The 141345-nt window shown below is 43.2% G+C and overlaps 12 protein-coding genes and 1 pseudogene across 18 annotated transcripts in view; 4 read left to right on the forward strand and 9 right to left on the reverse strand.

Annotated features, from left to right (window-relative positions):
• Positions 1-8666: 8666 nt before the first annotated feature.
• drd5a (dopamine receptor D5a) lies at positions 8667-10055 on the reverse strand (the record flags this gene model as incomplete). The annotated part of the gene is made up of 1 exon (XM_084464446.1): positions 8667-10055. One exon carries the CDS (start codon positions 10053-10055, stop codon positions 8667-8669), a length of 1389 nt encoding a protein of 462 aa, XP_084320572.1.
• Positions 10056-13212: 3157 nt separating this feature from the next.
• Positions 13213-16877, reverse strand: otop1 (otopetrin 1; the record flags this gene model as incomplete). The annotated part of the gene is made up of 6 exons (XM_084463427.1): positions 13213-13383; positions 13583-14481; positions 15649-15779; positions 15922-15980; positions 16220-16356; positions 16505-16877. 6 exons carry the CDS (start codon positions 16875-16877, stop codon positions 13213-13215), a joined length of 1770 nt encoding a protein of 589 aa, XP_084319553.1.
• A 1940-nt stretch (positions 16878-18817) lies between these two features.
• On the reverse strand, positions 18818-22983 carry tmem128 (transmembrane protein 128). Its single transcript, XM_084464141.1, has 4 exons — positions 22835-22983; positions 20454-20586; positions 20146-20307; positions 18818-19890 (listed from the first exon to the last, which is right to left on the reverse strand). Exons 1-4 carry the CDS (start codon positions 22932-22934, stop codon positions 19791-19793), a joined length of 495 nt encoding a protein of 164 aa, XP_084320267.1. The 5' UTR covers positions 22935-22983; the 3' UTR covers positions 18818-19790.
• Positions 22984-24704: 1721 nt separating this feature from the next.
• On the reverse strand, positions 24705-27632 carry lyar (Ly1 antibody reactive homolog (mouse)). Its single transcript, XM_084464701.1, has 8 exons — positions 27230-27632; positions 26992-27106; positions 26697-26804; positions 26516-26599; positions 25986-26304; positions 25395-25451; positions 25057-25142; positions 24705-24932 (listed from the first exon to the last, which is right to left on the reverse strand). The coding sequence occupies exons 1-8, from the start codon at positions 27349-27351 to the stop codon at positions 24795-24797; spliced, it is 1029 nt and encodes a 342-aa protein (XP_084320827.1). The 5' UTR covers positions 27352-27632; the 3' UTR covers positions 24705-24794.
• Positions 27633-28185: 553 nt separating this feature from the next.
• Positions 28186-33190, forward strand: zbtb49 (zinc finger and BTB domain containing 49). 2 transcript variants are annotated; one of them, XM_084463744.1, is made up of 8 exons: positions 28186-28214; positions 28309-28470; positions 28558-29690; positions 29922-29968; positions 30076-30149; positions 30251-30333; positions 30579-30740; positions 32144-33190. In XM_084463744.1, the coding sequence occupies exons 1-8, from the start codon at positions 28201-28203 to the stop codon at positions 32863-32865; spliced, it is 2397 nt and encodes a 798-aa protein (XP_084319870.1). In that variant the 5' UTR covers positions 28186-28200; the 3' UTR covers positions 32866-33190. The 2 variants fall into 2 exon arrangements, with proteins under 2 accessions (XP_084319870.1, XP_084319869.1); XM_084463743.1 differs by having other exon boundaries at positions 28186-28470.
• Positions 33191-36763: 3573 nt separating this feature from the next.
• On the forward strand, positions 36764-46901 carry synpra (synaptoporin a; the record flags this gene model as incomplete). Of its 2 annotated transcripts, XM_084464702.1 has the most annotated exons (6): positions 36764-36781; positions 36875-36940; positions 45002-45126; positions 45551-45749; positions 46177-46368; positions 46659-46901. In XM_084464702.1, 6 exons carry the CDS (start codon positions 36764-36766, stop codon positions 46899-46901), a joined length of 843 nt encoding a protein of 280 aa, XP_084320828.1. The 2 variants fall into 2 exon arrangements, with proteins under 2 accessions (XP_084320828.1, XP_084320829.1); XM_084464703.1 differs by lacking the exons at positions 36764-36781; positions 36875-36940 and adding an exon at positions 44786-44845.
• Positions 46902-48617: 1716 nt separating this feature from the next.
• LOC311338954 (uncharacterized protein) lies at positions 48618-54323 on the reverse strand. 2 transcript variants are annotated; one of them, XM_084464303.1, is made up of 12 exons: positions 54315-54323; positions 54012-54215; positions 53616-53739; positions 53177-53414; positions 52771-53044; positions 52189-52363; positions 51981-52057; positions 51539-51719; positions 51142-51390; positions 50893-51064; positions 49038-49135; positions 48618-48930 (listed from the first exon to the last, which is right to left on the reverse strand). In XM_084464303.1, the coding sequence occupies exons 3-12, from the start codon at positions 53647-53649 to the stop codon at positions 48779-48781; spliced, it is 1650 nt and encodes a 549-aa protein (XP_084320429.1). In that variant the 5' UTR covers positions 53650-53739; positions 54012-54215; positions 54315-54323; the 3' UTR covers positions 48618-48778. The 2 variants fall into 2 exon arrangements, with proteins under 2 accessions (XP_084320429.1, XP_084320428.1); XM_084464302.1 differs by lacking the exon at positions 54315-54323 and having other exon boundaries at positions 54012-54293.
• Positions 54324-55107: 784 nt separating this feature from the next.
• On the reverse strand, positions 55108-57138 carry thoc7 (THO complex 7). The gene is made up of 8 exons (XM_084463892.1): positions 57100-57138; positions 56752-56872; positions 56516-56643; positions 56331-56417; positions 55728-55785; positions 55478-55544; positions 55326-55395; positions 55108-55251 (listed from the first exon to the last, which is right to left on the reverse strand). Exons 1-8 carry the CDS (start codon positions 57128-57130, stop codon positions 55190-55192), a joined length of 624 nt encoding a protein of 207 aa, XP_084320018.1. The 5' UTR covers positions 57131-57138; the 3' UTR covers positions 55108-55189.
• A 287-nt stretch (positions 57139-57425) lies between these two features.
• Positions 57426-88284, forward strand: atxn7 (ataxin 7). 2 transcript variants are annotated; one of them, XM_084463997.1, is made up of 15 exons: positions 57426-57565; positions 57884-57912; positions 58445-58474; positions 59052-59135; positions 63246-63464; positions 63644-63712; positions 69953-70057; positions 77027-77186; positions 78269-78579; positions 79770-79852; positions 80243-80523; positions 80968-81160; positions 81383-81504; positions 82521-83793; positions 84261-88284. In XM_084463997.1, exons 5-15 carry the CDS (start codon positions 63254-63256, stop codon positions 84276-84278), a joined length of 2826 nt encoding a protein of 941 aa, XP_084320123.1. In that variant the 5' UTR covers positions 57426-57565; positions 57884-57912; positions 58445-58474; positions 59052-59135; positions 63246-63253; the 3' UTR covers positions 84279-88284. The 2 variants fall into 2 exon arrangements, with proteins under 2 accessions (XP_084320123.1, XP_084320122.1); XM_084463996.1 differs by lacking the exon at positions 57884-57912 and having other exon boundaries at positions 57429-57565.
• A 58-nt stretch (positions 88285-88342) lies between these two features.
• Positions 88343-91359, reverse strand: psmd6 (proteasome 26S subunit, non-ATPase 6). The gene is made up of 8 exons (XM_084463561.1): positions 91101-91359; positions 90483-90688; positions 90083-90228; positions 89708-89927; positions 89329-89437; positions 88912-89080; positions 88672-88749; positions 88343-88570 (listed from the first exon to the last, which is right to left on the reverse strand). Exons 1-8 carry the CDS (start codon positions 91243-91245, stop codon positions 88474-88476), a joined length of 1170 nt encoding a protein of 389 aa, XP_084319687.1. The 5' UTR covers positions 91246-91359; the 3' UTR covers positions 88343-88473.
• Positions 91360-91555: 196 nt separating this feature from the next.
• On the forward strand, positions 91556-96451 carry slc2a9l1 (solute carrier family 2 member 9, like 1). Its single transcript, XM_084464462.1, has 12 exons — positions 91556-91705; positions 92032-92127; positions 92404-92564; positions 92645-92769; positions 92907-93036; positions 93868-94016; positions 94397-94584; positions 94780-94890; positions 95033-95134; positions 95428-95503; positions 95590-95717; positions 96053-96451. The coding sequence occupies exons 1-12, from the start codon at positions 91682-91684 to the stop codon at positions 96236-96238; spliced, it is 1476 nt and encodes a 491-aa protein (XP_084320588.1). The 5' UTR covers positions 91556-91681; the 3' UTR covers positions 96239-96451.
• A 5084-nt stretch (positions 96452-101535) lies between these two features.
• LOC311338183 lies at positions 101536-106740 on the reverse strand (annotated as a pseudogene). Its single transcript has 2 exons — positions 105839-106740; positions 101536-101618 (listed from the first exon to the last, which is right to left on the reverse strand). The product of its transcript is annotated as an uncharacterized misc_RNA (transcript).
• A 17441-nt stretch (positions 106741-124181) lies between these two features.
• prickle2b (prickle homolog 2b) overlaps positions 124182-141345 on the reverse strand; it is a 17250-nt gene continuing 86 nt past the window's right edge. The window contains exons 1-8 of one of the 2 annotated variants that reach the window (XM_084464113.1): positions 141283-141345; positions 135583-135766; positions 131051-131164; positions 130526-130663; positions 129277-129480; positions 127843-128029; positions 125920-126813; positions 124182-125820 (exon numbers count right to left, since the gene is read on the reverse strand). The exon at positions 141283-141345 is cut by the window's right edge and continues 86 nt beyond it. In XM_084464113.1, coding sequence (XP_084320239.1) covers positions 124829-125820; positions 125920-126813; positions 127843-128029; positions 129277-129480; positions 130526-130663; positions 131051-131164; positions 135583-135714 — 2661 coding nt within the window. In that variant the 5' untranslated portion in view covers positions 135715-135766; positions 141283-141345 and the 3' untranslated portion in view covers positions 124182-124828. Of the gene's footprint in view, positions 125821-125919; positions 126814-127842; positions 128030-129276; positions 129481-130525; positions 130664-131050; positions 131165-135582; positions 135767-140982 lie in introns of both variants that reach the window. The other variant, XM_084464112.1, reaches the window with a different exon arrangement.

Below are 141345 nucleotides of genomic sequence, written 5' to 3' on the forward strand. Positions count from 1 at the left end.
CAGGGCATCTTGATGCATTCTGGGGTTGTGTTGAAGGTTGAAGGGGTACAGCCTACTTCATTAAATGAAGTAGGCTGTGGAGAGCTCTCTTGATAACGGCATGGGTTAGAGAGAGCCGTTAGTCGTTGGAGCACAACGTGGATACAAAATAAGGTGTTGTTTTGAAGGGCATCTCAAGCTGTCTATGACAGGTCGTGGGAAGTGCAGAGTGATTGGAAACAATCCAGGTTTTTCTTGAGGAATCAGGGCTGAAGGATAGAGCCTCATTGTAGTCCGATCCAAGGCTGTTCCAGAGGTCAGAGGAGAACCAGGGACAGGATGGGATAGGATGTTGTTACCCAGGAAGTGGTGAACGGACACCTTCATGTCCCTGAATGTGATGGAATGTTTATGCTGTTGTTGTTGTTGTTGTTGCGAGGACAGAAACAGTCAAAAAAGTGAAAAGTCTGTGAAGAAGTGGGGAGAGAGGCAGGGTCTAGTGATTAAAATCCACCCTGCTCCCTCTGCCATGCGTCATGTGTCAGGCGTAACTACTAGAGTCAATAAAGATGTTCAAGTCACCAAGAGCAGTCAGCCGGGATCAGCCAAGTCAGAAAGTCCATGAATATTTGAGGAGGTGTGGGAGTTGTGTTTGTTTGTGTGTGTGTGTGTGTGTGTGTGTGTGTGTGTGTGTGTGTGTGTGTGTGTGTGTGTGTGTGTGTGTGTGTGTGTGTGTGTGTGTGTGTGTGTGTGTGTGTGTGATAGAGAGAGGGATGATGCATGCGCACTTGTATAGATGTATGTGCACTGTGCAGATTAAAATATTTTGAACAGTAGCTGCACATACAGGTTTGCAATCAAAACTGCAGAGGCTCTTAATTATGATATTAAAAATAAACCATTTCTCCGTTTATTATTCTAGGACATTTCCATAGAGTGTAAACACAGGAGATTTTGTTTTAGCTGAGAAAATAGGCTTAAAGTGCAAGGCTTTTGGAAAACTTTTCTCACTCTTGTCAACCAAAGGATTTATTTCAGTGTGGCTGTCACTGCCTGCAGGAAATCAAAATTATTGGCTCAAAAAGCACTAAGATGAGACAAAATATAACACATATAAAGAAGTTGAGCTAAAAAAAAAACAAGATAGTGCAGTGCGTTTCATATTTCTCTTAGTCATCCATTTCATAAGGGAATACACTAGGGCCCTTTGATGACAGCACCCCTGGCAGGACTAGCAACACATCCTTTGGAAGAATATGGTCCATTCAGGAATAGCACATGTAGGGTTGGTGTAGGGCAACAGCAAACAAACCTTGCCTTTAACGGTTTCTGACTCTCAATTCACCAAGTTTGAACCTGACCACTTTATGTGGAAACATCCAGAGCAACTTAAAGCATGTACGAGCAGATTCATAGCGATTGTCCTCTGAAAAGCCTGTAGGCAATTGTAATTCTGAAGAGAAATTATGTGTTTTAGATTCCATTTGTTTGTTTGTAGCGGCTGCACAAATTAAGATATTGTTGAATTAATTTGCACTGCAGTTACAGCTAATTAGATGGATATATTGGAATTGTTTCTGGGCAGTTGTTGCTGACTGACATTTAGCAAGTATTATTCGGTCTGTATAAGTATTACACACTTGAGATTTGAGATGGAGCAAATGCAACAGAGAAAGTCAGTATTTTCGCTGCTTCCTAAGTCACAGCGATATCCCTTCTTGTTTTAGTGATAGAAAATCTGCCATGTGCAAAATTAAACCACTGTTTTAATTTTAGAATCTAAATGTGGAAGAATGTTGAAATATCACAAAGACTAATCTAATATTGAAGCAACAATTATTCAATTAAGATAGTCAAAATCAATTGTGATTGATGCACAACCTAATACTGCACCAATAATAAAGCTCTCACAGTGTAATTAATCCATCCATCCTGCAGACAGAGTCCCAGGGTGAATTATTCAAATATGCTTACACATACAGCCAATTGGGGCTCCTCAATTATCCAGCGTAATTAGGTGTGCTGAAACGGGAGCATGCAGCAGAGTCACACACTGAATTTATCCCTGGTGTCTGTGTATAAAAGCCCCCCCCCCCCCCCCCCCCCCCCAGCAGATGCAAGCGCTCTTGTTCACGCCTGTTAGAGCTATAGTCCCCATTTAACAATACACCGCAAAATTTGCTTTGTTTGTGAAAAGAATGTTTCCACTCTTGTCTTCGTAAGTGGATTGTGTGCAATGTCATACCATGTGAATGTGTTTGAACAATGTTGTGCATCAAGAAGCATAAAGGTTTGAAATACTTTGTCAATTCAGGGTTGTTTCGCAAATGTTGACGCTTGTGTGACAGGGGTCACTCAGCGTTCCACAGCCTGTCGTGATCTATTGCTTAAATATAAATTACACTGCCCCTCGGTTTATCAATGGAGCTTTGCCAACAGACTGATGTCGGCAGTAGCATAAGGGAGAACAATATTCTACATTTCCATATCAGTTGGTTGACATGTTGCCAGGATGAGGCGAATAGTTCACACAAATTGTTTTACTGCAAACCCCCCTGAAATAATTCCACGATTTATAAGGTGCAATTGGAGGAATGCATCCCCCAAAAAATTAGAAAAAAAAATAATTTGAGGTTTCATAACAACCAGCCATGGCATGTTACTGAGTTTTTCTGCAGAAAAACCCAATCAAAGCCTGTTCCTTATAAGTGTTGCCAAGTGTAGCCAATGAGAGGGACCATTCTGACACTCGCATCAGCCAGGCGTGCTCACAACAAGTCGTAGCCATGTTGGTTTGGACATCCAAACTGTCGAAAGTGCCGGTGCCATTTTTGGCCATTTTTCTGTTTTCAGTGTGTGATATCGTCTTTATCGTATCACTCCAGGGCTGAACTACCTTTTGATAAACCTTTGTAGAAAGGCCACAAACTTAATTTATACATTTCAGTTGAACAGTATTACATGATAAGATTGTTTATCTTAACTTATAATACATTTTCAATTTTAAATTTCAATTAAATTGCCAACCAAATCCATACTCTTAAACCGTTTTGTGGTTTGTGCCCTTTAGGAACATCCAATGGACGTATTACCTTTGACACCAGCTGTTCAACTGTTCAGCCACACACAAACCATTGTGGAAATGGCATCTTGATTGATTATATAACCAAACAAATACTCTGACTTAAATCAATGAAGCCGATAACTTGTAGCAGACAGGCCGGAGCTGATGAATCAGTGGGACAAGCAGCTCATTCACCCACTGTCACCCACTTTCATTGACTTTGATGATATCTGGAGCGCTGCAGCCTGAACAGCACCTTTAGGGAATTATTGATCATGTACAATGTCACCCTCATATCTACTCAGAGATAATCAACAATGACTTTTGGTTGAAATTTCAGGTTTAATTATGTATGACTAAATAACTTTTCCCATGATGTGTAAGGTCCTCTTTTGTTACTGTAAAATTGCATAATGACAAGGTCTCACCTCTAGCTGACTCTGTGTAGCTGTGTGTACGTGCGTGCGTGTGTGTGTGTGTGTGTGTGTGCGTGTGCATGTGTGTGTGTGTGTGTGTGTGTGTGTGTGTGTGTGCCCATCTGCCTCAGTTCTTTGTCTAGTCTCCGACCATACTTATTTCCCAATAACAATCATTCTCTTTCAAACAAAGCTTAATCAGACCTATATTCTCTTTCTCTCATTTGTCTCTGGCACACACACACACACACACACACGCACACACACTCTTTCAAACAGATAAAACCCCACTGCTGTGTGTTTACGTGTCTTGTAACCAGACCCCTCTGCTCCCATACCTGCCAGTGACATCGTGCCTGCCCCCGGTTCTCTTCACTGAAATTGTGCGATAGGGCGAGTGAGGTAGGTGGTGGGCGAGGAAGTTAGCGAGAGAGAGAGAGAGAGAGAGAGAGAGAGAGAGAGAGAGAGAGAGAGAGAGAGAGAGAGAGAGAGAGAGAGAGAGAGAGAGAGAGAGAGAGAGAGAGAGAGAGAGAGAGAGAGAGAGAGAGAGTGGAAAGGAGAGAGAGAGATAGAGAGGGAGGGAGACTGGAAGGGAAACCTTTCTGTTGTCCTCACCCACCTCCCCACCACATATACAGAATTTAATACATTATTCAACACTAGGGACGGAAAATTTGATTCTTCAAGGAATTTTGCAGCAATATGTGTCAATAATTGTAAACATTTCACTTGACCTGTGAGTAGAATGGACTTCCATGCGCCATCATCAACATTTAATTATTTTATTCCAGCTCTTTGAGCTCTTTCTCCATGTACTAGTCTATTGTGAAATCATTAGCAGTAACAATTATGTTTTCTTTTTTAATTTCTGTGCTTTGTTCTCTCAGTTAGGTTAGAAGCTACATAATCTCCATGTCATACTTTAGGGGCTTGTTACAAATTACTACTTTAGTTTCCAGAAATGCAAATGTAATTTCCCCACAGAACCTATAGTGCCTCTGATGATTTAACCTGATACATACCAATGAGTTGATTGCCGGTAATCACATTTTAATTGACTTTGTTATGTGTTCATAAGGGAAATGGCCCAAACAAGAAAGTGGCTCACGATAATGACGTGATGGTTGCTTCTCAGATTTGCATAAAGATACACAAGAGTACATAGGTTGCTTGCATTGGTGTCGATTACTCATAATTAAGATAGCCGGAAGTGTCCCTTGGGAGTGCATAACAATGGAGGTGTGTATCGGAAATCAGCAATCAGCCATCATCCCTGTCCGCCATAAATACACTCAGGCTGACGAGAGGTAGATAAAGCAGCTGGCGGATCTGGGAGGGTATTGAAGATGGCAGCAGTCCACAGCATACCACTCCACCAATGAAAGATTTAGAGTCCCTCTTACTTTCACCTTTTATAAAGCAATCTCATCATCGACAAACAGTAACCTTTCCAGTCCATCACCTTGTGTTAGGTAAGGGCCTACGAATCCAAGGCAAGGCAAGGCTAACAAAACACACAGATGCATTGTAATTAATGATGTGCCGACAGCCGTTGATGTCCTTGTCCCAGGTTTGTTCCTCTGAACAGGCTAATGCGGAGATTACTCTGATCGACCAATCAGCCTCTCCCTTCGGAGAAGGAAAAAAAAACATCCAAAATGCAAAATGAATAACACTATCACAAGAAATATGAACAGAGGATTGGGCCGACATGGGATGATAGAGGGTCATTACGAGACTATTTTTACTGAGCTTAGCGTAACAACTCAACTCTACAATCCACGTGTTTTCAACAGCTACAATGGACAATTGGGAACTGCATTGGACAACAAGCCAGGAACATGCAGTAGTGATTTATTACTTTGTTTTATTCAATGTATTCAACAAAGCACTAAATCATTGATGAAATTTCAGTTAACTTATCTTTCATACGCTTAAATTGAGTGTGAAATTACTTTTTATGTTTCTTTATTTCTCTATTGTTATATAATGCCGATATTTCTTTGGTGAATGGATGTTTGGAAGAGCTTATGCCTCATTAGACATATAACATTTATTAATGAGATGTGGGCACACTAATCTCTCTATTATATTTCTTAATAAGTATTTAAATAGGGTTGAGGCGTTTTATGCATATTCAACTGGAATTAAATTTTATACAGATAGAATGAAATGAAATCAGGACAACCCACGAACAACAGGTATAACCCTAATATCACGAAAGAAAAGATACGTGAAGAACTGTGTTGAACATGTGCTTTTCTGGAAAATATAATTGAACTGAATTAACCACTACAGTGTGTCATTATAACTTTTTCCAAACCATTTCACAGGGTTTAGTTACCAATTATAAGTGAGAATCATCAAAGAGCAATATATATCCTGTTGCGGGTGTATTGTGCCTAACACATTCTTCATGACTAGGATTATGACCTTCATTGGTGTTAATGGCCAGAAATAATATGGCTATTTTATCAGTCGTGTGATTTAACACAGCTTAGGGAAAGGGGGAGCTGTAATTATGAGTGTCTAAGGGTGAACCTACAGGACAAAGGATCCTGGGGTCCACACCTCACTAAAGTATGCAGGCAACTAATTGCTTTCTTGTGATGATGGACATGGTGCCTCACGGCTGCTTGCTCGCGTAGCCGCTCCAAAACCAATGCTTCAAACTGACAGCCAACCCATCTCCGACCCTCACCCTGCCCCCCACCTCCCAACCCCTCCACCTTCCATTTCCTCTTCCAAGATGGCGGCTGATCTCACACCTTTATTTTAGGGCAGGGGGGCGGAGTAGGGGAGGGTGGAGGACATAACTAAACAAACAAAGGCGGCCAATGGCGGTATACTTTGAATTCTTCCGGGATATCTAACTGACAAAGCACAAACTCCACGACAACTGACACGGAAATGATTGTGTGTTTGTTAGTGTGGCCAGTGGGGGGGGGGGAGGCTGTCTAAATCTATGTGAGCTGCAGTGTTACTCTGGGTCTGTGTGTGCGTGGGAGTGAGACTAAGGGAGAGAGAGAAAGAGAGAGGCAGAGCAAGACAGAGAGAGAAAGAGAACATTTATGGATGCTGTATGCACCACAAGCTTTCAAAAAGTATGATGCCATTGGTGTATGACATATAGAATATTTGATATGTAGAGGTTTTGGGTATGTTTGGGTATATTTGTGTGTGTGTGTGTGTGTGTGTGTGTGTGTGTGTGTGTGTGTGTCTGTTTGTATGTGTGGGATTGTGTGTTTTCAGGAAGGGTGCACAAAGCACAAAATAGAAAGATGAGACACACCAGAGACGAGAGAGAGAAAGAGAGATTTATTCTCTTTCCTGTTGTGTTTTGATGGATGTGTCCTGACAGATGGCATCACCCCCTGAAGCTTGCCTCCACCAGGGTCCAACTACCTTTCATGTCTGTTCAGTGCTGAGAGGATGTGGGAGATTGCAAGTAACAGGAGAAGGAAACAGGAAAGACAATAGCATCAACAAAGTCCCTGCGTTGGGGTTTCACCTAACAAGCTCCTGGCCCACTTCTATCTGATCAGATTCCCTGGCCGTCCTGCTTCTATGACAGCACAGATGAAGGGGCTGACACAATATCCTGCCTCGTTTTAGAGGGAAAAGAACTGACCATTCAAGGACATGCCAAACTGCAATACTGAAGGGATTCCCTCGTTATATTTTTAGCCAAACAAACCTGTTGTCTTTGTCGGCGGAAATGCTTTTTTTTTGCCCGAGTATGGATGCCTAGGTATTATGTTCAACATTTGCTGACTGGAAATACTGAACAAAGAGGAGGATTTCTTTACAAATCATTTGATAGCCCATTAATATAAACTTGTTTTTCCTCTGAATTTGATCCTTGAATGACTTTGCACGAAAAAAACAGAAAACAACAATGAGATTTGGCTTTGGTTAATTCGTGCACGTAGTTGGGTTAGCAATTTAAATAACAACACCTTGCAGAAAGGCGCACTTACTGAACCCGTAATGTGTGCTGTTTGTTGGCAAACTCTAGACATCGCTCCACACAGAGAGGACTTCCACGACAAAACATGGCCAAGTGTTCTTTTTATTTGCATTGCAAGCAGCAGGCGCTGTCATTTGAATGTAATTGAATTTTGACCTCCAATCAGACGTGGGTAGGCGTGACCATTTGTGGGAGCAGTCATGGTGTCGCCACTACAACGCCATGCATCACTGCCCAAATCGTTATTTCATCTGGGTGCTAAATTGACGGGCTAATCGAATAAACCTTTCTGTTGGATTCCCAGCAGTGAAATAATCCAAGAATTAAGTCTTTCTCATCATGAAATATTTTATTAGACAACGATGACACACTTGACTGTTTTTAAGACAGTATACATTCAGATTAGGTTATCTGTACAATAAAGGTTGCAGGAAAGTCTAAAAATAACATCCATTTTCTTGGAATTGCTTCACATGTATGCCTTTCCTGCAGCAATAGTTCCTGATGACTCCACCACACGTTAGATATTGATTCATACATGCCAGTGTATTTCAACATTGCAACATTGTTATAAAGTAAAACCAGACCCAAATGACTAGGCTTTGGCATTTGTTTTATTATTTATATAAATCTCCACCATTATTTTTTAACGATTAACAAAGAGACTGTATTTTGGTGTACGTACGTTCAGCGACAGATCATCAAAGCCTCTGTCTTAGTCTGCACCAACACATGTGGTTCACTGCATTAAACCTGGGGCACACATGTTGGCACCCAATACAGCATACAGAGAGGTTGAACGCAACACAAATGTATACTAATACTGCATTTTGGCATCGTGTCGTTTCAACTACACAAGACTACACATAGTGTGCTCACCCAAGCAAGGCCATCTATAAGGCTTTGGAACGACTGCATTTTCACTTTAAGGTTGTGTTACTCATGGAAAGGGCGGGTAGGTTATTGAGCAGCAAAACTTTACAAACATTTCCATTCAACGTGGAAAGTAGAATGAAACTAAACTGGAAAAACACCCTCCCAGCTCAAGCATTTGTTTCCCCCTTTTGAAGTGCTCCAAATATGTGGCAGCCACAACCATTTGACAAATGAACACAGAACTCCACGTGTTATGTTATTGAATACCTATTACATCACTTTTTTGTATGGGATAACATCAATACATCTTAAACACGAAGCGATACATCCTTTTACGCGCGGGATGATTTTGCAGTTGGAATCAGTGTATCCCATTAGGTGTAAACGATGACATTCTATCAAGACTGATATCTGCCTCACAGTCGTCCAGGTCGCAAACCGAGTCAGTGGCGATTTCGTTATTATGGGAAAGCTGTGATATTCGGTCGAACGTCTCCTCGTGGTCAATGCATTCCACCACGTTTGGAATCATATTCACGTACGCGTTCACTATTTCCTTGTGGGTCAGGGTGTCCTGGTTGTATGAGACCAGCTCGTTGCTAATATTAACAGTTTCTACTGGCGTGTTGGAGCAGAAGTTGCGACAGCCCAGGAGACTCGCGAAAGCCTTCCTGAACTCTGCGTTGAACGCGTAAATGATGGGGTTGAGCGAGGAGTTGGTCCACCCGAACCACACGAACACATCGAAGGTGGTCTCGCTGACGCACGGCAGCCCCGGGCTCGGGTGCTCTGCGGTGGGCTTCTCGCAGAAGGGGACCATGCAGTTGAGGATAAAGAAGGGCAGCCAGCAGCACACGAAGACACCCATGATCACGGACAGGGTTTTTAGTACTTTGGTTTCCCTTTTAATGGATGTTTTCAAGGTGTTGTGGTGTTGGCACTCTAACCTATTGCTCCTGCAGCTCTGTGCGTGCTCGGCAGCCCGCTCCAGGGACGCGATCCTCCGGATCTGGATCTGGGCGATCCGGTAAATTCGGGTGTAAGTCACAATCATGATCGCCACGGGGATGTAGAAACTGATCAAGGACGACGATATCGCGTATTCTCTGTTAAGACTCGAATCGCAGTTCTCCTCTTTTGGCTCAACAGCGGAAGAGTTGCTATGCGTCCCGGTCGTTTCGTCCTCGCTGGCTTTGTGCCAGTTAAGTTGGACGGGTATGAATGAAATGATGACAGACAACGTCCACGTGACGCTGATCATCACGAAGGCCACTCGCTGGGTCATTTTCCTCTCGTATCGGAAGGGACTCGAGATGGCCCAGTATCTATCCACGCTGATGATGCAGAGGTTAAGGATTGACGCCGTGGAGCACATAATGTCAAACGCTACCCACACGTTACAGAAAGTACCAAAAGGCCAATACCCTGCCACCTCGGCCACGGCCTTCCACGGCATCACGAGCACCGCCACAAATAAATCCGATAACGCCAAGGACACGATGAAAATATTGGTGACTTTGGTCCGAAGGTGGCGAAAACGCAGCACCGCGGAGCAAACCATAATGTTGCCCAACAGGGTCCACAGGATCAGCAGTGCAAGCAAGCAACCCGTCACTGTCCGGGAGAGTAACTCCTTTCGGCCGTGGGATGTTACCTTCGTTTCGGTGACGTTCCACATCGTCTCTCCGAGAGGTGCTGCCCCGGGGTCACCCTCGTGCACTGACGGAAGGTACTTCCCGGGGTTATCCATATCATCCATTTGTCGTTCAAGTGTAACTGCAATCCAGTGCTCCATGCGCGCCGTGGATGAGCGCAGTGCCAGGCGTCTCACTGCAATGTCCACCGCGTTGTAGCGCTATCATCCTCACCGGACGCGGTCCTGAATTGGACGGGAACATAGAGGGAAGTAACGACTTGTCGGTGAACGTTGCGTCTGAGCTGAACGACGCACTCGGTGCGCGGAGGGGCTTGTGGTGCGCGATGGGCATCATGGTGCAGCATCGCCAGTGGAGTGCTCTCTGATCCACCCCGCGCAGGATATGTAAATCCGAGCTGTGGAGTTGGTGATCTCTCTGCGAGTGAGGGAGGCGGAGGGGAGTCCCTCCCTAGAGCCAAGAGCACACAGCTCCATCAGCGCACGACAGACACATGCACATGCCTTCCTTAGGAATTTACGCAGACCTTTCATTTCAAGGTGTAATGTCACAACGCCAAAGCACTTGCACAATGCATTAAAGCGCAAATCCTTGTCGATCCATCGTTATTGCTGTAGCCGGAGTATCTAAAGCAGAGTTTTAGAAATAAATGAATAAAGGGCGGGCACTCCCATCGAGTGTTATATGAGGGTGCTCTCCAAGGTGCTGAAACCGAGGGAACGCTTGGATATATTCTCCGGGAAACATAATGCAATCCATGGTTCGAGGAGGCTATGACTGCCTGTGGGCGGGGGCGGAGGTTACCCTCGCAAAACAGTTTAGAACCGTAATATAAAACTTTTGCTATGCATCGTGCGGTACTTTCTCGAACTCTTTTTTAATGCAAGGCTGGTTCCAACTTCTTCGGCGCACGGCATCAGAAGAGATTACTGCGGGACATCGCGGCAACATCTTGTGCTGTCAGGGAATTCACCTTACAACCCAAGTGCGTACTTTACGCACGTCGCAACATCTGCATGGTTCCGCTTTTCTGACGTCATAGATATTTTTAGAAATTTCCAAAACGCCTGTCAAATCGGTTTGACATTCCGTCCCAGTAATCCGGGAGCACCTTGTGCCAGATCCTCTCGGGTGTGTTCATTTCAGGGTTTAGGAAGGAGTTGTATTATTCGGATGTTAATCTTGAAAAGTTAAGAGTGTAGGCCTATTGCTTATAGTAGCCTTTAATGCTATTAATGTGTGTTCATTAAATAAGAATAACATAGCAGAGGTACAGCATTAGAAGAGAAAGTACAAAGCAAGAATAATAAAGGAAGAATATGCATGCCATTAAATAAAGACGATACTCAAATTAAGGATATCTTTCATATAATATAAATATTTATATTTAATGAAAAAATCTAAAGGTAGACTAATTGTTTGCAATTTACATTCTAATTTACTATCTTTCTACCAACCCATCTACTATACAATTACTTTATCCAAAGAAAGGCTAATCCATGCAGACATTGATTCGATACCCACCATTTATTATCTTATCTGACCATGTGCGATGCTTACCAATATGGTTTCTTAAGAACAATTCTACGGTTGGCAAGATGATAATGGTGGAAGAGCGGCTCAGACCACTCTTACTAAATAACACCCTAGCGCCATCATGTGGTTTCTGCAACACCAGAAACAGCTAACAGAGTTGATAGCATATCAATATGCTTTGGACAGTCTCCGATGGAATATTTCGATGCAATGTATTTTTAAAATCTAAAATACACCTTTGATGCAAAAGTAAACTCGTTTTTACTTTATTTTGTTGCAATATGTATATTTAAATACATTTGTGAGTAGAAAATAAATGAACTCATTTTAGCACCACCTTCATTAGAATTTCATAACGATCTTGTCACAGTGTTTTAATTATGATTTTTGATCTGTATGGCAGTATATACATAAATGTTATACTATTGCATTGAGTAACTAACAAAAGCATTGACCACAAGTTGGCAAATACTGGGAAGATAAAAAAAAGTAAATAGCACCTGGTTGAGAAATGTAATAATATCAAATTAACTCATAATAACACATTGATTCAAAATACAATTGTATAGTACATCTATGCAACTATTGTTACCAAATTTATTTAATGTTCACAGAATAGGATCCTTTTATCAAATTTTATGTTATAGATGTAAACTGACAAAGTGCCATTTGTCTTCAACAGTCTTTTCAGTAATGTGCATACAACAGTCTATTAACCCTCCTAATCTGCCATTCACTTAGTTCCCATAATTTGGTAATGAAGCAAATTGATTACAGTCTTACAGTCTATTAGACACCGTATGTCATACACCTATTAAATGGTTAATTCCCTATTCACTAAATGAGTATTATCAGTAAGCCATATGGAGAAGGGAACCTTTAGGGCAGTTAGACTGTGGTCTTTCTGGGCAAAGGGAAAATGTTTTGATGAGGCGCAATAGGAGAAAAAAAAAAGGAAAATAAAGACCGGCAATTTTGGCAACATGTAATCACTTGAGAAGTCCATACTCCATAAGTACAGGTCTGAGAACGATTATCCAACTCATTATGAATATAACAAAGAGGGTGCATAGCAAGATCTATAGTGTAGTAGTAGCATTTGATTACTTGAGAGTACTTTAGATAATATGCTGGCAACAGATGAGAACATTATCCATTTAAGATATGCAAATTTTTAAACATTTAAAATGCAAAGAGAATAAGTGAAAGAAATTAACATATGTTTCGCTGCATGATTTACTTCACAAAGTACAGCACACCTCTCTATTCAGGGAAGTGGAACTAAGAGGTGTCTCAGTGGATTGTTTGGTGGACTAGTTCCAGCATATCCAATGGCTGACATGTCATGTATGTATCTTTCGTGGCACCTGTTTGCTGGACGAAAGCCATTGAGTGCAAATGTTTGGAATGGTTTTCTTATACTAGGACACACCAAAGGGTTGTTTTGTCAATCCAGTTCCTCATATTGTTTCGTCGTGAACACAAGGCAATTCTTTAGAAAACACATTGCTAATAACGATTGATTGGCCTATCAAACCCCTCCAAAGAATGTATGTTGTGGGTCCCCATGGCTTTCTGTCACATCCGTTCAGTAATGCCCTCGGAGCGCCGCCACAGCCGTGGACCAGTGCTGTGAGGAGCTTCTTTCTGCTATCCCGCAGATGGTGGGATGTCCGGTGCATGTGGTCCATCATTGTCAGTTCTCCATGGGATCCATCAAGCCCTGCGGAACACCTCGAAGAGGGAAGCCACTGAGTGCATGCGGTAGAAAAGGTTCATGGGAACGGCAAAATTGAGAACTGTGGTCCATATGCTGAAGCCGAAGGCCTCCTGCTCCAGTCCGTTGTCGTACTGTGGTCGGCAGCCAAAGGCGGGAAGGATCCATAGCTTAGAGAGAGAACGGTCAAACGGTTAATAACTTAAACCAAACTTTGGTGAACCTTTTATAAAACAAATCCTTATTGTATGTTTTTCTCCTTTTCCTATGTGGACATGTATTGTTTCACAACCATGCAATTAGATTTAACATGCATACACTGCAATGACTCAATTGCTGCAACACTGTGAGCATGTCAGAAAACCTTACCGAGATATTGCACATCAAAAGGAATATAGCAATGTTCTTCAGGATCTGCCTCTTGGTGCACGGCGGTTCCACCACTGTCCCCTCGGTCAGGGGCACCTTGGAAGGCTTCCTTGGACTTCTGTACACCTGTCCACTTTCCACCTGCTCACTGTCCATGGTCACACAGTCCCTTTCTGGCGTCTCATACGCTCTGTTGAGGATGCCGTTATACGGCGGTGCAAGGGATGATGTCACAGAGAAGATCTTGGGCGTGGCTGGTAAATCTGGATCCTCCCTGTCATCTCGATGGCGGTACAGGGACTCGATGATGAACAGGTTCTGGACGCACTTCTCCAAGATGATGAAGAGAGAGTAGATGAGGTTGGTCCAGCGGTACGGCGGGCTGCTGGTGGAGCCCAGCACTGCCACCACACTGCACCAGGACATCAGCCAGGAGCCCACAGAGGATCCAAACAGGAGCTCCGTGTCTAGCTGCCTGGACGGGTTCTCAGAGGTGTCAGTCGGCATGTGGTCGGTGCGGTAGATGAGCAGACCCGAGGCTCCGGCAGAACACATGAAAACCAGCATGATTATACCGTAACAGTAGAACATGGAGATGGCCGACTGGCGCATCTGCAGGGATTCCTCCACGTGGATCACGTAGACCACCAGCACTCCGATGGTGCTGGCCAAGGCCACCAGACCCAGGATGGGGCCGAGGATCAGACCCTGGTTCTTGGTAGCCGACCTCTTGCGGTTGGAGGTGAGGTCGATCACCCTTCCGATGTTCTTCCACATGACATAGAGCATGGCGGAGACAAAGATGTGATACTCGATGTTGAAGGGATACAGATAGTAGAGGCTGTTGGAGAACATGGAGCAAGCGCTGGTGGTGCAGTTACAGTTAGGCTCTGAGTGAACTGCAACACAAATGGAGAAACAAATACAGTTAGATGGCAGAGAAACAGCTCCAGCAAAATCCAAAAAAGTCCAGCCTTACAAAACTCCAACATTAGTTGACACAACTCAAAGTTGTGCCAACTAAATCCTAAACATCCTTTTATATAATCATACTTATTCTTATACAAAATTATTATTATATAAACTTTTGTTAAAAAAATGTGACCATACAAGGTTATTGATATTTGGAAAAGACTGCCCAATTTTTTATTATTGTTCTTTATACACCCAGGTAGTAAGTTTGTCATACCGTAGGATATCGTACATAACTGTTAAAGACTACAGACAAAGAGTTCTGAGCATAAAACAATGACTTGAGTGGTTGAATCACTTCCTAATAAAATATATACTGTATATCAACATTTGTATTTGTCTTGTTAGCAAGAAAAGGAACTAACAGGGCTGACTTGTTAACAGGACCTATCACACCTTTTTCTATTTCTTCATAAGTTAATAATACTCATTCATACATTAATACATGAATACACTAATTCCCTGATGTTTTGGAGGCTGGCTATGTTGGAGGCCAGCCATTAACGAAAGTGTATACCCAAGAACAGCTTTTTGTGACCACTGCAGCACACGCACTAGAGTGAAACTGCTGTATTCCACTGCATCTTCTATATCTAAAACAACCACCCCCAACCCTTCTGACCCCGAAGGGAAGAGAAGCCACCACCATGCTCCTGCACTCTTTAATTAAAAATGGAACAACAGCCCGAGTGCAGCCAGCCTCACAGTCAGCCGGATATGAGGAGCAGCAGTCGAATCCCCCAACCCTTGGCTTAGATGTATCAGTTACTGTAATTGCAGCACCCTTGGGAGTAGCTTTCCTGAGACAAAGCCGTCTGAGGTCAAGCGGGAGGGGGGGGAGAGGGGGGAGGGAGTCGAGGGAGGAGGGTAGCGGAGGTTGGGGTGTGGGGAAAGGGTTGCTGTGTCCCTCTTGAAACCTAATAGAGAGGTGCTCAACACAAACAAGACCTGTTGGGGATGTCTGACCCGCCTCCCCTCCTCTGCCGTAACCCTCCCCTCTCTCCCCGTTCGTGTATCCATTGAGGTGAGTACTCAAGTGGACTATTGTATTTTCCTTGGAGGTACAAGCCAGCAATCGACCCCTTGGCCCTTACCGATGGTGAGGTTTCCATAGCCTAGTGCATACAGTCTTCTCTTGTGGTTGTCCAGGAAGTGTTCCGCTTCTGACATCACTCCGTTGCACCACAGGAGCAGGTTGGTGAATACGGCGTGGATTACACCGAATCTAAAGAGAATGTATAGATTTAGGGGATGAATATGTGAATGGAAAGGTCCAATTGAATTTATAGTATTATGTTAAACAGGGTAAACATGGGACTTTGAGTTTACATTTCTTTCAGGTTTCTGAAATAACACTTTGCGCTTACCTCTCAAATGTTTCAAAGTTCTTGATGACATCCTTGATGTGGAACCATAGAAAATGCACCTTAAGCACAAAACCCAAAAGACATGAACGCAACAATTATTTAGATGAATGAGGCCTATAAGTAAGTCCAACATGAAATGCTGAATATCTTTAACGTAGATAGAAATAAGGAAATAATTGATGAGAAAAAAATGTGACATCTCAACAAATCACATGACATTTTCCCGCAAAGAAATGGCAGACATACTTTAAATCAACAAAGTATAGTTAAAAAGAGTTGTCATTAAACGTATGCCTACCTGTGCTATTGTGTGGGTTGCATGGACAACAGGGTAGACTCCAAGCACATGCGACACACAGGAATTGAAGCCCACGTAATGACCAATACGGAACGCGTCCATGATCAATGATAGCAGTGCAAGAAGAGTCAGACCACCTATCAGCAAACAACCATCATAGTTAGAAGTGGTTTCACTAGAGTTTCCTCAAGTAATCACAATGAAATATTTTGAAAATATGTAGGCCTATATATGAATGGCATTTTTCTGTTTATAAGTGTACTCACCTTAAACATTTAGACTTACCTCTTATCCAGCAGGTCGTGGCGTGCACATCTTTCTCCGTCTGTAGCTCGCTCTTCCTGTCCCTGATCCAGATGTACCACATCATCCACATCAACTGGATAATCATAAGGCATGTGATGAACGACAACAGGTTCTCCTCCGTAACAGAGGGTCCATGGTGGGCAATGGCCAGCATCAGCGCCAACCCGATCAGTAGCACGTTGGTGCCATACTGGCCACTGAGGATCTCCGAGCTCTTCCTCGGATAGTCCGCCGACAAGTTGAGCTTGATCTTGGTGAATGTCTTCTTCTCGTGCTCGGAGCTGGATGACGAGGACGAACTATTGCAATACTTGTTCAAACACATGATATCCAGGCCACTGTGTTCCACCATGGTGGGCAAAATAGTACGACACCGTCAGTCCCGAGAGAAGAGCAGAGACGATCCTGTGCGCTATAAGTGCGTCCAGGGGAGGCCGAGTGCGTAACGCGCTGTTACAATGTGAGGATTCAGAGCCACAGCCGCCGTGCCAAACACGCTCATTCAATCTTCATGTGCCGGTTCAGTGGTCACACATAGATTCAATGTCCAGCCATAGAATGGATGCACTTGTTGTTTTCATATTTGAATCACTTTACCTCTTCAAATTAGGACTATCCGATTCGAAGAAAATACAAAATGTGAGATGTTATCAAAGATCCTCTCTTTAAACACCCATCTGTTTTCCTTGCCAACAGTTGATAAAAAAAAAACATGCATAGAACGCCGGATTATTCCGAATAAAAACGAGTTAATTCTGTTCAGATATTTGCCATTCAGTCTAATGGAAACGCGACCACCGTCCTTTTAAATCTCTGTTGAAGACCGTTCAGTGTGGATATCGGGTGTCAGGCCCACCACAAGGAGAAATTACTTGGAGAAAGGTGAGACTCCTTACAGGTGTGAGTTGGTGGCCGGTCGAAAGGTGCGCATCAATGCAATGCAATGGAACAGGTCTTATTTGTTTGAACCTGATAAAGACGAACGCTCCTTACTAACCAATTAAGTTAACCACAAATCAAATTGGGGTTTTTGAAAATCTTGCAACAAGGAAAGCTCCGTCCACCCGATTCCAGATCCTTACATGAGATCCCAGAGCTTTAAAAAATGCTTTGGGCCTTTGGATTAAGGAGCTATAACACATTTTGGGGTCGGTAAACACAAATAAAAAATAAATAGGTAAACAATTGAATTATTAAATAATTTGCGATTGAAGTCGTACAATTATACATTTAGTAGAACTTAACGAGTATAATTTTGAATTTGACCCCTTAAATATAGGTCGCCCTCCATGGATCCGTCTTAATAAAGACACATGCCGCATGCTATGAAGAAAACCTTTATTTGTAAGGTCTTGCTTGTCATGGTTGAGTACGAGGAAAAAGACAACAATGGATTCAGAAATATTCAAAGATGATTAAACGTTTGTAGGCTACTTGTCTTTGTGACACTGATGTTTTCCATTAATTGCCAGACCATCCGCATAGTATCGATTTGTCAATCAATTCGTGTTTGCATGACCATTACAATAGTTACAGACCTATCCTCCCGCGATCAAAGCATCCTAACAAGGGTTTGATCATCCAATAAACAGGTTGATTGGATTGGAAGTTTTTTGTGACATCACCATTAGCAATTGAATTTGTCCCTGTAATTTGTCTTTCTGTATGTAAGAAGGGCCTCCTGGATGTATGGGCCAACCAAAGTGAGGCTCAACCGTAGATAGACTGTAAGAAGGTTCAACATGTAGTCTAATGGCGCTACCATAAGGTCTATGGGCACCACCTAAGTAGTGTCAGCATAGGATGTTGCTTTTGCTGTTGAACAATAGATTGAGGACATTAGTCTGATCCATAATTGTCATGCTACAAGGTATCTGGTTATAGGACCTAGCAGTTCAGCTTCAACAAAATATGTGGCGATTGTCTCATTTGCTAAATGGGGTGACAAACCCTAGTCCGGTCACTGGCCTGTTTATTTATAATTGAGAAAACTGAAAGTGGTTCTATATTTTTCCCTCATCCTCATGTCATCTCCTTATGCAGGCCTACAAGTTGAATCTGTTATATTGAAAGCGTTTTCTACCATTTTCAACCAAGTCACTGTATGCTCCACCAAGTCACAAACTCTTACTTAGTTTTACCTGACAAGCATTTTATGATCCCATCAGGGATCAGGATCAAATCCATGTCAAATACAACTAAGTAAGAGTGTGTGTCATATTCACCCATAATGATATCAATGATAGTTGAATGTAGAAACTGTCACGATACATTGTTGGCCAAATCCATTGGTTAAAATTAAATACATTTAATCAAATAATAAATAAAAAAGGTTAAAGTAAAAAGTTACACAAATATTGTATGCGGTCATTATTCAAACTTTGTAAAAACAAGCACAAAATAAAACTTAAGTTAGACAGGTCAAACAAATGATTCTATAAAAAACGTAAACGTTAATCAATCTTGTAGAACTCAATGACATTTCCCACACAAATGGCAAATCCGATCATTATTAATCAATGTAACGTTTCAACAAAAACTATGACACATGTAGTCAAATGGAGTATTTATACACAACAAAGGAACATTATAATCTAATGGCAAAGTCCCTCTTCAATATCAAATAGTTCAATAGGTGGTTAAGCAATAGTTCAAGTGTAGGTTAAATTAGTCAAACTGCAATTGAGTTGTAGCAAGAACATTTTCTATCCATTCAAACACTGTTTGCTTTTGTGGGAGATTTATATGCTACTTAAATAAATAATTAGCATTTTTTTTTTTAAACCAACTGCTTATTTGGTGTTTTGTTATTTAAAATCAATGTATTAAAAATATTTTCATTGCGTTATTCTGCAGCAGAGCAGGTGGTGATTATTTTTAACAAATGTGATGCATTAGAGCATTTCAGAAATCAATCAATTATATACCTATCTATATCTTTTCTTCTCAGTCTCTGCTCTCTTCTCGAGTGCTATGCATAACCTCAAAGATAGAAAAGTCTCAAATCTTTTTTTCTGACACCTTCTTTGGCATACCATGTACTCGTTTGGTTTTAGCTTTGGATTTATAACCTCTCTGCACAGCTCTGGTACAAATATACATCAATAAAATCACAAATCACAAAAGTCAGTCTCTGGACTGACATTAAAAGGCTCTGAAACAAATGGAGTGGATTTTAAGTTATTGAGTACATTTTACAGAACTCTACTCAGAACTTTTTTTGATTTTGTACAGTTTCCTTTCAGAAATCTCCCTGGTTATTATCTTAGCCAAGTAGAGAGATGAGCATCACTATGCCCATGAACTGAGTGAACAGGATGAGCGGTGTGAAGAACGACCAGACTGGCCACAGTGCTATGTTCAAACTGTAAAGAAAAACAGAAAAATACATTGCTTCAGAATATTTGCACTTTGTTGCTGCAACCATTTCCAGTAAAGCAAGAAAGATCAGTCAAAGGCATGATGACATGTAAGCATTTCATTGTAATCCATTCATGAAAAACAAATTTGTTAAAAAAATAAGTTTATGGTCCAACTGTTTACGGACATGAGACATTTTACTTTAACTAGTTACAGAACAGAACAGATTCATGTATGTTTCCTATAACTGGTGATTTTACCTGCAAGATGCTGCAATGAAGGCTGCTGTGGTAAGGGGAGGGATGGCAGGGTATTCCTGGTCATAGTGTGTGATGCCTTTAAACCACTCCAGGTACACAATGCAAAACCCAGCCAGGGTAAGGCAGACACCAAGGAGTGTCAAACCCACATTAAACCACCAACTATGAAAGAGAGGGAGAGGGGAAAAAAACACTTACAACAGGTTTCTAACATAATAATGGCATGAATGCGCATAAGTGTTTAAATTATTGTTGATAGAAATGTTTGATGTGAATGAATGGGAATGTACTAAAACTGCAATCCTCACCTTTTGATGTCTTCGTTCTGCATGAGAACGCTCAGGAAGTCGACATAGTATGTGACAGCCATGGACGCCATTATCCAAAAGACAGAATGTCTGTTAAAGCGTGGGAGAGGTTTTGCCTCTTCTTCATTTCGACCTTAAAAGATAAAGAAACAAGACTGTTTAAAAGTCACCTCTTTGGTGTCCAAGATGCATTTTTCAATTTGGCAGCCTAAATTGCGTTATATAACTTGTATCAAGCATTTAGTCGTTTTTTGCATGAATGCACCCACAAGCCTATTTGATCGTGTTTTATTCCCATCTCCCAAACTGAGAAAGAACACAAGCTTTTTCTTCTTTACGTCATGCTTGACTTCACTCCCTTTCCTAGTTCCTTAGATATTCATCCTTTGGTCTCTTAACAAGCTTGTCCCCAATCCTGCATGCGTGGAGAGGTAGGAGTCCCCAGAGGAACATACGTGAATACAGGGAGAACATGTGAACTCTACACAGAGAAAGGGCCCTGTGTGTGAACCAAGGACCAGTGGGAACCTCCGTGGCAACACAAGGTTGCAGTAAAAAACCCACCTCTCCAATGACACTTTTTACGCTTTTCAGCCACTTCCGAGTGAGTTAGGGAACAATGCCTTTAAATGGACAATACCGCTCTGTGAAGAACCCATCATAACCTTCTTCCTTAAAACTTCTGCCATCAAAGACGTCTTTCAATTTGGTATTTTTGGTAACATTTTGTACCTGGGTGGTGATGCCGTGTTTTGTTTTTGGATGCAACGAACACTGAAAAGACGAAAGGGCTATTGTTTATATTTGTGGCAGGCATGCACACACTAAATGCTCTTTAGTGAGAATCAGTACCATGAAGTCATTTTTACTAATTATACTGGAATCTGATGTATTAGTAAAGAACGTAGTGACAGATATGATGGTTTGATCGCATACCAGCATTTTTCTTTAAAAAAATAAGAGATAAATCCATTGTATATTAAATGCATATTGTATATTAAATCACCATGAACATATGACTATAAGAGCTGCCATGTAGGCCATGAACCATTAAGGCCCTATGATTCACAGACAAAGAGGGGTCACAAAGACCTCTTGGCTCCTCCACTCATTCAGAACCAGATTCCCCTCGTACCAAAGGGCCCTCAGAAACCCTTGTGCACTTTTATACTAATTTTGTATTGTAGACCTTCATGTTGTATTTTTCATGATAGTGAAATATATAATATATTAGTGTATCTGCGATTGCTTTATGTAGGCAGACATCTTTTAGTGTAGACTTAAAAAAAAAAAAGAAGAAATGACAAATCAAATAAACAAGCTCATCTCACTTAATTAAAAGCCATGTTTAAAATGAAATAAAAACTAATATATATATATATATATATATATATATTCCTGCTATGGTCAATTATGACTGTGACCTCAAAAAACTTCCTCGATAGTCGTACAATGTTAAAAGGATCCACAAAAAAAATGTTACAGTAAAGTATTGGATTTCCTCCAGAATATGAGAAACATCTCAGTCACACATTTTTTCTGGTGAAACAGCATCTTTGTGATAAGGAGGGCTTTTAAGGAAGGCCATACTTTAGTGGTTAATTAAATGTATCAAAATCAGCTGTTTAAGTATCAAGGCAAGTAAGGCTGTCCCCTGAAATGTCCAGTACGAAATCCATGCCCTGAACAGACACTAGTAGAGTCAGCCTTACGCATTCCTATGTGCAGAAGAAAAAACTGCTGGGCATGCAAGAACCAAGACCAAGAAGAATCACACATAATACCTGACTCCATTTGGCAAAATCACTGCAACATGAATCATTCAAGAGTCAAACGAGGGGTGAGCGGTTTTGCTCTTTATTTTATCCATATTAATTAACCGTTAAGGCGGGACATGGTAGATGTCTTATCATGTTGCATCCCAGTGCTGACAGAGACGGCCTCCAATCAAAACAATTAAGAATTGCTGGAGCCCTTCCACAGGGCATTGAGTTTAGACCATTGCCCATCCTACCCGCTCACCAAGAGTCCTCTGTTTGAAGCCTTAAAAGCTTCAAAATGTAGATATGTACGCTTATCTTCATTTTCAAATAAAAAAAAACATAACTTTTGAATGAAACTGTTTGCATTAAAATCCAGCTAAGCGTCGTGCTGTGTCATCAACAGATATAACGTTACGTATATTCAGCCTGAAATCGTGAATTCTACGAACAGTAACTGCTAAAAGTTTAGGATATGGATTATATATATATGTCTACCAATCGATCATTTATATATGTGGTATCTGCTGCGTATCAGTGTTGAATCTGAAGAGCAATATAATGCTGATATTCAACACTTGATCACCCACACAAAAGTTACAGCTAACATTTATGACTTACCCTTTTCCTCATGGTCATCCAAGGTAGATCCTTGCAGAAGAAGTTCGGCATCTCTCCTGAATCTGTTTCGTAAAGTTGCAAGTTCACTGTTGTCGAGCATGTCTTTTTTTTATTGAATTGCTAGATACAGAGACCTTTTTTAAAGACGGTTCTAGCTTAGCCCCTCGGTTCTGCACTACTTCCTGGTTGGTGACGTATAGTTAAACGCAACGTTTGGCGTTTTGGAAACGACTTCATCCCGGGTTGCTACATTGTGTGCCTTGTAATGGTTCATGCATAATTTGCATGATTCATTACATTTAGACTATAGATTATTTACTGAAAATAGTAACCATGGTGGTATCAGGGCTCTGTAATGAAAACAACGTTTTGGGTCAATGAAAGCGATCTGGTTTAAATGATACAAACCAACAGACCTCAAAGAATAGGCTGTAAGAAAATAAGGCCTTAATATCGAATTGCTACATAAATATTTATTTCTAACAATAGGCGGAAGGATGCCACTGAAATATGATCAAACGTGTTCATAAAGTGCAACAGTACACCTGTAGATTAAACTGGAAAGGCGAGTAATTATACTCTATTCTCATTACTCAGAATGCATCTTTAATGTTAATGCATATAAGACATAGGGCTCGATAGATAAGGCCTCTGCTTTTTTACTATTGCTGTCAATATTAACATTTAGCAGGAAGATACTTTTAGATGTAATTCAAATTATTTTTACAACTTATATTTCAAATAAATTATTAATGCTTTTTTGTTCTGGTCCGTAGTTAGCATAGTTAACCTTGTTGCAATTTATTTTGAGTTATTAAACAAAACCCCTTCAAACCCTAGCCTTAGTGAATAAACACAACCGCATGCATTGCATGTATTATAAACAATGTTGTATTGTCTGCAAGTTTCAACTGAGCAAGTCTTTTTTTTTTTAATAGTCGAGTCCCAAAAAAGAAAAAAACTAGACATCTACTGTGGGCCAGCAAACCCCGTTTTAATACTAGCAAACTTGAGTAACAGTTTCACTAATACCCAAGTATGCAATATACTATTACAAGTAAGCAGAGTGATGAATGAGTATCAGTGTTAAACTTGCAAGGATTAGCAGAGCTTCATAAAGCTGGGCAGGTAGGAGTGTGTGTGTGTGTGTGTGATCGTGAGTGTGTGAGAGAGACACACATACAGGGTAGAGAGGCTGCTCATTCTAGTAGTGGGAAATCAGACAGCATTATAACCTCACCTGAGGCTGACACCAGGCATCCACCTTCTATGGAGCTTCTGTGTGCCTGGCCAAGTGAACCCCGTTCGGGGTGCCGAGGAATGTGCATTAGCTCTGTTCCGTGTGAGAGTCAAATTCACCTCAGGTGCACCTATTCCCCTTTCCTTTCCCCCATCCAACATCCAATCCCACAGATAAGGTGCCTTTTCCCAGCCTTACCTTGGGCCTCGGAATGCGCAATAGAGCATCTAAAACATCTCTCTCTCTCTCTCTCGCTCTGCCTCTCTCTCTCTCTCGCTCTGCCTCTCTCCCTCTATAGAGAATGCTCTATATATATATAAACATGGATGGCATCCATTTATGACACACAAGTTAAATAAATTTATGACACACAAGTTAAATAAATGAGGCCGAATTATATCAAATTACCATCTGTAAGAAAAACATAGATCACCAATTGACGACAAATAAGTAATAAGAAATGAGGCCATACAATATAAATTAAAGGTATTTTAAAATCCTCTCATTTCAAAACATGTACTGGTGGATAATTACCAATTGTCAATATGTATTAAAATGTTTTTAAATATTTGTCCTATATAACAAGAACCACACGCAACAATTTCGTACTAAAAGTATTTAATCTCTGAGACGCTTAACAAAGGCATCAAGATCATAGAGATCAGGAGAAACAGGGATGTAAAAATGGATTGTTTTGGAATTGCATAAGTGATGTGGATATTAATTTACAAGTTTAACTTTGTCTTTCAAAACCTTGAACTTTGGATTTCCTTTGATCTTCTTGTTGAAAAGGGCCATCAACTGCTCCTCTGATTTGAAATTTTTCTCACCACTGAAAGTGTAGTATGCTGCCAAAACCTGTATAAACAAAGCATCAGATTGAGCCTACTAACAAATGTATATTTTCCATGCTATGTTACGAGGTTGTTGGGTTTTAGGTCGTTGACAGACTGTATGGCGTCTGTGAAATAACATTTCTCACCTTCTTTTTGAGTTTTTTCACCGAAAGCTCTTGGTCAGGTGACTGTCTGATGACAGCCTTAATTGTGCCCTTCCAGTTGAATTTGCCTGGAGTCCGAGAACATGCATTAAACTCAACCATCAATACAAGGTTCTAAGGTCACCAGGCATCCAGCTACCACCCATTTGAATATCACATTAAACGTTATCACATTAAACATAAAAAGTAATAGATGAATAAATATATAAATAAAATTACATGAATTGAAATCCTCAACACTGACACATACTGACTCTTTCCTCACATACATATACCAAATCATAAAAAGGGATATAAAATACTGTCATGAAATCTGTTACCTTTGGAAGCTTCTCGCTCTTCAACCTCATCTGCCATTTGGCTTTCATCTTGGTCATCTAGGAAAAATCCAAACATGAGAAAATTATATTAAAGCTAGGGTAGGCAACTTGGAGGAACCAGCCAAAAAAAGATAAGCTAGGGTCAGAAAACATCCAACCGAAAAAACTCCCCGCCTCACTCCAAAGCAACTCCTGCAAAAACACATGACTAGCTTGCCAACTGTAGCAATAGGTCTGCCAAGCCTTGTCATTGAGCCTTGAGACTCTGGTCATGCGCAATTAGTGCATAGGCAGAGTGCGTGTAGAAAACTCGGTAAGTAGGTAGACAGACAGGCCACCCAATCCTTAAAAGATTTAATAACAAGAAAGATTACTCCAAGTAAAACATGTTATTGAACTGTAACTCCCCTGCAGCCAAGTCAAACATGTTATTAAACTGTATCTCATCTGCAGCAAGTCTTAATGCTCCTGAGCTACATAAAATGAAACATTTTTATAGATGTGCAATGTTTGAGTCTCCATTCAGATTAGATAGATGCAAAAAATTCCAAAGAGACAATTTTTCCAAAATGGTCATGTGCATGGTCTTACCTTCAGAGCAGTCCTTGCTTTTCTTCCTTCTCTTTGTAGACGTCTCATCTCCATCACTCTGTCCATTATTTTCTCCATTTTCTTCTACTTCTGAGGCGTGTTTTCTTTTCTTCACCTTTTCTCCATGTTCGACGACGGGGGCATTTTCAACACCCTTCTTGGTCTTCCCGTTCTTTTGCTGCCTGGCCTCCTTACGCTCCCTCTTGTTCAGCTTCTTCTTCTCCTCTTTAGGAGCCAGCTCCTCTAATGATCCATTCTGAAGCTTCACCTCAGCAGGAGTATCATCAGGTGTGGTATTCAGCTTGGAGGCTTCTGCTCCCTTTCAAATAAATGGACACAGATAGGTGATGGATGGATGTGAACACATACTTAGTATTCGTCACAGGAAAAAATATGCAGAGCTGCCAATGTTATGCAATTCAATCAACAATGTCTGTTCAATATAAAAATAACGCTTTACCATTGATACAGATTGTTTAGAGTAGACTAAAAGCCAGTAGCATGTTTGTTGAATGGATGCAATGCCTTACATTGGTTGTAGCTGCAGAAAAGATTTCCCAGACTTCGTCCTGTAGATTTGGATTGGTAATTCTCAAACTGTTTTTCATCCAGTTCTGATGAGCAGCCATATGGGAATAGGAACACAAACTGAGTTACCTCCTACAAGATTTCAGCATACAATATCAATACAAATATATACTTTTCACCAACCTGAAACTTGGCTTTCTTTCTTGGGACGTTATCATATGAACTGACTTGACTGAGGATTTCCTTCATCTTTGGACTTACTCCTGGTTTGTTCATGGCATCATGAATCCTCTTTTGAGGAGATAAAAAAATACCAAATTAAAATGCACTATTTATTATTATTTGCATGCTTTTTAATTCAGCTTTGATGATCAGAACGAATTATTCTTGTCCAACAGCATGGCCATAGTTTTTTTTTAATGTATGATACATATAAAATGTGGGTGTCGTTAAGACATCCATCTGCGTTGTCGTTTACCTGGATCCACTGCTGCTGTTTAACTTCGCCTTTGTTAGACTTCGCCTCAAAGCCCTTCCCTCCATACTTCTGGTCTTCAGTGATGCATTTTACGTGATTTCTGTAGTCATTGCCCCTGTTGTCAACCAATTGTAACAAACACAATGTCAGCAAACGATCATAGTGCACGGCGACGTTAATATCCACCCAGTGACGCTAGTGACATCAAAATAGTGTATTTAATTTATATTTAACTTACCAAAAGTCTTTCCCACAGTCTAGACAAGAGAGAACTTCGCATCCTCTACACATATTCACGTGTTTCTCAACTTGGACTTTCTTCAGCGATTCGCCACACGCATTGCAGGTGAAAAATACCATGTTGATAACTATCTCCCCTTAATACAATGAACTCAATAAAGAAAATGTACCTTAGGGAATGTATAACAGCAGATAAAATCACATCGACCACGTCTCAACAAAGAAAGCTTAAGTTAGCAAGCCGACGCTGACATGATGCTAACCATTAGCAGTAACACAACCAACTGCTGAATACAAATATATTAAATCGGAATAAAGCCCCTGTTCGTCAGACATTTGTTCTCTGCAGTTAGGGAGACGTGTAGTGAGAATACTCCAGTTGGAAAAAACTTTCCATAACACACGTGATCACAGTGAGGCCGGAGCGGTTGCTACACATTATTGCTCAGTAAGACAACACAGCCTGATAAAACGTTCCGAGGTGGATGGTTCCTGCTTGTGAAAAATACGCATTTAATAGTGTAGCTCTGGCAATTACTTCGATACGTGTTTTTAAATAATATAGAAGTCGTTTTAATTTTTTAGCCGATTATATTACGTGTAAATAATATTAGAGATACAAACAGTTATGTAAATAGTGCGAATTACATGATGGACCCGGAAGTGAGGTACGTAAAAAAGTGACCACTCAAGCAAAGAAAAGGTGAGTAGCTGACAACACATTGGTTTATGTATTTATTTTGCAAGTATGAGGCTTTGCAGTAGCTTCATTCAATGGGGATGAGGTATAGTTCCGCTAACCTATCCAAATAAATATTGTGGTTTCAAATCACTTGAAACCGTGCACAATTTCAATTCCTAGAAGCTTTGGAGGCATTTTCGAATTTCTTCATGATTGGTCTCTGAGCAAACCGAAACGGGTTTCCGACCGGATCTTATATTGTGTTTCTGTCTACGCCGTCTACGCCGATGTATTCAACAAAGTATTTATCGTTATCCTTTTAATGTTTCTTATTATATTTTAAATGTTGTTGGCATTCATCCATTAGTTGTTTTGATGGCTCCGTCGTTCAACAGTTCAGCGACCATGGATACGCTGTCCAGTCACAGTTCTCACCTTCTTCAGCAACTACAAGAGCAGAGGATCCAGGGTCTGCTCTGTGACTGCATGCTTGTGGTCAAAGGTGTCTGCTTCAAAGCTCACAAAAATGTCTTGGCTGCCTTCAGTTCTTATTTCAGGTGCCTTTGCATTATTTATATTATACATTGATAGCATGTTTTAAACCTAAATGATAATGATCATGATAATGAACTTAATATTTCTAGGTCCTTGTTCCAAAACTCTCCCAGTCAGAAGAATGATGTGTTTCACTTGGTTATTCAAGATGTCAGTGGCATCGGACAAGTTCTGGACTATATGTACACCTCCCACCTGGACATCAACCAGGATAATGTCCAGGCTCTTCTGGACATTGCCCAGTGTTTGCAGGTCCCAAATCTCCTGAGCATGTGCAATGCTTTCCTCAAGCCATGTCCTCCACCAGCAGATACCACGTCATTCTCTCTCCTAAACTCTGAACATGACTGTCTCTTGGGAGGGGGGCTTCCCCATCACGTCGACCTCCACTGCCCTACATCTGAAGCTCAAAGATCAGGCTGCAACAACAACTCAGACCCTAAAGGGCTGCACCTTCCAGCGCGCCATAGCAGCTCAAACTGTGATAGCACACAGGCTCCTGTGGAAAAGCAGTTGGTCCATGGCTACAAACTTCGCAACTTCTATAGCAAGCAGTACTTTAAAGAAAGCGCAGCACAGAACAACCAAGAATCAAATCAAGGCCCCAGCCCTTTGCTGGACATGGGCGAACAGCAACAGCAGAGTCAACTTGTGATCAGCCAAGGCACCCAGAGTCTCACCCCTGTGTGCTCCGCTAGCACGGCCCATCAAAGCCCTTCATGCGGGGCCACGATGGTGGAAAAGAATAGCACAGACACATCGTCACCATCCACGGCACCGTCGGCTGCAGCCCCCAGTTCAGTCCCTGAATCGGAAGACTCTTCGCTCAACAAGTTGGTGCGCCCCAAGAAGACCCTGTACCTGAAGAAGTACAACTACCTGCGGTCTCAGAAGGCCTTGGAAGAGATGTATGCTGAGTCGCTCAGCGAGCCAGTGCTGTGCTTTCCCAGTAGAGAGATCCACCAGGAGGAGCCTCCCACTCAGAGCCAAGAGCCGGAAGTTCCTTCCACAGATGGCCCATCACGGGACACAGAGGAGCTTCAGGAGGCCGTGCCCGAGACCCAGCTACCCAGTCCCCGCCCTGTGGACCACGAGGAAGACGACCCAAAGAAGTCCTCGGATCTCCTGAAGCAGACGGGACACAAGCAGTACTGCTGCACCGTATGTGGAAAGATCTTCAAACACCCGAGCAACCTGGAGCTTCACAAACGCTCTCATACCGGTATTTATACGGCATACACAATACATTGATTTTCACATAGTATTTTTAAATCAATGTATTGTTTTTTATACTGCAATTATTTTTTACACTATGTTGAAATCAATGTATTGTGTATGTGTACTACACGCACAATACAATGAGGTCTACATAATGTTACCATAGATGGAAAATGGAAAAACACAAATGGCAGAAGTGTTAAAGAGTTATTTACTACACATTTTTCCTCTCCAGGTGAAAAGCCCTTTCAGTGTAACATTTGCAGCAAAAACTTTTCACAGGTAACCCGACACTGCATTCTTCACTGTGTTGTTAAGTATTTGTTTACATTCCATGTGGAACTCTTCCAAAACACAGACTATTGCTCTCCTTTCCCCTTTAAATCCAGGCTGGAAACCTACAGACACACTTGCGCCGGCACTCTGGAGAAAAGCCGTACATTTGTGAGCTATGCGGGAAGAGGTAGGCTAACTGACATGTGGGCTGATAAGAGGTTGCATTGGTGCATTGTTAAGGATCGTCAATGATGCATAATAATTAAACCTCTGACTCCTGCAACACAGCTTTGCGGCAGCAGGAGATGTCCAGCGACATATTGTGGTCCACACCGGCCAGAAGCCACACCTGTGCGATATATGTGGGAGAGGTAGGTCACGTCTTTTTTTTAAGCATTTTAATTCAAACACAAATCTTCTTCTTAGACACATAGCTCAAAACTATAACACTCAATACTTTATACAAGTTTTTTTTACCAATAGTAATTTTACTTGCCACAAAATATTTGAGATCGCTGCTGTATTTACAAAACCAAACCAAATCGAAATCGACAAAGGCAACACAAGCCTGACTGTAGTTTTACCTCGGTGAGATTTTCTTTGCTTTCTTAACCAGGTTTCAGCAACTTCAGCAATCTCAAAGACCACAAAAAGACCCACACCACAGACAAGACGTTCACCTGTGACCAGTGTGGAAAGTCTTTCAACATGCAGAGGAAGCTGCTGAAGCACAAGGTGCGCCACGCTGGGGACAAAACGCACCACTGTGACACCTGCGGTAAGGAGCTTCCTGTCTTCACGTTTGGAAAGGTCATAGAGTCTGTGCGAGATAAAAAAAGACACAAGATGTCTGCGAGGAGGATGCCTGTGGTTCTGGGAACGAAGGTCAGCAGAACCGCCATCTAAACCCAGCTTTGCCGGATAGAAACACTACTGTCTGTAGATAAGGTAACACCATAGTGATTTAGCCTATGGCCCACTGATGAATTCCCTTGCATTTGCAGTATTATGAATGTAGGAAACAAGATTTGAACAAATTATATATTCAAAAAAGATATATACCTAATACTAAATACAATAACCTGAGTTTTGGTGTCTTAAGAGGAATCGCTATGCAGAGCCGGACTAAAGTTCTCCACAGCTTACTATTCGTTAATTCATATACTAATATAATTAATGTATTTAATTATAGGTTAATGTCATTGTTGCCGTTATTATGGTACCGCTGGTTGGGGGGGTCCTCAAGAGGTTGGCCCTCCCGTGCATGCACTGTTGAACACTGGTAGTTACTGGTAGCACTCTCGCACATTCAGTCCTCTCACGGATGAGTGACAACGGAGAAATACCTACGTCAATACTCCCACTTCACTTATGTTCTACACTACCTCTGGGATTTTTGTCTGTTGTAAGTGGTGTACAAATGGATCCATCTACTAGCGTTTGCTGGATGTTTACAAATAATGTTTCAATGTACTATTCCCAATGTTCCTTAAAATGTTAAAGTGTAATTCTGGCGAAAGTTGAACCCAGGGTCTTTTTTTTGGCATGTACACACATCAGATAAGCCCTCCAGAGCCTTTTTTTGTTGATAATCGAGTATAAGAGTTTAACCGGCGCAATGTTTGACTTCCATGTTATTGGCTTCCATGTTAGGCTAGGGGCACCATGGAACGCTTCCAAATTGGCATTTTCTAACCACTAATATAGCTCAAAATAGCACCAAACCTCTGCAGTAGCATGAAGCACATAGTCTGTGCTTTACCTGTAGGTCCATGTTTCCAGGAAGTCCACACAAGTCGATTATCGGCTACAGTAACCAATATAATAGAGGCGCCAACAAATTTAACTTAACAATCTCCCCTCTTGATACTTGCTGTTTTAAATTTGTTTGCGTCTCTATTATATTTGTGATGCTTTGTTTTATGTGTAGGGACCCTAATCATGCTACTGCAGAGGTTTGGTGCTTTTTTGAGCTATATGAGTGGTTAAAAATGCCGATTTGGAAGCGTTCCACGCTGCCCCTAGCAAATAACATGGAAACCAAACATTGCGCTGGTTAAACTCTTATACTTGATTATCAACGAAAAAAGGTTCTGGAGGGCTTATTTGATGTGTGTACAAAAGACCCTGGGTTAAATTTTCGCCGGAATTACACTTAAACGAGGGTACATGTCTGTGTAGGGAAGTCTTTCATCGGCTCGGGGGACCTGCGGCGCCACATGCGGTCCCACACTGGGGAGAGACCCTATGTTTGCGATGCGTGCGGCAAGAGTTTCACCCGCTCTGCCCTGGTGAGAAGACACAGCCGCATGCACTGCAAGGGGGCCCAAGAGACCAGCCCCGAATCCGAAACCCCGGAGCGGCCCTGTACCTCCGGCGGATCCGGCAGTGTGCTGTCCAAACCCCCAGCGTCTCCGTCTTCCGCGGGTCGGCCATTCTCCAGCCTGATGCCCCACGCGGGGGGAGGCAAGTCCTCGTCTCCGCATCAATCCAGAGACGTAGGGACTCCATCTCCCAGCGGGCACCTCCACTCCGCTTCCACCTCCACTTGCCTCCCTGAGCTGCGCTCGCTCGTCCCGCACCACCTCCTCGCCTCCAGCCACACGGAGAAGTGTCCACCGCCGCCCCCCGGCGCAGACCACCTTAAGCTGGCCAAACATGCCTTGCCCCAGGAGGCCCTCTATGGCCCCTATGTGGAAGGCGGCGTGGTGGCGATGGAGGAGGGTGGCGGTATAGTAGGGAGGGCGTACCTCCATCCAATAGGCAGTCACAGTCCGCTCACAGCGTCCACTAAGGCCGCTAGCGGCTCCTACAGGGCAGGGGAGGGTCAGTTAATCTCCAGTGTCACCTTATGGGGCCTGGCTATGAAGACACTGCAGAATGACAATGACATGGAGCCGTGAGGGACTGGAGCATGTAAAAGTCACAGAACACAATGAATACACAGAATACACCGTACAGGACATCTGCTCATCCCCACACAACACAATGTATACACTCGAGACACGCATGAGGGCTGTTGTAAGACCGTGATTGAACATGTGGCACTGTTCGGTGACGAAACAAAATTGATCTATTCTAAAAAATGTAATTCTAAATTAACATAAAAAGTGATTCCCTACATTTATCAACTACCACTATTTATTTATTTACCACTGTTTGATTTAAGCACCACATCAATTTCATATATTGCTCAGGTATTTTGTATACAAAATTCACTATGCTCGGTTATCAATAAAATTATCTAAAATAGATTTCAGGGTGTTATTTGAAATGGACTATTAACTAAATGTACAAGGCGGTACTGTTGGTGGCCTCTACACTTTATGTTCTTTAACCCTAGCGGAAAATCTTATTTAAGCACATTTATTCATGCTGTCAGTTATCCTACAGGGCGGGCTACATTGTAGAATTTGAAAATGTTAAGGCATGTCTAATAGAGTATTGTGAGATGTGCATTAATACTGTGGTGGAAGCTCCCAGTTCACATGAGTGCTTATGTTATATTTCCAGTTCAATGAGAACAAATGGACTCTTGGCCAGATAACTAGCTAATTATTGACCTCCGTGGTCTCAACATCCAAGCTGGTGTTTTGTGTCAATGGATTAGTTGCCTAGCAACTGTTTCTAGTATTCCTTTCTTCTCTTCTTTCTTCTGTTTAATCTTACTTGTGATGTGAGGGACAAGGATTGTGGTTAGAAGAGTTTATTAATCTATTTTGACAACAGACATGATTGAATATGGAGTGTGTTTTCAAATATGACCTTTTATAATGTTCCAATGCTGATTCCAAAATGATATGCAAGCCGTTATACTAAGCTAAAGGAAGCCAAAAGAAGAGTGGCAGTTCTCAGAGAGAACTCCCAGTCATCCAGAGATGTGTCTCTGTTGTGAGTGCACTAAGTAAGTGAAGCAGCACATATTCCTGTTGAGCTGTGACAAGCTCAGATGAACCCCCAGGGCAGACCCCTGTACATTCTGAAGTGGTTCCTAGCATGCTGGAGTGCTATGGGGGTGTTGAGAGAAAGCTGGAATAAGTTGCTTAAAGTATAAAGACTTCTGGTTTGCGATCCATACTGGCACTGCATCCAGCCAAACATAATTAACCTCATAATGGAAGAGCATGCACGTGATCTATGTGCCATTCAATTAGTTCCTTAAATTTGTCTCATTAACCTGGGACTAATTCAACAGCATATCAGCAGTTAGGTCATCCATGGGCATTTTGAGTGCTTTTTCACATTTCTGGCTTAGAAGAGAAAGAGGCAGAAAAACAATGAGAAATGATAGCATTGTCGTACTACGTACTACACATTATATCTTTCAGAATGAATGGCTCTACACTTTAAAGTTGTATCCTCTTTTTCCCTGTGACCCTCAATCCCTCTGATCCCTTTGTCTCCACCTCCCCCCTCTCTTCTGCCATTCTCTCCATCATACTGAAGTTAATCCAAATTATATACGCTGCCTAACTGCTGCAGAATGGGGAGGACTGGGGCTCATGCTTTCTTAACCCAGAACCATTTCCCAATGGATTATTTTTGTTTCAATGTCTAATCACGGTGCATTGCTTCTTTGTGCCGTCAGACTTGTGCAAAAGGTTTCATGAATGGATTGAAATATCAACGCCTCCTGTGACATGCCAATGCTGCTGATGAGGAGAATAACTCAACAAAGCACATAGGCTTGCAATTTTACGTTGTGTTTTTCTTTTACTTGGAGGAAATGGGAGAGCCTTTGGTTATCTTTTTAGTTTACTCCGCTGCTACATGTTTAACAAATACATTCAAATTCATAGGGTAGTGTTATTACTTTCATTCATCTTTCAAGATAACCTAGTATGAGTACTCCAAAATGCCCAAGAGCCACTCTGGAGACCCAGCCACTATACACATGTACTCCTCACAATCTCCAAGTGAGCAGTAATTGCTGTGAGAATTGTGGCATGTCTCACTGTTGGATGAAACAGATAAGTGGCTGACCCAGTCTGTGCTGTAATTCCTGACTGTGCAGCAATACAGAAGCTTAGACCAGGAGAGGAGAATCGTTTGTTGGCGTTGTGCCGCTGCCCGCTTCCTCAATTCCTCTTCTCTCCTCTTCTATCTTCCTCAGCAGTTGACCTATATTTATGATCATTAAGGGCATGTCACTCCATTGCGCAAACACACTGTTATAGATGAAGCATGATGCACATGTTAATTGGGTGTCAACCCTGCCTGTTGGAGGACACTGAATGAACACACACACACACACACACACACACACACACACACACACACACACACACACACACACAACATAAAAATACCTTCTGCACCCAATCATTACACACATACTAGCAACAGTACATACTGACTTATGGACTATTGGACCCACCTGGTGAACCTGCAGGGGCTTTACATTCTAACTCAGGTTATTTCTTATTTACAGAGAGCTGGGACAGTTTAACGTTGTTGATATTGTTTAAACAGCAGAGTTCATATGATATATCTTTGTAACCTACGATTGTGCTCCTAATGAATATGTCTGAAAATACACCTGTGTATTCTAAGGACTGCTCCCCTATTGTCACTGCATTCTTGATGTGCACTATTCAAGAAATGCAACTCATATTTGTGTCGATTAAAATGTTTAAACAAATCCCATCCTAACTAAGTGGAGGGAAGATATTGCCCTGGGTTTAGTGTGATGACAAAATCAGCCAATCACATCAATAAGTTCCTAATCGCACGGACAGAGCCCTTCAGGCTGCATACGTGTTGGGAGGAGAGAGCGAAAGGGAGAGAGACAGATAGTGGAGGGGGTGGGCAAAAGCAACCGAACGATGGAGGAGGATGTTGTGAAATTAGCCACGCTGTCAGAGCGGTTAGCTTCTCTTTCTCTCTTGCATGAGCCGATATATAAATAAAGAATTGCCTAATAATAACAGCAGCTACTCGAGCTTTCCAAACCCATTGTGCCTTCAGCGTAGGCCTATTGGTTACCTTTTCCGCAGAAAGTGATGACAATAACATAAACAGGCATTATTAGGCGGAATTCCCATTATATAGTGTGATTCAATTTGAAATAATAATATTGTTAACTATTAAAAATAATAAAACACAGGCCTACAGCATTAAAATGCTTAGTCTTACAATTTAAACATTTAGGTTTACATTTAATTTGTGTCTGTTTGACAACACACATGTTTATTTTCGTTTATTGTCATTTTAAAGCAAACTGATATTCAATCGCCAAAAAATAAAATAAGAAATGGGAGCAGATTGGCGCTCTTCGTAGAGCCAATCACTGAACGTCACCCTGGCATGTTTCCGTGTGGAACCTAGTCCGAGAGAGGGTCCTGAATGTTAGCGTTTTGCTGGTCTACCGCAATGCAACTTCCGGTTCAGTACTTCCTACGAACTATGTACGCCAGTTAACAGGCTTAGGAGGGAGTGACGAGTGAGGATAATAAGAACGTGACAAGAATTACAGCAACGACATGGACAATAAATATGGGGTTTTGACGAATAATTTGAAAAAGCAATATCTCAACTCTTGGCGTAACCCAATCTAACGGAAAGTCCCGCCCTTTCTTTCTTTCTTCAATAACACTCATTCGGAGCATCCCGTTCTAGGCGTTCCGTTGTGAGACGAGTACGCCTGGGACCGATCCGAGAAGATGTGGACGGGGCTCGGTGTTTTCCGTATGCAGGATTAATTAGGAGACTGTCCAGTGGAGGAAAAAGGACTGACGCGCTATACATCAACTGACGTTGGGTTGATTTCATTTTCGATTTTTATTTAAAACTGGACGTGAAATGGACACCGCTAACCAGGTTAGTGAAAATCAAGAAACACAATTTCAATGATTTTTCTATTTTGCAAGAAAATTCCATGAGATGATTACTTATTCCGTTTCTTTTCTGCAGCTTGCATCGGCGGCAACATTTCAAATCCTAAAATTACCTCTGGGGTTTATTCGTGTGTTGGAATGGGTAAGTTGAAAGTTTGTTTATAATTTATTTTATTATAGTAAAACATCAGACAAGATTATTTGCTTTTGTTTTTGCATCTTTGGTGATGGTCTCTATTAGCGCCGTGTTAAACAACATAACTAGTTAAATGGCTATTGTTTTTTTGTGACTATATGGTTTTTCATTTGAAAATCTCATGAAAATTATCCTATAAATGTATCTACGAACCTAATACAATACTGTTATTCCGTTATTGCATCCTTACATTTAAAATGTAGCTGTTTCCTTTTTGTCATTCACATTACAGTTCAAAATAGCCTAAGGGGAAGAGATAAGTAGTTTGCTTTGATGTGAGTTTAAAGAAATTGCTCTAACCATAGGGCATTCAGGCTTATTTACAGATGTTGTGAAGTGTGTGTGTGTATGTGTTTATATCTTGTGTTTGTATTTCCTAATTAAGTCCAAGTCTAGAGATATAAGCCTAAATCAAAGCATTTCTAGAGGAGTGAATCTCTCCTCAGCTCTGAAAGATGTGCATATGTTGGCGATGACGATAAGGCTGATGTCTATCATGTTAGTTAGATACTCACTGAAATTTGGTGGGTCAGACCTCAAACGGCTGATTAACCAAACCACCAGCTGCATGGTATAGATAACACCCCTGCATTTATGTGTGCAATGTGATAGTGTTTGTGTCTGTTTGTGTGTGTGTGTGTGTGTGTGTGTGTGTGTGTGTGTGTGTGTGTGTGTGTATGTGTGAAATGCGTTCAACCTATTGGTTGAGTCCGTATGCATAATTCTGTAGTTCTCTGCATTAATGATTCAAATGGTCTGTGGCTCTCCTGTCAGTAATGGCAGAGTCTGTACCCAGGCACAATAACAAGGATTTGCGATTGCCCGAGAGTTCAATCTTGATTTATTAAGCTTTTCTTCCAAAATAATATCAAAACAGTAATAACTGGGAAAAAAAACAAACTAATCTATCTTATTAAAAACTAAGGGTGCCAACTCAAATGTACTTGCTTGGTGAATAAAACATATCGACATCAATTGACTAGCTTTTTGAGAAAAGGACGACATCAGGGAAACTAGGGAGCAGGAACTGTTCAACTCTCTGTCCATCTTTGAGTATGGTCGGCTCTGTTTCAGCTTGAGGAGACCGAGGGTGGAGGATGGAGGATGTGATGTAATGGTCAACACGAGAATGGAGAATAATAATTATATTCTGTCTAGTCCGTCATTTTTTTCTACTGTTGACGGAGATGCTTTGTGAGATACACTTCAAAACATATGCTTACCATTGAGGTCTGTTGTTATACCGATGAGGTGTTAAAAGCACTTCTCTACAAACATTGTCAATCCATATTTTAATGATCATGATTTTACGATCACATGATATGACACACATACACACACACACACACACACACACACACACACACACACACACACACACACACACACACACACACAGCTGTAAGGTCCGCCAATATCCTCTTTTAGACAAGTGAGGCGGAAGCTGTCCTTTGAGATACGCCTAAACTCTTCACTGTGTGTGCTGTCATATGTTTGTATGCATGTGTGTCTGGAAGAGAGGGCAAGAGAGAGAACGAGAGGGGGCTAGAAATTACATGGTTGATTGAGCATATGATGCAATTTATGTACATGTACTGTATGTGTGTCAACTGTGTCATTACACACAGAAGAACTGCTCCATGAAGCTCAACTACAAAGTACACACTCAATGAATGGGCCCTGCTTGTGTCTGGGGTTTGTACACACAGGAGGAGCCTGTCATGTAGCACACATTGCTCAGGAGTCATGATTGACATCATTAGAAGTCAGGGATTTTTTGACTCATCCAGCTAACAAAAGAAGGTTTGGGGCTACCCTATCCTGGTACTTTAATATCAAAAGTCAAGTCTTAGATCCTTCCTTTTGCCAAGCAGGTCGTGTTTCAGAGCTTGTCAGAAACTATGCAATAACCATCTGTGAATCAGAGGCAAGGCCACCTGTCCCATAGGAAAACACAGGGCTTTAATGCTAGTTAACTACCCTCACATGACCATGTAGCAATATAATCTACTAATTAATGCAGAGGAGGGGGACGACCAAGAACATCATTCCCTATTTCAACCACTTGCAACTCTGTCGAAATGTATTCAGTGAGAAACATTTCAGATGTATTTCTCTATTTATTTATTCAAACAGATTTCCATTATCATTGTTGTCCATGCTTAACCACTATTCTATTCTATTCTGTTATTCAGTTATGTAAACGTTGAATATTACACTGTTTTAATGGAAGATTTGCCTGGGCTTATAGTATTGTTGGCCTCTGCTGCTCCTCTCCGATGGTCCCTTTGCGTTTTGTTTTGTGCTAACAGAAATAGCTGGCGGGAGAATTGCAGTGGCAGAAAGTGACATGTTGTTTGTGTGTTGATACTGGCAAACACTTCTGCTTGAGTGGAGAGAGAGAGAGAGAGAGAGAGAGAGAGAGAGAGAGAGAGAGAGAGAGAGAGGCAGAGCGAGAGAGAGACAGAGCGAGAGAACAAGGGAGCAAGAGAAATATTTTCACGCTATAGACACACACATACACACACTCGTATAGCTATATCAAACAAAATAAAACATACATATTAAAATAGAACATACACAGTAGTAATACAGATTCATATACAAAAATACAATAAAAAGCATGTTAATAAACCTTGTGTTCTGCACACTGAATCACAGCACACTGAATGGGTGTACCAATGGTTGTATGGAAGTACTGCCCCCTTGACACTAGACTGATCTCTAGAAGAGCAGGGAGTTGTGCAGGAGGTGAATTCTGAAAAATAAAACTCAAGTGTAGCTCTTCAGAGAAGGGTGCCCCTTATCCTGAGTCCTGCTACTCTTTGACACAACCTTCTCCTCAGCTGTAAGCATTTTCAACAGCTTGTGGTTGGAACGGTTCTCATCTCCATCTTCAAATGATCTCTGATCCCTGCGTATTCCTGCATGATATTAATCAACATCCCATTCTTCTCTGGTCTGGAATGGCAGTGCAGTTTAGAGGTTTCTGTCTTATGACTTGTGCTTACTGTCCTAACCTGGAGAGCAGCACCTAGCCAGCACTGAACCACAATGTTCTTCATCTCTGTATGCCCCTCAAGAGACTAGGGGACATGATGGTGTAGTGGTTAGGTTGCCCGACTCCCAGCCAAAAAACCCAAATCCACCCACTTCCCTCTTGCGCTTCCACCACCGTCACAAACACCACTTAACCCGAGACGGAAATCAAAGGGGGAAAAGGCAGCTGCAGGGTGGAGGGGGGGGGGAGAGAGAGAGCAAGAGAGAAAGAGAGATAGAGAAAGAGAGATAGTGAGTGAGAGAGAGGGCATAGGATGGAAAATGTAGAGAATGTTTATGTGTGTGTGTGTTTGCGGTTCTATGTGAGTGCATTCAATTATGTTTTATATTTGTCTGTTACTATCATTGTGTATTCATTTGAATATGAATATATGTGTGTCTGTATTTTCCCTACAACAAATAACACACCAGAGTACAGGGACACAGTCATCCATTGGTGTAACTTCAGCATCATTCACCATGATGGCTTTGATGAGGGCTACCCCACGCTATCCACACCTGTCGGGTCCACTATGACCTAGATTACCCCAGCCAAGCTAATGTACTGGTGATGAGCATGTCTTGATACCATATACTCTTTGTCTAGTATGACGGCTTTCTAGAGCATGCATGTGTCCTTCTGAATGCTGAATCATTTGTTGGGAAAGTCTCCTTAGTGGTAAATAGTACATCAATATGATGTGTGTGTTTGTATGTGAGAGAGAGAGAGACTAAAGAGAGAGCTTATCTGTGTCTGGTTTTACCCAGCGCCCTGTAATGGCTATCCTAATTTCTATAGCTCCACTTACTGTGACCGGCTACGACAAATTATGTTTTGACTTGAGATATATCTTAACTTTGACTGTGATCACTGTGACAGTACTAGTATGGTATTGGTGGCTGAAGAAGAAGAATTTTATACTGTTGTTATGTACATTTTTTAAAATACAGTTCAATATTTGCTCAATAAAATGTTTACTTTACAGTCCACAAATTAAATTAAATCAAACACAGACACTTCTTGGTTTGCGTTTTATTTAATCGAGTGTGTGGTGTACCATACGTGATATAACTTGCTATAGTTGCTTTTATCCACTAGGTGGCATACAAAACCTGATCATGTATATTGTTTTAGGGCTTAGCAGGTTCCAAAACTCCAACGCTGGTTGGATGATTAGAGGCCACAAATTGTAGCCTAGAATGATTATCTTATGGCTTCCTTAATCCTATTTCCCAGCTTTTTTCTGTGAGAGAAAAGAAACATTTCAGACCTCTAGGGTTCTAAAGCCATCTTAACTGAGAAGTGGCAACAATTCTAACGATAGCAGTTTAGTGTGTTCTGGAGTATTTGGTTCTAGAGCATCATTTTAATATCATTATCGATCTTCTTTATTTCCTGTTCAGTGACGTCAATAAAGAATAAATGCTGCCTTTGTGAGATGGGAAATACAGAAGAGTTGTAATGCCCTCTTTAATTAAGCTTTTCTGAAAGAAATAAGGAATCTGTAGTTACAAATAGCCAAGCGGCAAGGTCTACAAATAAGGCTGAACCAAAGCATAGTCCCCACTATAATAACCCTTTACTTTACTTTTTGTATTTAATAGTGATAATATAGATCATTTTGAATATAAACACACAAACAGAAAACTGTATGGATTCATTGCACACACCATGGGCATCTGTTCCACTTCCTTTCCCAGACACATCTTAGCAGGATAAGTGTGTGGTGTGAAGCGGACTGATGGCAGATAATAATGGATAACTACAGTGAATTAGGCTCCTAGTGGCCAGGAGGACCACTGAAAGCACAGCCGTGTACTCTCCTGCCGTCAGCCAATCACATACTCCGCTGCCTGGAATCCAGAGAGTGGGAGGTGTTTTATTTTTCTAACCAGAGGTCAGTTCTGGTTAAGGCGATGATAAGGGACCTGATTTGGTTACCTCTGGAGGGTGAAGCGGCTTTATATGGTAAAATTGAGCTTGAAGAGATGAGGATGGTGTGACGTGTGTGCACACGTGTCTCTGTACAAAAGTTTTCAGAACTGAAGGCCCTAATAAATGCCCCTGTGTTTGCCATGCCATAGTCTCCAGCAGACCCTGGGTCTGTAATGATATCGGGTTTGAGCGCAGCTGCTCTTGACATTGATGAATACTGGCGAAAAATGTGAGCTAATCTCTTTTAGCTAATACATGATAAAAGTTGTACAAAACCTGACCAAGGATGTTACAAGAAAAGGACATTTTTTTGGGGGGGGGGGGGGGGGGGGATATTTTAGCCCTGGTCCCACATTGTTCCTATAGCACTTACAAATGGAAAGTCATGTCATGTTGTCAAGTCATGACATGTTGCTTGACTCTGTGATGAAACATTTGAAATCCATTTTAGATTCTCCCTCAAAGTTTCTCCCTCAAAGAACATTATTTTTGCAACAAAAGACCCTTATATATAATATTTTGATTATAAATGAATAAAATATATTTATTTATAAATATGTAAGCCTTACAATCTAGTGTATAACAATATATTTCTAAGAACTGGTTTTCTGAGTCACTAGATTAATTAGACATTAATAACAAGCTTTACATTTCAGGCAGAGTGCTGTCTTTGCGTCTGTCTTGTGTTTGTGGAATGACATATTGCTATATAAGAAGCCACCACCTCTAAAATGCTTATTCTGTAGTTGTCATCCTTATGTCTAATACAACTTTTATATGCTCCATAAATATACTGATTGCAAGTACAATTTTGGACATTTTAGTATGCCTCCTGCTTTCTCTAATCCCCATCGCTTTTTCTCTAACTCACCCCCTGTGTAACTGTTTCTCCCAATCAATCTATCTCATGCGTCTCTCCTGTTCTACCCGTTTCATGCAGACTAAGGTAGCAGGAGGAAATGTGGGAAAATATGGCTGGACAGAACTAGCAACACACAGACAGACACACAACGCACAAACAAAACGCCTGCACCCACTTACACACACACCTCATGGTTTTCCTTCCTTCCCCTTTAGATAGTAGGAGCTCAGTGTGAGAATGGGAGTTAAGGTTTCTGGCAGCACTGATGCATAGCGGCCAGATAGGATATTATTTTCTTCAATGTGTATGGTCATATTTGCACCGGTAAGTTCCCTGATTGCTTATGTTTACATACAGATACTATGTGAAGAGATGGCAGCTGAGGATTATTTTACAAAGTTATAGATTTGGGATTTTAGGATCGTCACAAACCATCGCATTTCATTTTAAACATACTTATTATTCCATTATATTTCTTTAATGTGTTACTTTATCAAAATCTTCCATCATATAGCATAATCTGTATGTATTTAATTGTACAGTTTATTGCAGAGGTTGTATTATTTATTGTCGAAGTAGAATCCCAAAGACTGCATACGTTTTTGGTAAAATGGATCCTGTGTTTATTTAAGCTGGTTATTGTGGAAAACCTACCTCTAGATGAATATTGGTATATAACACAGCTCAGCTGCCTAGACAAGGCGATAGCTCTACCATGATATAAGATAATGAAACCATATTGATACCATGCATTAAATGTTGTTTTAGGACCTCACCACTAATGTGATTCTACTAATGGGTTGAGCACACAGGATCAATGAGGAGATTTTTGTGAATGTGATGGAGAAGTCAGAATCAACTACTGGCAAAAAGATGGCTGTCATGAGTGTTTGTGCGGTCTGGCTAATATGAACACCATTTCAGACCATGACTCTGCCATTGTTCCATTGTGACGATGGGACTCGTGGTCAGAACGATGTCCACGGATATGTATTGGGAAACACGGCTGGAACCTCATTCATTTGATTAGTTCAACTGAGAGACCATTTGTCCAAGTGTTTTGGTATCCTGGGCAATGGACATCCCAAACAAAAACAATATGAACTTGGTGTGACCAAAAACAATGACTAACCTATAACTATTTTTACTAACCTGCCAATCAAAGAGCTTCCAAACACAATGAAGTCAGTTGTATTGATGCTTGACCTGTCATTAAATATGTTGTCATAGTTGTACTGTTGCATGCAATGTCCCTTCAACCTATCCCAAAGTTAACTTATAGTGACTCTCGGATTCGATTAGGTCAAATTAGTTTAATTGATTCTCAATGCAAGATTAACTTATATTCCATCGATAACATTATCCATAACTGGACAGACCAGGTTTACTGAGTTTTATGATCAGAGGGGCTTCAGAGCTGATGTGGTCATCCTATCTTAACACTACAGCTCTGTGATTGGAGCAATAATCCTGGAGGGGGGAAATGTGTTTACATGTGGATGCATTGTAAACATTCAGAAATCCTTTGGTTGGCTTAATGGTACTCTAATCTTATTGATGCTGGGATGGATGGACCATTTTATGAAGCCATCAAAGTCCTCTATAACATTGTTATTGCTGTTGTTATTATTACTTTGGAATCATCAAACACCATCAAAGTACCTCAAAGTACCTCAGATATGTTTTCCCCAATTAAAAAGACAAAACAAATGTGAACTAAAACAATGCTACAGGTATGCTGCCATGTTTTGTGTTTAGCATTGCCTATTACTCTGTACGGAATGGTACCGATGCTGCAGATAATTGATAATGGAGCATTGAGTCAGACTCATGATGTGGCTGGTAATCAGATGGAGGGAGAGAAATAGAGAGAGAGACTCAAAATGCCTACTTCACCTCCATGCAACCGTCAGTTCTGCTCTGAAGGCTCCACTAATGCAATTCATTAAAGTGGATGCTCTCGCATGAGGCCCCTGTCAACAATATCTGTAGCTTTTCACAGGCAGAGAGAATGATAGAGGGAGTTCTTATAGCAACTATCACTTGTAAAGTCTCTTGTCATTGTCGCTTTGAGAGAAAGAGAGTGAATTGCTTGACTGTGTTTGTGGAGGCGGTCGCTGATATTTGAACAACAGTAACCAAAGTAATCCTTGCTTCTGTGTCCATACAGCTCTTTGCCATCTTTGCGTTTGCCACATGCGGTGGCTACACGGGGCAGCTGAGGGTTAGTGTTGACTGCATGGAGAAGGCTAGCAGCAACCTCAGCATCGCCATAGACTTCTCCTATCCTTTCAGGTAAGCGTTTGTGTTGAATTAAGAAGACACGTTTTAACAATGTGTTGTTAAACAATATGTGTTGTTGTAACGATATGTCGTTAACCTATGAAACATATACCTTACTTGAAAAACCATGAATTGGACACTTGCCAGCGCCTTTCTCCATTCAAAACACAACCAATGTTAATAAGTGTTACTCATTTTAAAGCCAATATAATCCTGTGTATTTGAAAACTTTCTTTCTTTCTTACAATTCCATATTCCATATTGATTTTGAGCCTTGAAATTTTTAAATAGACAATATGCACCCAGGGAGTTATTTATCATCTTTCAACCGATACAGGTTAAGAGACACAAATAGTCCATTTTTTAATTCCGCTGAAATGCGGTTGTGTGGAAACTGCTTGACCTGGACCCCCTGGACCTCCTCTGTGTGTGTCAGGCTGCACCAGGTGTCCTTTGAAGCCCCGCTGTGCGAAGAGATGAGGAGCGAGCGCCTTTTCCTGTCTGGAGACTACTCCTCCTCTGCCGAGTTCTTCGTCACCATATCGGTCTTCGCCTTCCTCTATTCCCTCATGGCCACCGTCGTGTACATCTTCTATCACAACAAGTACTGCGAGAACAACCGAGGGCCCCTCATTGTGAGTCCGGCACAGTTCTCTGTGACCTAAGACCTGTTGAGAGCATTCCATTCAGATTCAGGGTACTTTAATCCCCCAAAGGGGAATTATTTCCGCCACTAGTGTTCTTCTCAAAATAATAAAAATAGAAGTAAAAGATATAATCAGAGAAATGCGATATAGAAATGGAAAATAGAAAACAAATGCATATCTATAAAGGGAAAGTCTATCCAAATAAGTTATATTTGTTTGGTCCTGTCTACCTCAACCGGTAGGGGATAGCATCACTACCAGGGTTAGTGGTTTGATTCCCAGTGGGGCAACCATTGGAGTGTATGGACTGTAAGAATGTATCATGGTATTGTTGACACTTTGGATCCACCACATGGCATGTATTATATGTGTGTGATGAAATGTTTTAAAATGATTCCTTCTGCTTTACCACCAGGACTTCATTGTGACAGTAGTGTTCTCCTTCCTGTGGTTGGTGAGTTCGTCCGCCTGGGCCAAGGCTCTGTCTGACGTCAAGATGGCCACAGACCCGGACGAAGTGCAGCTGCTCGTCTCCGCTTGTAAAGATCAAAGAAACAAGTGTGGCTCTGTGCATGGCCCGCGCTGGTCTGGCCTCAACACCTCTGTGGTAGGTTGCTGTGCTGTTGTATATGTTTATTTCTCATCAGTTGTGGTGCAATGCCGAGATTGGTGAATGTCCAGCCGGAAGAAACTGGGTTCAATACCCAATGCCTGCACATGTAACCTGCAGCAAGATGCCTTTATGCTCCTTGATTAATGTATCTGAATTCACTGTAAGTCACTTTGCATGCCAAGTCACTAAATAGTACACCTTTTTTTGTACTTTTGTAGTTTCATTTTTTATTGTACTCATGTACATGTATCATTCTGGTTCTGTCTCTCTCTTTGATGTTATAGGTCTTTGGATTCCTCAACTTTGTGCTATGGGCTGGCAACATCTGGTTTGTGTTCAAGGAGACAGGGTGGCACAAAGGAGCTGTGAAGCAGCAAGGAGGCCCACCAGAGAAACAGTCCTGCTCTTTCGGTCAACAGGCCTACAACCCGAGCAGCTTTGACCAATCAGGTGTCCAGGGAGACCACCCCCCACCATCTGAATATAGCCAGGTTGGGGGCTCCACCTTATACCCCAATCCAATGTAGGTGCAGCTCTATACTTCAGCTAACAGAATCTCTGTACTTTAATTGAAAGGTTATTCAGGATAAGAGTTAAAAAAGAAAAAGGTCGGACCTCTCAATTCGGTTCATCCGTTTCTGATGGGGAGTTGAATAAGAGAAAAGCGTTATGCAAAATACTAATGTGAAGTGATAGGTTTGTAACTATTGTAACAGTAAAGGTATTGATAGCTATATTGTACCAAACATGGTCACACACAGTATTTTAGTTTTCAGTTAATTGTTGTAGCGTTTGTACTTTGTAGAAATGTGTTTTAATCTATCTTTCAGTGCTTGGTGCGTTTCCACCTTCATTTTTAGATAATATTTAATAACATGTGTTGACCACATGCATGACATGTTGGCGATAGTGTGCTCGCTCATTGCAAGTTTAAAAAAAAGACAGCAATGGTTCACTGAACTCAAGTTTTTTTTAAACAGATATTCTAAAGTGGATTTTAAGTCATATTTGTCTTATTTTTACTTCAAGAAATCATTAAAATGTTAATATCTGTTTATTTCCTATTCATCCATAACACAAACTATATAATGAAATGCTACCGCATGTCCATAGGGCAAACGTACAACATTAAGTTTAGCCAATAAGACATTTAAATTGTTAGCAAACAAAGGCAAAATTGACTTATCATAATATGATCCCCATGCATAACAATTATGTGTATATATTGTGGCTTTGTGTACTTTATTTATTTGGGTTTGACAAACTTTTGTTTTTGTTTAAATAATAACTTGTAACCTTGTTTTTTGACTTCCTTTAAGCATGTAGCTGGCATCCAAGGATATAAAATACGAACATTATGATTAAAAAGGATTTCATGGATAGGTTTTTAAACCTTTCCTCCAAGTGTTTAACAGGACTATGTGGACATGTCGATTAAATGGCACTTCTAACAACTAGCCTACTGTGTGGATAATATTGTACAGTGTTATGACTCATGCTCATAAAGAAAACAAACCCTTTTTCCTGGGTCTTTAACAGACCAGCAAACTACATATTTTCCCAAAGTCACCTTCATATTAAATACATTTTATTCAAAATAGTTGCTAACTTCCTTGGTTCCCTTAATGTTATTCATCATTAGTAGTCTTATTAAAAAATATATAATTTTTATTTAATTATTTAAAAAAAACCTTTAACTTAAGTCTTATTAAGGACGTAGAGATTGCATATTGTAAAAATTGCCTATAATCTGCATTTTCAATTAGTATTGACATTACTTTACATAACTGGTGTGATGAGGCCCTCATGTGGCTAAAGGTGTCATTGCATCGTTTCTTCGTTAATTTTGTGGTGGTCGGCTGTATGTTCCTCCAACCTAGCCTGGCTATTGCCAGACGAATTAAAATCGCCGGCAGAACGGGCTGGGGGTACCCAGTCTACCTCCACCCAGGACTGGAATCAGTCTGCCTAAACATTTACTCCCTGCAAACGCACTTAATATTTATAGAGCCGACTATGGCCCCCTGCGAGACAGGGGATATGAAAGGTAAGATAAACCATCTTTAGCCTAAAGAGAACAAAAAAAAATAACTGATGAACCTCCTAAAGCCAATATTCATTTAACAATTAACTTTATTATATTTACATACAGTAATATTGTAGTCTATATAAATAATGCAAATGCAAACACAAAACAAGACACATCGAAACTATGTAGAGAGATTAACAATGTCCTCTTTTTGCCAGGCGATGCAGACATCTGGCCTACAGATCCTTTTTAAGCTGGTGCTGGGGTTATTTAGGAAGAAAGGTCTGAGTTGTTGTTCCGGCTTATGTTGTCCTGCAGATCCGAAGGGAGTTCCGACACATAGTGCCAATATGTCGGCTTTAGAGCTGCCCTTGGCTAAAGCGAGATGTGTATGCAGCCCCAGCTTCTGTCAGTAGAGTCAGAACACTGGTCATCAGGAATATAGATCTTTTGGAGCTCCTCCAAGTAAGGCTGGGGGTTGGGGACTATCTCTTCAAACAACACAACAATCAGGCTGTAGACGTAGTCTGGAAGAAAATGTTCAATGTAAATATTTACATAATGTCACCTCAACATGTAACAATTTAAGTTGTCTTCCATACATAGCAATAAATAGTTTGTGTTAGTTACTTACAGTGTGTTGGTGGTGATTTTACTGGCTTCACAGTGTGTCCTCCCTTTTTGGCTGTGCGACCAGCGTTTTCATTGAAGTGCATTGCTGCCAGATATAGTCTGAAAAACAAAATAGGCTGTAATAACAAATCACTATCCTACCAATATTGGTCACATCCAAACTAACAATATCAATTTTGATAACATTTCAGTGCAGAAGATTACATTCTCTTAATTGTAAAATAATAATATTTTTTTTTGTAAAATCACAGTCAGTGCGTTTACATGACACTCAAGAAAATTCGACTTATTGGCTTAGTCCAACTATGATTGGATTACTAAGATGTATATATACACCTTAGTCGAGCTATACTCGAATCGAATTGGGTTACTCATAGTCGAATTAAGACCCCTAGATAATGCGATTCATAGTCGAGCTAAGTGTGCATGTAGCCAATCGAATTGGATTATGCGTTGATTCGCGTTCTGCGCATGCTCGAGATCTTTTCCCAGGGCCGTGAGCCGGAAGTAGAAGGAGACGATAGTCTTGTTGTTGTTGTCGCCTCCGTCGGATAAGGGATAACGAGAAACGGCGATTTATTTAAAAAGGTGACGCAGAAGATGGAGGAAGCCGGTGAATGTAGTTACCCCCTATAAGAATTGTGTCCCGGCCATGGGAGCGCGCATGGCATGCATTCATTAAAGGTGGAAGCACAAAGACACTACAATTCCATTTCCCCCAAGGCTGAATTAAAAGTACATGTTTTTCTAAATGTGGGTCATCAACAAGGTTGTAAAGTAGTAACTTCGGGCACATCTGTCAAAATAAATAATTTTTTTTCTCCCGACGTGTTTACGATCTTTATTCATTCATTGCGCCGCGGCGGGGAATGTATACGGACGGGCGGCGGAGGGGCTGCTCCGGTGGGAGAAAGATGTTTTAAGTAGACAGCTGTCAACTCACTTTGGGTCGGCGATTTATTTAAAAAGCTGGCGCAGAAGATGGAGGAAGCCGGTGTCGTGCCAATGTAGTTACCCCCTATAAGGAGTGTATCATCATCAACGTGCATTCAGTACACACTACACTTCGATTTAACCCAAGGCTGAATTAAAAGTCCGTGTTTTTCTAAATGTTGCTCATCAACGAGGTTGTAAAATAACTACGATCTTTATTCAATCATTGCGCTGCGGCCGAACTGACGGGGTATTCTCTGATATTATGAATCTTACAGACTGCGTCGGGTTCTCAGACTCTCTGGTACTTCCACAACAAGTAAAGACTCCTAGTCAGGTTTATCTCGCCCATGGGGGGAATTGGAAGGAATTGGGGGAAATTAACTTTGGCTTTGACTCTCTGAAGTCCAGATTGAAACGCGACATGGAGGAGAAAGCGATGTTTCAGCAGACAGCTGTCAGTTCACTTTGAGTCCATATAATTTCTCCGACGCTCCATTGTTCCGACCTCTCGGTCGTATGCGGACTGCTCCGCCGGCAGAGCAGCCGAAGGAGGCATACGACTGAGAGGTCGGAACAATGGAGTGTCGGAGAAATGATATAGACCTGAAGTGAACTGAGAGCTGTCTGCTGAAACATCGCTTTCTCGAATGACTTTGTTGTTGCTGGTGACGTAAAGAGGTCAACCGGTGGCTCTATTACCACTAGTTGAAATGGGCACAGCGCCACCTATCGTACTGGGGCATGACACGCTTCGGCCAATGAATCGACTTACTCACCGCCATGTATACGCAGACAATTGCATTTGTCCAATTGAGGAGCATAATCGAGCTATGGCTTTAATCAAATTAAGCTGTGCATGTAAACGTACTGAGTGTCACTACTTTACACATGGTGGCAAATGTAGATGTGACAAAACATACCTGCACAACATCCCAATGAATGGGAAGACCACACTTTTGGGTGTGAAGTCCAAGATTACACTGCGGAATGCCTCCAGCGTTGAGGTCTGGTACCGGGAGCTTAGCTTCTCAACATCACTGAGGACCCTCTTATTTGTAGGTATCTTCTCCACTTTGCAGAGGGCTATGGAACCTAGAGAGATGAAGCATAAAATAAATAAGGATTCAAAACTTATGTGGTCACAAAACATTGAGTAGACAGCTACACACCTGGTAGAAGCCACTTCTTGCGATCTCTGCTCTGGCAGACTGGATGTTGGCATTGTGAGAAGACAGGGTTGTCGTGGCTATGTCTGTTTTGCATATGGTTCACCAAAGATGTCCATTTGGGGACTTTCTCTGGCCCTGAGGATGAGGATGTTGCACACCGATACACATTGTTGCTGATTCCACGCTGCCACTTCTTGACCACCTCGCAGTCCTTCGCTTTAGCCACTTTTCCCAGTTTATTAGATAGACCTGGTGATCAGAAAAGGGGCTGATTTACTGTGATGAAAAACATGTGGATGTATGTGCATCTAAACATTCAATCCCAATATTGGTACAGGGATATCGTTGTTGCAATGTCAAATTGCAATGCAATGTTGAACCAAAGTAAGATACTAACCTTTTTCCAAAGGCCAGACATCATAGTAGTGTGTTATCTTTCGCTCACAGAGAAACTTCTGTATCTGGGGATGACGGTCAGTGACAATGTAGTCGACTGCCACACTCTTGGACTCTAAAAGCTGTAGGCTTCTTCTGAGTCCCTCTTTCTCCATGTTGTGGCTCCCTCCAACCTCATTGCTCTGTCAACAAAACACAAAGGGAATAAAAGTTGTAGTTCATGGTCAAGGAGTTGGTGAAAGTCGTGTGTGTGTGTGTGTGTGTGTGTGTGTGTGTGTGTGTGTGTGTGTGTGTGTGTGTGTGTGTGTGTGTGTGTGTGTGTGTGTGTGTGTGTGTGTGTGTGTACAGTTATTTGTCTGTGAGAGTGAAAGAAAAAGACACTGATAAGCTGTGCATTGTGTGACATTGATAACCATTTATCTTACATCTGTGAACCCACTCACATGGACTAGTTGAATGTCAATGATGCTGTTGGTCTCCAGATTCATCAAACTGTAACTTCCGTATTTGGCAGAGTGGCCTGCAAATATAAAATATTTTTATTAGAACTATGTCATATAACTTTTAAATTTTTTTAGCAAGCTATTTTCTGTGTTACAACACGGTCCGTCATAACATAAATTGTATGGTTATCTAAAAAAGGAAACATACTCGGTTGATCTGCTAGCATGTCCCCTCCAAGCTTGACTTTCCTCTGGCTCAGGATCTCAAATTCTGCTTCTTGGTTCTGGTGCCATTTGTGGATCACAGCTGGTTCCAGATAACTGTTTGCATGCCTACGGAATGCTGAGTAGCTGATGTTTTGCAGATGCATGGCTTGAAATACCTACAAATTAAAAAATGAGTACATTATATAGCACCGTATCAGCCAGGCATGTTGGTTGCCAATCATGTTTGTATAATAATCAGTTTTAATAATACAGGTGAGAACATTCAGATGTAAATTCGATTTGGGTAGTCATCTGAATTTATGTTGGCCTCCTCAATATACAGGGGAGTGGAGAGGTGTGAGTAGGGCCATGTAAAGTTGAGAAAGTGGGGGAGGGGAGAGGTGTCAGGAGCCCAACATCTAAAGTGAGCAGTCAATCAGCATGAGGGCCATTTCTTCAAACATCAAACAGACCCTGTGTCAGACCAGGAACTATAATGTATAAATATGCCAAAAGTTGGAGAAGATAAATACTGTTCAATCTGGTTGGATAGTAAACAGTCAAATGTGGAGTGTACCTTTACCTTTTGCACTTGAAAATATGAACAGCCGGTGAAATATATGGCAGCAGACAGTTGAATGTTGCCTACAGGGGAGCTTCCAATCACTGGCTGGCTCTTCCATTGCTTGGAAAACTGGCAGTGATTGCATTTTTGGTCGACCGATAAAAAGGTTCCTCGTCTGTAGGTCCTCACATCCGACATTCGGCGGCAGACTGGACACGTTTCAAAAAGTTCCATAAGGTTCTTCTCAAATACGATGTACTTGGACTCTTTGTATCCAGTTGAAGACGTATCACTGTTTGAGACAAATGGCATTATAGACATCCACAAGCTTAGTTTAACAAGCAAAGTATTAACAGTATAGTAATAGTCAAGTATATGTCAATCTTAACATTGTCGCTTAGATTAAATTACCCAAAACACATACGTAGGCTGTGATGATTCTGTCACATTGCTCATTGACTGCGCTGGATCATAGGTGGAGTCATGGGGTTCAGGTGTTATTGTGAAGATGTCGTTTTCATCCTCCTCTTCAACAACCCGAGGTCTTTTAGCTGGCCTTGGATGAACATGCTTGATGGGCATAGAGGTAGCAGGTCCCCATGGTGCATCCGAAGTACTCGTGGCAATACTCTTACTTTTCATGAAGGATTCAGTCTGGGAACCTAAAGTAAATTAATGTGTATTACTGTCAAGTTACAAGATATGAATACTACACAGTGAATTCGCTATTTCACACAAAACCGTAATGGCACAATGGAAACAAAAATATTTCAGTGACTGTGGTAAGGTGTATGAAGTACCAAGTAGCACACCCACAAAAAGAAGACATTCAGGAATATAAATTATAATGTTAGATCACAAACCTTTGCTTCTAACATGATGACCTAATGTACCCATAGAAAGCTGTGTAGCCCGACATGAAAGGCTAGGTGGATCTGTTTGTGTGCTGGTATGGCTGGGAGGTGTCACCAATGTCTGTGATGTGCTCTGGGAGACAAACAAAACACCAAGTAAACAGCTGGTAATCAAAGAAAACGTTAATACACAAAGGCCAATTTATGTATGAATGCAATTCGTGGTTTAACGCTTAGCTTAGGTTAGAAGATTCTAGGTTCAACAAGCTAAATCTCTGGGTATAGTGTGGTCATACGAGAGTGATAGGCTAGCTTGTGCCCATTGTATGAATGCTAACGTGGAGAATATGAACATGCTTCTTTGTAACAAAAACCTTAAGTGGAAAAGTTTAATTTTTTACTTACAGTTTGTGAGCTGGTGGTCGATCGTCGTGACGGCACAGATCCAGGTTTTATGAACAACCTCGAAGCAAAACCACTACTGTATGCACCGAAGTTGGAAAAGTCACTGTGGTCAAAATGATTAGAACACAGAACTAAGGTTGCGTTGTACCACGCTGGTGGTGTTCCGAAGATAAATTCCAACCATTTCTTCCTCAACTCTTCTTTCTTGGGCAAGAGATGCAACGTTAATTTGTTATCGCCACAAATAGCACAGGCACGAACTTGTTCCGCCATGTAAGCACCTTGCCGTTAGCTTATACCTACCGAGATGGTCTCTCTGTCATCTGGCCGCAACATACAAACAAAACATACTGTTTTTCCCCGTGGGCCATCTCAAGCCAAGGTGGGCGAGGCCATGAATACTAATTTACCAAATGACGTCGGTTGGCTCGTTAATGCGTCTATTTTCATTTGCTAATGCAGGGCAGGCAATGGAGGTAGAAGAGCATTTTCACGTTCAGCATGCATAGCGCATTTCAAAAGGAACTAAAGTACTAAATGGTTTCTCGGGGAATGACACCTTTAAAATGTAAGACTACTGTTTGAACCACAAATGCGATGGGATTTGAACCTTCAGACCTTTGGTATTTTCGCTACATTACAAGTTACTTTTCACGTAAAGGTTGCCTAGGAGGTAATGCCGAATCGATTAGCCTAAAGATATGTTAAGTATAATTTCCGAGCTTACTTGACTTCCGACTTGCCGTCGGTAGCAATATCAGACCTGGCTGCATCGTTGTTAACGGGTATACCTTTATTAAAGTGTTCGTTCACGTTTTTACCTTCTTCATAGGTCCATGGTTTTAACACTTCATTTGATGTGTAATTGTGCAATATAAATAATTTATATTTCACTTTAAGAGTACATCGTGTACCTCCAGTCACGCCTTTGCACAGATAATCCGTCATGACATCACAGTGACCTGTTTTCATCCAGGTCTGCAGCAAACTTAATTTGTAATTTATTTGTGGTTTTGGTACTTGTTGTAAACAGCTTTTCAGGTAAACAATTATACAAATTGATGCTGTAAATGGGGTTAAAAAACCTGAAATGACCTTGTCAATTGGTAGCTTTAATAAAATATACAAAAAGAATCAGGTAATAACAAAACAAGTTATACAAATTGAGAAAAACACAATCATTCTCCGTTCTCCATGGGGCTCTCCTGGTTGTTTCCATCAGTCTCCAATTTATCGTCATCTAAGGGAAAATGATAGGTCAATAATGATACTGTGGGGTAGCCCATATAGTAATCTCTTTGTGGTTCCACCTACTATCAAGTGTCTGCTGTAGTTCCTGGATGGTGCTGAGAAGAACATGAAACTGCTTCTTCCTCAGTTCGAGCTAATTAGGGAGACATCACACCTCATTATATGTACAATTAGAAAACTAAAATGAAAAATATGAAATTGATGCCACACTTTACCTTTGCATCCACATTTTCTTTTATGTCAGACAGCTGTTGAAGTTCTTTGTCGAGTGCCTCCAACTGCCTGAAGAGCAGAAAGATAGAAGTAGTGTTACTTTCATTGAGCGCACACACACACACACACACACACACACACACACACACACACACACACACACACACACACACACACACACACACACACACACACACACACACACACACACACACACACACACACACACACACACACACACACACAACTCACTTTAGTGTCTCATGTCGATCTGGGTGTTGCTGGATAACTTTGGCCAGAGCATCATACTCTGCAAAGATAAAGATAAATATAGAATGAGTTTGACAGCAACCAATGCAGTATTGATACAACAATGGCTCAGTAATTAAGTAAGCATTTGCTTAAGCAGCGCAGAATCCACATTGTCCACTCGTATTGTACCTAACGTCCACCCCTGCTGTGAAGCTGCTGTCCAGCATAGCATTGTTAGCAAACATACTTACTTGAACTAATGTCTGTTTATGACAGGCAAGAATTATTTAAATCAAGTCACACTATTTACGGAACAAAGATAATGCCAAAGGCGGAGAGATCATCCACCGTGTGACATTGTTGGCCGCTCTTCTTAGCATATCTGCTATGGAATACATGATTTGATTGACTCATCTTTCTGGGAGCAGCAAATGAAATGGAACATGGTTACATTAAGGTTGGAGGCTGAATATTGTACTATTTACTTTCATTGTTGATCTCTTTAGAGATTACACCATACTCTGCATAGAATTAAGTTGGCCAAGGAAAATCCCAAACCATTTACTATTCCCTGAAGTGGAAAAAGGACAGAATATAACATACCTTGTCGATTTTTACGTATTCTCTTTGCCCGCTGAATCTCCTTCTTACATTCAGATATCTTCTCGTGGGCAGATGTGATGTTTTCTTCTACATTGTCAAAGGGAAGATGAGCAAATCATTTATTTTCCAAACAACATTGCATTGTCACAATTTTCAAGTCAAAAGGGGTTGGTTAACTTGCATACCTATGTTGGAGTATATCTTCTCATAATTCTCCATCTCCCGAATGTTCATGTCATAAACCATCAATGTTTTAAGCATTGAGAATTCACACTGAGCCAATGTTCCATGCATCCTCTGGTACTGTGTAAACCTGCAGGAGAAGAGAAAACGATCCGTAAGTTAAAGTAAATCTTAGGTTCATGATCATAACGGGTTTCATTGTGGACAACTCTATTGAAATATCCAAACACTTGCTTACCCCTCCTCGGGTGTAGCAGGGGAGTTGCACCATTTAGTAAAACTCTTCAGGAGCACATTGATTCGGCGATCATCCCCGGCTCCGTCTCCATCAATAAGAAGACGTTTCCGAATCACTTCATCTAAGGTTAAGGAAAATAAGGGTTCAGCACGATGCAAAGTGCATGTGATGTTGCTAGCTAGCTTTTTAGCCCCGCGACAATCGCTTGTTTATGAATGGTATCTAAATGCTTTTCACTATCGTTACTATCCTGTACTACAAATTAATTTGCGAACAACATACTGACGGGTGAGATAACGTTTAATCAGAATGTGTGGTAAAAAAAAGTACAAAAGAGCGGAGGCTTACCGTCTGTTACAGCTCCCATGTCTACTCGCATCAAATCAAACTTTATTAAACCGGAAACGAACAAAGCGCTCCTCCTCTTAAAAGGGACAGTAGCGATTGGCCGGTGGGAAGCATGGTTCTTTTTAACCTGACAGCAAAGTGGTGCTTCTGATTATCTGCTTGTCAGATATTAACATACAGTTATTGGCATTAATGAAATTATTTTACTTTTACATGTGTAATTAAAGGCCAGGTTGTGTATGTGTCAGCAGTTATTGATAACATGCGTTGTAGTGGAACGGTGACGTTCGTCCCCCAGAATGCAGTCTGGTAAACAGACATGGAAGCACCTGGTGAAGACCTCCACAGCCAGCAGTGAACACTGCATTCGCTCTTTTTCACGATCTTCCTTCTTCTTTACTTCATACATCCAGCAGATTTGCGTCAGTCCGAAGTCACGCTTGCATATACAGCGTGTATAGCCTCGGTAAGACCAAAGTGGTTGTTAGTCGAAGACGGTTAGCAATGACTTCTGCTGTGTTGCCAAGCTTTTGCCAGCTTTATTGCTAAGGCTAGTCATGGCTGGCCACAAGCTTGAGCTAGCGAGCTAATTTAGCCACTCCTCTCAAGGAGTACTTGTAGGAGACCTGGTAATGTCTTGGCCAGACTAGAAGGAGCCTTTATCCATGTCACTGTACTTTATGTAAATGTGGGCTTTCAATGATTTCTAATCGCATCAATCGATCTACATTTCGACACGATGTACTGTTTTCCTCACAACGTCGTGGTGTATGGGTGGCGACAGTAATGGGAATGAAACTTTTACTGTGGATGGTAGGTTAACAACTGCTGAATAGTTCATGTTTGTTGTTTCTGTCAAGCAGTGTATTTGGTTTCAAAGTGCTTGTGGTGAAGTTGACTTACTAGTGGTTGTTGGCTCACTAACCGATCTGTAAATTTTGGAAATATTGTAAATTAGAACAATGTATGACAGCCACATTGACTAGCGAAATTGGATGACCATGATACATGTATTGGTAAAAGCTATTTTGCAGTGATTGTGTACTCACATTTTGAAGTGAACTTTAAACTCGATGCACCAGTCTTAATTATTAGAACATGGGTTTGAGTATGCACATTCCTCTGTCTAAGAGATAGCATAACTTGTTTATTTACTTGTTTATAACATTTATTTCTATCTAGTAGCAGTAAGAAAATCACTATAGCACGATTAAATTATAACAAACCCACAAGTGATCATGTATGTATGTATGTATGTATGTAGTGTTTTAATCGGGTTTCAAACTACTCCATATTAACATGTATACATTTCTTTTTTTATGGGTATTGGGCCTGTCTGGCAAAGGCATTGACTCAGGACTAAGCCCAGAGTTTGGTAAGTATTATGTTGTTGTTGATGATGTTCTGTACAATTATTTGAAAGGTGTGATTGAGCTCAAGATTTTTGCATAAATGTGTAAGTAAGTCAAGTCCAATTATTCCAGATATGGAAGTGAGCTACATACATTCATAGTGTCCCTACCTGTTTTTTTCATTTACTGTGAGGAAAGTATGTATATACAAGATAGTAATACAGAAATATGAATCATTGGGAACCTATATTCATTGGGAGCCTGGACCCTAAAAATAAAAAACAAAAAACAAGAACTTGTGTAATGAATAACACATAGGCCTACATGTATTGCTGGTTCAGTTTCAAAACAATTGATTTGTTTGAGATAAAGAAATAGTAAAATCAAGGGAAAGTTGATTTGATTACTCTGCAGTGGAAAGTAACTTAAGTAGTGAACAGAGAAGCAGCTCACCAAGATACATAAGTGGTAATACATTGTTATCTTCCTGGCAGGCACTTTATTCCCTAACCAATAATTCGTTCCCGTCAACTAGCCACAAATAAGTAATAAACAATTAATCTGATCAACAATTTCAAATCTTCACTATTTCCCTTTCAGCTCTTGTGGAAGGCAACAATCACCAAAACTGATGACGATCGACTAGTTAAATTAAGACGGAGAAACTTTTTCACGTTTGACACGGTAAGAATTTATTTTCAACCAAAGCCAACTATATGTATGTATAATTTTGTAAAACTACAACTAGCAGAATGTGCAGTTAAATTAAGTAATATATTATATATTTTATACTATAATATTTCTTTGTATGTTTGGACCTCAGTGGATAGTGTCAGTTTAATGGAAGATAGTCTGAAGGATTCATTTAGTTATCAATTTGAAATGGATGCTATGAAAACACAATGTTAAGATTTTAGAAGTCTATCATCATCAAAATAATTCAAAGCTAAAGAATCAGTGGAGGTGGCAGTCTACTTCCCTAATTGTATCTATTTATACTGATCTTGGCATACTCATTGGCTCATATTAGCAAGCCATTTGTATAAAATGTCCTTTTTAGCATACCATTTAGCTTTTTCTCAAATATTAAATTAATTATTCCCCACTTTTGACACAACAATCAGACACATGGATGTTTTAACATTGTAGCCTGAAGATGCACAGATTGATCAATGATGGAACCTGAGTATCGACACATATGCTCTGAGTTACTCATGCCTTCAACTACAATATAGTGCAGTTCCATCCGTTACAGAAGCTACAATATGCCATTTACATGGTGTCTTGAATATGCTTACTGGTGTTTATGTGGTGATGGGGAAGTGAGTAAAAGTGTTCATCCTGTTACCTTGATGACATTTCTGTTGTGTTTATCAGAGCATTGTTTTCAAGTTGTGGAACACGTGCATGTGTTGACCTGGACCTGCTTCCTTGGATTTGTGTTTTGAAAGCATCCTCTGGCATCCTACTATCCCAGTGTAGTGGAGGTGGAGTAAAATGTGATGGATGACATATGATGTTGTACCCATTGCTCGAGGGGGCTCACTGGCATTGTGTGTTTGCTCTCAATCAAAGTGTTTTTCAACGTTCTTAGGCTACAGTCAAGGACAATAGGTGTCAGCCAGAGACGGCAAGGAATGTCAACTCATGCACACGACACAGCCCAAAAGTGACAGGCAGAGTTGATGCATCGTGAGGTACAACAAGGTGTATCATAGTGGGGGAAATCTAGCCATTAATCAGTTTGCTGCAGTAAACAATCTACCACTAAGTTGACTGTTCATGAAGAGCTAAAAAGCACCGCTGTCGTTTTAAGTATAGTTTTGATGCAATCGCAAGCTTAAAGAAATTAGAGGCCTTCTCTGGAAGAACAGTGTGCCACTAAGTGGTGGTAAGGTAATACAAGTATGATGATCATCTCACCTCTCAGAGGTTATCACATTAAACCAGAGGGAATGAGGAAAGCTAAACATGCGAGAGTCTGCATCTGACATGTATGAAGACTTTTGGGTTCATAAATATTCATAGACTACAAAAATGTTCGATATTGAAAGCATAGCATTCATAGAATGTTCAGATTTCATTGAATCTCAAAGCGTTGTTGGTGGTTCTGTGGATACATTCTTATGTGTATATATGTGGTTAACAATAATAACGGAATCATAAACTAAAGAGTTTCCTTTTTGAATGTTGGGTTTAATCTCAAGCAGTACTTAAAGCGATTGGTGACCATGTATATCACCATGAAATGACCATGAAATTCATATAGATTATTTGTCCAGGTTAAAAGCCTCCAGCCACATTGTTTTAACCGATTGGCTAAGATAATTGAGTTCATTACAGGGCACAGCAAATTATAGGAGGAGACGACAGACCAGAGCAAACTGTTCCAGGAACCACACATTAACTATATAATCCTACTTGGCGATTGAGCTGATTATTTTATGATTTACAGTGAATTGATATGCCAATATTTGGTTTGGGCTGTGGGTCCAGAACTATACCAATATCTTTATTGTAGCGCAGTTTGTTAAATGGTTCAGATAGAGCGCAGGGGACACATATGGGACTAATCCTGCCTGGATGGAGAACTACCAGTCAACACAGAACAATAAATAATAATTAAACAGTTTTATAATTGAAGATTTAGAACCATCACAAGGGTGCTGATTCATTTTCTTGTCCATAGAGAATTTGCCAGTTCCCTAGCCGTTCCAAGATGCAATGTCTTAATGTGCTCCTATGACGACAGTCCCCTATTCTACAACTGGGCAATTATAAAAAATAAAAATATATAGGTTATATAATATAATTATTTGGATTATTATATTCTCATGGACAATGATAGTTGTATTCATCTTTAAAAAATTACAACTACAAATGTGTGTATCCACAATTAACGATTTCAGAGTACTTTCTGTGTAATGTCAGCATGAAGCCTGATTTAGATTTGTTTTGATAAACATTAGTTTGGCATAATCCTGACAATATCTCCCACATTAGTACGCTGCAGTGCTTTGACAAGGTACCAGAAGGCACTGTCTCTTTAATTGCTTGAATTTATGTATTTATTTACTGGTAGAGACACCTTACACAGAATACAACTCATCCATAAACTGAAAGTGGTGTGAAAATTTGGAAAGGTGTTTGTTGGTTGGGATCAGACATAATACATGCCTAGTCTAGTAATCTGAGGAGATCCCACGACTGCACACAGCAAATCATGGTTATCTTACTTTGTTTAAAAGATGCACGACCAGTTGTCAATATTAGATCCTAGATCCTGAAATAATTGTATTTATCACTACCCAGGAAAATCACCAACCAGCTAACACACTCCCTCTAGTGGTGTAAATTGGGACTACAGTAGGCCTATTATTACTTTAGATACTATACCATTTGGAGCTTGGACAAAAAGGATTTAACTGTAATGTTACAAAAGCTGTATTAAGTGTGTGTCAATAGATGGACCTCAGCTTGGAATAAATATTTAATGAAAACAAACAAGAATAAGTGTAGCAAAAAATATGTGTTAGCAAGCAAAACATTACTGCAGCAATAATGTCAACAATGAATAAAATGTAATTTTAGGCAAGGCAATACGGAGAACTATAGTATTGCTAATTATTTGATAAATATGATGCAAACATCCATGGATGAACATAAAACTTACTGGCTCTGTAAAAGTGCAGTATGTAGGAATTAGTGGTGAGGTTGCAGAGCCATGATTCCATTCTGGGCTACTGTAGAAACATGGCCGTGCAACATGGCCGGCATCATAAGAGGAGACGTTCCCTATATCGATATGTAAAGGGCTCTTTCTAAGATAACGATTCTTATTTTTATGGGATATACACTTGTTAGAAAATACGGATGAATACTATGCTACCATTCTGCTAAGCCTGTTCTGAAAGATTCCCCTAAATTCTACACACTCCACCTTTTAAGCAAGAATCCAATTAAATTGATGCTGCTGCCCCCGCGACCCGACCCCGGATAAGCGGGATGAGGATGATTGCATACAATTTTTTGAATTATCAGAAATAACATTCAGCCATTTCATGCAGTCTCTAGAATGCAGGTAGGGCATTTTCAAGTATTGAATAAATGAAAGGGCTCAAAGTTAAAGGTAGGCCCCCCTTCATACCTCTCCTGTTTGACTGAACCAGCACCATCATGTTAAACAGTATATTCAGGTCCATGTCACATTGCAAAAAAAAAAAGGAGGCTTAAGAGAAATGCTTATTACAGAGAAACGTGTATAGATACATGTATTTCTGAGATCGGTTGGAATTCTAACGTTTTACAATTGCTAATTTGTGTATTTACTGGGCAGGTTAGGGGGTCCACTGGGTTGAGGGGCCCCCCTAATCAAGCTGGGGCCCTAAGCGTCCTGTCATAACGGACGGGCCGTCAACCGACTAACGATTAATAACTCGGGCTATGTGGTGTTCATTGATAGACCGTAGCAGCCTATTAATTTGAACATTTTTTTTAGAGCTTTCCTAATTTAAACTTTGGAAAAGTGAGAACTTGAATTGCTTGCCCGCCAACTTTTACGTCAATACATGTCTGCCTCAAGATGTATAGATGTACACGGAAACAACCGAGTTCGAACCACAGGGGCTCAGCGAGCATTAGTACGCGAAACGGACCAAAACAACACGCTCGCCTAATCACGAATAGAAGATGTATGCATAAAGCCACGCACGCTGGTGTCCATCAGCGGGCTATAGGAATTCTCTCACGAGCGACCATGTACGTTAAGATGACTCCCGTTTTGTTACATTGTAGCGGAAAGAATGTCGGAAAGGGCCGATGATGACGTCAGGGGCGAACAGCGCAGAGTGGCCAGGCAGCTGAAGCAGCAACAGCAGCAGCATATCCAGCGGGGAGAAAGCTCCACAGCAATGGCGACTGTTGCGGAGCGGAGATCCCTGCCTAGTCCAGAAATAATGTTCGGACAGCCTTGGAGCAACTGGGTCGATGCTTCCAAACTTCACGGCAACGACGGTAAGTCGCGGGCCGTCCAGAATGGGCGTATCGGCGAAATATTAACATGAGGGCTGCCAGTGTTTTTGGTCGATTGCATGCAGTTTGGGGAATATGAAGAAACGCTACTGGTAGCAACAGCATGAGCAAGCAAGCAAGTGCAACTATTTATTTGTATGTATCGGATTGACTTGATTCAGGTGCAGATTCGGAGGAAAGTTTAAAAGACTTCGGGAGGAACCGAGAAGCCATGCGCTTGTGCAAAGAAGGTAAGCGTTTGTTTTTGGCCATAGGTGTGTTTTGATTCTGAGGCTTTGCACACACATACACAAAAAAGATTGTTACACTTCACATGCGCGTACATATTTGAAGATACGCTTACATCGACCGTACCACAGAACAAAAAGTAACGAATAGGATTATGTAGGCCTGTTTTTATAGACGTTAAGATTTATAGGTTCAAATAACTTCATATGTGGGTCATCCACAACTTGATCCATCTAGTGTTTGTCATAGTAATATAGCCCAAGTGTACTTAAGACTAACATGCTGTCATATTACTATTTCATTGTTTAGTATTTAGAAACCTTGTGATTAATAGGCTCATTGGGATTCTTGGAGTTCTGCTGTGTTGTAGAACTCTCAAAGAATATAATTATGCGGTGGAGAAATGCACGTTTTTAGCATTAGCTCATTTTGACTGAAAAAGCCTTAATTCTTTTGGTGAAAAAGGAAATTGCACAAGGGTACACTTTATGCTAATCAAAGATGCAATATATAATCTGATCTTATACAATTGCAAAATTCAAGCAATTTTCTCCTGTCTCAAGCTTCAATATTAGACTTGTATGGTATGAAACGGTTAAGCACAATGCTGCTAGGCTACTTACAAATAGGTTGTCTATTCTTGTCCGCGTATGCTTTCTACACATATATTTAGTAAGGTTTATCTTAAAAATAGAGTCATTAAACTGTTGGTGTGGCGTAGCTCCCTTCTAGTATGAAGACAAATAGCTGGCAAACATAAACAAGTACCTCTCAACTGCAAAGCACATGCGCCAACAGGTTATATATACTATATCTACAAGCACTTGAGCAAAGCATGTGGACAAAGACTCTTCTGTGGGCTCATTCATTAATGTTGATATACATTTACATTTGATGGAAAGTGTCTGAATATTATTGATAACCTCTGATCCATGCTTATGAACATCATTCATACGGACAACGATTCACATTCAACGTTTCTAGCAACGGCAGTGTTACCAGTGTTAAAAGCCTACCCAATAATGTTTTAAACTCCATTCATCCAAAATCGAATTCTGTTCTAGGGTATTACATGTTCACGGGACACCTGGGGGGTTTAAGGGACACCACCCGGGGGTTCACGGGACACCCAGGGGCTTAGGGGATACTCAGGGGGTTCACGGGGCACCCGTGGGTGCACGGGACACCACCCAGGGGTTCACGGGACACCCAGGGGCTTAGGGGCTTACCCAGGGCGTTCCCGGGACACCTGGGTGTTCTCACTCCAGTAGAACATATCTTGCTCAAATACATCCATATTGTCCCATGTTTAGATAGTTAGGTTGATTGTTGTGAGACCTTCTTGCCCTTTTATTGTATGTTGATCTGGGCTTCATCCCTTGCACATTGTCCTTAAACGTATTTGACATGCACCGGCACATTTGCACACACTACCATACTCGCTGAAATTGCTTTTTTTGTTTGTGTCACCACGCATAATCTCAACCACTGGAATAACGACTAGAATGGCAGGGCAAGTGTTAAGAGCCCTGGCGTGCATGTTGATGCCTTGCAAAATAAATCGACATTGTATACCAGAGACTTGACACCATATCTACCTTTCAACATACACATAATTTTAATTCATCGTGCACATTAAAGCATTAGGGGTAATATATAAAGTCATGTTTAAAGTATCTTACGACAACATCATTTAATATTAAGACTACAGACAGCATAGCCTACAGACAGAATATTCATTAAGTTAAAAGCATTTGATTACACAAGCATTGACAGGCTAGAACACACTTATGTCATATTTATTTATTAGATGTTTGACACCAGAATTCTAGTGTATAGCATAATGTGTTTCTTGCGGTGAATTCAGATTCAGGGACACACAAGAGCAGTGCACTTGCAGATTTAGATACATAATTCTGTTAAGTTGTGTTTAGAGAAAAATCAAGTTCTGTTAGTTTGAAAATGTGGTCTGGGCCAATAAATAATCTTCCATGGACTCCAGCGAGCCCCATAGTATTCTGGTCAGAAATGAACATACAAGGCTTTAAAAACGTAATTGATCATAAAAGTTGCAGTCATTATTCGACAGTCAGTTTGTTGTTTACAGTCTCTGTTGTGTACCTTTTGTAGGTATGTATCAAAATGCACATAGCCAGACCTGCAGCAACTTTAAGTCTCTCAAAAGGACATGAGTCAGGACGCAACATCTCATCTAGTCATTTATTATTTATTTTTTTACTCAGTATCCCAGTCGTATCTACTTGACGGCCTCTCAACAACTGGCACAAATGATAACCCCAGTGTGTGTGTGTGTGTGTGTGTGTGTGTGTGTGTGTGTGTGTGTGTGTGTGTGTGTGTGTGTGTGTGTGTGTGTGTGTGTGTGTGTGTGTGTGTGTGTGTGTGTGTGTGTGTGTGTGTGGCAGATGGAATGGGGTGGGCCTAAAGTTAAAGTTGCGTTAACTGTATGCAAATGCACACATTGTTTGAAGTTCTTTGCCATTCATCGCACAGCTTCAGTTGGGCACAGTAGGAATGACTACAAACCTTTTAAGCAGACTGTGGTGGTCCTGCTTAAGGCTATTGAAACTCAACATTCATAAAAGAATCGTTATCTATTTTTTCAATATATTTATGTAATTTGCAGCTTCTATCCGGATGAGATCTACCGGAAAAGTTGAGGTGGAAATTCGACACTCTTGCCCTGTAAGCTATTTATCCTGATGTTTTCTTTCAAAGTTTAAATTGGCACATCTGCAAAATGATCGTTGATGGTCTTTCTGTCTGATGAGAATTCTTTCTGTTCAATATCAGAACCAAAGCTTAACATACTATATGCACTAGAGCTTTGCGGTTATACGGCATAGTTCAAATGTATACCATTAGAGAAACACAATAAGGCTTTTGTCTGTCCAAGAATGTTTTCCTTGTATGGTTTTCCGTTAGGTTCCTTCTGTTGAGTTCTTGGCAGCCGTATACTCCACCCATCCAGGATGGATGGAGATAATTAGTGGTGTATTTGTAAAGGCATTGGTCCAACATGTAAAATAGTCAATTAACATTGTCTCACTATGTGGTCTGTACCTTCTGAGGCAATTGCACAATTTAGTTAGCAACTCCTTGGCCTTAGCAGGGGATCACATTATTTAACATCATACCTTATTGACTAGTGTAATGACCCACTAAACATATAATTTGCGATTGTTTTGGAGATGACGATCACATTTATAAAGCACCTTATTGTATATGATGGCGGCAAATTAATTCATTAAAAATGAATGAATTTGTCTAAAGCAGTTTGGCTGCTTTACGGGGGAGGCTGACCTAAATAGATATTGTCTGTGTGCTGAGGTTATGCTGTTTAGAAATAGACAGGATGGTTGGCCTGCAAGGTTGGGGAGAATGCTTGGGGAGCAGGGCATGCACCCATTGGTTACTTACATTCTAATTGAAGGGAACCCAGTCTGGTAGAAATTATTGAACAATTCAGAAAAAGCCATTCCCTTCTGCCTGCTTAGTATTACCGTTGTCATCCAGTTTTGTCATGTTTACCAACTCTATGGCTTTCCTCATGAGATGCGTATTAGGCCTCCATTCTCTGTGTTTATCTGTGTGAATGAGATGGGGGGGGGGGGGTTACAAGTGCATGACTACACCTCTCTTCCGTGACTCACCACCATGTTTCTCCCATGGTGGGATGGCGTGTTAACACACAGGCATGCCACACACACGCACATCACACCCTGGAGATTATAATTTTGACATGCATGATGAACGTCATCCCAGAGATCCCATTTCAGTTTCTTTATGTGTGGGAGGGAGTGAAAGTCGGGATAACTGGGAAATGTAGCATTGAATGTCAGCTGCAGGTCAGGCTCTGCATTGCTGTGTGTCTGTCTGTGCATGTGTGTGTGTCTGACTGTGTGTGTGTGTGTGTGTGTGTGTGTAGATGGCTCAGTGGTGCTTAAAGCCAGCCTGAGCTGATACTGCTCCTCCACCTAGATCATTCATCACTGCCATGGAAGAGGGCGCTGAAATGAACTGGACTCTCATTCCCTCATTTGGTGTAGTGCTCACACACGCCTGTCCCCCTCCCCGCTCCTTCCGTTTCATGGCGTCTCTGTTCTCTTTGTCTCACTCACGCCTGGGCGTGAGTCTGGACACCGCTTTTCATTTTCCACCTCCACCTCTTTTTAAGCATTCCTCTATCTTGTTTCGCCTCTCAATCGCGTCGTCCCTCCCCGCGATCATGTTCCCCGCATCTCCCGCCTCAGTTGCTGACTTTCTCTTTCACCCATTTTTATCTTCGTCTTGTCCTTGCGTACGGGAACAGAAAAAAGGAGAGGCAGAACGAGGCTGACACAATGGTGCTCTACCACTTTTCAAGTCGGGCCATTTCAGCGGTACAGTCGGTGCCAGTGAACTGCATGCAGAGTAGCACAGCAATCCAGCCAGGCAGCTTCTCTTTTTTTTTTCAGACGAGCAAGTGGAACACTTCATGGAGAACACCGTCTGATTCAGAGTGGGTTCTGTTTGATCCTGCCAGTAGAAAAAGGCATGTGCTTGTTTGGACTCTAATGTATTCCTGCTGGGAGCAGCTTATTGAAACTGAGGATACAAATAACGAATATTACACAAACGATCCGGAAAAAGACACGTTTGACTAGACTGTACTGGGCACTGCATTGTTGACGCAGATAAAATACACAAGAAGACAGGCCACAAGTTCCTCAGTTTGGCATATGCGCTGCTTAGATTGGCACTGTTTATGAGCAATGATTGGTGTCTTTGCATACTGGTAGTCCCTTTTGCAACAAAGTAAAGCCCTTAGCGATGCATGTTGGCAAAGCAATTTACCACTCAAATTCTATATTGTTCACAAGCCTCTCCGTAACAAGACTGCTGTTACCGTTCCCCATGGCAATCCCCAAAAAAAGAAGGCTTTTTACTGCATGGCAGTTGAAGTAGACACTTGACACTTGATGTGCCATCTTAGATAAGTAGTGGCTTGTTGATTCATCCACATCAGACGGCAAATGGTCTCCAAGCTGAGGAAACCGGCTAGGTAGGCCCTTCTTCAAGTGGCTTCATAATGGCTCTCATCACTTGCAGACTCCACCAACAGCGAGGTTGAGACTAGAGGACCCTTGACGGTCTTGACGGAGTGTGTACTGGAGATCAACTCCAATTCTGCCCTCCACGCGTCTCATTGCCATGCCCCAGGCGATATCTCAATTAGCCTCCTTAATTTGGCGGTTTCCAGTTCTCTGGACTGCGATGAGAGTAATGCTGTTTAGAAAGGAAATTCAGATGATCTATCTGCACCCTGTTTGGCTGATTTAATTTGCCGTAGTGGGCCCTGCTGAGTTCATTATTCATATTTAGTTTCAATGGTGTCAGGAATGGGTCATTTATGCAATGTGTAACTGTATTTCTTTTTTCCACAACAACTAATCTAAAACTCTTTCTCAGAATAGCATCCAAGTGTGGATTTTGCACTTTGTTAGAAAATTCAACCATTGCCTGAACATTCTGTCCAAGTTGGCATTAAATACACCTAAATTCTTGATGACTGTGCTACATTTAGAACTGCATCCTGTCTACGTGTATGTCTGGACATTTCTGTAGACTAGTTCAATTACTTTTGTGCAAAGGCACATGAATATTTCCCTTTTCTTTATTCTCTTTTTTGGTAACCATAACTCATAGGGCTTGTAGACGTTAAAAACAGTTCAAACCAGGAATCAAACTGCATCCTAAGCAGAACATCATTACGTATATAGAATTGATATATACTGTACCCACTTGTATTTTTTTTATGTACTTTGCAAAGCATGTTTTTTCTTAAAGAGGCATTGAATATTGGTATGCCATGCAAAATATAAAAAAATAGAAAATTAGGATTGCTTATCTGATTCTCTTCAAGTGTATTTATTTTGCATGTTTTCTGGTGTCGCCTTGTAGTTTAGTTCCCATTTGGATCAATAGAAATAAAAGTAAGATAATGTCTTGGTTCTTTGGGTTGCTGTATCTAGATAGATTATTTACAAATGGACATCATTTAATTCTGCTCTGACCGTGTTGAACTAAACCTTCAGTCTGGGATCATTTATTTTGAACTATACTGTTGCATTGTAAGTACCTCTTTATAGGGGTGAAGATTTGCTCCCTGCTGGGCCACTGTATTAATGCTGCCCTAGTTTATTTACCTCATCCTGACTTCTCCATCTCTGCTACTTCTACAGACATGCCCATATTTGGCCAGTGTCCCGCGCAGGACGACTTCTACCTGGTGATGTGCAGCCACTGCAGTCAGGTAGTCAAGCCGCAGGCCTTCCAAGCACATTACGGTAAGTCTCCGGCTCTCCCTCTCTTACTCTAAAGGAGTTTCATAGTGGAGGGCATAGTGAATGGCCCATTTAACAGCCTGTAACAACAATCTCTTTTCATCAATGTGCTGGCTCCCATGGAAAACGATTGAAAGGATATCTGTACGAACACACAGTATGAATACCTTCTAGGGATGTCCCCAAGAATCACCATTGCCATACCATCGGCTTCAAGAAAACCAAAATAAAAAGTTAGTTTGAAAGGCAGTTATTCTAAAATAGTCAGTACATCGTAATATCATGCTAGGAAGGAAGGCATTATGGGTATAACTACCCTTTCAGAACCCCATGAAGCTTAAATGAAGGGATCCTTTATTTAAACTCTCTACAATTAATTAAATCCTTAACCGGGAGGCTCACAATAATAGCAGGCTCTTTGCATTGATTCTGTGAATCTGTTTCTGCCGTTAATGCGAACACCATCCCTCCCTGCGATTTGATGCTGAGAGTGGTTTGAATGGTGAAGGGTTTTAAAGCGAGTGCTGGGTTAAGCAAATCTGTGCTAGGCCAGGGCTGATGTGTGGGAACATAAGACCAGCAGAGATCAGCAGATGGGAAGTTACAGTATGGTTCCTGGCACCTCTGGGATCCCTGCAAGAAACCTGCTTGGGGCTTCAGAGATCCAGTGGAGGTAGTTCACACATACTCCCGGGTATCAACCCCATGTTCTCCCAGCATGCTGCTTACCCGTTCGCTCTATTCTTCTCATCAACGCAACCTGAGATGATAAAATTCTCGCCTCCAGCCTTTGTTGCATCATGCTTACAATTCCTAAGTAAAGGGTTGGGGTTAGGGTTGGTGTCTTGTGTTCTCCAAGATGTGTGTGTATATGGCCTCGGTTGGATGCGTGTCTTCTACTCCTGCATTATCCAATTCCAAAGTCAAGATTAGGGTGGCAGGTTGTGTTTGTGCATAGGCATGTGGGTGTTTTAACTTCCCGTTCTACATAGCTAGTTAAACTGGTTTCTTTCACCAGTATGCCACGGAAAAGTACTTGAATAAGCCTCTAGAACAAATAGAAAAGTATCATAGCAATATCCTGGCTTGTTACTATTGGGGAATTCACGTACAGCGTTAAACAGTGGTCAATCTATTGTCATTGTAAGGGAAAGGCTGGCAAATATTTTTGCTAGTGACACACATTTCAAAACAGACAATGTGTCCCATTTGTTGAGTTTTGGTGCCGTGAACTTCCATTGTTGTCCAAAAGCACATTAAAACCAGGGTCTCAGCGCAGAGGACCAGTCGCCGTATCCATCCATGGGACTAATTTAGCCAATCACATTGTTTTTTCAACAGTTTTTTTAAGTAACAAAAAGGCAGCCTTTTTAAAGAAGCTGCTCATGGTTTATTTCCAACCCCTGTCTCACCGTCTGCTGAGAGGCTGTCTGGCAGTACATGTGAGAAGGAGGGTCTTTTCAACAGTTATTAATCCTTTCATTGGGCAGGGCAGTTATAAGAAATTACGCTGGCCTTGTACTTAATAGAATAGAATATTAATTGAATATTTCATGTGGTGGATTGGGAATAATTTAGCGGCCTGTTCCACTTAATTAAGACGTTATATCATTATGCTTGTACTACCACATTTTTTAAGGAGGAACTATTTCCAATATCGGGGTGGTTTGTACACTTGGGGATTAGTGCTGGGCGGTATGACCAAAAATTGATATCACGGTATTTTTCTAAATTCTAACGGTTTCACGGTATATGACAGTATTTTTTTTTTCATGTATAATCAGGTGTTCACTAATGCTGCCACTAAGGACTAATTTTATAACGACTAATCTTCAAAAAAAAAAAAAGAAGTAAAATATGCACTGAATGCAGGCAGTCACGCAGCTATGTTAGAGTTTACACTTGTGTGCATGGCGGCTTTAAAACATAACTTCCAACGTAATATTAAGTAATATAACGCTGGTGCGCAAGGCAGCCACAGGAGACGCAACATTGTTTTCAACCGCTCGGTACTGTGCCGTATTAATTCCCAAGATATAAAAAGAAAAAGTATTTGAAGCGAATACGCAACACTGTTTTTGATTTGTTTATTTGGTTTTGAACGAATCGTTTTGGATGCATGCATCGGCTTTGAGTTGGCTTGTTACTTTGAAAACACACACACACACACACACACACACACACACACACACACACACACACACACACACACACACACACCGTTCATTTATTCACGGCCGCACCCACTACAACCTGCCGATCTTCAATCAAAACAACATAAAGTAAGTGATGCCACACGCAGTCGTACCATGCGTGTTTAGAAGCACAACATTGAAAAGGGTCCCGTCTGAAACAGTCGTGAGGCGCAGCGTTCCAAACGTTGTGTAATCAAATGGCGGTACATTAAAAATTCATATCATAATGAAAATACACACCGGTATTCGGTGTGAACCGGTATACCGCCCAGCACTAATGGGGATGCAAGATGGTTCTTACGGCAAGGGTGCGTCGAGCATGGTTGACTCTGCTCACCTAGGGTTATCCCTGGAACCATCATTTGGTTCCAGGTGAATGCTAAATAGAAATAGTCTTACTGTGCTACGTGTTCTGCAATACTGAAATTGAGATTTAGACGTGGAGGAAGAATTCAAATAAGTGAAAAGCTTCCTGTAGTATTGGATGTTGAGAATCCTTGCAGTTAGAATGGTCTGTTGTATGGGAAGAATACAACAGGCTGCACGTTGATCCTGTATATGTGATGGTATTTTCCTGTGAGTTATTATGCACTATATGATTTATCTTCACTTGCAGTGAAGTTGTTTTGCAATGAAAAATGACCAAACTGACAGTTCTCAAGGTCAACCATGAGGGGGGCTATACCATCACATGCCTCCCCGTGGGCCTGTCAGCAAACAGTCCAGATAAATGGTACGATGAAGGCATACCTGGACAAGACCCAGGGCCCTTCTGTTCTTTCTGCATACATGGGATTTACACAGTAAATTTGCACAGTGAGCCAAAAATAAGTCAAATATCAAACATCAAATCATTTCTCATGCATTTTGCCACCTGAGCCCACCCCTCTTTTGTATTGTATGATGCTGACATATGGCAGGGACGTGATTATAATAATTAGTACTCTCATTAGCGAGAAAGAAAATGTCTTCTAAATATTTTAGTTGGGATGGATCTCGCAAGTGCTAAAAAAAAAACATTTTATCGGCCTACATCTCGCAAGCTGCACTGTCCTAGGTAGCTTTGACACACACACACACACACACACACACACACACACACACACACACACACACACACACACACACACACACACACACACACACACACACACACACACACTTGTTTGAAAGCCCCCCCCTTATTTCTCTCTGTCACTTGGGGAGGCCCTCCCACTGTGCTAACGCGCTGTGCAGCCACTGATGCGGTTGCCGTGGAGGTGGTCTCCATATGATTGCCGCGAGTTCATCCATGCCCATCTGTCTCCTCTTCAGTGTTTCTATTTTTTTTTGCTCTTCTCCCAAGGATGCTCCCAGCAGGGAGAGCAGTCTTGCAAGCTCTGCTGCTTCCTCTCTCTGCGATGAACATAGCAGCAGTCGCTCTTAACACTACAGCGTCATTGAATACTTAATTCTGATTGGTCAATAACATTCATTTTCAATAGAGGAATACCTCTGCCTTTTAACAGTTCCACGTCATGACACTCTTGACGTTAATATTGGTTCATCTTCCCTTGACGACCTAAAAGAAAATGCTCAAAGCACCATAGAATAATATAATTTCTCCGCTGCTAAAGTCGATAATAAACCAATAACTTGAAAAAAATAAAGTAACTACCTGTTATATCTAATTATCATGGGACATTTTGTTATAGGCGGACTAAACCACTCTGTCATCTCGGCCATTATTGAAAATGATGCACTTTGGTTACCACCACCATACAATATTTGCCAGTAATGGGACTCAGAGGTTTATTCCTTACATCACCCCTACCTACACACATACACCCCTTCAACATCTGGTGTGCCACAAGGGAATTAAAAGACACACATTTTTATTTTGAAATGGGAATATGCCTTGTTATGTCAACATAGTAATCTATGGCATTTTGTCTCTGTCCCTAAAATAAGCCCTTCATTAAGAGAAAACAGGAGTACCATCCTATTTGGAGCAGAACATTCTGCTCTGCTCCAAATGCAGGTAGCGTTCTTTTACGCTGCGTCTGAGGGCCTTTTAGTATAATCTCCAGGAGACTGGCGACGAGATGCATGTGGATGTGTGGAGCAGCGTCTGTGCAGCGGTGGATGTGGACGGGGTTAAGCTTCTCTGACACGTTTAGTATAACGCCATGGTGTTGCACATTTGATCGTTACAACACTTGTATACAATGACCGTAGGCTACGTAAGTATCACAACGTTGGTGTGGGGGTAACCATGGGGATACCCCCGCCCCCACACCCTCCTAGAACCCTCAGCCCCAACCTTTTTTTTTTATAGTGTTTGAATGTGAGCTGAAACAGGGGGTTCCCTGACACTCCGTGCAGCCTGTATGAGCCTGTACGCGAGTGGTGTCTCCTAAAATAGGAGCCACTTACGGCACAATGAAGTTTCAGACTGGTTTATATTTAACCAGCCAGACTGGTATTGTAATGTATCCTTTACTAGAGAGCCCCTGTTGCTGTTCACAGTCCCTCTCTCTCACTCTTTCTCCGCCTCTCAAAGCTAGGTATTTTTCTTTAGCACCGAACCAACTGTTTGTTGACATTGGACGAAGAGGCTCCTCCTGTTTTTTTTTAGTGCAGTGCACTGTGGCACTGTCCTTGTGTGGCCTCTTAGTGTGAGCTTGCGTGCGGGTTAGGCTGGGGTTGGGTGTTCTGCTGCTGAGGAAAGGGTAGACAGAGGGCTGCATGTGTCAAATGAGGTTGTTGAAACAAAAAGATTTGGATAGGATTAATGGTCTGATATCGACCTTGCGAGAGGGGTGTGTGTCTGTGTGGCCCCTTCGTTATTTCGGTAGCATCACAGTTGCTTGCTTGTCTGCAGCTCACCTGCTGAGACGGTGCTGGAGCCTGACAGCCCAGCGTGCTGCAGCTAGGCCCTTGTCACTGTGCTACTCTTCTCACAACCAGACCTGTTCTCTCCGTGGAGGGCTTCGATTCTGATCATCTTCATATGCATGCCGTGGCAAAAGGCTCTTTTATGGCTCTTCTGGTATCATTTGATTGGTGTGTGTGTGTGTTCTTCAACTGAGGGGTCATGTGGACCTTCTTGTTGGCTATTTAATCTTCTTCCTCTCTCCATCTCAGTCTTGCTATGTCTCTCTTTCTCTGCCTTCTCATTCACTCCCTCACTCCACTCATGTTCCAACCTGGGACTTGTAGTGGTGTCTGAATTCAAAGGGAGACGTGTTGCTACCATATAAAAAGGGCAGAGACAGACTGGTCTGTGGCTGGTATTTGATATTATACTGCTAGTTTTAACATTGCTGTTTCCTTTTTCCTTTTACAAATGACAATGACAGGTATTTGAATCTGTTTCAAAGACTTCGTCCTCGCCTCTACCCCTCTCATAATTTAGCTTAAAACTTTGCAGTGTATTGGAGTAGTTCGTTTTTGCAGGACCCTCTGGTCATGCACCCCCTATCATCTGACGGCTAACACACACGCACACTGATAGGTCAATTTAAGACCTTCCATCTCAAACACACACTGTGTTTGAGATGGTGAAGTGTGCTGAGCAGAATGTCGCCCACCACCAACCCAGCCTCCACCTGTGTTGGTTCTGCTCTGTTTTGTATGTAACCTACACAATGGGTTAAGATATCTGATGGGGGATTGTATAGTGCTCCCTGTTGTCATACTGTATGTGGGTATGATGTTGGTATTCTGTATCATCATGCTTTAAATCCTACAGCAAGGAGCACCGGAAAAGAGTGGAAACATACCGCCAAACTAAATTGTAGTACGATTTCATGCAATAAATGGTATGTGATGAATGATTCATGATGGAAATTAACCTTAGGCAGAAAGATATATTTACAGTTGTTTGAATTTCCAAGTTGGCCTCCTGATGCGTTTTATTTTAAAAGCTTTATTAAAAAAAACTGCTTAATTTGTTATGTTGATGGTGTAATATATCATTTCTGTCGCTAGAGGACACGTAATCCAAATAATAACAAAATACGTATTTTGATGACGTCATAAAGTAGTAGCGTGGGAACATGGGAGTGGTTGTCTTCACCACCATTGCCGATAGAAATCGATGTGAAATCATGTTAATTTAATGTAAAGTATATATGTACATGCTAAAATGACCTGCCCATGTGTGGGAAACAATGCATTAGCTTGGTGGCTGCCATGAGCCATCATATCAATACAAGATGACTCTACTGGACTACCTTTTGAGGGGTGTTTCCGCAGGAGTTGGGGTGTAAAGGGCATATGACGCCATTGACATGCAACTTCACTAAATGTAAAGGGCCGTTATTGTATAAAAAATAGATTTTTTTCCGGGTTTGAACATTGTTGGAAAGAATTAGCTTAATGTGAGTACACAACTCAACCAAATCCATGACATAGGTCTAGTCGTTTTGAGATATTTGAATGTGGAAATGTTCAATGTTACACGTGTAACAGTGTGGTGAACTGCGTGGATTATAATGATGTTCTGAGGAAGCATGACCCCACCACAAGCCTTGGAACTCCTGAAGCCATTTGGGCTTTTGTCCAGTTGTTGTATTATGAGCGGATGTAAACAAGTGAATCCATTCAAATTGATTCACTTGTTTACTTGTTGGGTCACTTGTTCATCGCTGTGAATTGATTATTCAAATCTTGCTTTGGTGTGCGGGGAAAACATGCTGAATGCTGGCTTGTCGCCCCAGGGCTGGTCACCTTGTTCCTGTCAAACAGCCGCGTTCACACCGTGCTTCAACTCTTGTTGTGCCCTCTCTTGCAGAGAGAAGACACAGCTTGGCCAGCAAGCCGCCTCCCATCCTGGGACGACCCTCTGCAGTGGGCCCCAGCGTCTCCTCCTCCAACTTCAAACTCCTTAAACCAGCCAAAGAAAAGAGAAAACCCCCCTTCATACCATTCAGGGAGCTGCAGCCAGACAAAATGTAAGTCTCACTTCAGGATTATGTGTTCACATACGCCCATATAAGATTATTGAATGTTGGGACCAAATAGGATCGGGTAGTGGCTAGGGTGTTCAACGTTTTTATCAATATCGATGCCATTGTCGATTCTGCCTATCGATCCAATTCCTTATCAATTCTCTTACCGATTCCTGAGTAGTTCATTGAGAAAAAGGAGTTCTACACTGTCTTCTGTACCAAAAGCAACCATTTCATTTTTTTTACATACTGAACAACACCATGACAGGATATAGAGTAGAAAAGAAAATATAGGGGTAAATTGAGCCGATGTCGAGGGGCCAGCTGCCTGAGAGCTATCGGTGTCATCAGCTAAAATGCATGAAACCGGTAAATCCGTTATCCATTTTCAAATCAGAATATATTATTCACTTGATTAGAGCACTTGACTCGTACGCAAGCTTTTGAACACATGGCACTCGACGAGAAAACCAGAAAACATCGAGCAGGGATCGTTAAGAAGAATCGATAACGTTGGAGGTGTACAATTCCGATGGAATTGGTTAGTTGGAACCGGTTCTGAGAAGGAACCGGTTCTCGATTCCCACCCCTAGTCCTGGGTTTGATCCCCAATATCCGCAGCCTACATGTAGGCATTCCTTGAGTAAGATCCCATCCCCTAGCTCCTCCTTAATGAAATGTTTCTGAATTATAGTGAACTGGAAGTCACTTTGGCCCAAAGCATCTGCTAAATTAACTGTGAGGCCCGTAAATGAATACTATAGATAACATGGTCTTAACAGTGCATGTGACATGTACTCATTTACTAACTCATTGGAATTATTCATTCTAGATAATTCCTCACTTCTCTATTTCCTATATTTTATAGGAATTACTTCCTACTGATTACGTACATAAAGATACTCCATCAAAAGGAGCCCAGTGTCAGTTTAAAATGATGGTTGATATTTACAAGACCGTACCAATTTTTCAGACCATTGATTCTGCTCATACCCCACCATTATGTATCCGCCTTTTGCTGGTTAATGCATCCCTCTGACATCTCCCTGGCTCTTTCCTGGTTTTCCTCCCTCCATCTCATCTAGACTTACTGCAGCCGTCAAGGTGGACCCATCGGCCAAGCTAGCCCAGGCCCCCTCTGCCATGGCCACCGCCTCCACCACCACCTCCTCCTCTGGCACCACTGTGAGCTCCAATACCGCAACAGTCACCTCCTCATCCTCCTCCTCGTCATCGGCCCTCAAGCCAGGCCTTAACTCGCCCTCCATACCAAAGCCCCCCTTGCTGGCCCCCGGGCAGATCCCGAACGGCAAGGGCCACACGTCTGTCCTGTCGGAGAAGAAGCAGGAGAGCAGCAGTGCCAGTAGCAGACGACACCTGTACAAGAGATTGTCAGGTCGGTGTCTTCTGCACATACATCAGCGTTATGTGTGAATGTTGTGTTTTTAAAGGCCTAATGTAGAGGTATATTTTCATAGTGCACAGGGCTTTGATGGCTATGTTTGTGCCTTGTTGTGCATATTGCAAAATATCACTGCATAGGATAGATTTTAAGTTAATAAGGAATGGAAGCCTGTCATTGAGAGCTGCTTCCATTCCATAGCAATCACTGAGTAACCAAGTTACATGAAGAGGGGGAAGCGCAGTTCCTTTGGTTGAGTTTTAAAGCTTATCAGGGTTTTCTCTACATTGAATATTATTTGGCGGGTGCCAAAGCGATTTCACGGTGCCACTCGAGACATCAATGTGTTTGTCTTTCAATCTGCAAATAACTGATTGCGATTGCATTCCCATCGTCTGATAAAACATTAAATACGTGGAAATATCAAAGGTACACGGTATAGCCACAGTAGCCTATGCAATGAGTACAAATAGGTAAAATACACATTGTCAGAAATGGTCAAACTCAATTTAACTGTCTGGCGGACACAACAAAACAATTCCGTTCTAACTCAACACCATCATTCGTTTATGGATGGAATATCTTGGGTTGTACAAACTTTTATCGGCTGTAACATTTTATTATACATTTTTTAACATGCAGAAAAGGAGAGTGTGATTAAGCTGAATATTATCAGTGGGCATTAGACAAGATTCAAAGCCCCATATGTGGCTACTTGCACAGATAACTCAACTCTTACTTTTATAGGGCTGTATATTTATGCATTTGATTGAAATGCATAAATGAGATGGAGGGAGATAGATGGCGAACAGGAGGGATTGGGGATAGTTGGGATAGCAGTCATTTTTTACTTATTTTTCTATTTGTGCTTTTGAAATTATGGTCTCATGACTAAACTTCAAGGACCTTTTTTGATTTTGAGATACCTAACCCATGGGGATCTAATGGAGCCTGGATCCCAGATTAAAACCTTTTTATGTGAATTAAATGATTGTTAATGAATCAAATTAATGATAACTTTTACAGAAATATATGTCCACAATTGAGTGCCTAAAATAATATGGTTTTATTCAATACATAACATCTATTTAAAATTTGGATAATTTCCTTTTTACTCATTTCTAATAGAGTTGTTGACGTAGAATTTATGGTTTCTTTTGTTTCTCTTCTCATCAACCTTTCAGACCGAGAATTCAATCCAGATATTCATTGTGGTGTCGTGGACATGACTGCCCGGAAACCATGCACAAGGTCACTTACATGCAAGGTACTGGGATGCTTCTTTTGTTCTTCTTTACTCCCCTGTAAAGGCTCCTTGCATTGTCATTGATGGAACTGTTACATTAACCTCCTTCGGCATACAATTCCTGCATACATAAGAGTGATCATTTTGTCTAGTATTTACGCCAAACTTTAAGGTTGTAAATTAACCTACAAAGCTGAGGTTTTTCAAGGTACTTCAGGGTCAACACATACACATTTTTGTTCTTATGAAATTCATCCTTCAATTACTGACTAACATTTTGCTCCCAAGTAGTTAGAAAAGAAACACTAATGAAATCTATTGGAGTGAGAGCGATTGGGGGGGGGGGGGGGGGGCACATGTCACAGGGACCTCAGGTGTGACCACCTGCATTGTGACCCCCCCCCCATCCAGACACATTCCTTAAGCCAGCGGCGAGCGGTGACCGGGCGCAGGAAACGCTTCGACACGCTGCTGGCGGAGCACAAGAACAGGGCCAGGGACCGGGAGAGGGAGCTCCACCACCCTCACTCCCAGCAGACTCCCCCTCTCAGGGAACCCCACCCCTCCTCACGCCTCCCCGCCGCCACCAGCCACGACCCCCACCAGGCGGTCCACGGCAACGGCCCCGCCGCCGCCGAGGTCACCACCAAGTCTCCTGCCAAGCCCCGACCCTACAACTCTGGTGTCCCCCGGTACGTGGCTCAGGTCCCCTCCGGGGTTCATAGTTGAACACGGGGCTCCACATTCAGTGTCTTGCTTGGTAGCCCTGGGGCTTCCAACTTGAAGAGATAGGAGCACCAGACAAACGTTATGGCACCCGCCATGTTGTAAGGAGCACCGGACATGTATCAAAATCATATCTATAAAATAATGTTATTGATACTAAAAGATTCAGTAACCACAATAGTTAGTAGGGGTAGGAAAAATAATTAAGTTAATCAAAATTTACAAAAAAAAGTGTATATATTTATTTGTTTATTTATATATATATATATATATAATTTTTTTGTTTGCCTGCTGCAACATTATAGCACAAAAGTGCTATCAAAAAATCGGTACATACAAAACCCCAATTTTCATGTTCATCTACTCATTTAAAATGTTAATTTCATATTACCTCTAACAAACCTTTTCAGACTGAACAGTAGCCATGGAGCCGGGGTCCCCCCCGGGGAGCCCGCGGTGGTCCACGACGCCCCCCACCAGCCGCCAAGTGCCCCGGACGGCGTGTCCCGCCCCTCCAGCGACGAGGGCGAGAACGAGGTCGGCGAGGAGAATGCAGACCGACTGGACTGTCACTATTCAGGTTCCCACCCTCGACCGGCGGCTGTAAGTCCACACACCCGGCCTCCGTTCAGCACTATACGTCTGCTCCCTTTTGATCGCAGCACTTTCAGTTTATGTTCTTTCTTGGCTGTGGGAAAATGAGTGCTGTGTGGTTCTGATCATTCTCTGCTGTAGATATGTGAATCCAAACAGTTTATGTACAAAGTTGTCTGAAGAATGTAAGGTATAGTAGTCTCTGAACTGACCGGCTTTCTCCGTTCCCAGTATTGTACTTTTGGAAGTCGGCTGTTTGGCAGAGGCTCCCACACGTTCGACCGGCGCTGGGACCGCATGCGGTGTGCGTTGACTGCCATGATGGACAGGCATGTCAACTCTCAAATGTGGAAGTAAGTCTATTTGACCGGAGCGTGGGCCGTGTAACATTTCCCCTGCAGCAAATCTCTTTTAGTTCAAGGTGTTCTCCCACATCTGAGGTAAGTACACTGTGTTGACTTTCACACGAGTGTTCAGGGATGGATCCCTGTCTGCGAATTCAGTGTTGCATACTGGGCATGTACACTAGTCTGGGAACCAGACGAATCTGCGAGCTCGCGTTTTATTTGCTCTGGCAGATCGTCTGGCCCCCTTCCCGTTCAGACAGATTTACAGCCACCCTGGCCCGGGTCGTGTCAATCACAGGATGATTGGGAGGAGCATGTTAAGGCATTTTCAACATCTGTTAAATCCACTATCGTGACAGTAATAAACAGAGTGGACGGTATATCTTCTCTGAAAGAATAACAATCTACTGCACTGGCTTTTGTTGATAGAAATGTTATTTACCAACTGTCACTCAGCACTATGTGTTGCACTGCTGTGCATATCATCCAGAGGCATTTTGCTCTGCAGCCATTGACTACCCCTCTTGCAAATCTAAATAATCAGAGAGGTTTTAGACTAATACGCATTTTCAAATTGGTCAGACGATGTCCGGCTGCATGTCTACAACTCAGACCCTGACATTTTCTTTGGAACGGATATTTCATCTGTATTATTATTCCCACAAATCAGTCTTAATATCTAGAATCTGATGGCCAACTAGCTGAAATCTTGGTAAATGGGATGGGGTGTTTCAACCAATCATGTTGCTTAATTGGCTATGAACGGCAAACACATAATCGGCCAGGAGGAGTTAACGGTTAAGTGTCTGTGAAGGCAGACGTGCACGCTTCAAAATCAAAAAGCTTCAAAATCCCCTGCAGAATGCTTCATCCCCTCGCTCAAATCAGTTTCTCTTCAGTAGAATATCTCGGTTACAAAACGGGAAACAAGGTTGTGACGTCTCCCATTGCAGTTGTTTTGCTTCATCTGCAGTTGTTTGTGACAGTCCTGGTGTTTGACGCGGCTCCCTGATTTGTTCCAGGAAAATCCCAATGGCCTTGGAGAACTCCTCTTCCTCGTCCTCCGTCACACCCGCCCACAGGACAAGCACAAACTCCCACGGTAGCACTTCCTCCTCCTCCTCGGGCTTCCTGAGCCCCTCCGGCACGCAGCCGCCCTACGGCCAGTCGTACGAGGGCCGCTCGGCGCTCTCCTACGGCACGGCGCCCAGCGCCCGCGCCTCGCCACAGGGCGGGGCCGAGCACCCGGCCTACGGCACCACGCAGGCCCGACAAGTGTCTTCGTTGCCGCAGATGCCTTCAGCCCACTCCTCCTCCCCCCTGGCGCCTCCCCCCGTCTCAGGCCGGGCGTTCAAGTCCCGCTCCTCCTCTTCCTCCGGCGGCGGCGGCAACGGCGGCGCGGGCAAGGCGGCATCCTTCAGGCCCCGGGAGAGCTCGTCAGGCTCCTCCTCCTCCTCCTCCTCCACACCGGTCACGCCCAGCTCCCTGAGCGGGGCGGCGGGCGGGGGCGGGGGCGTCAACAGCACCAGTAGCAACGCTAGCTTCAGCTCGGGGAAGAAACGGAAGAACAGCTCCTTCCTGGCCTCGTCCCACGGCCCCTCCTCCGACTCCCCCTCGTCGAACGCCAACTACTCCTCCTCCTCGTCCTCCTCCTCCACCACCACCTCCGCCTCCTTCAAGAAAAACTGTGCCAACGCCCAGGGCAGCTCAGGTAGCACCTACCACCACGGCTCGTTGGCGCTCTCCTCCTCGGCGTCGCACAGCGGCGTCCACAGCATGGGCCTGAACTGTGGCCCCACGGTGCGCACCAACTCCCTCAGCCTGAAGGCGGAGCCCAGCGGGGGGCCGGCGGGCGGCTCCTCCTCGGGGCCCTCGCCGCGGGGCCCGCCGTCGGGCAGCCCCGCCGAGTCCATCAAGCGCATGAGCGTGGTGATGAACAGCAGCGACTCCACGCTGTCGCTGGGGCCCTTCGTCCACCACCACCACCACCACCACCACCACAACCACCACCACCAGTCCTCCTCGGAGCACCACGCCGGCTTCGGCCACCACGCGTCCGACGGCCGCCTGGACGGCAAGAAGCGCAAGAGCTCCCCGGCCTCCAGCGGGGGCGGTGGGGGTGGGGGTGGGGGTGGAGGCGGGGTCGGAGGCCTGGGCGTTCCCGGAGGTGGAGCGGGTGGAGGCCCGGGCAGACCCAAGGTGGCCAAGTCGCCCTCCATTAACAACATCCACGGGAAGCACGGGCGCAGCGTGGCGGGCGGCCCGGGGCTGCCCAACAACTCTCACCTCCATCAGGTGGGTTCCTCTGCTGCACCAGCACCAGACTGCCAGCGTTCCTCCTGCAGCTCTAGCTCGTTTACAGATGAATGGTCCTAGGGCACACCGGGGCTCGCACCGAAAGGAATTGTTGGAATGTTTTTATGTCCTTTATTGGCCCATTCAGTTTTTCAATATTGCAGTTGTGTCAAACAATATGCATTTCTGAATTGCTTTATGGCCCAATTACATTTGAAGACAATCATACGTTTATGGCGGCAACTATATCTTCATCAGCGCTCCTCAGGATTTCTCCCTTGGCAGCTGAGCTACAGTATTGGCTCCTACTCTAGCATCTTGCATTCTGAATGTTTAGGAATAGCGTACATTATATATGGCCTCATGTGATAATGGGTCAAATCCTGATTAACAATATCTGAGGATCAAAACTGGGAAAGTATGTCTTTTAACCCTTTCCCCATCTCCTTCCTCCTCCTCTTCCTCAGCCGAAGGCTCGCCCCTGACAGCGGTGCCCGGGTTCTATGTATGGAACCGGCAGGCGGAGGGGGCGGAGTCCAGAGCCGTCGGTGCTCGGCTTCAGACTGCACAAGGCCTTCTAAAAGACAAGTAAACAAGCGGAACCCAAACAACCTCCCCCCCCCCCCCCACGAGTCTCATACTTCTACTTTCAGCTTCCCACAATCCTCAGGGTGGAGATGACGGAGAGACCGGTGACGTTAACGTAAACCTCAACATTGGCACGGCCATTTAGTGAACACACCAGTTCTCCCAAAGCCATGTGCGTTGGGGAGGGGGGAGGGCAAGGGGGTGGGAAAGAAACGAGGGAGGGGAGGAGAGGAGGAGGAGGAGGAGGAAGGCGAGGTCTCCTCCTGCCAGCAATTTCAGTGTTGTCTCAGTGACCCGAGAAGGTCTTCCGCTCCGGGGAGCAGCAGTGGCAGTGGCGGCGGGCTCCTCTGGGCCTCTGTTCAGTGGCCCCCCCAGTTGGACTTCAGGTTAGGGGGCCGCCGGCGGACGGGCGCGCTGTGAAGGCGCAGGGCCGGGGGCCGCAGTGGAGCTGGCGGGGCCGAATTGCTTCCGTATTTAAAGTGTGAACGCGTGCGCCTGTGTGAATGTGTGGGGGTGTGCGCACACTTTTGACTGTTTAGTGACTGTTTTTACGCTGGTCAGATATTTTACTGGAAATATCCGACTATTAAACACCCACATCGCCTGATCTCAGAAGCCTTCGAAGGAGAGGGAGCAGGGGCCCCGCGGAGAGGGTGGCTACGCTCTGGAACACCGGCCCAGAATCCCTTTGACGTTTTCTGTTTCTGTTCTGGGGGACATCTCGAGTCACTTTGACGTTACGCAGAGTTTAGCCACGGGCGAGATGGTAGGGGCGGTTTGAGTCGACTCTTTTTGTTATTCAAAAAATAATTATGCAAGTGTGACCTGGTTTCATGTTTTCTTACTTTTCTTTTATTTTCTTTTACACAGATCTACAAAGAGTCTTTGTAGGTGTGTGACAAAGACAGATAATTTTGCATGCAAATGTCAAAGAAGGACACCTGATGTGCCCATTCAAATGTATTCTCTATCAGGGGTAAAGGTTGGATTCAAGGACTCTGTTATTTGGTCTGTTAATGGCTGGAATAGGAGCAGAATCGCGGCAACAACCTTTCTCCAGCTCTGAATAGCACTAAATGTAGTTGCTTCACAGGCAGCGCATCTTCCCAACAATATCAGTTTGCATTGGTACCCCCTTCTCCCTTTTTAGTTTTGTTTTTGTTTCTCAAAAGGTGGACAACCTTGTGGTAGTGGTCTGTGTGGGAAACCCAACTACCAAATCAGTGGCTTCCTCAAATGTGAACACGCTGTTCCCAGTAGATGGATGATTTATATATGTATGTATATAGGGAGGGGTTTGGACATGGTTGCCAAACTTTATTTTGGTTATTAACCACTGAATGTGGTTGTGATTTGGTAGAAGCCCCTGTAGCAACAGACATGAGTACAAAGGAATGGCCGTGTCGGCTCGTGTTCCTGTTACGGTCACACTCGGCCGAGCACAGTGTCGACTCACTTCTTCACTGATCATCAATAACACTACCACTTGTCCTTGGTGCCGGCGGGCCCAGTCTGGAGCCTGGTCAATTCGATTTATCAACAAAAGACGTGAGGTACGGTTCAAAAGATCAATTGGGGAAAAGTCAGCCTGAAAGGAATTCATATTTAATCAAACAATTTATGTATTGTAATTGAGACCTCTGGCTGCAGGCAAACACGGTCAAACCCAATCTGCTCTCATTGACTAAAATACACCATGAGTCGCTCTCATTAGTTGTTGGCTTTGCAGGAAAGGAAAACTAAACCGGGAATTATTTGATGTCTTTTTGATGTCTCAAAATGGAGCCATCAGTGGTCCTGGGGCCTATATTATAACCCTGATGTAGAGTTCAATTACGTTAGCCTTTGGTTTAAAGAGCAACGGCAGCCCACTCTGGAAACTGCCAGCAGGTCTGTAGAACTTTATACTGTAGCCTCCTCAACTTCAAACTTCCAAAACATGTAGAACATTATTTCTAGAAAAAAGCATTTATTTGAGGAACCGATTGTATCAAGGCTTCTAAAAATGACACTATTCTAAAAGCCATACCGGTGTTCACTACCCAGCCACACACCGTGGCAAGATTGTCCACCTTTGTAACCACTAATCGTTTGGCTACTGATCTGTCCTTCTTTATGATGGTGTTGGAAACTGGACCGTTCTCCAGCCAGGCTTTAAATAGGCTCGTCGACACAGAGCCAAAATATGTCGATATTCCCCATTCGTGACAGGATGCAACGTGTTGGCAGTGTTAAAACAAGGCTGTGGAGGGAAGGGGGATTCATTGAGATGGCTTCAAGGGGGGGGGGGGGGGGGGGGTGGTGGTGTTGAAACGGTCGGATAAAGCTGGTTTCATCCGTCGTCCACTGATGTCAGATAGCATTGTGAGCAGAAGAAACAATTTTCTTTTTCAATCTTTACCTAGCTTTTGTTTCATAGCCGATGTATCAAAACAAGTATTGAAGTATCCCTATTTGAGAATACATATTTTGTTAACAAATTGTACATATTGAAATATGTATTTTTGCACAATATTTGTCATTTTTCGTACACGCGGATGATTTTTTGCTACAACGGAAAGCCCTTATTTATTGAGTAAGCAAGAATAAAGTTGATGAGGACTTGCTCATTCGAAGTGGTTCACTGCCAAAATGCAATACGCCTACAAAGCCGAAGCATCTCATGAATCATGTACTGGGGTTATCCTCTCAAGGGACAACGGGTGAAGTGTGGCCACTGTAGCATGTGTCTGTATGACCAGGAAACCTTTATTATTGTTCAAGGTCTCATTCACATGTGCTTTTAGCTGTAGGGGTTCTGTTTCTTTTTAGATGTTGCCTATGAATCAACGTAACAAAAGGAAAGAAAGTCAGACTTGTGGCACAATAAGCCTGTGATTCTTAAACGCCCTGCGGGCCTGCGACTCTGACCAATTTTGCTAACCCTTTTAAAAAAAAAAATCAGTTTTTAAGACTGAAGACCTTAAACCTCATTTCACGATTTGAATCCCTGATGATTTGACTGGCTTTGTATCATTCGAATGTGGCTAGTGTATGCAAATTGACAACGGTTAACTTTCCTCCATGTTGCCTATTTGCCAGCAAAGATCTGGGCGCTGGCAACATGGAGGATATTAACCATTGGGCAGTGTCATATTGTACCGACATTTTAATGATACTGTAGGTTGAAAAATCGGTGTAGTAGTCCTTAAAGCAATCATGATTTCAAGGCAGGACAACACTATGAAAAAAAAATGCTTGCGTCGTTGTTGCCAAACAAGTCATTTGAATCACAGCTTTTAAAGGACATTGTTTGCAGCTTTTTAAAAGATATTGAAATGAGAAAGTGCCTGAATTTGTCTCACCCTGACTGTTTAAAAGGACAGTATTTATTTGGGGTTAAATGTATCTTACTTGAATGTTCAGTGTTTAGGAGCTCGCTTATAAAAAATATCTGCCTATTGAACCCTAAACATGATCAAACAGTTTGTCAGTCGCCCTGTACAAAAACACTCAACAACTTTTGAATTATCAAACTTTTCCAGAGAACTCTTCACATGAGTCCCTTTGAGCCACTCTAGTTTGTAAGGATTATGTGGAGCGTTCAATCACGTATTGTTTCCAGTATATGGAAACGGCAATGAGGTTTTAGTTTTTTTTTATAACATCACACCATAGACTTGGAATGTGAAAGTGAGGATACGGCTTACTTTTGGAAGGAAAATGTCTCCATTCATTTGTAAAAGCGTGGGTTTTTTGTATACTTTATCAAAATCAATTTGATCAGCTGGACTTTTATGTATTGGCTGCTATGTAATTCATGAACAAAATGATAGGCTAGAATTACTTAATATTTAAATAAGATTGTATAGTCTATTTGTTTTGTAACAAGTTTCTGTAAATAAAATAATTTATACTGCTATTTATATGAAAATCCTGTCTCCGGCTGATTTCTCCAGTGAATGCCAACAGATTCATTAAACGGGGTTGAGAAAACATTTTATTATATACATAAGGATCACCTTTTTCCAAAGTTTGGGTCGAAAACAAGTTACACAAAATGGACATGGGTGTCATTTGCGATGCAGACAAAATAAGGCACGTGCGCCAGCGTTACATGTTGATGACTCTGGACAGCTTCTGGACTCTGTTGAGCAGCAGGTCCCCCTTCTTGATGGTCTCCTGGTACTGCCAGTTCTTACTGTCAGGCCTGTGAACAAGTAGAGAAGGTTCATAAGACAGGCCTAAAAAAAAAAAAAGTCAAGGATTCGCTGTTCTTTGGGTTGGATGTGTACGAAAGTGAATTTGTACCTGTTGGTTTCCACTATCTCATTTACTTTGTCAATTTTGCAGTGAAGGCGGCCGGCAGCAATGAACCTAGAGAGTTCCCTGTGGGGAAGAAGGAGAGTAAAGGAATCTATGGTGAACTGGAGGGGCAATGCTATGGGGATTGCCTTGGGTCCCAAACAGTGAATAAAAAAAAGAATGGAAAAGCACTTAAAGTTGGGCTGATAGAAGCATCGGCTAAATGTAAAGTAATGTGGGGCTCACTGGTCTATGAACTCGTTGCTGACGCCGAAGGCCTCTGCCATGTAGCCCAGGGTCAGGGAGCGGTAGGACTCTAGCAGCTGGCTGTAGGCCTGGATCCTCATCTCCCTCACATAGTAGCGGTAATGGGGGGCAAACAGCCAGTCCTTCTTCATCTCCTGTTCCACCGTAGCTGTGGGGAGGGTCATGCGATTAGCAACATGCCGCTATGGCCATCTTTAGATAACATGCCATAGTCAATTTGAGTTATCTTTTAATGCAAAAGCCAGGAAAATTGTATATCTATCTATAGATATATATCTAGATTGAAGCATTTGGCCAAAATATTCAGAAATAGTATATTGTACACGGCAACTCATGACCCGTATCTTAGCTGGCAATCTTGGATAAATCAAAATAAAATAAAAACCAGAGGTTTACCCAGAGACTGGAAGAAGACAGAGTAGCGGCACTCGTAGAGGGAGAACAGGTATTGGCGAATGGGTGGAAGGCCGTGGAGAACCTCCAGGATCTCTGCTCCCTTTATCACCTAGTGATGCATGAGAAGGACAAATCCCATTAAGAGACAACCGCTTAATACAATATTGGGGGATAAGTCTGTATGTTCATGTCTATTGGTCTGGGCTTTGACTATTTCAAAAATGCCCATTTTCACATTTACAGAAGTCTACTTAAAAACTGATTAATCAAACAAAAGATTTAGGGACAAAAAAAAGTGCATTAAATTTTAGTTTCTCAACTACAGTTGCCATTTTGGATCCGCTACCTTCATGCACGTGCCGGGGGTTGCGCTTCCTACCTTTTCCCGCAGGTCGGGCCTCTTCAGGGCGATCATGCAAACGTAGACCGTGTATGTGACGAAGGTCTTGTAGTCCATGAGCTCGTAGGAGGTGAAGGTAGACACCGTGTCCAGGAAGAGCTCAGCAGCCTGCTTGAAGTCTCGGATGGCCACGCAGTACAGGCCCTGGTACACCTTGAGACGATTCCTGCGATCCCAGTCTCCACCTTCCTCGATCAGACTGAACAATCACACGGTGAGTGAAGGAACATGAGAAGCAGTACGCCTTGGACTCCATGAGCAGGCTTCGACACCGAAGAATGGACTAAACATAAATGTTGGACATTACAAATGGTGTGTTGTGGAAGTGGATTCTGTGCTCAGTGTGTTCACTACCTTTTGGCTTTCTCCGAGTTGCGTGTGATGAGGTCACTGTCCATGTAAAACAGGCCGATCCTCAGGAGGTAGAAGACGATGTCTAGTCTGTGACCCAGTGCCACTGTCTTATCGTAGGTCTTCCTGAAGGCAGTCAGGGCTCCCTCCTGTGGAAGCACAGGGGAGACAAGTCCGTAAAGAGGTAATGGTGTTAATGCACTTGACCGTTGATATATTAACTCAATTATGACTAAAGGACGAGACATATGGATGATCAGATCTTTGTATCAAACATTGTATCAAACAAATACTGTACTATGTAATCTAACCGAGTAGTCAATCTCAAATGATGCATACATTTCAGTTGACTCCGGGACTAGTTCTTTCTGTGCACATCTTTAAAGAGAGACATTGATCTTACCTTGTCCCCAATTCTGATGAGATATTCGGCTCTGGCCATCATTGCATCACGGATCTCACTTTCTCCCAAGTTATTCTCTGCATCTTCGAGGACGTCATCCAGGCGTTTGAGCTCGTCCTCGTTGGCTTTCTTCATTTTACTCAGAAGGTCGGCGTCTTGCTGCCACTTGAGTTCCTTGCAGAGGCCCTCGTAGTATGGAGCCATGTCTACAACACATCACATACTCAGTTACATGTTGTAAAATCACAATTCCAGTTGAACCTAAAATGACTCATGACTTATTGCTGTGCGCTGTAAATGTGTTCAATAAAATAAAAAAAAGGTTGTTTGAGGAAAGTACATTATTAATTACGCAGGACATTCCCTGAAACTAAAACGTGAGTGGTAGCGCAGAAGAGCGGTTTCTTGATTGTTCCTGATGTACCTTGAAGGGAGCTCCGTGGTTGACACATTTACACACCAAGTTTGACCAACTAACGCTAGCTCTACGTTACAGTGGGACTGTATTTTTTTAACCAACATGAAGGTCCACTGAGGAAAGTGTGGAACTGGTTATGAATCCGGTACTTTTTACAATATTGTGGATTTATTGATTCATACAAATAAATGACAACTCACTGTTAGCCTTAATCGCGTCCATGAGCTCCGTCTTCACTTTGGCGTCCTGTCGGTGCCCCTCCATTGTGAGCAGAAACTTCAGCTGGGCAATCCTCAGATCGGGGTTCTTGGGCAGACCCTCTTCTTCCAGATTCTCCAAAGGCATTTTGAGATTTGTACAAGAAATCCAGCAACGTGTTAATGTTGTTCAGGTTGTAATGTGTCGGATAGTCAAATGTGCAAGCTAACCAACAATGACTACGGAAAACATTGAACGGCTGCTTCCGGTGGATGTTGAGTCAACGAGTAGAGAGAGGAAGGGTTTAGGGAATATACTTCATGACTACCACCTTCTGGTGGGAGTGGGTGTTGACACGTCTGTCTTTCTGTAAAACCTGGAGTTTGACAGAAAGAAAATCCGACAAAATCATGGTCTATAGTCCATTTCCCTTAAAAGGAGAGCGAGAGGAGCATGACTGTGAGAATTTCTAACGCAAGTTACTCGTTGACTTGTTTTTGGTTTTGTCAAAGAATTAACTGGTCTGTAGTCAGGCTTTTCTTTGACAGCAGTTCAGTTCCAGCAAACGCAATCACATGGAAAAATGGAAAACATGTTTAGGAAACTGGTAGGTTAATCTATACAAATGATGCTATATTGTTTATTAGAATTTCAGAGTTGCAGCCTGATTATTATAATCAACAAGTAATATATATTTCTTCAATTTAATATAATGTAAAAATACTTACATTTTGCTAAAAACTATGTATAATGGAGAGTGGAAATGTATAGTGTAATGTATATGTAATGTAATGTAATGTATATATACATTACATGTAATGTAATGTATAGTGTAATGTAAAATCAGTGACTCAGCTAAATTAGTATGTAATTAGTATATACACTGATACAATGATCACAGAAGCTATTCTTGGTGTTTTTGTCAAACCTTAGACCCGTGGGAAAGTGCTGTTATTCATTTGGATTTTGGGCATCGGGGGAACCTTTCAAACTGGCTTCAACAACACTGGGATAAGCTCTCCCGCGCCGGTAAGAAAGATACATTTCTCATAGATTGAACCCTAATTACTCTACTGTGTGTGTGTGTGTGTGTGTGTGTGTGTGTGTGTGTGTGTGTGTGTGTGTGTGTGTGTGTGTGTGTGTGTGTGTGTGTGTGTGTGTGTGTGTGTGTGTGTGTGTGTGTGTGTGTGTGAGAGAGAGAGAGAGAGTTAAACCATCTGCCTGGCTTTACAGTACATCCAGAGTTAAACCCTCTGCCTGGCTTTACAGTACATCCAGAGTTAAACTCTTTGCCTGGCTTTACAGTTCATCCGGAATTTTATCAACAGCAGTTGGAATCACAGATATGAGGAGTACCCCCCTTCAGAAACAGTCACCCTCATCTGGTCCCTCATTATCGCTGCATATGCGATTGGTGGGTTGTTTGGCGCGGCCAGTGTCAAGTTCGTCACTGGAAAGTTTGGAAGGTAAAAAGACCATATTGTATTCTCAATAATCCTGATGAGCTAAACAAAGGTTTGATTCACCACCGTACCTTTCCCTATAGGAAGAAAATTGTGATTGGGAACGGCCTCTTCATAGTCGTTGGAGGAGTACTCATGCTGACCAGTAAAGATTCAAACTCCTTTGAAATGATCGTGGTTGCACGGTTTATGATTGGCTTTGGAGCAGGTAAGGCAGACGAATGGATTCAGTTGGAAGTCATCCTGTAAAATGCAATCAGCCCGTTGCTATTTCAGTGAGAGGCAATGCACTGTGGGCTGGGGATGAATAATAATCAGTCATATGTGCATGTGCTTACTTTGAAGGCCTGGGTGGAAGCGTACAGATGATTTACCTGGCGGAGTGCTCCCCCAAACAGCTTAGAGGCACATTGATGCTCAGCAATGTATTTTTCCTCTCCCTGGGAAAACTCTCCGGACAAATCTTCGGACTAAGGCATTGATATTAAAAAGTCATCTTTGAAAATCAATGCATAATGTTTTTGCAAACCATTTCCTATATATATATTTAAGCAATAGATCACGACAGGCCGTGGTATACGCTCATTATACCACAGTTAAGGGGCGTTGTCCGTCCCGACGCGCAGCGGAGGGGCGGCGACCCCCTTCACTGTGGTATAATGACCGTATATCACGGCCTGTCGTGATCTATTGCTTTTATAAAACGGTTACGTAAATATGGCGAAATTAAAGTCATAGACACCCTCAATTTTGAAAAAGCGAGAAAGTCGGAAAAGCATTTTTTTTTAACGAATACAGAAAAGTAGTCCCTCCTGGCTGCCGGCAAAGTGTACGGCGGTTGCTATGCAACACACTGTAGCGTCCTTCAGAGAGAAGGCTAGAGACGGTAGCTTGGTTCGCCGGCAATTTAGCAATTTAGAAGGCTAAATTGCCGGCGACCGTGTGCCTATTGCTTTACAGGCTTTTTTTTAGGCTTCAGTGAACTATGCTATCGCTTTTATATATAAATAAACAACAGTTCAAGTTAGGCGCGGAGTGATACTGGACTCTGTAAACTGAACGGGCGTCATAGCTGTGTGTATACGCTCAATATACAACGGTTGGGAACCAATCAGATCGCTTGATTTAGGCCCCCCGTTTTATAAATTATAATATATTATTATCATGGTAATGGAACAAATTACGTTTGTTAGACCAGGTTGTGCTGTTCTTACAAAGCCTCTCTGTCTCTCTCTCTGTCTCTTTCTCTCTCTCTCTCCCCCTCTCTCTCCATCTTCCTATCCCTCTCTCTGACGCGGTGCTGTAGTGAGCTGTTGGGTCGTGAACACCTGTGGAACATCCTGCTCTTTGCTCCTACGTGTTTCGTCGTCGCCCAGTTGCTCACCCTGCCTCTCTTCCCCGAGGCTCCCAGATATCTGCTGATGGATACAGGGGACATCAGCGCCTGCAGGAAAGGTTGGCCATAACTTGGCATATATAGAACAACCAAAGAAATATGACTTGGCCACACATACACATAACCAAAACTCCTAGAATCAAAGCAAAATGCCACCATCACTAGCCAATGCACCACAATGACACCTGCTGGCATATACAGTATGTGTTATTCAATATTGAGTACTACTCATTTAGCAGGCAATTTGATCCAAAGCAACTTACATTGAATTGAAATACATTTAATTAAGTAGCAGATTGAGATCTGTTTGGAATCAAACACAGTATATTTTGGCTGGGTATGGAACATCTGAGCTTCTGCACCCTTACTCTTAACTGTGCGTGGTCTCTGTTAAATGCAGAATGCATTGCGCCTTACAGTGAACTGTCTTTCTACCAAGCACTGCAGATACTATGGGGCCCTGGCGAGTATAAAGTGGAGATAGACGAGATGTTGGCGGAAAGAGCGGCCTCTAAAGGGGTCCAAGTTAAAGGCCTGCTGGAGTTTCTTCAAGACAGGAGCATCAAAGGTCAAATCATGGCCATTGTGATCATCTCAGCCTGCATCCAGTTGTCAGGGATGTCTGCAGTGAGAAGGGAACCCCTTACCTATCTGTCCTATAGGGTCCTTCATTGGACCAGATATATACCTCAAACAATCTGCAACTGAGCTACTTATTCAGTGGAAAACTAAAGAGTATTATATCATCAAAGTAAGTGTGTTAATGACACTAAAGACACTGTTCCAAGCATTATATCTTCTTACTCTTTCTCACCCACCCAGATCAGTATCTTCTCATTTGACATTTTAAATAAGGCAGAAGTTCCGGTTGACCAAATCCGTTACATCACACTGGGTTTTGGAGGATCAGAAGTTCTTGCCACCATCACCGCTGTAAGATTTATTCTGCAACTGTAATCGTCAATCTTTGCATGTTAAAGAGATTTTCAAGAGAAACGGTTTGTGGCTTTACAATGTGCCTTAGTTTTCCTTCTTTCTTTCTCTCTTTCTCTTTCTCTCTCTTTCTCTCTCTCAGACCCTGATTGTTGAGCGCAGCGGACGCAAGCCCCTTCTGCTTGGAGGTTTCAGTATCATGTTCACTATGCTGCTGTTGATTACCATCATGCTCAACCTTCAGGTGAGGCTCCAGTTTACCTCCCCCCAGCTGAGACACAGAAGATCACAGCCTTACAGCACATATTCTAATTTTTTATTTTACTTTATTGTCTATTGTGTATTCCTATTCCTATATTTTTTTCCCCTTGTGTATGCACACTGCTCTGCTATTGCCGGGGTTCTACACTCTAAATAGAAAAAATAGAAACAAATACAAATACAATGGTTTGGGTTGGATGTTTGATGTTGAATGTTTGCGTTGGATGTGAATACAACATTGATTTGGGGATGTCATACCTGGTTGCACTCTTTCAGAATCCTAACCCATGGGTTGCATACTGCACTGCTGCATTGTTCATGATCTTCATCATGTGTGTCAGTGGAGGACCTAGTATGTAATAACACACACACGCACACAAACTTAAACGTTGAAGTGTAGTTGATGGAGGATGTCAAAGCTTTTCTGGGGTTCTTCAGGTGGAGTGAGCATGGCCCTCATCAACGACAGCTTTGAACAGTCGCATCATCCGGCTGCCATGACCCTCATTGGGTTACAGCGCTGGGGCCAGTTTGCTGTCTTAGGCTTCATCTTCCCCTTCATCATTGTATGTACACGCCAACGAACATAAACTAACTTCATAGCTCATATAGATGACCTTGTTCACTAGTCAATCATTTGTTGGTGCTTTGGCAACTGAAACCGTTGTGTCCTACAATGACTGACAAACAATCAAGAGACCCACCGTTGAGGTAATGAAAAGGGAATGAGAATCACAACCTTTGCTTTCTAGGTTAGTTTAAACTGTGTCATGAAGTAATGTGTGAAACGGTATTGTCTGTATTTAAAATATATTTAACAAATAAGATCTAAATAATTTTAGTAAAACACTATTGATTCCTCTTCTCAAGTTCTTCCCTCGTCTTCCCCCGTCTGTCACAGGAAGGCCTGGGCTCCTACTGCTTCCTGCTGTTTGCCTGCTTCTGCCTGCTGGGGGCGCTGTACAGCTTCTTCCTGGTTCCCGAAACCAAGGGCAAGTCCCCAAAGGAGATCTCCCAGCAGTTCAACACACTTGCTGTGTGTGGGAAGTTCTTTGGACGGAATGAATTCATGGAGACCAGGTTGTGAAGTGTTAGCCTGGAAATCCTGACCCACATCTAGAAAGCTGTAGGGTCTGGCAACAAGTAATGAAAATGGCCCAACTCGAGGGGCGGCACCAAGCGTGCATTTGAACATATCACTGCACGCAATTGGATAACACTACGACTAATCAGAAGAATACAAGGGGTGGCGTATCCAGACCAGCGGAGCTAACCAATAGACCTCTGAAGAATAAGTCCCGCCTCCGAGGCTCCGGTTCCCTCGGTCAAATGTCTATGGGAAATAACATGGGGTTTGAATGATTGCACATAACAAACTCTGTAGGTGGCGAAGAAGTAAAAGCTGCGTCACGTTTTGAACTACACACTTTTCCCATCTAGTTTCGACTGGCTTTTTGGATTGTCGGTGCCGTTAAAATAGCATTTATAATCTTTTACTACTTTAACGGCACCGACAATCCAAAAAGCCAGTCGAAACTAGATGGAAAAAGTGTAGCTTTTACTTCTTCGCCACCTACAGAGTTTGTTATGTGCAATCATTCATAAACCCCATGTTATTTCCCACAGACATTTGACCGAGGGAACCGGAGCCTTGGAGGCGGGACTTATTCTTCAGAGGTCTATATTTAAGACCCTTGCCGTGTCCAGTCTGTGATATTTTTTTTCCTACTATATATCAGATACACCGATGTGATTGGTTAATGTTTGGATCCAGGGGAATCAGGGAGTGAGTAGGCTATATTGCTTGTTCCCAGAGTGAGCAAATCGCTGAGCAAATTCAAATTGTCCTCTCGGGAGAACTCTGGATTTCCAGTGTAGTGAAGTGTGCAGATTTTTGATAATTTGAATTATTTTATAATCGGATTTAAGAATTTTACATTCCACTTTTGTTTAATTAAAATAAAAGCAAAATGTGGATCTTTCTTTTTGTTATCTTCACTGTACTCCATTCTCCCTATACTCTCATTTAAATGCTGCTAATGCTGTAGGACTATAACAAGACTACAATGGACTAATGCTGTAGGCTTATAACAAGACTACAATGGATTTATTATGTAGGCCTATAACAAACTGCAATGGATTAATTATGTAGGCTTATAACAAACTACAATGGATGAATTATGTTGGCATATAACAATAATACAATGGAGTAATGGTGTAGGTCTATAAGAAGTCTACAATGGATGACTGCTGTGGCCCACTGTTCCTCTATATCAGCCCCTATAGAGCAGGATGATGATTAACAAAGGGTGTTTAGGAACATTTAACCTCACACTCTCTCTCTTGCTTATTTTGGGTTTCCTTCTTTGTTATCATAGGTAGGCCTACTAGTTAGGAGTTACAAGTGATGAGTCCAGTGTGTTTGACTCCCAGCAGAACGATAGGTTAAAATGTCTCATGACATGGTTAAAATGTCCCCCCTCTTTTTTTTGAGAAATCGCAAAATTGTTGTGTTGTACTATACAACATATGAAGTTGAACATTAAACAAAGCTGTAACTTACTTGTGTGTGGCTAGTGTGTTTGACTCCCAGCCCCACTTTATTTATATGGCACTGTAAAAAACAATTGAAAATTGCTTTGATATGCACAATAAAAGCAAATCACTTTAAGATTCTCAGAATATAGATATGTACCAAGAGGAGCAGGGAATGCTCACAGACTGGAGGGACAGCGGTGAAGGGAGAGCAGCAATCAACAAATACAACAATTATACAACGGCATAATGATGAAGTAGTAGTAAATAATAAATAAATCAAAGGATCTATTAAAAACATCCTTGTCCTGGGAATGTGGGCCCTTTCCTTGGACCGTTCCCCTTAACCAAACTCTAAAACCTGAACCCTACCCTAAAACCAACCCCTACCCACCAAACCCTTACCCTAAAACAAACCCCTAAAGCAGGGCTATTCAACCTCCTTAACAAGTGGGCAAAAAAGGAAAACCACTGGGGGTTCATGGGCCACATATAGAGTAAAACTATGTCAATGAATTGCTACAAATAAATCATACTTAAAGTAGTGTTAACTTAATAGATATAGTAGGCCTACTACTACATGGAAAAAACTTGTCAGACGCATTCCTTTCTTCTTCACTTTTAATCTTGCTTGGAGAGAGACATCTTGAAGCGTGTTGTTAGCCTAGCTAAAGTGAGTTTAGAAAAAAACAAACGTGTTTTTTTTAATATAATTTCTTTTTTTTTGGTTTGCAGACAACCTCTTGCGGGCCAGAAAAAAAAGAAGGGCCCACGGGCCGCAAGTTGAATAGGCCTGCCCTAAAGCAAACCCTAATCCTAAAACCAACCACTTAAACCAAACCATAACCCTTAAAGAATCCCTCATGCGAAACCCTAACCCCAAAACACACCCTACCTACAGTAACCCCTATTACAAACCATATTTGTAAAACTAACACTATATTTTCTTTCTAACTACCTCGTGGAGATTAGTTTTGCATTCGTTTTTATAGAGGCGCGTTTGAGTGGTTTTCCCCTGGCGCCACAAGATGGCGCCAAGGATCCTTGAGCCCTAACCTAACGCTAGACTAGAAACAAAAACTAAACCCTGAAACCCAATAGGAAAAGCTAAACCTTAAAGCCGTATCTTTATTAACCCTAACCCTTAAGTGACCCCTTAAACCAAAACCCTAAAACCCTATCCCTAAGACCGAATGCCTGCCTACACTACCCAACATGTGTCTAACACTATATTCTGCATTATGATATTCGTAAAATTATTCATATTCATGTTGTGGACTATGGAAATGATTCTGCCCAAATCATTCAAATTGAAATGTCTGTGCTGCCTTAAATGTGAGTAAATATGAAAAATGGCTTTTAGTGTGAATACGGACCTGGCCACTAGATTGACTTGTCTTGTCGTGCGTTTCTAGGATTAATCGACTTTGTGTGAGTGGAATTAACCCCAGATGCCAGGTGGATTATCTAGTTAGGTGGACACCAGTAGCACCATCGAAGGCCATTGCTACCCTAGAAAATGCATTTCCTGGAGAAAATGTAGTGCAAAGTGAGGTTAAAAATATGATTTAATAAGTGTCAGAGAGTTCAAAAGTCTAAATGGAGGAAACAATGTAAACATCCACACCATTTAAAAAATGTAGCATGGTTGGAAACAAATAAAGTGAAGAGTTAAACAAATAGCTAAAGCAATACATTTTAAATAATTTTGAGATAAAATATAGAATAGCTGAGCTGATAAAGTTTGAAATGGTTGAATCAAGTGTGAATGTGTGTGTGTGTGTGTGTGTGTGTGTGTGTGTGTGTGTGTGTGTGTGTGTGTGTGCCACGCCATGGTGGGCCCATCTACGGCCGAATTCACCAAGAATGTTGGACAGAACCAGAATACAGCAAAGTAGCCTACACAAATCAGATCCCAATACACCAATCAGATTGCTCGAAAAAATATTTTGGCTAAAAAAAGGAAATATATTTCGAGCGATCAGATTTTTTTTGCAATCTTAAGCGATCTCTGATGGCAAAAAAAATTGTCGGTGCCGTTAAAATAGCATTTATAATAGTTTACTACTTTAACGGCACCGACAATCCAAAAAGCCAGTCGAAACTAGATGGAAAATGTGTGTAGTTCAAACGTAGGCCTATGTGACGCAGCTTTTACTTCTTCCAGAGTTTGTTATACAGGCTACGGTCATTCATAAACCCCATGTTGACCGAGGGAACCGGAGGCGGGACTTATTCTTCAGAGGTCTATAGGAGAGGATGATAAACCATTCCTAATTCAGAATTCTGGTTGTCATTTCTGTCTCTGATTTTCACCACTTCAAATTCCCCTTACCGTGTTTAAGGCTTTCTGTCTCAAACAAAATACACATTGAGGAATGAAGCATTTAAACTTAAATCAAGCATGTGTAATGTAATGACTTCATTTTATAATAACTGTCCAGAATGACCAGCCGATAAGATGTCCTAATGCTGTGATGTTAACATTAGCCTACTGGCCATCTCTACTTCACACAGCTGCTAGCGTTTATTAGGCCCATCCATCTTGCGAACGAAACCATAGTGGAGAAGGTGAGACAGACAGCCACAGCACGCTGTGTCCGCCACTGATTATGTATGTGTGTGTGTGTGTGTGTGTGTATAGTATGTGTGTATGTCTGTCTGTGTGTGTGTGTGTGTGTGTGTGTGTGTGTGTGTGTGTGTGTGTGTGTATGTATGTGTGTGTGTATGTAAGAATGAAATGATAAAGTAACACAAAAGGGAGTCAAGAGTGGTGATGGTGGGTTGGCAGGCAGGAGGTGACACGTGTGTGTGTGTGTGTGTGTGTGTGTTTGTGTGTGTGTGTGAGCGTGTGCGTGTGCACGTGGGAGAGGAAGATAGTGCACGTGCCTACTGAACAGGGCTAGTACTGCGGTGTAGTACTACAGGTGGTACACAGATGGGGACCCACTCCAGGACCCTGGAGCCCATTAATGACTCATTGGAAGGGGGGGGGGGAGTAGACATCACAGCGTGGCATCGAGGTACCCAGCATGCCACTCTATCAATTATGGGATGGTTCCCACCCCAGCCGGTTGATCTGCGGATTAGCCTGGACCTTGGCAAAGTTTTGGCGCACCACTTGTCTCATTAAATAAATGCTGGAAATGAATCAATTTTGGAATTGTGGTTCCGCTGGAGCGTAACAGAGAAAGCTCTTTATTAGACTATTTTAATGGCTGTGGTGGTACATTGTGTGTTTGATTGTGTGTGTGTGTGTGTGTGTGTGTGTGTGTGTGTGTGTGTGTAATGCCTCCGCCCCTCATCACATAATAGCTAGTAATCCCTTCGCTTTTTCTCATAACTTTGCTGCCACTTAAAGCCCCTTAAACATGGGTTAAGACATGGGTTGGAAAGCAAGATTAGAGGGAGGGGTGAAGGGGTGGAGGAGGATTCTACAGGGGCGATGACAGGTCGCACTCAGGCTCAGTCGGAGTGAAAGGCCAGCGAATAAATTCTACCGGTACATTACATGTTACATACCGCCTGTTTAGCTCAAAGGATTGGAACTCAACATTATGCCACCATAGTTTATGAAAGTTATGATTGACGCGATGAAGAGTTGACAGGAAGAAGGTGGAGGGTGGTGCGGGGAGTGACGGGGGAGAGAAAAGGAAAAGGGTGGAGCAGATGGGTCTGGTTGTGTGTGTGAGGGGGGGGGGGGAGGGGGGCGTCTGTGTGAGTAACTGTCAAATGGTATTATCTGATGCACTTGAGGAGCAGGGAGAGCTTAAGGACACCCACAGTATCTCAGGGATGGAAGGAGAAACGACTTAGCAGCTCCTGCCAGCCCCACAGCCAGTGAGCGGCTCAGCTCAGAGGGGGGAGATCCCGGGCCGGGCTCCTCTGCTCTGACTGCAGCTTTCCAAATGGGAAGATTATCATGCGGGCCGCTGCAGACGAATGACACCCAGAGGCGGTCGTCTGTTGGGGAAAACAAGCCCAAACAAATACATATCCAGTGGAGAACACACCCATGAAAAATTATTTTTGAACATAACCAAGAACCCAGGTCACCTGGAAGCAAGGCTTCTGGATTCACTGTCAGGAGGCTTGCTGTTACTGAGGCTTTTTCCCCGTGTCAGCAGTGGTGACGCTTCGACATTTTGGCAGGATAATTATGTGTTTTTTTTTTTATTGTGCTTACATTGTTGAACTTGTGCATTGTTTGGATGGATAACGAGACTCGCATGATGAGGTGGAAGAGGAAGAGGAGGAGGAGGGAGGCAAGGGAGAGAGATGCAGACCAAGGGTTCAACCCTGTCCGGTCATGCGTCTTCCATTAACAAGCCCGTTGTATACAATTACGTGTGTGTGTGTGTGTGTGTGTGTGTGTGTGTGTGTGTGTGTGTGTGTGCATGTGTATGCACGTGTGTGTAGGGCGAGTAAACAATAAAGCTCCCTGAAATGTTTTTGTACATTTTAACAGTGCAGTTCTCTAGCCTGTTCAATCCCTGGTCTGCAGTACATCATTCCATGCTAATTGAATCAGGCTATTTTAGTTTGCTTTGAGCACAGTTGTAATTTGTAGCCGTTCTGCTTTTGAGGGGCCAGTAATTATGCTTTTAAGAGAATTCCAAGATAGCTCCAAAAGCCTCAACTCTTCACAGCCATGCATGCGATGCAGACAGACCATAGTCCAGTTGATTAATCAATCACATTTAGTGCTAAAACTGTCACTAATACTGTAAGTGTCATGGAGGGAGCAACAATGCATGTACAATGCAAGTATGCATGACTAACAGGCATACCAAGTACAACGAATGAAAAACAAATCTCCAAACTAACCTATTGGTCTCCTGCGAAGCCTTCTAAAACATTTGAAAACAGAGAGAATTGTTGGACCCAGATGGAAATATTTTTTTGTTATTGTTACGTGCAGTTGTTTATTAAAGATAGAAAAAACTCCCCACACACAACCTTTAAAGTCAGTAATTTCAGAGTTATTTCACGATAATATGTAAGAACAACAAACAACAGTTAAAAACATTGTCGTTGTCATTGTCCTCAACCAGTTGGTGCAATCTGTAATAAAGGCAGTGTTCGAAATACGGGGGGGTCCGGGGGGCTGTGCCCCCCCCCGATTAACCCATGAGACCACCTGAAAGCCTCAAAAGCAAAATTTGAAGGGGGTCTCAAATTTCGTCAAAAAAATAAATAATATATATATATTTTATTGTCACTAATGGTCATTTAAATGTGTTAAAGCTCACCATGTCCAGTATTCAGAATTTGAAACATTTATTCACAAATAGTTCTATTTTTTGCCAAGCGGAGCCAGCCAGTCCTGTGCGCGTATGCAAATTAGCCATGTGCGCCAAACAGAAGAAGGGCCCTATCTTGCGCCTGGTGCAATTGACTTTCTACACCGACGCACGTGTCGTTGCTAGTTTGCACCCGGCACGATTTGGGAAGCGATCCAATCAGAACTAAGCTCTTTATGTGGGGAAGTACTGATCGTCCCGCCCGGCAGGTCAACTAGCAGCCGCTTGCTGCGTCGCAAGCAAGTGTCGCTTTGTAAACAGTTTGGCGCAACAATCACCGGTTAAAACACAACCAACTTGAAGTCATTGGCAGACGAGTCATCCCGAAATTCACGCAAAGATAAGCATACTTAAACTGTTTTTTTCTTTCAAGCTAATGTTATGTGTGTTTTCGCTAAAATTGGAATACAGGAACAAACTCACTACCAGCGCCAAGCAGAGGTATGAGGAGAAGCTGTCAGACTTAAACATCGTCGACCCATACGAGCTACCTGCAGCAGAATGGGACAGAGACCTGGACCTTTAACCACCTTGCACATATATGGACATAGTGAACTACTTGTTTTTTGGCATCAGTCAATATACGATGCAAGAATTTAAAAGCCATAAATCACTAGAAAGCTATGAGACATTCTGCTGTGGTTGGGTGCAAGACCTGGCCATCTACAAGCCTCCAAACGCTCAAAACACTGTTGTACTGGCAAAGGTAAGTTGCTTCACCTTTTGAGTTTTATGCTAATACTAATGTGTTGTGAATACATTGCGTTAACCAAAGTGACAAAGTAATTTACCGCGATTGTTTCGTAAACACTAGATTGTAACGAGGTGTTCCATGCACACAAACGTTAGATTAACTTCCCACATGTTTTGCAGCTTGTTATGCTAATTTGATTTTAGCCCAATGAAACATACTAGGCATTGTGTGTTGGGGGCTTCGAAGTAGACAAACCAGTTCTGGTTAGGCTAGGGTAGTTAATGGTCTGGTTAGACTAAAGCAAGCCATTAACGGTGTGAATGAAAGGTCTGTGAGATTCAGGCTGCAGACAAATGTAAATCTGGAAAGCTGCATACAAATGGAAATGGGGGTCTAGACTAGGCTGTAACTTGAAATAAAATGTGTCCCTTGTCTTCAAGGCTTTTTACTGTTTATTTAATTTATTTACCTCTTGTATCTAACAGGTAATGCATTCACGACGGCTCTGCGAGCCTCCACTCACCCCATGGGTCATCCTCACACCATCGGGGCAAGTGTGTTCGGCCCACTGTACATGCATGGCTGGTGTAGCGGAGTCGTGCACCCATGTCGGAGCCCTGCTGTTTATGGTCGATGCCTGTGTACGGTTAAAGGAGAAGGCCACAGTCACAGACGAACCGGCCTACTGGAAGCTGCCAAGCAGCATCAACAAGGTCCTGCCAGAGGTTACGCATCAATTTCATATCTGCTGCAGCTACACGGAGGTCTCTAAACAGACGAATAGACGGTGAGACCCACAATAGTCCTGCGCTGAGAACACGTCCAGCCAAAACAGCCAATGACACACTGACACCAACACCGGAAGAGCTAGCAGTATTCTACCGGGAAATCAGCACGACAGGGACAAGATCAGCAATTTTGAGTGTGCTACCCGAATACTGCGATGAGTTCAGAGACCCTATTCGGCCCATCCGCAGCTTACAGTCTCTGGCTAATGGAAGCGGCCTTAATAGGAGTGACTTGCCTGCGCTGCAGAAGCACTGCCAGACCATAGGGAGCATTGCTGATGTGTCTGAGGAACAGGCAGTGCAGATAGAGAGAAGGACGCGGGGACAGCACAACTCACTTTGGTTTGCTGCACGGGCTGGAAGAATCACAGCCTCCTCAATGCATTGTGTTTATGCAACAGACATTAGTTTACCAGCACCCTCCACCATAAAGAGGGTTTGTTATCCTACACGTGGGCCGGGAACAGCAGCCACCAGTTGGGGCATCAAACATGAGGAGACAGCGAGGCAGGCATACACTGCCCAAACAAAGGATCAGCACACCGATCAACAAGTGGAAACTTGTGGGTTTTTTGTCAACCCGGCCTTCCCACAGGTAGGAGCATCGCCAGATGCCATTGTTACTTGCACTTGTAGTGGGAAAGGCTGCATAGAAGTGAAATGCCCCGCGAAGTACAAGGGCAGCACAATCCTTGGTGCGTACTCATCAGATGACCGCAACTTCTGTCTGCATGCTGTTGATGGTCAGGTGCACCTCAAGAAGAACCACCAGTACTACACCCAGGTCCAGACCCAACTGTTTGTAACAGAGAGTGCCTACTGTGACTGTGTAGTGTGGACATTGAAGGACTGTGTGATTCTGCACATAGCTCCAGACAAAACATTTTGGAATGCACGGCTTCAGAAGGCACAGGACTTCTTTGTGAAGGTGGCTCTCCCTGAACTTGCGGTGCAATATTTCTCGATACCACCTACCTCCCAAGCATCACCTGGCCCCAGTGTGCTTCGTGAACTACAGCCACAGGCCGTGGTGAAGAGGCCAAGGAATTGTACATCCATGCACATTTCTTTTTGATTTCTTTATTGCTATTTTTAAATGTTTATTTTTAAATGCACATTGTTCTTTTGCACTGTTTACTGTTTCAACCTTTTGAAATGTTGCACTGTCAATTTCTATTTATTCAATTTATAGTTCTATTTCTATTCTAACAGTTCTCAATAAATAATGTTACGCCATATCATGTTGTTTCAAGAATTTATTTCAACACGAAACAGTAAGGAGGCACTCAAACAACACTTTTACACATTTGTTAAGGCACAGCAAACTGTGACAATCTTATCCAACGGCATTAGGTTTTCACGCTCACATTTGATGAGCATGTTCACAGGTACAGTGGAGTGTAAGAATTTAAATTTGTTGCGCACAACACCAATCACCCTCTCAACATGAATCCTGAGATGTGCTATGGCCCTAGTCTCCTCCACATCTTTCGCATCCAGTTGTGCACGACCCCTTGTGAACGTAGGTACCTTAACTTCAGCACACATCATACCCACACTTTCCCTGATATTAAAGCCCCTATCTGCCAGCACAATGTCACCTAGCAACAGTTTGTTGAGGAAACCACTTTGCTCTGTTATACGTTTGTCACTAGTGCGCCCACCCCACCCTTGGGATATGAAAGAAATTACACCCTTTAGGTGTAAGGGTGTAATTAGGTACTTCATGGTGTATGCATGTTTATACTGAGAGAAAGTCTGTGCCCTTGCCAGTACATTTGAGGGTTTTTCAATAAACACCTCGAAACAATCCACAATGGCGGCTACATTTTTCCCGAACGATTCCACGAACTGGTGTGGCATACTCGTCAATAAACAGTCTCTGCTTGGCCAGTGCACTAATGGACACAGCCGTGCATAGCATACATCACTCCAAGGGTATGGTGAAAGGCATCACTGACTGTTGTCCTGTGTACCCGAAACAGATGGCTGATGTGCTTTACTGGCAGGTCTAGTCTGAGGCGCATTAGAGTCAACAGGACAAGCTGGAAGGGTGAGAGTTTCTTCATCCTACCTTGAGGCAGATATGGGGTGAGACTGCATAGAAGTGTCTGAAACATTACATAGCTTGCAAGTCCTGTGTAATACTTCACTATGTTATCATCACCACTCAGAAAGTTCTCATTCATCCGGTACTCATCAAGCTCCTCCTTCAGCTTTCTGTTTTCCTCCAAAAGACTGTTGATTACATCTCCTCTAGATGTGCAGAGTCCACATTCCAGGTCCTGTGCTGGGGATGGCGGTCGCTGGTCCTGTGCTGGGGATGGCGGCCGCTGCTCCTCTGTCGGGGATGGAGGCCGCTGCTCCTGTGCTGGGGATGGCGGCCGCTGCTCCTCTGTCGGGGATGGCGGCCGCTGCTCCTCTGTCGGGGATGGAGGCCGCTGCTCCTCTGTCGGGGATGGAGGCCGCTGCTCCTCTGTCGGGGATGGAGGCCGCTGCTCCTCATGCTCTGCCAGCGGTGGCACTTGCTCCTGGCGCTGGGTCCTGCTGCGCATTACATGCCGCTGATATCTCGCTCCATCTGTTGGCTTGACATCACTGTGGCCTAACCGCAAAGATGGTGTCCAGTCAGGGTGGTTCTCCACCATCTCATATGATGGTTTACCTAGAACAGAATAATTAGATTATGAAAACTCAATGTAATCAATGCTTTAATTACAATCAATGCTTTAATGCAATGTACAATGTACAATCAATGCTTCAATCAATGCTTTAATGCAATGTAATCAATGCTTTAAGCTTTTACAGCAAATGTGTTAGTTAAGCTCAAAACAATCATGGGAAACACTAATGCCATGAACTGAATCTCAACTAGTTTTGTTTAAAACAACATTAATGGTTGGGCCATCGAGCATTTTCTAAGAAGCAACAGTTTGTTAGGTAGCTAGCTAGCTGCTAGAAAACAACTTCAGATGCACTTCAGGGTTCGCACCAACATAAGGTACACTTCGTGGCTTTAAGAGACGACAACATAAACAAATTTAAAGACATTTTTAGAGAACGTACCTGAGTGAAAATGCAGAGAACACACTCTTATCGACTGGGGAATGTTATCGAAAGTAAGGTCCTTTCTTCTGATTGCAGCCACCCAAGAAATCCGACGTCTCCTCGTGATGTCGGATACTTGCTCTCCTAAGTGCGTTCTCCATTTAGGGAACCTAAAAAACTAGCCCACTGTTCTTACGGTTTCCTCGGCGATCGTGTGAGGCATTGGAGCAGTTTTTAACGCAGCAGTTGCTTCCAGGCATTGTTAAAACAGTAAAGAATTTCAACAACCTCCTCTGCTAGCAGCTACCGTGTCAACAATAACGCAAGGCTCAGCTGCACTCGGAGGGGCGTACCTACCAACATGGCGGAAAGGGGGGGGGGGGGCTTACACGGCTTACTGTGCCGTGACGTCAACTCCTCATTCCTAAATGAGAACACAATTCGGTGTTTAGCTAGGCTAGTTGCACACGTCTTTTTTTATGTAGACTAGCCTAGTCAAGGCCTGCGGTTCGATGAATACTTTTCTATTAGATGTAGGTACCCAATGTGTTCGCGTTATCCATACAGCATGGCCTTTTCATGCATTTTAATTGCCCATAGATAGGCTACACCAGCGGTCCCCAACCACCGGGCCATTCAGCTCTTAGCAGATCTTAGCTAGATTCCTGACCGGGCCTATGGCCGGCGGCGGAACCCCGACCGCGAAGCCCCCCGGCGGCGGAGCTAAGATCTGAATATTAGCCCCAGCTTGATGATTCGGATCTTAGATTATGGTAGGTGAAAAGTTTGGACCCCTGGGCTACACTATCCATTGGAAATTGACACAGTTTCTCGTCGGTGAGTTCGCCTTAGCACTACAGGCATCATGCACTTAGCACATTGAGACTAGTGCCGCGGTCAGTCGACCGCCTATTTATTTTTGTTCTCCCGTCAAACGGCTCACTGTAAATTCACCTCCGCACAAGTCTGTGCGCTGTGCGCGCCCTGCTGGTTAATCTGCTATCCTCTTTCTTCCCCCTCCCCCCGCCTTCACTGCTTTGATATGAAAAATGGCTGAGGCAGGTGAGTCCTCCGAATCAAGTCGAGTATTTCAGGCCAACTGGTAAAGGAGTGTCACGGCTTTCAAACACACAAACCATAAAGCCTATGGACGCCTCAGAACGGACTAGTCAACGCGCTGCGGCATCACTCGGGCAGGTTGGTGTGTGTGTGTGTGTGTGATTTCAAAGTAACAAACTCAAAGCCGATGCATGCGTCCAAAACCAAATAAACAACAAAAACAGCGTCCCTTATTCGCTTTAAATACTTTATTTACCGCGCCGTATTAATTCCCAAGTTTTGAAAAGAAAAGAAAGTATTTGAAGCGACGGCACGAACACACGTGCACGCACGTTCATTCACGCAAGCAGGCACCCACTACATCCTGGAGAGGCTGTAAATGCTTTTCAAAATGATAATGGCTATAGACAATTTTTGACAGGTTACAAATTCTCCCAATTTACTTACTATTCCTCTGTACATATTTGTTTTTTCCTGCATTTTACAGATTTGTGAGGAGTTTTTCTGTATTACAAACAAAGATCTACTCGGAACATTCAGAGCTGCTGTAGAAAAATATGCGCCCCTACTGCTGAGTTTGTACCGCGCCCGAAAAACCGAGTTTGGCAAGGATCTGAAGGCGATGCTGAGAAAGCTTGATGATGAGGTGTGTGCACTGTACAGTACCAAACAATACTTTTGCCCAGATGAAATTCAATCTGTTGAATTACAATTAGTCTTGCTATTATTAGAGCTATCTTTCTGTTTTTTCTTTTTTTCTTTGAGACCACCAACATCGTCAGACACGGCAAGGAAGCAGCCATGAAAGGACTTCCTGTGTTCCTGCGTGAAGATCCTAATCTACTTTTCAAGCAGTGTCTTGTAAGTATTAATGGTCATTAATATAAATTTTACAAGCATAGAGATACAATTGTAAAATGAAGATACTGTAATTTAAAATACTAGAAAATCTGAAAGTTTATTTCTGTTTCGCCCTCGGACTGCTTGAGAGAGGGAAGGGAAGTTAATTTCCTGTCTTATATAAAAGCTTATTGGTTGTGAAGTGAGTCCCTCTAGCACATTTGACAGGGGTTTCAGATTATACCATGAGGAAGATGCTGCTTTGATATACAGGTTGTTGTCGGCAGATGTTAGACCGAGGCTACCTGCTTTGGCTAGAACTAGGGGGCTAGATCACAGCCATATCACTCACCACCTGTCAGGTCATTCTTTTGATACTAGTGATTAGGTCTAGGCCTCTACAGGCTACAAGCTATTATTTTTCTTACAGTCCGAGTCAAATGTTCTGGGCCACATAACTACAAGGGTGATATACTCTTCTACATTGGGTTGGAACCATATCCTTGGTTTTGTGGACATTGCAGGTTATGCTGGTGAGCTGGCACGCATCTCACAGGGGTGAATTATACCATAGATTATAGATAGATAGATTATACCATGAGGGAAGATGCTTTTATTGAGCTGGCTCCTCTTTGCTCTTTTATCTGTTTAAATGTGCGCTATGCATGATGGTGGAAGTTCAGTTTGTATTATTTGTTTAAATTTCTTGGTTGATGCTTTTGCCCAACAGAACGTAGAGTAGGTTTAAAGTTTAGGATCACTTTGAATGTTCTTGTTTTCAATGGAAACACACATGAGTTATCCTGCATAGGAAATATAGGAGACCAAATCCTGTCTTTATTCATTTTTTCCAGATTCATATGGCGGTCTTATCATGGTAAACTAGCTCATTGTCAGGTGTTTAACAGCGACACACACTCGGAGACAGTAAAGAAAGACGGGTCCGAGCTGCTACGCGCGTTTGATGTGCTCTCACCGTTCTCATGCACACAATTGTTTTTTTAATACATAAATTAAAGGCTTGCGGTTTGTCCACGATGCGGCCTATATGCGGGAAATTACGGTAGTGTAGTTTACATAGTTTTCATAGTTATCAGCCTACGTGCTGCTGAGAAGACCAGAGTTTTTTTACAACACCCTCAGGGGTCGCATAGCTATTGGATCATGAGGAGATATTAGCTGAATGCTAGGAAATGTTATTTGTTTAAAGGTCCCATGGCATGCTATTTTATGGATGCTTTAATAAAGGTGTTAGTGGGCCCCTAATACAGTACTTGAAGACGTTTAAGAAATTCAGCCATGGTGCAGAGTTACAGCCACTACAAGCCAGTCCCACAATGAGCTCTCCACAAACGTGCCGTTTTTAGAGGCGGGTCAAGGTGGAGGGTGGGGGTGTGGCCCTGAGCAGCTTGCAGCCACGGTACCATGCGCTAGTGTTTACAGTGGAACACTGAACACTCCGGGTGCTCCGGCGGGAGTCCTGGAGCTCTATATCTAAATAATATCATTATATTTAGATATCTATATAATATATATTATCATGGTCAAAAGCTGTTTGCGCCTCCGTATGATATTATGAATCTCAAACGACTGCGACGGGCTCTCAGACGCCTCTGGTTCTTCCACTTCCACGTCAATATTAAGTAGGCTACAGACTCAACGGAGAAATGAAATGGAGGAGAAGGGGATTGTTGCCCGCGATTGTTGCACGGGGTTGTCTGCGTCGGGTTGGTTGAGAAGGAATTGGGAACCGCGACATGGAGGAGAAAAGGATTGTTGCCCAGGATTGTCCGTCGGAGCCCCGCGGAACGCTGGCCACCCCCGGGGCTGCCCGCCCAGCCCTGCTGCCACGGCAGCGGTCTGTCTGAGCCCCGCTGCCCGCTGGCCACCCCCGGGGCTACCTGCTGAACGCTGGCCAACCCCGGGGCTGCCCGCCCAGCCCCACTGCCCGCTACAGCGGGGCTCCGACGGACAATCCTAGGAAACAATCCTTTTTTCCTCCATGTCGCGGTTTCCAATTCCTTCTCAACCAACCCGACGCAGTCTAGTCTTATCACAAAATGGGAGCTACATGCAAGCTTGCGTTATTGTGTTGCATGTTATGCGCCATGAAGGCCGCCTCATACCTCCGGATCCGGACGAAATTTGTCCGTCCGTACTAAACGTTGTCTCCGGGACTACCCTTCATACCTCCGTCCGGTTTCAGTGTTATGGATGTTACGCAAAACAACCTCTAGAGGGCAGTGACTGTCGTGTATAAAATGGCCGGCATCGACAATCGCAAACATGGTATCTGTAGAGGAGATGATTATGCTCTGTCATCCGGCACAAAGTGTACGTGGAGGTGGCATGTGGCACCCCTCACCAACCTGCAGATTCTCTGCTCAAAATTTAAATTCAAAAAAGTTTTATTGGCATAAAAAATATACATTTGCATTGCCAAAGCAGGTGTACAATAAAATTATAAGGTCAAGTATATAGTATAATATAAGTATAAAACGTTAAATACAAAATATATATACATATCAGTTATTATAGGCCTACTACTCTCGTGGTTGGGACTTCTGCCTCTACTGCCGCCTCGATCTCCGGTGGCAGTGCTCCGGTTTGTCCGGAGCACTCCGGATTCGTAAGCTCAGAGGCAACGGACCCACTGACGGACGACCTCCAGGACCAGACAAAAGCGTCCGTATCCGTATTTACCGTAGGGTGTGAATGGGCCTTTACACCAACAGCGGAACGGTTATCCAAATAACAAAGAACACTTGCGTTACAGTGTGTATTCACACACACACATGTGGCGCTCGCACGGTCCTAGCTCATTGTCTCATTGGCGGGCCAAATTCTCTGGGCGGGCCAAGCAGAGAAAGGGGAGGTAACATGGCTCCATATGACGTCATATGGGGCCGGAAGCCAAATCGAAGCGTTTCAGCGATCCTTTTTTCAAAGACGGCGCAAGATAGCTACTTCTCGGTTTACACAATTTTTAGCTACTGGGGGACCATAGGGAGGCTAGGGGAACTCGACTTAATGTTAGAAAACCTCAAAGTGAAATTTTTTAAATGGCTTATAATTCATAGGGCTCCTTTTTAGGTATAGGCCCATTTGATTGTTGTTTCTGCTGATCAGGTGCACCAACCCATTGCAGCAGCAAATTTGATGATGGAGGTGTGATTGCTGCTCTGCAGCGGGTGCATCACATAGCCCTGGGCAGAGCCGTATATAGAGAGTTCTGCCAACTGAAATCATGGGTGCCATCTTGTAGACCCAAGTCAGCTCACTGTACAACGTCTGCCAATGGAACGAAGATGGGATGTTGCAACAAATCGCTCATTATCATCATAAACTGTTTGAGAATGTTAAAAGGTTTCTCATACTTTGCTAAAATATTAACGCTTTTACAAATATATCACGTTGAACGTCTCGAGAAGACAGACAATTATGCCTACATCACCTACAGGGCTCCAGACTAACTTTTTGACAGGTAGCACTGGTGCCACCTAGCTTTTCATTTAGTAGCACCAAAACAAATTAGGTAGCACCATATTTTTCTTTGTAAAGCGTGTTATTAATACATGACCTTATGTTTATGAAAGATTGACAAATAAATAGATAAAGAATAAAAATAAAGATAGATAAACGCCTTAAATTAAGCACATAACATGGAATATTTATATTTACACACACACAATTCTGTGTGTTTTTATAAGATACCTGGGCATGATGGCATTAAATAATTCTACCTTAATTCTACCATAATTAACCTATAGAGCATTTTTCCATATAGTTATTATCATTTGGCTATATGAGACACACTCTTTACCTTCTGCATGGCCATGTTCAACCACAATATGGCCAATAAGAATATTGTTTTTCCATCTTCAACGATACGGGCATATATAATCTCGCACTCTTTGGTGGATTTGTCAGTGGAACCGTCAAGCATGAACGAGAGGTAGGGGGCGGATGCGACTTTGTCAGCGGTCTTTCCCTTGAGTGTGTCTGCTATAAAGGTGTGTTCACACCGCACTTCGCCCCGCGACACGTTTCAATGCAAAGTGAACGTGGAGACGCGAATCGGGCAAATTTTTTTGTCGCCAATTCGCGTGACAAGATTTGATCCACGTCGCACCGCGCCGCGACAAATTCGCTGAAGTTGAAATATTTCAACTTCTTCGCGGCATTCGCGTTGAAACAGCCAATCAGCGTTCACTCCCTGTGTGACGTCACGTAACAGCCAATCAGTTCACTCCCTGGGTGAATTAACGTAAAACAGCCAATCACCGTTCAACCGTTCAACTGAAATTAGGTCGCATATGCGACCTAATAGGTCGTACTCTGGAGCCCTGATCGCCTATCAGTGGAGCCGCGTTCACCTTCTCCGATAGCCGTCGCCGTGTAGCCTACGATTACTTATTGAGACATTGGCTAAAAATTACAACTTCTTGGTTATTTATTTTAATCTAGACTATAAATATTTCCCCTAAACATCAAATTAACCCTTCTCGTAGCCTACTTAGGTCATGATCAGACTGTGTCTATTGTTAAAAGTCTGACTGATGACTAATGCCCAAGGGAAAAAAGACCATACACGTATGATTTTGTTTATCAATTAAAGAGTTTTCTCTGTCATAAAAAATTAATCAGACGTTAGCAATATAACTTCTTAGACTATAACTTATAATACATTCTGAATGTTTGCATTAAAATCCTAGCAGTACGCAATAATTTGTACAACATTTAAACAACAGACTCTCAGGAAGATCCTCCAACAGGAAAATTCATATTCAATATTCATATTAAAATATCAACAGTGAAATCAGGGAAGAGCCATTAAAACATCTCAAATATTACGGTAAAAGTATACATTTTGTATTAGACAATCTTTAATATCTTTACTTCTTACACTATATAGCGTATAATACATTCTGAATACATTCTGAATGTTTGCATTCAGAGATGGTTCATCTTCAGTCCGTTTCGTTTGGTGGGTCTGCTGGGCGGTGTCGGTGGGGTAAAGACGAACAGTGTTGGGATGGAATTTGGCTTGAGCTTCCTAACACCATCAGCTCTGTGACTCTAACTGTGTCTCATCGAAGTGGTCCTACAAACAGAGTCAGACATTTTAATGCAATTTCAAAGAGAAAGTAAATGATGGTAATGGATTTTCACAGAATGGCATCTAACCAATGCATAGTTATTGCATGGATTACATAAGCGCTTTGGCACTAGACTCTAGACAAGAGTAACATAAATCTCTCCAGCAAACATGAACTGACCATGTATTATCTGTAACTCGAGAAATAGCTGACCAAGCAATGCTGCAAAAGGGCATTTGTTTGCAATATATCCACATGATTTCCGTGCAAAGTTAATCACAATCTTTCTGACATGCATGAACATAAACAAAGACAAAGGGTAAAATGCGGCAGTGCAGAAAGATAGCACGTCAAGTAGGCTAGCCTTGCAATGTTCTATGCAAAAATTGCATAGATTTTCACAGAATGGCATCTAACCAGTGCATACTTATGCATAAAAGAGCCTGGTGGAAAAATACAGACGGCAGATGCAGGTTGTTTGTCCCGGAGTTCAGTGCTAGCATTAGCATAAAAAAGGCACAAAGAGCTAGCGAGCATCGTGTAGCTTAACACTACTAGGCTAAGTTCAAATCAAATTCACTTTGGTTAGTACTTTTTTCGAAGCATGCCATGAATTGATGGGGTACAATAATATTTTCCAAATGTGTTTTCTTTACAAAGTCCATGTTAGAAATGTTCTTACCTCACACAACAAGGAAAAATTATTCGGCTTCCAGTTCATCCTTCTGACCCTCTGCTCCCACAATTTCCTCCTAGTAGGGTCCTGAGGGAAATGATGCAGACGTTTACCACGTCCGGGCCTTAGAGAGCAACCATAGGCTACACAACACAACATTTTCTTTCGAAAAGTAACGATATTACAGATATATATTCCTCTCTTGTAAGTTGTCGCACTTGCCTTGATAGCATGGTAATGACGATTGATTAATGTTTGGTCTGTAAGATGGCGTACACAAAACACGTGACTACCTTTGAACCAATCCATGACAGAATTGTCCTGAACGTTCTAAACAGAGTTGGCGGAACTCTCTCTATATACGGCTCTGGCCCTGGGAAGCACTTGTGCTGAGGGATAGTGGATGTCACATTTCCTACTCTGGCCACCTGTGATCGGTTCTTTTAAGCAATCTTACACAAGATGGCGTTCTTGAATGTCATTGGTACGCAAAGCACAGCCGTAGGAACGAGGCGCTTGCGCCGAGTTCCGAAGTCCTGTGCTTCAAGTACCAATAATGACATTCAAGAACACCATCGAGTGTAAGATTGCAAATCAATAACACAAACCATCTTCATTATCAACAATATTGTAAAATGTTTTCATATTGTGGGTTAATTTGCCCTCAAATTCAAGCTTTCTGCCCGAGTTCATCTCCATCAGAAAATAGTTCCTATAGTAAAAGCGCCTCGTTCCTACTGCGCAAGTGAAACAATGTAACAGTTGAACGTTGTTATGGAAACTAGGCTCATGAAAGTAGTTTCAGCTAGTTAGCGTAGCGATACTTTCTGTAATTAGGCACATTATTTTTGTCTGTTCTTTCACCAGGCATTTAAACACACTCTAGAATGGGAATTGACCAATCGGAGTGCTTGTTTAAACTTGTGTGTTATTGAATACCACATTAAGTCAGCTTTACAAATTTTCTCATTTTTCCCATGGACAGCACCAGATAGGCTTGAATGACGGGGATATGGATCAGTATACACCGGAATGGTCCTTCAACAACAAAGCTAAAATGACAGACAACTTCATATTGGATATGACAATCCAATTTGAGATGCCTGGCTCCCTACAAGACATGTAGTATGTGATGTGAGTTTGAATTGAAAATCATATTTCTTAATGTCCTCAAACAGGAAACTGATCCAGATGACGTGGCTGCCAAGGGAGTCACTGTGGGAATTCTGTATGTCCTGTGTGGCTGAAGCCTCATCCCCCAAGATCCAAAACATCGCACTCATCTTAGAGGAATCCATAGTAGTAAAGGACCTTCCGGATACTCCCATGGCCTACCTTCTCGGCCTCCTTTATGCACTCAATATTTCCTATCCGGAGGACCTTAAGTACACCTTTGAAACACGTGTTCCTGGATAATGGCCCAAAATGCTCTGTGTGCGATCATTAAAGAAAAAGCTTTGTCTTGTCTAAACATTGCAAAAAGAAAAGTGAAATAAAGAAACAGGTTTTCCCTCTTGGAGTCAGCTCTGATTAGCAGCTGTGAAATTTGACAAGTTCACATAATTGTTTTGTGTTGTGTTCTCAGACTAATTGCTGGTTAATAACTCAAAAGTTTGTAAAATGTGTGTTACACCCATTTGTAAGTTATGTAGTTATTGCTAATAAGGCAACGTGAAATTTGACTGATTGATTTATTTTATTTATATTTTTCTACATTGTTACATTGCTACATTGATTGTTATAGCAAAATGTTAATGCAGAATGTATTTTCAAGTTAGACCTGTGAAGCCATACGTGTCAAGACAGCTGTGAATGACATGTTATGTGAATTTTAACAGAACTTTTTCATGTTAATTCTCTTGATGCCCATAGTCATCTCTGACCAGCAGCTGGCAAACTAATGTTTTAAGTGTTTATCACACATTTTATTGTCTTAAATTGTATTTTAGATGCATCTGAGCAGGGATTATTGTTCTAGCATAAGTGTAACTGCAGAATGTTTTTCAAGTTATACCTGAATATTTGGCCATATTGTTGAATTTGAAATTCACACTTTGATCACTGACTAGCAGCTGTGAGTGACATGTCATGTGAAATTTAACACTGAACTTTTTCATGTTAATTCTCTTGATGCCCATAGTCATCTCTGACCAGCAGCTGGCAAACTAATGTTTTAAGTGTTTACCAAGTGAAGAATGGGGAGATCGCACACTAGGGCTGAGAAGTTCCAAAAGTATTTTAAAAGCCGAAACAACAATTACAGGACACATAAACAAGGGGAAACGTTTCGGGTCTAGCCCTTCATCCGTGTTCCTTGTACGTGATGCGTCACAGGGCGCAGCGGCCTTTTATAGGCTCGCCTGCCGATCACCCAATCACCCCAAGACACGAGTGTGTTTGGGGTCACAGTGTATCCAAATCACCAAAGTTACACCACAGGTACTATAATATAATTATATACAAACATGTACAGGAGATATAACATTTGTATACAGAAACATATAGTCACATTTTAATAGTGAAACCATATTTAAATTTAAATTTAAAAAAAAAATTATATATATAAAACATTTAGAAAAAGGTACACATCACCCTTATCAAAAGCAATATCATCATAGCACATTAGGTTATCTTGCGTCCATGTTGGCCTAGTCCATTATTCAAACAACTATTCTAATTACAACAGTTACAGCGAACATGTTAAGGTAAATTCATCATTGATACCACATAGACTGTCTCCTAAGACCAGTTCAGACCAAAGATTCGCGACGCAACGAGACTCTTTTGGGACGTCGCAGGGGAAAAGTTGCTGCAGTGGGAACTGGTCGTCGCAAGGCGGCTGATGCCGTTGCAAAGAGTCCACAAAGATTGAACATGTCAAATCGCCAGGTCCAGTTTTAGAACGCAACGATGTGGCTATTTCTCTTTAGCAAATCAGGACACAGCACAACAATTTAGGCTTATTAAATACAAGTTGTAGATGCTAACGGTATTATCTTTGGTTTTACACCGCACTTATGCTCATACTCATGCCCTGCAAATGTATAAATCAGTGTTCGAATTACGTGGGAGCCAGAGGGAACCGAGCTTCCAAAAAGGCAAAGTCAAAAAACTGAGGGGTCTCATATCTGAAGGTGTCTGCCATATTTGGCATTGTAATTTCATCTTAAACAACACTCATCCATCCCCGTGCAGTCTCTTACCATTAAAGATTAAAATTAAAATATAGGCTAGCCTACTATACGTCACGTAGACTGACTCATTTCACGGATTCCTGTGAGACCGGGTTGCCTTAATTACATCGGTCGCATTTGTCAGGTGAAAACTAAATGTCAAGGGAAAGAGGCGGTGGTTGAAAAAAGTATTTCGATCGCTTATTAAGTTCACTCGTGGCGTGTAATGATTTATTCGTTTCCCTGTATCATTTCCTTAATTTAGAAGACAGTTAAAAAATAATTATAAAAAAAAAATTTCTATATAAAAAAAAAATTCTATAAAAAAAATTTATGAAAAAAAAATTCTATAAAAAAAAGTTATGAAAAAAAAATTATCTAAAAAAAATTATAAAAAAAAAAGTATAAATTAAAAAAATAATAAAAAAAAATTGGGCCTGCGCACAAATGTTTTTTTTTGGACCTGCGCGCGCATCTTTTTTTGGACATGCGCACGCGCATCTTTTTTCGGATCTGCGCGCATCTTTTTTTTGGACATGCGCACGCGCATCTTTTTTTGGATCTGCGCGCGCATCTTTTTTTTGGACATGCGCACGCGCATCTTTTTTTGACATGCGCGCGCATGTCCAAAAAAAGATGCGCGTGCGCATGTCCAAAAAAAGATGCGCGCGCGTCCAATTTTTTTTAATTAGTATTTTTTTAATTTATAAAAAAAAAAATATAATTTTTTTTATAGGGGGAAAAAAAAAAATTATAATTTTTTTTATAGAATTTTTTTTTTAATAATAATTTTTTTTAGATAATTTTTTTTGATAATTTTTTTTTCACAATTTTTTTTTATAATTTTTTTTTCCATATTTTTTTAAATCTGTTTTTATATATAGATTTTTATAATTATTATTTTTTTTATTATTTAATAATAGCCCGCACGGGGATGGATAATGAGCGTTGTTTAAGATGAAATTACAATGCCAAATATGGCAGACACCTTCAGATATATGAGAGACCCCCTCAGTTTTTTGACTTTGTTGCCTTTTTGGGAGCTTGGTTCCCTCTGGCTCCCACGTAATTCGATTTATACATTTCAGAGCTGCCAACTTGCACGGTGCACCGTGTGACACACGTTTTTGCCTGCTTACACACGCCACACATCCAATTTCTCACGGCCAAAAAAACAAAAAACACGCGTCCCCCCTCCCCCGTCAATCCCGATCGTCGGTCCCCCGTCCCCCCCGTCAACAATCACGATCGCCCCCCCCCCCCCCCGCAACTGCTGGCAACTCGCAACTCCTTGCGACTCCCTGCGGCGAGACGGGCTGAGACGTTCTAAAAACGGGGCAGTTCACACTGCTGCACCGGGCGGCGACGGCAGGTGGTCTCCCTAGCAACTGTGAACGCTCTGGCACAGCTGAGAGCCGCATCAGCATCACTTCCATCCTGCTAAAAAGTAACCTAACTTAGGTTTGCGATTAGTTTTATTTTGGTTGAGAGTAGGCTAGAGTTGCTGTGTTTCGCCATTCTCCACTACTTCTGCATTGTAGTAATTCGCTGGAGCTTAGTTTGTTTAGATCCCGCTAGTTGGATACATTGCATTCTTTCGTAGTGGCGACTTCTCGACTGCAAGGGAAGCTCGGCTTCCCCTAAAATTCCCCGAAAATTAAATGGTCAGATATATACTGTTGTGTTAACATTTCATTGATTAAAAATGCGTTAGAACACGTCCATCTCGAAGACGCGTTCGTTCAGAATCAGCTGCTTATCGCAGGTCGACTGACTCGATGTCCTTCTCATACACTTACGTGTTTAATTTGCGTGTGTTTAGACAGATGGGCGTGCACACACACGCGCACCAAGCATCACCCGCATTCATTCATTATTTTAAACACTCACTCGCGGTAAAACTATGTTTTCTCACGATCAAATACTCATCAATCCTAAAAGTAATGGGCTTGTACACGATGTCTTTGTCAATGTGTTTGCTGTACGGTGTTTGCAGATGCATTGATTTAAAAGTAGGCCTACAATTTATCGCTGTATCAGCTGTTCTTTCCCAAATCATTTAACCAATCATTTAGGCCTACCCTAAAACTAGATTTTGTTTTGGAAGCCTGGAATATACTTTCTCGAATGTATTATTGTTATTATTATTATATTATTATTATTTTAACGCATGGCATAGCTTACTATATGCCTACTTCATTCATGTTCATTCATGCAGCCCTATGGAAAAAAAAAATTCCACAATCCACACGCTATTTCTATGCAGTTTCACACGTATGCATAATCTTTGACATCATAATATTTAACATGCAAGTGTAGTGGTGCCTGGTTGCTGCGGGGGAAAATCAGCTTTGCGCCGGGTGCAAACTAGCAACGACACATGCGTCGGTGTAGAAGTCAATTGCGCCGGGCGCAAGATAGGCCCTTCTTCTGTTTGGCGCACATGGCTAATTTGCATACGCGCACAGGACTGTCGGAATGGGAACATGTCGGACTGGCAGCATTACGGGGGCGCGATTACGGGCTGGCGGAGTTAGCCTACATTTAAAAAACGCGTTCAAGTAAAAATAAATAAGAAAAGCGGAATCAATTTGTAGCGCTCGTTGTTCAATATGTGGCGCAGCGCCACACATTGGCCTATGTGTGGGAAACACTGCACGGCCATCACACATGTGCTCATTCGGAGCATTGTAAATAATTTATTGTTTCATTGTTGTAGCCAGTTCATTTATGTAGGCTAATAAATAGATAGCAATTCATTGAATTATTTCATTTGCGTCATTTAGCCTAATCTTAGACCCTTAGTGAAAATATACGCTGTTTGTGGCCTACTTCATATATGTACATTTATGACAAAATTGTGAGGACTGGGCTTGGCGGAACCTTCTGATGGTACAATTGTTGCTGACAGATGGATTGCTCTGAAACACCGCTCAAGTTAGCCTGACAGTTAACCTGCTCCCGACCAGGTTAGTTTGGTCGGATAAATTGCCATGGTTACTTAGCGGAGATTCCCTTAAGTGACGTTCATGGAACGCAACTCCAGCTGAAAGAAGCCCGGCTTTATGTTTAGCTTGATGGTTGTTTGGTCGGATAAGTTGCCATGGTTACTTAGCGGAGATTCCCTTAAGCCACATTAATGGAACGCAACTCTAGCTGAAAGAAGCCAGGCTAAGCAAAATAAGCCCGGCTTTGGGTTTAGCTTGGTTGATGGAATACCCCCCAGGTTGAGCAGTCAATCCACTCCCGCGCCCCATACACCGCTCGGCTATGGGAGTTGTCTTTATTTACACACACAGTAGAACAGAAAACACAACACAACAATCGTCCCAGTATCCTTTGCGGCACCTGGAACACGGCGACCACGCCCACGGTCGCCACAATATTATGAACACAAGTCGACAACGTGTATACAATAGGCCTACTGGTAACAAACGATATTTGTTAATATATTGCCGCATATCATTAAATAGACCCACAGTTGCGGCCATCGAGGACCGCGTCCGCATATGTTTTAAGTTGCCTTTGCCGCAATTTACATGACGAATCAGTGTTTCTGAAGTTGGAGAAGAAAACGCTATTCCATGTGTTAATTATGCCTATTATTTGGCCATAAACTGAGCCATTTGAAGTTTGAAATTCATGTGGTCATGCATCTGTCTCAGCGGAGACTGCAAACGCGCTGTCAAAAATCAACTCGTCAAGTCAAAATGCGCTGGCTCTTAAAGGGGATGGGAGATGCCACTCTCATTGGTTTATTGCATGTTACGCCCAAAACACACCTACGGGTTTCAGCCCAACCCATTTTAGATTTGCGCCGGGCGCAAAGCTAATTTATCTCGCCGTCATAATAGCAACAACGACAAAGAACCGCCCACAAAGTACTTTGACTTTGCCCTTTGACGTCTGCTATAAGTATGCTATAGGCCTACTGCATGAGAAACATTTTGATCGATATTGCGCAACAATCGGGAGATGGGGACCCCCCCGAATATTGAAGGGTATTTCGCACACTGAATAAAGGCCATGCAAGTAGGCCTACAGCACGGTCACACCAAACATTTGTACATTTTTTAACCTATGGAAGGTTTCAGTTATTGAGTTTATTGTCTGGATCATAGACTCAAGGACATTTCTTCAGCCTAAACATTATTTGTACATCGACAAAACGTTGAATCAAATGTTATCTAAAACCTTTTGCAGGTATAGCTGTACACATTTAAGCTTGATTTTAGAGATTTCATTTAAGAGATTACTAATATTCTCAATGGAAATTTGCACACAAATACATGAAGTTCAAAATGTTATTGTTTTGGCTAGTTTTATGTGTAAAATGTGGAAGTCTTCCAATACAGATAGATGGAAAGTTGGATATCCTTGCAAAGTCCTTATCTATAGATTTAAAGATAGGGCCAAGTACAACATAGATATGCTTGATTAAGTTTGAATTTCACTCTCCAAACCAACAAATACAGAGGCCCAGACATCTGAATAATGCACTTCAATGTGTTGACATCTTGTTTTGGAATAACACGATTTGTATGAATCAGGAATGTCGATAATTGCTTCAAGATCGTCATGGGGGAAGCAGCAAAACCTTGGACACTCTTGGCAGACTATTGGTCCTTTTGTGCGTCAAGAGGATCCTTGTCTGTATGACCCGTGGCTCTGATTAACTTGGGAGTCAGAAACATCAGTGTGGATGAATCCACACCTTCAGTGTGGATTCAAACCTTTACTTTGAATCTGGCTGGACTAAAAAGCATGGCTGCATGTGACACTTTCCATTCCAGTTTGAATAGAACGAGTGGCGTAGGCAAGCCACACACATTCAACAGTAAATATAAACTTGTAGCTGTGGTAAAAGTTCCAGAAAAAAAAAGTAAATTACAAAATAGTAAGGATGCCTTGGATCAATACTCTCCGCATTACGGGAGAACAGGGGCTGTGTTGGTGTGTGTATGTATGTTTATATGTGTGATTACGTGCATTTGTATGTTTATGGGTTTGTTTTAAAGCCATGATTGCAGTAATACAAACAATCTCAGCTGATGGGACTAAACGTCTGCAGCCCTGGTGTGAAGCATCGAGGGGCTAAGTGCAGTAAATGTGGTTGAAACACCAAAGCCACGGGGGGGGGGGGGGGGGGGACCCACTGACATAATATCTCCCACGTGTGTGTTTCCCAGCTGTTGTTTTCCCATAACAGGGCCACCTAAATGAGCTCTCTTATCTGGGAGCGATCAGAGCATCCCAGAGGAAACACCCAGAGGAGAGGCCTAGGAACGCCTGGCCAGGGAGGTGAAGCTAAGTGAAGATAGCAGCAGCCATGCATCCATCCGCAATCAAGAGATTTGAGGCTCACATACCTGCTGGGGTACAAATGCCTTTGTTCTGTGTGGGTTCTTTGTGTGTGTGTGTGTGTGTGTGTGTGTGTGTGTGTGTGTGTGTGTGTGTGTGTGTGTGTGGATTATGTGGGGGGTGGTGAATCTTTTCACCACGTCGACGTCAGAGTCAATCCTGTTTACAGTACGGTACATTTGTTAAACCTTCAACACATAACTGAGCTACTCAGAAGATAGGGGTGGTTACTGTGGTCTATGTCTGATGAGTAAGTAAAAGGGGTTCAACGTGGGATAGTCGTCTCTCAACCAGAGGAGGGTGACTCTGATCCCTGTTATCTAGTGTGCCATCGTTCACGTCTGAGTCAGGGATTACAGACGCCCAAGCTACCATAACTCTCTTAGTCACCTTCACGTACAAGCACAAACACATGTTGTTGACAGGGGAAAAAAACACTGCTGTCATTCACTGCTCTGTCTGAAATACTCCTTTATTCCAAATGCAGGACCAAGTGAGCCAAAGATAACATGCATGCATTGTTTTTAATCAATCTCTATCTCTACATTATAGATTATCAATACGTAAATGTTTTTTTCTATCCATACAAAATATAAAAATATGTGTCAGCTCATTTACAACCATATTTACATTGAAGTCCTTAACTTAGGGTCAATTAATTAATTCCTTTAGCTATGTACATAGTATCAACTGAATACAATAGCAAGATATATCATATCTAAAATCACATAACACCAAAAAGCTGCACTTTACTAGACTGTACCTTACTCACTGCCGGCTGCATGGATTAGTGTTATGATAAAAATTGCACATCAGCTTTGATAAAACAGACTTGACTCGATTATATTTTTTCTCACGGTTAGACCTGACGCAAGAGAATCGTGGTAAGATTTGAAAATGAATACACATGCAGATATTGGTATTTTTGCAGATCCTTTTTTTCCAGGGGTAACCCGAACATATTTTACCACGTTACCGTCAACCACATGTTACTCGACAACACTGAAGGGGACTTTTCATTGTTGAAAAGTATGCAAGAGTACACAAGCGAGAACGTAGGTGCCACCCCCCCCCCCACCCCTAAAACCACAGTCCAGGGTGTTAGGAGATGATGCAGTTCTTGCTCTTCCTGCGTTTGCGGTTGTGCATCTGCCCGCTAGTTGCCCGGCTGTTGGTTCCCGGGACCCCCCCGCCGCTGCCGTTGTACTTGTGGACGAACTCCTGGTTGCTGAGGTAGCGCATCTGGACCGGCCTGGGGATGGGCTCCCCCAGGAAGTAGCCCTCGTCCTCCGACTCCGACGAGGAGGAGCAGGTGGAGCACCAGTCGTCGTCCTCGTACTCGTCCCAGGAGTACTGGTTCAGCCCCCCCACGCGGCGGAACGCCCCGGGGTTCTGCAGCGTCAGGTCCGAGGTGGTTCGGGGACACTGCCTGAACGGCTGGGGCTGGTACCTCCGGTCTGCCCCTCCTCCGCCCCTGAAGGGGTCCTGGGCGCCCCTGGGCTGGGGGAACCGGTCGTAGTCCTCCCGGCCACGCAGCGGGGGTCTCTCCCGCCGCTCGGCCGCCAAATGTAGGGCGTTCTCCGAGCGGGACCGCCGGGATCTGCGGGAGTGGTGGTGGTGGTGGTGGTGATGGTGGTGCCGGCGGCGCTGGGGGGTGTTGTCGTCCGCCGGCGCCTCGATCCGAACGCTGGGTCCCCGGCTGTTGCCGCCGCCTCCTCCTCCGCCGCCGCCGCTGCCGACCCTGCGCTCGCTGATGGGCGGCAGGCGCGCTGCGTTGGCGCTGCTCACCAGGCTGACCCGGTCCTCCTCCTGGTAGGTGAAGCCCGGGGGGATGCGACTGCTGCCCCCCTGGCCCGGGGGCTCGCTGTACTGCCTCTGGTACTGGGCGGCCGTGGGGGGGTCGATCTCCATGTAGGGCTGGCCTGCGGCCCTGAGGCTGTGGATGGACTCAGAGCTGCGGAACGGCACGGAGGAGTTAAAGGTGCCCATGTTGCTCTTCTCCGACACGTTCATCCCAGAGTCTTTGCTCAGGTCGGGCATGGAAAACCGAGAGAGGTGCTCCTGTCGCTTCCCGCCTCCGTCTGCAGAGTGACCTGAAGGTAAAAGAGAGTTGAAGTTTGTTTAGAGTCCACATTGATTCATAACTATCTTAATCAAAGCAACTCAGTATTGCAAGCAAACACGCTACCAACCTGTAGTGTGGGAGAGGGCCAGAGACTCCATGGATCCTCTCGGCGTTTGCTCCAGAGGTGTGAGTTGCTCGTTCAAGTTAAGTGCGTTGATGGGGTTCCGGCTTCTCCCCAGCTGGGCGTGGGTCTGCGGCGCCACCTCCCGGTCCCTCTGGAACCCGTGCAGGCTGACTGAACGCTTGTCGTTGGAGAAGTGGTACTGGGAATTGTGGGTCATCTCAATGCAGCTCTGTTGGGTCCTCAGTTTTGGTGGACAGTAGTCTTCCGGAGCGGGCGGCTGGCCCCAGCTCTGGTTCAGCGAGTGGCCCTTTAAGGCGGAGATGGGGGGCCTTTTACCCTCCCCGCTCTCCTGCTTGATCCTGTGCTCCTGCAGTTGCATGTTCTGTCCACCGGAGGCAGGGTTATATGAAGTCCTGATGTTGCATTTGCCGAGGAGCTGAAGAGGGGTGGGGTTTGACATTGAATCCACCTGGTGCTCATAGTCACAGTCCTCCGGCCTCCCCGCGTCCTGGCTCTGCCAGGCAGGGGGGTCGCGGTTCAAGCTCGGGGTTTGGCTGGAGAGGCTCAGTAGGTCCATTTGTAAGGACAATGGGTCTACCTCACCAGAAAACCTCTCAGCCTGACGTCCTCCTCCTCCCCCTGCCCTTCCACTACTCCTTCCCGCCTTGGCGCTGTGTCTGGACTCTCTGGTGGAGCGGGCGCTCTGGAAGGCGGAGTCGGAGGAGTCTGACCCGTTTGGCTCCTCCCCCAGGCTGCAGGCCCGCGAGCAGAAGATCTGGCCCTGCTTGGGCAGGAAGGGGCGGCCCAGCAGGGAGTTCTTGCAGCGCGCGCAGCAGAAGCAGCCCTCGGTGGCGTGCCAGTGCTGCCCGTCGTACGTCATCTGCCCTTGATCGATGCCTGCGGAGAATGCGTGGAAACGGAAAGACAGAACCTTAGAGGAGGAGTCCTAATTGGCCATTAGATACGGAAAACAACCTCCTCATTGAAATGCATGGGTTCTGTGGTAAATAAAACAGGCTTTTCGTTTAAGGGATACCACAGTGGGATAATGGAAGTGGTATGTTGACTGAGAAGAGGGTGCCAGATCTTATTACACTGTTCTAAGTTTAGAGGTTAAACTCATTATTGAGGTCACCTAGAACTGTACAAACACATCTTAACTGTGGGACCGAAGGGGAAGCCAGATATTTGCTAATAGTGACCATCTGGTTTGAGTTTGTTCCTTCATGGTTTTAATTTATAATTACTTTTTTTCTACAAGCAAATACTTTAGTATATCCTGTCGGCGAATAATTACAGAGTAAATTTGTTGAGAGGGAAGAGCCAAATTAGGGCATCCTGTGCACACAGACACATACAGTCATGTATACGCACACACACACACACACACCATCTATTGATAATAGGCGGTGGCATGGGGCCCAGAGGTGCTTATATGATATAGTTTACTGTGTTGTACCGTTCTCCCCTCTCACAGCATGCTGGGGGGGCTGTGATTAGCAAAATCTCCTTGAGCATTACACTATCAGACCTAGATGTTAGTTAAAACACAATCAAAGTAACCATCTTCGGAGGCTGAAAAATACTGTCCGTACAGAGCACGTCAACACGGAATTCATACAAAAAGAACCAAGAACCATCCGCTCAGGGAAATGTATCCTTTGTTATAATAACCACAATTCCTAGTCATCTCACTGAAGGAACACCGCACCAAAATGAATAGTAGGTGACGCTAATGCTAGCTGATGCTAACGCTCGCTGATGCAAACGCTCGCTGATGCTAACGCTCGCTGATGCTAACGCTCGCTGTTGCTGATGCCAACGCCAGCACTAGCTTATCGACGGCAACAGAGGGTGATGATGTTGACGGGGGGTAGACGGTGGTGGTGGTGGTGGTGGTGGTGGTGGTCGGGGCACGCAGCCTACCGATGTGCTCCCCGCAGGAGTCGCAGTACTCGGCGTAGAGGGACTCGAAGCAGGAGCAGCAGTAGGGCCGGCCCTCCTTCATGATGTAGCGCTGGCCCCCCAGCACCGTCTCACACTCGAAGCAGCAGAAGTGCTTCATGTGCCAGTGACGGCCCTCCGCCTCGGTGCACTCGTCCGCAAAGATGATCTGGGTAGGAGCGGGGTGGAGGGGGGGGATGGGAGAGTGGGTTGAGAGGGATTGGTGGGGTGTTGGGGAGGCGGAGAGGGGGTGAGGGTTAATCATTTATCATTGGCCCCCAGAGGTAGGCTCCCCTTGGCTCATTTCAATGAATGACGGGACAAAGGGCCTTCGTTGCTTCACACACACACACACACACACACACACACACACACACACACACACACACACACATGCTCACACACACACACACACACACACACACACACACACACACACACACACACACACACACACACACACACACACACACACACACACACACACACACACACACACACACACACACATATACCATCCCCCACAAGAACGCACCACTTTCTTTTCTGCAGGCTCGTTCTATTAGATCATCCTCTTTGTCTTTGACTTGTGCATGAAGGTAACATTGTGTGGGTGTGTGTGTCTTTTGGGGGCTGGGTGTATTCTAGATCTGTGCGTTTACTTTTCATTAGATAGCAACGGCACTGGAGGTGTCTTGTTAAGTGGCCAGCACCCAGTGGATGGAAACACACCGTCCTTAGTTCCTCTTTAGCAGGCAAATTGCAAGTTGAGTGAGTGGATTATGGAAAGCTGTAGAGTACTGGGAGTTGACCCCATTACAATGGGGTTCCAGTATGTTTAACTTTAGCCTAGCCGCGCTGTCATTATGAATACATAGCATAGAGTACACTGCCTACACACACACACACACACACACACACACACACACACACACACACACACACACACACACACACACACACACACACACACACACACACACACACACACACACGTCACACACACGTCACACACACACACACACAGTCTATATAATTAAAGCACAGCATTGTTCAATACTTGATTCTGGTTGGTCAGTAAAAGGCCATGGGTGTGCATTATTTTTCACCTCTGCCTCTGTTAACAGTTCCAAATCGATGCGCAACAAACCCAACCGTAACATTATGGCAAAGTCAAATATCTACCAAATGTTTCCTTGACAACGCAAAAACCCCATGCAGTGTGCCGCAGAAGAAAACCTAACGTTAAAGATTTAATCAATTCATCGCCGGCAAATCATTGCATGTATGCGGAAAGAAAACCGGACGTTCCTTTGGCCGCATCGCCACCATGCAGTAACCACCAATAAACTACAGCAGGCTGGAGGGTCGGGGGGGACGGGGGGATTTATTGGATGGGAGGGGGGGTAGCGGTACCTCGTCGCAGGCGGTGCAGCGGGGCTTCAGCCTCTCGGCGTGGTGCCGTCCGCAGAAGATCTTCCCCTCCTGGTGGAAGTAGATGAGGTCCACCAGCAGCTCGTCACAGGCGCCGCACACGAAGCAGCCGGGGTGCCAGCACACACCGTGGCCCGCCCGCGACGCAAACACCGCCATGTCCCCGCCGTTGATCTGACCCCCGCACTGCGACGGTGGGGGGGGGAGAGGAGGGGTGGGGGTGGGGGAGGAGGAGAGGACATAGAGAGCAGAGAACGGATTATTGGATTATTGGAGAACGGAGTTGAATATAAATGTGTTTGTTTGTTTTGGTAACACTGTTGGATATGTACTTTTTGCGCTTTGCCTGAATTTGTGGACAATACTTCAGTGGGTGGTGGTTCGTTTCTACTTGAGCATAGGGTGTACCTCATCAAACTGTGTGTCTTTACGGTTGTCGCAAGAGGTATTGATTGAAATGAATTAAGAGTGGCATGGATGGATGGGCTTGGCCAGGGGAGTTGGCCTTGAGAGGGGATTTTTCTTTAATGAAGTGAGAAAGTGGGGAGGAGATCAAGGTGGAGAGATAAACAAAAAGGGGTTGAAACAAGAGGAGGAGAAGAGAAGGAGAGATAAACGAGCAACGAGAGAAGGTCGACGAGGAGGTGGCAGTGAAAGGTCAGCCGCGAGTGGGGAGGGGGGGGGCAGATTTAGAGCGGTGGAGAAAATGAAGACGGCCGTTGACTGTTATCTCGGCTGGCCCTACTCCCTTTTTGCTGGGAGGTCAGTGGAGGGGGAGGGCCGAGTGCGATCAATACACTCAACAACTCGCTCATATCTGTCCGGTATTCGAGTCTATGGGGGGGGTGTGGGTGTGTGTGTGTGTGTTTGTCTATTCCGAAGCAAATGAACAACCTGTGAGAACGACCTGTAAAGCTAGTACCCGCTGGGGAGGCGTGATGGAAGGCGGGGGTTTGTTGTTCGCACAGTAACAAATGAGCTAAGTCAATGTGTGGCGAGCGCAGCCATCCATCAGGCCACTGTCAAACTGGTTCGGTGAAACCATCGGGGAGACTGCTGTGTCCTCACTTTTACGGCACTCTCATTTGTGTTTCAGTCTACTTGGCACACCAAGATACACAACCAAATGTATGCACACATTTTTTCTTTCAATGTGGAGGCCGGTGAAGCAGATTGAGGAGGTAAATGTTAATACACCCGGTGTATGTTCCAATATTCCTGACATGTGTACCTGCTCACAGATGGCCCCCGTCATGGTAACCGGGAAGGGCCGGACGTTGCCGCGGCCCAGGTTCTCTCGTTTCCGTTGGTTACTGAAGAGCTTAAGTTCCCGCTTCTCCTCGTCATCCAGGCTGTTGCAGTAGCGAACCTGGGAGTTGTGAATACATGCAAACCGCAAAAACAACACTATGAATGGGAACAGGAAATATATTGCATATACTGCGATACATACTGCGAGAGCGGTATTTAGAGAAGAAGTACAAGTGGGGGATTTCAACACACACACACACACACACACACACACACACACACACACACACACACACACACACACACACACACACACACACACACACACACACACACACACACACACACACAAACAAACAAACAATCCCCCCAGACAAATCTCCTCCAAGCTGTCTCTTATCTTTGCAGTGCCCTCGGGGCAAGAGGCGAGATGGAGAGCGGTGGAGGGAGATAGAGAGAGAGAGAGAGAGAGAGAGAGAGAGAGAGGGGGGGATAAAACACTCACCTCATTGTCATGGGGGGGGAGCTGCTGGAGCAGCTGTTTAATGCGGTACTTCTCCCCAGGACTGTTGACGTAGGGCACCTTGTCCTCAGGCAGGGAGCTGTAGTACTGGTGTACCTGGTGGCCGGGGGGGCAGACATGTGAATAACCCGTACTGCAGGGCCGAGCGACAAAACCACACAAAAAGGAAGGCAGGCCGCGTTCATACATTCCCATGAATGTGTGACACACAGTGAAACACACACACACACTCTCACAATTGTGTTGATTTACGACCCATCAACGGAAACTTAATGGTTTCTGCCCTCTTACTCCCAGCACTTTGACATGGGAATCTATTACTGACGTGACACGTTTACACACACACACACACACACACACACACACACGTAACCATTAAGTGTGCTCAAGACAGCGTCCCACGCACCCACTCGGCGAGCGTGGAAAGAGTGCAGATTGTGAGCCAGCGGGACAATTAATGTAAATGTTATCGCTCCAAATGACCGGGACATTCTTAACATTACAACACACGTCATGTTGGTGTTATTTATCGCACGCAGTCAATCATTCTTACGGGGGGCCCGAGGTCAGGACTGAGAGCCCACCAGTCATATATGAATAGGGCCCCCCCCCAACCTCAACCCACTCCTCCTCAGGCTCAAGGACCAATGGAACTGAGAGTAAACCTAAGGACAAAGGCCGAGGAGAGCCAGAGGAGACGTAAAACAAGAGGAATTAAATATAGATTGAGAGCGAAAACAAGGGAGAATGAGAAATGTTACGCGGCTGAGAGCCATCGACGGCACAGGGTGTTAAATATAACGCTGAGGGGTTTTGTGAGACTCAAAATAAGAAGATTCCTGGCTGAGGGTTGAAAAGGGATAGAGGAGATCAATACCTGTTGAGTAGGGGAGCCTCTTAATGGCCTATGGCTCCAAACCAATGGGTCTGCACACGGCAACCCATTAGCTTTGTCCTTGGAACAGATACAGAGCCCGACTCGCACACTCACCCACACACAGATTAACCTCAATCATAATGACGTGCACCAGTGCATATCGACCAAAAAATAAAAGGATAAACTGTGCCATCATCTAAGCCCCTCTTCATTCCTTCTCTGTAATCATACAGATATTTTAGAGCCTGGTGTGTTTTCAAGCTTAACTGTCCCTCTGCAGTCGTCTGGCTTGGTTTCAGGGGCCAAGTCAGGGAAGGGGGGTGGGGGCGGGGTGGGGGGTGGGGGGGGGGGGGGGGGTGGCGGGGTGAGGGAGAGGTGTTAAGCAGTGCGGAGAAAAACAAAAGTAACACTATAGCATTGAGTTTGTCGTTAGGATGAATTTATAGCTGCCAAGAGTGGCGGGCAGGGGGCTCATGTTTTAAGTGTAACCCAAGTCTGTGCTAAAGCTTTGGTTGGCTTCTGGACTGTAGTGGCTGGACGGGGGAAGGATGGATGGAAAGTGGGGTGATGGGGTTATGGTATTCAGTCCACCAGCACGGCCCAAGGCACTGAGGGGATCCACGTATTCTAAGAAAACCCGGCTGTGGTCAAGCCTGGATAAATCACCCAGATCCCATAGGCAAACAAAAAAGAAAAACACACACACACACACACACACACACACACACACACAGGCTTGCGTGTGCACACACCTCCACACACCCACACACACACACACACACACACACACACACACACACACACACACACACACACACACACACACACACACACACACACACACACACACACACACACACACACACACACACACACACAGCACCCAATCTCAAATCCCAGGACTGGGTTCCAACATCAACAGGAGAAACGGTATAAGGGTCAAAGGCCTATGCCTAGGAGGAAAAGATCTCCCGGAAGATAGAGTCTCACACACACAGAACAGACACAGTGAGAGGCAGCAGGAACACCTTGTGATAATAACCATAATCAAAAGCAGACAGAACTAAAGGGCAGAGCTGAATATCTCACTGTACAGAGAAGCATGTTTACCGCAGGCCAAAGCAAATTGTAGGGCTTCAAAAACCAGAGGGGGGGGAGGAGATGAGTGGCAGGTGGTGATCACTCTACAGGAACACACACACACACACACACACACACACACACACACACACACAGAGGAAGCAAAACCCAAGTGGGACATTTGTTCCCTGAACAAGCTACTTGGAAAGCCTGCTTGTACTAAAGACGATACAGGAGAGAGATGGTGGTGAAAGCACGTCAGCGGCCCAAATCCATCCCAAGCTGACAAGAGACGACACAGCAAATATTGAAAGATAAAATGTTCTGTTCAGGGAGCGGACAGAACAAGTGCTTTAGAGGGCCTACGTTTTGGAGAACACCCTGCCGCTTCTCCGTTACTGCGTGACTTGACCAGATGATTAACTCACAAAATATGAATATATAATTCAAAGTTCTTCCATTTGGCTCATATTGAGAAGATGGGACAAAAGTAATGAAACAGTGGACTCTGCTTATATGTGAGGAGAAACTAGTTGCTGAACAATTGCTTGGTCACATGTTTGGCCTCCCTATGTCGTATCCTGGCAACATCCAAGACCAGAGGAGGGAGCTTTAGTATAGAATATTAACAGAAGCAGTCTCTCCCTCTTGCGCTCTTGAATAAGCACCATCTCTGCAATCTGTATCCTTTGGAAAGCAGGCGTCTAATCTTCCATAACATCTCATCAACATAGTTTTGCTATTAGCAATAATCCTGATGTGTCACTTATGTACACACCACGTACTGGCGTACACACAGGGTGTAGGGGGGAGGGGGTGTTTATTCCTCATAATCCATCCATCGTGTTTTACAGAACACCCCCCATGGAGCAGGAATCAGCCCGGCCCACCCTGTGGTGATCCGACACCCCTCATGGTTGAACGGAAGAATGTCCCCCTCCCCGCTCTGGACATAGTGAATAGATACAGTGTGCCCTTATGATGGAGGGGGTGCCTCCAGCCATCAGATCCTCACGATAAGCTCAAGTTCTCTCATTCCCCGGTGGAACCTCTCAGTTGACAACGCGGGTCAACGAAAGACCGTCACAGACATACTTCCACCGCTCAGCTGCCAGGAGTCAAAACACATTTTGTTCCACAGCTCGAGCCTGAAGTTGAGCCTTTAGGTTAGGAAACTACAAATGGCTTGAAACTAAGTGCACCACGAATTGATTATACCTATGTTCCTATGTGGGGCTATGGTGATTAAAAAAAAAGAAGAAGTGATAATGTTCTTGCAACATCACCGTTTGTCACAGATATCCAGTGTTGTTAAGGTAGCCATTATGTAGTCATACCTGTGTAATGATTATTCCAAAGATAAGGTCTTTGTTCTAGCTTCAGTGTGCTTTGTCTTCCTCGGGTCGGTAAACACTGTCGCCAATTTGACTATGCATTTGACTATGCTCTCACAGAACATCTCCGGCTGGACGAGAAGCAAATTTACTCTATTTGCCCCTGGGCGCCGGATGAGAAATAGCTGTGCTCAGCGTTCAGCAGGGAAGACGCTTCCACATATTGACCGGTTGCAATGTAACAGCAGTAAGACTGGCCTTCAATCTACGAAGAGGATAAAACCAGCTTCTATAAAACGCCTTCATTGTTACATAAAAAAAAGCCTGAGATACCTCCAGCACATTGGGTCTTATAAATGTGTTTTGTTCTCTCGGTTTCTTTACAGGGATTGCTCCACCGAGACTGTAATGTGTTTTGGAATTTATCAGCTTTGGAACACTGTCAATTAAAGTAGCTATAAACATGCTTTCTGCTCAATGGGGATTATTCTAACCAGCAAATGTAATCTTTGCTACATTCAACATCTTTGTTGACATGTGAACACTGATCGGATAAAAAGGGGTGTGTTTATATTTATATTGACACTGATCTCGAACATATTAATAACTGCTATAAAAACGAATATTGCCAGTAATGGAAATAAGTGGTTCAGCTCAATATTTATTGCAGTACATTATAATTAAGCCATGTCAAACCAGGCAATATGTCATTTTTAATAGCTGAATTAAATGGGAATCAGATCATAACCTGTAATAAAGAGTTAAGTACATAAAGATGACCTGATGTATCATTCATATGAAGTGGCTAGAAACTGTCAAGAGTGGAAGTGGTGAACCTGAAAGACCAGAGCAGTGTCTACCAGATCACTACCTGCGTTGGCTTGGGTTCCTGGTTATGTTTGACCAGGTGAGATGCTAGTTTCTACCAGATCACTATCTGTGCTGGCTTGGGTTCCTGGTTGTGTTTGACCAGGTGAGACGCTAGTTTCTACCAGGTACCTGCGCTGGCTTGAGTTCCTGGTTATGTTTGATCAGGAGTGTGACCAGGTGAGATGCTGGTATCTTCCAGGTAGCTACCTGCGCTGGCTTGGGCTTCCTGTGTATGTGTGACCAGGTGTGGGACCAGGTGAGATGCTGGTATCTTCCAGGTAGCTACCCTCTGTAGTTTGGGCTCCTGTGTATGTGTGACCAGGTGTGGGACCAGGTGAGACGCTGGTATCTACCTGCTCTGGCTTGAGGCCGGGGGGTATCCAAGCGTACTCCTCCAGGGCGCAGCCGGAGTCGTCGTCTGAGGTGGAGTTCCTCTGGAAGTCGTACATGAGCTTGGTGACCGTCTTCTCCATCTCCACGGGCATGGCCGTCACTGCATGCTCCTCTCGGCGACACTTACAGTGCACACAGATCTTCCTGCCGTGGAGGAAGGACAACAGAGAGAGAGAGAGTGCGAAAGAGAGAGAGAGAATGTTGGTCAGCCATAGAGTCAATGACATGACTATTAAACAAGCTACTTTGGGCTATGTTTAATAATTGAACACATATTTGTACACAGTTCATTCAGATACAGGTCATTAATTATGAAACGGGTAAGGGTTAGGCATTTTGCTCACGAATGTCGACCGCAGGTAGCGTGTAAACATTGTGGCTCAAACCCAGTATCTCCTTACTGGGAGTCCACCTGAACACCATAGCAACTACACTATCCCCATGATATAAAGCACCTCAGTTTGGAACCATAAACCAATGGTCTGAGGCAGACGATAATGGTGTGGTGCGATGTGAAACATGAACTCCAGTGGTTCAGCGGTCAGGGTTTAGAAGCCAAGGTGTCCTGCTGTGTCCCTCGCCGCGTAACACCAATGCCACAGATTTACTACAATGGCTTCTAGAAACACCTACACCAGGGGACGTAATGGAAAATTGGCAGGGGGAGACCCCAGCACACACACACACACACCCTATGGCAGTGATAGTACACAGTACAGGGCTTAGCAACACACACACACACACACACACACACACACACACACCATTATCTCCTTTACACTATCTCAAACTACTCTCTGTGTACACGGTTAACTTGAAATACTAGAAGATGCTAGACCAAGATAGTGTCTCGTCAGTCAGGCAGGAGGATGTGCCCATCTAGGCTATGAAATTTACAGTATCCTAGTGCAAGTTGAGCAAATACTGTCTGGGGTGTTAATCAACAACTCACACTTCTTTCATTGAAGACGTATCCAGTGAGCAGTCAAGAATACATTTGAGATGAGATCTAAACAGGTTAGGGAAAATATATTTTGGGTGTAATGGATATATTGGCTAGTTCAGATTTTGGAAGAGGTAAGATATTTCCCCCCCCGCCAAAGAAATCAAACAGTATTTCTTAGAATAGCACCACAATCTTGACACAATATGTTTTTGATAATGGCGCTACAAATACAACACCCATCTAAACGCGATGCAGTCACCGGGTGGTGTGTGCAGCCAGTAAGACATCAGATTAGACATTCCACTGCGTCTTTGACAGCACTAAGCTCCCACACTGACCAGGAAATGCCCGGCGGCAAGCAGGTCACGTCCCACTAACCCACACTGGCCCCGCAGGCTGCCCCAGCAGGCAGACAATCCCATTACCAACCCCAGACAGACGCCGGCCTTCCCCACCCATTCTCTGACCTTGCCTTACCACCAAGAAAAAAATGGAGGGAGCTTAGCAACACGCAGGACACAGGACAGACAGGACAGACAGGACGTTCAGCCAAGGTTCTCTATGAACAAAACAGAGAACGCTCTGGGTATTCGTTGCATGCAGATTACTATTTTAAACCTGACGGGTAATGTTTGAAGAAGGAATAAGGGTCTTTGCGGGTTTGACAACACCATGTAGTTAGAGTGTTTGACTGTTTGACGACACATTGTAGTTTTAGGCTTAGCCCTGATGGATTTGGATGATTGAATAAACGTGGGAAAGTGCTTAAGATGCTTTGGTGGCTCAGTGACTTCATCAGCCCCGTAGCATGCCGTCACAGGTTAAACAAAGCAGGACTCTACACGTATCTAGAACAATTTAAACATACATATCGTCTTAAAAGGGTGAATTATCCATCAGCACTTCAGGATTGTCTCTCGTTAGCCTTAAGCCACGATACATATTACGCCACTTACGGTTTCAGTTATAACAACGACATGCCTCTGCAATTTCCAGAGCCCCTATAGGACGATACTTTCTACTGCAAGCCATATACTTGGCCAGATGTCTGTGTGAAAAAAAACAACAACATGAAGTGGTCAGATATCACTCCGATGAATATTGATAGGACAGATGCCGGTGGGTAGCATCCTCCTCTGATGAAGTCACCCAGCATCTGAACGGGTCAGCAGCAGCTTGTCCCAGCGGAGTGATACATAGCCTGGAGGCAGCACAGCCCCCACGATCCCTTTATGACATTGCCGTGCCCTCCTCTCCATCATTACTAATGCATGGGCGAACACCTGGGAGCGCAAGAAAGACACTAACCCACCTGCAAACACACACACACACACACACTCATACCACCACCACGATGGATAGAGCACCACGTTGCCTTCCCCTTTCAACACCAGCCCCTCTGACACATAGCTGCAACACCACTTCGGTTGCTCCCCGGCGAGGGGGTTGACGGAGCCGGCGGTGATTCACGACGCCTGTCGGAAGTGGCACCAATGAACAGGAAGACGGTAGAGAATGGGCATGTTTTCGCACACGTCTCCCACTCTCCTGACACGATGCCAGGTGCTGAGCTGCGCTGGATTCTGCCTTGGGTTGAGGACGCACGCCTGGTGATAGAGGTGTATAAATAACCCAGGCGGGCGGCAAACAGGACCCCGAAGGAACAGGAAAAAGGATTTCAGAATGCACTAGTGCTCGGGGCGAGGCCGGGGTCCCGGTGCGGGCTGGCTGGCCGGTCGTATGTTTAGCCGCTCAGTGATTAGCGTGGACTTGTTTGTATGCGTTGTCCAGCCCTCGTGCAGCCTCCTTCATTTCTTCATTCATATCCTTCCACCTTTCCGAAAGTAACTGGCTTCAAAACGGCTGATAATCCACCCTCCCCTCCCCTCCTCCTCAATATCCTCCCTATCCTCCGATTTCTCAGCGCAGGGTTTACTGGATTCCCGTGTCTTAAGACCACCCTGGGCCCAGCTCTACTGTTGTAACGCGACCCCACAGAGGCTCTTGTCATCTGTGATTTCAATTAGGATGGATAAGAGTGCTCCGGTAATATAAGTTAAGTACATCACTTCAGTGAAGCCCCTGTAAGCACAGGGGCATGGTTAAGAAAGGAAAGTGGAATAGACCACTTCCTCCTTTGGATGTTATTGGCCTTTTCCTGTCCAGGGAGCAGAGGGATTTCATTTGTTGAGAGGTAAGTGGGAGTTTGTGTGTGTGTGTGTGTGTGTGTGTGTGTGTGTGTGTGTGTGTGTGTGTGTGTGTGTGTGTAGGGGGGCAGGGATAGGGTGGTCTTAATAATTAACTAGGTATTGGTGGTGTCATCAGTCACACTAACATTGCTTTGTAAAGTAAACACAGTGGAAACTTAAAACTTTTACTTGCAGACCTGACTAATAGATTGCCTTCTGAATGATCCGTGCCCAAACGGGGCTCAAACTAAATCACATGAATGCTGAAATGATGAGAAAACCATGAAACATTATTGTACATTTTCTGTTATCCTTTTCTTATTTTATTGGATGTTTAATTTACTGTTCTAACCACTCAAACCATTGGGGGACACTCACACCACTTTACAACTCAAGCATCCACTTTCAACCAAACATGCATTCACACACACAGTCCCCCTACACACACACACACACACACACACACACACACACACACACACACACACACACACACACACACACACACACACACACACACACACACACACACACACACACACACACACACACTCGGCAACAAACATCGCCCACGTTTAGGCCTCTTGCTCAGGGGCACCTCAACACTGAGTAGCCAAGAATGGAACCAGTGAGTCTGTTCTGCAGCTCTATTCAACCTCCTCTAAAAACACATTTCCCCCCAGTCCTCTTCTGTGGTGTAAGTCTGTCCTTTGTTGTGTTGAGAGTGCATCACAGTCGCTCATGAGCGGCTCTTAAACAACCCTGCCCGCTTTTCCTTTCCATGGCATCATTCACTATGGTGGGATTAGGATGCCTTGTCTAAATGGCTGCGCAGAGGAAATAAGCGATGGGGTAGAGACAGACAGAGGCACAGAGAGAGAGAGAGAGAGAGAGAGAGAGAGAGAGAGAGAGAGAGAGAGAGAGAGAGACAACCAAACAGCTGGGTGCACACGGCAGCCAAGTCCCCTCTTGTCTTTTCTTCCCCTGCCTCTCCTTTTGTTTTCTCTGGACCGACAGGGGGAAATGGGAGGGCAGACTCCGGCTTTCTCTTTAACTTTTTGTCTTACTTTTTTGTGGGGCGAAGGAAAACACATGGTTTTAAAATGCTGGTTAAGAATGTTATCATTTTGGTTTCAGCATCAAGTCCCCAAACTGAGGGAGTGCGCTTCCATTCTGGATACATAATGTACATGCATGGGTTCCCACCCTAACGCCTACTCTAGTCTTAGATAGCATGCCACTGTGGAGTTCAGAGTGAGTTACCATAGATAATTGCAGTTGTCTGCACCAATCCAAATTGTAATGCTATACTAGTAAAAGCCAGTTCACATACTTCAGGCCTATATGCATACACACACACACACACACACACACACACACACACACACACACACACACACACACACACACACACACACACACAGAACCCTTTTTTAAATTCTCCCCACACACATTCATCCTCTGCTTGTGTTAACAATATCTGCTTGTGGGTGAGTGTGTGAGAGAGTAAGGAGTTAGCGAGAAAGATACAAAGTCAGTGGACTTTATATCATAACGACAATGTTTTTTTCAGCCATCTGCAGAACCGAAAGGCCTCCTTGAGAAAAGGTGACGTTATTAAGCTGAATATGACGTATTGGGGTTGGCAACTTGGCCAAAATCTTCCTCGACAGGACTGGGTGAAGTATGGCATGTCTAGAATAGCTACAAAGCATTCTATGAGACTCAAAATGTTGACACCACGGCGCGCTGCCATAGGCCCATCCGCTGCTATATACAGTAACTGTGGGCAACGGCTAAAGTTAGAATTCGCTGTAGATATCGTCATATGTAAATCCAAGGTGACCTATGGACACAACAACCACATAAACTCAAACAAATTAATTGTGGGTCACCTCAAAGGAATATGGGCCATATGTATAGTTGTAAGACATATTTTATCAGAAAATACTACGAAAAATAGGGATCTCTTAACTGCAATTAGAGGGGAGAATTTTCGTTAAAAACGACTGCGCACAAGCATTATAAACGAATACATGTACGCAGACACCTCTCTGTGTCACTGTGTGTGCGTGCGTTAGTGCGCTTTTGTGTGCGTGTTCAGGGGGGGGGGGGGGCACCGTTAAACACTGTAGATATATTTGCCGACTTTTCTTAACACACATTTTACTGTTGCAAGTTTATTTGAATTGAAAGGGGAGAGGGATCGGTGCGCATCTCCTTACCTTTTACAGACTATAGAGGAGGAAAGTCATAGCTCCGATCTCGACGTGGGTACTTTTAAAACGTAGTATCTTCCTCATTGCATACTTTTGTCACACAGTTCCAGTCGCATTAACCCCAAAATCATTCACGCCGGACAGTTCTCTGGTGACTGTGGCCAAAGCGCAAATTCGCCCCGCTCACAAAATGCCCGTTCCGCTCCAACAGCCGAGCTCTGCAAACAAATTCTCCAGGCGCTGTGTCTTGGTGGTGCGGTGTGAACCAAGCGACCAGTGTAAGCTGTAAACATAAAATCCCCTCACTTTAAGTCCCAGATCCAATGCGAGCAGGAAATCCAGACTGTGCAATCCAAACAAAAAACATAG

This window comes from Micromesistius poutassou (genome assembly GCF_964030765.1).
Source record: "Micromesistius poutassou genome assembly, chromosome: 2".
In the NCBI taxonomy this organism is placed as follows: Eukaryota; Metazoa; Chordata; class Actinopteri; order Gadiformes; family Gadidae; genus Micromesistius; species Micromesistius poutassou.

Excerpts from the sequence above, each read along its gene's own strand:
- tmem128 (XM_084464141.1), bottom strand. The coding sequence starts at position 22,934 with ATGCTCGACAACAGTGAACTTGCAACTTTACGAAACAGATTCAGGAGA. Across the intron at positions 20,587-22,834 it reads GGATGACCATGAGGAAAAGG|GTCGAAATGAAGAAGAGGCA; the intron begins GTAAGTCATAAA and ends TTATCTTTTAAG. Across the intron at positions 19,891-20,145 it reads TTCATTGCAGCATCTTGCAG|TTTGAACATAGCACTGTGGC; the intron begins GTAAAATCACCA and ends TTTTCTTTACAG.
- lyar (XM_084464701.1), bottom strand. The coding sequence starts at position 27,351 with ATGGTATTTTTCACCTGCAATGCGTGTGGCGAATCGCTGAAGAAAGTC. Across the intron at positions 26,805-26,991 it reads AACAGCAGCAGTGGATCCAG|AGGATTCATGATGCCATGAA; the intron begins GTAAACGACAAC and ends TCTCCTCAAAAG. Across the intron at positions 24,933-25,056 it reads TGAAAAAACTCAAAAAGAAG|GTTTTGGCAGCATACTACAC; the intron begins GTGAGAAATGTT and ends TTGTTTATACAG.
- zbtb49 (XM_084463743.1), top strand. The coding sequence starts at position 28,289 with ATGGCTCCGTCGTTCAACAGTTCAGCGACCATGGATACGCTGTCCAGT. Across the intron at positions 30,150-30,250 it reads TGTGAGCTATGCGGGAAGAG|CTTTGCGGCAGCAGGAGATG; the intron begins GTAGGCTAACTG and ends CCTGCAACACAG. Across the intron at positions 30,334-30,578 it reads GTGCGATATATGTGGGAGAG|GTTTCAGCAACTTCAGCAAT; the intron begins GTAGGTCACGTC and ends TTTCTTAACCAG.
- LOC311338954 (XM_084464302.1), bottom strand. The coding sequence starts at position 54,284 with ATGGCGGAACAAGTTCGTGCCTGTGCTATTTGTGGCGATAACAAATTA. Across the intron at positions 53,740-54,011 it reads CGACCACCAGCTCACAAACT|AGCACATCACAGACATTGGT; the intron begins GTAAGTAAAAAA and ends TTTGTCTCCCAG. Across the intron at positions 51,391-51,538 it reads TGTCTGGCCTTTGGAAAAAG|GTCTATCTAATAAACTGGGA; the intron begins GTTAGTATCTTA and ends TCTGATCACCAG.
- thoc7 (XM_084463892.1), bottom strand. The coding sequence starts at position 57,130 with ATGCGAGTAGACATGGGAGCTGTAACAGACG. Across the intron at positions 56,873-57,099 it reads CATGGGAGCTGTAACAGACG|ATGAAGTGATTCGGAAACGT; the intron begins GTAAGCCTCCGC and ends CCTTAACCTTAG. Across the intron at positions 55,396-55,477 it reads AAGAAAATGTGGATGCAAAG|CTCGAACTGAGGAAGAAGCA; the intron begins GTAAAGTGTGGC and ends CTCCCTAATTAG.
- atxn7 (XM_084463997.1), top strand. The coding sequence starts at position 63,254 with ATGTCGGAAAGGGCCGATGATGACGTCAGGGGCGAACAGCGCAGAGTG. Across the intron at positions 63,713-69,952 it reads CATGCGCTTGTGCAAAGAAG|ACATGCCCATATTTGGCCAG; the intron begins GTAAGCGTTTGT and ends CTACTTCTACAG. Across the intron at positions 78,580-79,769 it reads CCTGTACAAGAGATTGTCAG|ACCGAGAATTCAATCCAGAT; the intron begins GTCGGTGTCTTC and ends TCAACCTTTCAG.
- psmd6 (XM_084463561.1), bottom strand. The coding sequence starts at position 91,245 with ATGCCTTTGGAGAATCTGGAAGAAGAGGGTCTGCCCAAGAACCCCGAT. Across the intron at positions 90,689-91,100 it reads GGACGCGATTAAGGCTAACA|ACATGGCTCCATACTACGAG; the intron begins GTGAGTTGTCAT and ends GATGTGTTGTAG. Across the intron at positions 88,571-88,671 it reads GAGATAGTGGAAACCAACAG|GCCTGACAGTAAGAACTGGC; the intron begins GTACAAATTCAC and ends ACTTGTTCACAG.
- slc2a9l1 (XM_084464462.1), top strand. The coding sequence starts at position 91,682 with ATGGAAAACATGTTTAGGAAACTG. Across the intron at positions 94,017-94,396 it reads CATCAGCGCCTGCAGGAAAG|CACTGCAGATACTATGGGGC; the intron begins GTTGGCCATAAC and ends CTTTCTACCAAG. Across the intron at positions 94,891-95,032 it reads TTCTTGCCACCATCACCGCT|ACCCTGATTGTTGAGCGCAG; the intron begins GTAAGATTTATT and ends TCTCTCTCTCAG.